This window comes from Oncorhynchus mykiss, chromosome 25 (genome assembly GCF_057628025.1).
Source record: "Oncorhynchus mykiss isolate SJ-2025 chromosome 25, ASM5762802v1, whole genome shotgun sequence".
Classification (NCBI taxonomy): Eukaryota; Metazoa; Chordata; class Actinopteri; order Salmoniformes; family Salmonidae; genus Oncorhynchus; species Oncorhynchus mykiss.
The window spans coordinates 92,771,595-92,915,773 of NC_143046.1; the positions used below are offsets into that span (position 1 = coordinate 92,771,595).

The following is a 144,179-nucleotide window of genomic DNA, read 5'->3' on the forward strand; positions in this document are numbered from 1 at the left end:
TTGTATCCCCTTCCCCTCATACTAGATCTCAGCCTCTCTCTTTCTCTACAATACTGCCCACACAGTATCAATACATGATCCACGGTCTCTGTTTCCTGGCAATAATCACACTTACCTGTTGGATCCTTTCTTATCACATTAAGGACTTATTCAACCAGCTGTGTTCCACCCTTCATCTTGTAAAAATAGACTCCTCTCTTCTGTCCCTTCCTGCCGTCCTCCGCTCACCAATTTTCCTCTGTACCTGAAATAAATGCCAGGCTCTGTCGTAACCGGCCGCGACCGGGAGGTCCGCGTCTCACCTTCTAGAGTAGTATCTCTATTCCACTGCTCCTGTCATCTCTACACCATCACTGTCTATATCAGGCTATTAACCTGCTCCTGTCATCTCTACACCATCACTGTCTATATCAGGCTTTTAACCTGTCATCTCTACACCATCACTGTCTATATCAGGCTTTAACCTGTCATCTCTACACCATCACTGTCTATATCAGGCTTTAACCTGTCATCTCTACACCATCACTGTCCATATCAGGCTTTAACCTGCTCCTGTCATCTCTACACCATCACTGTCTATATCAGGCTTTAACCTGTCATCTCTACATCATCACTGTCTATATCAGGCTTTAACCTGTCATCTCTACACCATCACTGTCCATATCAGGCTTTAACCTGCTCCTGTCATCTCTACACCATCACTGTCTATATCAGGCTTTTAACCTGCTCCTGTCATCTCTACACCATCACTGTCTATATCAGGCTTTTAACCTGTCATCTCTACACCATCACTGTCTATATCAGGCTTTAACCTGCTCCTGTCATCTCTACACCATCACTGTCTATATCAGGCTTTTAACCTGTCATCTCTACACCATCACTGTCTATATCAGGCTATTAACCTGTCATCTCTACACCATCACTGTCTATATCAGGCTTTAACCTGTCATCTCTACATCATCACTGTCTATATCAGGCTTTAACCTGTCATCTCTACACCATCACTGTCTATATCAGGCTTTAACCTGCTCCTGTCATCTCTACACCATCACTGTCCATATCAGGCTTTTAACCTGCTCCTGTCATCTCTACACCATCACTGTCTATATCAGGCTATTAACCTGCTCCTGTCATCTCTACACCATCACTGTCTATATCAGGCTTTTAACCTGTCATCTCTACACCATCACTGTCTATATCAGGCTTTTAACCTGTCATCTCTACACCATCACTGTCTATATCAGGCTTTAACCTGTCATCTCTACACCATCACTGTCCATATCAGGCTTTAACCTGCTCCTGTCATCTCTACACCATCACTGTCTATATCACGCTTTTAACCTGCTCCTGTCATCTCTACACCATCACTGTCTATATCAGGCTTTTAACCTGTCATCTCTACACCATCACTGTCCATATCAGGCTTTAACCTGCTCCTGTCATCTCTACACCATCACTGTCTATATCAGGCTTTTAACCTGTCATCTCTACACCATCACTGTCCATATCAGGCTTTAACCTGTCATCTCTACACCATCACTGTCTATATCAGGCTTTTAACCTGCTCCTGTCATCTCTACACCATCACTGTCTATATCAGGCTTTTATCCTGCCATCTCTACACCATCACCATTAAAATCCTGCACGGTCGGAACTAGAAGCACAAGCATTTCGCTACACTCGCATTATTAACATCTGCTAACCATGTGACCAATAAAATTAGATTTGATTTAGTGATGAGCTTTGAGGGCACTATAGTGTTGAACGCTGAGCTGTAGTCAATGTATAGCATTCTCACATAGGTGTTCCTCTTGTCCAGGTGGGAAAGGGCAGTGTGGAGTGCAGTAGAGGTTGCGTAATCCGTGGATCTGTTGGGGCGGTATGCAAATTGGAGTGGGTCTAGTGTTTCTGGGATAATGGTGTTGATGTGAGCCATGACCAGCCTTTCAAAGCACTTTATGGCTACAGATGTGTGCTACAGGTCGGTAGTCATTTAGGCAGGTTACCTTGGTGTTCTTGGGCGCAGGGACTATGGTGGTCTGCTTGAAACATGTTGGTATTACAGACTCGGTCAGGGACAGGTTGAAAATGTCAGTGAAGACACTTGCCAGTTGGTCAGCGCATGCTCGGAGTACACGTCCTGGTAACCCGTGTGAATGGTGACCTGTTAAAAGGTCTTACTCGCATCGGCTACGGAGAGCGTGATCACACAGTCGTCCGGAACAGCTGGAGCTCCCATGCATGCTTCAGTGTTGCTTGCCTTGAAGCGCGCATAGAAGTCATTTAGTTCATCTGGTAGGCTCGTGTCACTGGGCAGCTCGCAGTTGTTTTTGTCTTTGTAGTCCATAATAGTTTGCAAACCCTGCCACATCCGACGAGCATCAGAGCAGTAGGATTCAATCACTGCCCTTTGAGGCTTTCAAAAAGCTCCCTGATCTTTGTAGTTGAATCTGTGCTGGAATTGAACACTTGACAGAGGGACCTTACAGATAGATGTATGTATGTATGTGGGACAGATAAAGGGTTAGTCATAAATCATGCTAAACACTATTATTACACACAAAGTGAGTCCATGTAACTTATGTGACTTGTTAAGCCACATCTTACTGAACTAATGTAGGCTTGCCCAAACAAAGGGGCTTATGTAAAGACTATATTTTAGTTAATTATTTGTTATTCATCTTTAAAAAAGTAAAACATTTCTTCCACTTTCACAGAGTATTTTGTTGAATAAATTACAATTAAATCCATATAATACCACTAATGAAACTTCTGAAGAAATCCAGGGGTCTGAATACTTTAAGGTAAAAGTAAATACACTCATATCTGACAATGACAAAAATAATGAGACTATTTAACCATATCAATATTTTAATGGATTACTTGGTGCAATAAATAACACAATAAGATTATAAAAGCATCAGTCACAGGAAAAAACTCAAGTTACAGTAGTTTTGTGCAAATGCGATTCAATTAATCATCCTCAAAAACATTTTGGCACTTTAAGTTCACTTCACCAAATTCCTTATTTCAGCTTATTGGATTCCACATCGGAAATCCTTTTTTGAGGCAATATATTAATCAATTGTATTAATATAGTTACGTTACAGATGTAATAACTTGGTTGTAGAGGTGAAAAGAGTCTTTAGTTTACCTCCATGTTCATGCCATAAACTACCTCCAACTTAAATCAATACTTTTCCAAACATATAAATGTAGTTGTCATAAGATCGTATGGGGGGGGAAAAACTATGGGCTATCAGCTTCTGATTAGGATTGGCAGACTAACCACTACTGATCCATCCGTAGTGTTTGACAGGGTGTAACCCAGTGTTACAGGTGTGGAAACCTGGGCCCAGATTTATAAAACATTCTTATGCAAAAACCTAAGAACCTTCTTAAGAAAAAAATAATAGGTTCATAAGATAGTTCACAAGTGCAATTCTTCAACAATATGTTAAGATTTTAAAAATGTTCTTACAAACTTAACTATCTTCTTAAAATGATTGTCACTAGGCAAACTGTTTTAGCTAGCTATAGTATCTAGCTAGCAATGACAATCATGTTAGCATATTTCATACTGAGATGACTGTTCTAAAACATGTTTTGGGGTTTCAAATAATCAATCCTGAAACTTTCAGATGAAGTTTGAGTGAATGAAATATGTTCAATTGATTTAATTAGCTTATTATCTCACTGCCCTGAGTTTAAGACAAGGGTTTAGCTATCATGGAATTAAGAACATGTCCAGGAACAAACTATATTTTCAAAAATCTAATTTCTTCTTATATTTTTATTTGAAGAGAAACATGAAATGACACAAGAACATGTTCAAGAAGCTTTTTGAGGAATACAAACTTTGCTGAACTTTCGTCTGTAGTCCATAGTTAAGGAATAGATGGCAGTTAAGAAGAAATATCTTCTTAAGAAGGTTTTGTGAATCTGGGCCCTGACCTATAACCTTCCTATAGACCTATATACCTGAGTTATTACTCCCACTGAAATGTGTGATTCCTTTTAACACCTAAAGACTGTTGAAGTCAGGGTACTGTATAGGTAGGTTACTGTAGGCATGTGAAAGGTCACTTTGACTACAGGTGAGATAATTACTCCATTACAAAACATAAAAATACAATGAATTCAAATATGAGTTTTCATCAAAGTGCATGAATTCCAAATGTTGGCTCTCTGGAACCTTGGAGCCAATCTTCACAACATTTCATTTAGTTTAGAACATACTCATCACATTTCCCTCATTAAAAAACCAATGAACACTAAACTTTGTTTTTGTCCTATAACTTCAGCTACAAGCCGCTAGCCTCCACATACAGCATGAATACAACATAGCCAGAGGGTTGAGTAAGAAGAGTTACATCAGAAGCATAGATTTAGCTCTGAGTTACAGGGGAGAACCTCTAGAGGGCTTTTTCTCTGGGGCCCACTGAGCAATACGGTGGGTCACCTAACCAATCAGCTGACCAATACTCTAAATAGGACAGGGTAGGCTGCTCTACTTTAACCACTAAGTTAACCACTAGGACAGGGTAGGCTGCTCTACTTTAACCACTAAGTTAACCACTAGGACAGGGTAGGCTGCTCTACTTTAACCACTAAGTTAACCACTAGGACAGGGTAGGCTGCTCTACTTTAACCACTAAGTTAACCATTAGGACAGGGTAGGCTGCTCTACTTTAACCACTAAGTTAATCATTAGGATAGGGAAGCTGCTCTACTTTAACCACTAGGACAGGGTAGGCTGCTCTACTTTAACAACTAAGTTAACCACTAGGACAGGGTAGGCTGCTCTACTTTAACCACTAAGTTAACCATTAGGACAGGGAAGCTGCTCTACTTTAACCATTAGGACAGGGTAGGCTGCTCTACTTTAACCACTAAGTTAACCACTAGGACAGGGTAGGCTGCTCTACTTTAACCACTAAGTTAACCACTAGGACAGGGTAGGCTGCTCTACTTTAACCACTAAGTTAACCACTAGGACAGGGTAGGCTGCTCTACTTTAACCACTAAGTTAACCATTAGGACAGGGTAGGCTGCTCTACTTTAACCACTAAGTTAACCATTAGGACAGGGAAGCTGCTCTACTTTAACCATTAGGACAGGGTAGGCTACTCTACTTTAACCACTAAGTTAACCATTAGGACAGGGTAGGCTGCTCTACTTTAACCACTAAGTTAACCACTAGGACAGGGAAGCTGCTCTACTTTAACCATTAGGACAGGGTAGGATGCTCTACTTTAACCACTAAGTTAACCACTAGGACAGGGTAGGCTGCTCTACTTTAACCACTAAGTTAACCACTAGGACAGGGTAGGCTGCTCTACTTTAACCACTAAGTTAACCACTAGGACAGGGTAGGCTGCTCTACTTTAACCACTAAGTTAACCACTAGGACAGGGTAGGCTGCTCTACTTTAACCACTAAGTTAACCACTAGGACAGGGTAGGCTGCTCTACTTTAACCACTAAGTTAACCATTAGGACAGGGTAGGCTGCTCTACTTTAACCACTAACTCATCATCCTCATTTTTGACAACAGCTTTGAAACCAGAACCACGAGGACCCGGTTTCCATTCAGAATCATTGTGGCTTTGTATCATTTATTTGCTAGTTGAAACGGTGTGAGCCCTCGAGTGACCTCCCCTTCCCCCGGGGCTTACTGCCCCCTTTGGCTGAGTAACACATTGCTTAAAGAACAATTCCATTGATTCAGTCCTTTCACCAACACTGTTTAAAATAGCTGGTCCCAGATCTGTTTGTCATCATCTCAACTCCTTGTCATGCCAAACCGGAAAGGAGTGGCATGATGGCACAAATAGACTGGTACCCAAGGCTGTTTCAGGACGGTTCCTTTCACCAAATACCGTTTCAGGATGGTTCCTCAGCCTCCAGCCCCGTCATGTACAGTAGCAGTAGAATGTAGACTAGAGGGGGCTGGAGCTCTGAACAGGATTATTTCTTAGCCGTATAGTAACGGGCCAAGGCACTGCTGGACCAGAGAAACATCACGTCTCACAACATTTCTCTGTTTTGCTTATTTATTCAATTGTGTGAGAAAAAGATTGACTCTTAGCTTTTTCTCTGTTCAATTCACAGCATTACAAAAATACTCTAGTGGTGTCTGAGGTACTTCAATTCTCACCAGTTTTGTAAAATAAATGTGATAATTTTCTCTTGGTTATACCAGTTTGGTGAAAGGCAATAGTATCAGAATATATCATAGATATATATATATATATATATATTAAAAGGACATCCTAACACATGCAGATAGTGTGGCATCTTATGTGCTACTAAGTTAATATCACAAACATGTTCAATAATAACCCTCTAGAACCCTTTAAGGACTGATAGCTACACCGTAGACCAATCAGTGTCTGCTTCCAAACACCGCCCATTAAGACCTGTAGTTATGGCATCTTCAGTCTTATGCTGTAGGATATCAATCACCCTCAGTTATGGCTCTGTGTCTCTGACTCAACTAAGACAGGTCTCTGTGGTATTGCGAATGAAAACATTTTTTGCTCTAAGCAGACAAGTGGACTTGTCAGAAGAGACTCCAGTCATACGGAGACAGACACAGAGCGTTAGTCTCCAGTGCTGTGGATTAGGTCAGCATGGTACTAAACGTTAAGCAAATCTGAACTCACTCCAATGTTGAGACTGAGAACGCGGTCCTTATTTAATCAGCTAGTCCTTAAAATAGTTCTGTGAAGGTAGTTAGAATACATATAAAAACAGAGTACAATTGCACTTGATAAAGTTAAGGAGAGGGAGGGATTGCAAGCTAAGAGAATGAATAGTAACATGGGTCAGGAGGATTGTGATGTAGTCTGTCTTCCTTTCTAGATAGAGTCTTTCTAGCTGACTGATTGACTGGGTGTGTATCTGACTGGAACAGGCCTGGACCCTGAAGAAACGAACTTACTGGCTAGGGATCATTCTCTATTCAGACAGTAACACGTCTAGCAGAGGACTGGGTCATTCTCTATTCAGACAGTAACACGTCTAGCAGAGGACTGGGTCATTCTCTATTCAGACAGTAACACGTCTAGCAGAGGACTGGGTCATTCTCTATTCAGACAGTAACACGTATAGCATGGGAGGCACTGTGAATGGACAGGCTTGGTATAGATGGACTGTATGATGACAGGCTTGGTATAGATGGACTGGTGAGTGGAGCTAAATTAGCAGACCGTAACTGTTCTCCAGGTGAGTGGAGCTAAATTAGCAGACCGTAACTGTTCTCCAGGTGAGTGGAGCTAAATTAGCAGACCGTAACTGTTCTCCTGGTGAGTGGAGCTAAATTAGCAGACCGTAACTGTTCTCCAGGTGAGTGGAGCTAAATTAGCAGACCGTAACTGTTCTCCTGGTGAGTGGAGCTAAATTAGCAGACCGTAACTGTTCTCCTGGTGAGTGGAGCTAAATTAGCAGACCGTAACTGTTCTCCTGGTGAGTGGAGCTAAATTAGCAGACCGTAACTGTTATCCAGGTGAGTGGAGCTAAATTAGCAGACTGTAACTGTTCTCCTGGTGAGTGGAGCTAAATTAGCAGACCGTAACTGTTATCCAGGTGAGTGGAGCTAAATTAGCAGACCGTAACTGTTATCCAGGTGAGTGGAGCTAAATTAGCAGACCGTAACTGTTATCCAGGTGAGTGGAGCTAAATTAGCAGACCGTAACTGTTATCCAGGTGAGTGGAGCTAAATTAGCAGACCGTAACTGTTATCCAGGTGAGTGGAGCTAAATTAGCAGACCGTAACTGTTCTCCTGGTGAGTGGAGCTAAATTAGCAGACCGTAACTGTTCTCCTGGTGAGTGGAGCTAAATTAGCTGACCGTAACTGTTCTCCTGGTGAGTGGAGCTAAATTAGCAGACCGTAACTGTTCTCCTGGTGAGTGGAGCTAAATTAGCAGACCGTAACTGTTATCCAGGTGAGTGGAGCTAAATTAGCAGACCGTAACTGTTATCCAGGTGAGTGGAGCTAAATTAGCAGACCGTAACTGTTATCCAGGTGAGTGGAGCTAAATTAGCAGACCGTAACTGTTCTCCAGGTGAGTGGAGCTAAATTAGCAGACCGTAACTGTTCTCCAGGTGAGTGGAGCTAAATTAGCAGACCGTAACTGTTCTCCTGGTGAGTGGAGCTAAATTAGCAGACCGTAACTGTTCTCCAGGTGAGTGGAGCTAAATTAGCAGACCGTAACTGTTCTCCTGGTGAGTGGAGCTAAATTAGCAGACTGTAACTGTTCTCCTGGTGAGTGGAGCTAAATTAGCAGACCGTAACTGTTCTCCTGGTGAGTGGAGCTAAATTAGCAGACCGTAACTGTTATCCAGGTGAGTGGAGCTAAATTAGCAGACTGTAACTGTTCTCCTGGTGAGTGGAGCTAAATTAGCAGACCGTAACTGTTATCCAGGTGAGTGGAGCTAAATTAGCAGACCGTAACTGTTATCCAGGTGAGTGGAGCTAAATTAGCAGACCGTAACTGTTATCCAGGTGAGTGGAGCTAAATTAGCAGACCGTAACTGTTATCCAGGTGAGTGGAGCTAAATTAGCAGACCGTAACTGTTATCCAGGTGAGTGGAGCTAAATTAGCAGACCGTAACTGTTCTCCTGGTGAGTGGAGCTAAATTAGCAGACCGTAACTGTTCTCCTGGTGAGTGGAGCTAAATTAGCTGACCGTAACTGTTCTCCTGGTGAGTGGAGCTAAATTAGCAGACCGTAACTGTTCTCCTGGTGAGTGGAGCTAAATTAGCAGACCGTAACTGTTATCCAGGTGAGTGGAGCTAAATTAGCAGACCGTAACTGTTATCCAGGTGAGTGGAGCTAAATTAGCAGACCGTAACTGTTATCCAGGTGAGTGGAGCTAAATTAGCAGACCGTAACTGTTCTCCAGGTGAGTGGAGCTAAATTAGCAGACCGTAACTGTTCTCCTGGTGAGTGGAGCTAAATTAGCAGACCGTAACTGTTATCCAGGTGAGTGGAGCTAAATTAGCAGACCGTAACTGTTATCCAGGTGAGTGGAGCTAAATTAGCAGACCGTAACTGTTATCCAGGTGAGTGGAGCTAAATTAGCAGACCGTAACTGTTATCCAGGTGAGTGGAGCTAAATTAGCAGACCGTAACTGTTATCCAGGTGAGTGGAGCTAAATTAGCAGACCGTAACTGTTATCCAGGTGAGTGGAGCTAAATTAGCAGACCGTAACTGTTATCCAGGTGAGTGGAGCTAAATTAGCAGACCGTAACTGTTCTCCTGGTGAGTGGAGCTAAATTAGCAGACCGTAACTGTTCTCCTGGTGAGTGGAGCTAAATTAGCAGACCGTAACTGTTATCCAGGTGAGTGGAGCTAAATTAGCAGACCGTAACTGTTATCCAGGTGAGTGGAGCTAAATTAGCAGACCGTAACTGTTATCCAGGTGAGTGGAGCTAAATTAGCAGACCGTAACTGTTATCCAGGTGAGTGGAGCTAAATTAGCAGACCGTAACTGTTATCCAGGTGAGTGGAGCTAAATTAGCAGACCGTAACTGTTATCCAGGTGAGTGGAGCTAAATTAGCAGACCGTAACTGTTATCCAGGTGAGTGGAGCTAAATTAGCAGACCGTAACTGTTATCCAGGTGAGTGGAGCTAAATTAGCAGACCGTAACTGTTATCCAGGTGAGTGGAGCTAAATTAGCAGACCGTAACTGTTATCCAGGTGAGTGGAGCTAAATTAGCAGACCGTAACTGTTATCCAGGTGAGTGGAGCTAAATTAGCAGACCGTAACTGTTCTCCTGGTGAGTGGAGCTAAATTAGCAGACCGTAACTGTTCTCCTGGTGAGTGGAGCTAAATTAGCTGACCGTAACTGTTCTCCTGGTGAGTGGAGCTAAATTAGCAGACCGTAACTGTTCTCCTGGTGAGTGGAGCTAAATTAGCAGACCGTAACTGTTATCCAGGTGAGTGGAGCTAAATTAGCAGACCGTAACTGTTATCCAGGTGAGTGGAGCTAAATTAGCAGACCGTAACTGTTATCCAGGTGAGTGGAGCTAAATTAGCAGACCGTAACTGTTATCCAGGTGAGTGGAGCTAAATTAGCAGACCGTAACTGTTATCCAGGTGAGTGGAGCTAAATTAGCAGACCGTAACTGTTATCCAGGTGAGTGGAGCTAAATTAGCAGACCGTAACTGTTCTCCTGGTGAGTGGAGCTAAATTAGCAGACCGTAACTGTTATCCAGGTGAGTGGAGCTAAATTAGCAGACCGTAACTGTTATCCAGGTGAGTGGAGCTAAATTAGCAGACCGTAACTGTTCTCCTGGTGAGTGGAGCTAAATTAGCAGACCGTAACTGTTCTCCTGGTGAGTGGAGCTAAATTAGCAGACCGTAACTGTTCTCCAGGTGAGTGGAGCTAAATTAGCAGACCGTAACTGTTATCCAGGTGAGTGGAGCTAAATTAGCAGACCGTAACTGTTCTCCAGGTGAGTGGAGCTAAATTAGCAGACCGTAACTGTTATCCAGGTGAGTGGAGCTAAATTAGCAGACCGTAACAGTTATCCAGGTGAGTGGAGCTAAATTAGCAGACCGTAACTGTTCTCCTGGTGAGTGGAGCTAAATTAGCAGACCGTAACTGTTCTCCTGGTGAGTGGAGCTAAATTAGCAGACCGTAACTGTTCTCCTGGTGAGTGGAGCTAAATTAGCAGACCGTAACTGTTCTCCTGGTGAGTGGAGCTAAATTAGCAGACCGTAACTGTTCTCCTGGTGAGTGGAGCTAAATTAGCAGACCGTAACTGTTCTCCTGGTGAGTGGAGCTAAATTAGCAGACCGTAACTGTTATCCAGGTGAGTGGAGCTAAATTAGCAGACCGTAACTGTTATCCAGGTGAGTGGAGCTAAATTAGCAGATCGTAACTGTTATCCAGGTGAGTGGAGCTAAATTAGCAGACCGTAACTGTTCTCCTGGTGAGTGGAGCTAAATTAGCAGACTGTAACTGTTCTCCTGGTGAGTGGAGCTAAATTAGCAGACCGTAACTGTTATCCAGGTGAGTGGAGCTAAATTAGCAGACCGTAACTGTTATCCAGGTGAGTGGAGCTAAATTAGCAGACCGTAACTGTTATCCAGGTGAGTGGAGCTAAATTAGCAGACCGTAACTGTTATCCAGGTGAGTGGAGCTAAATTAGCAGACCGTAACTGTTATCCAGGTGAGTGGAGCTAAATTAGCAGACCGTAACTGTTCTCCTGGTGAGTGGAGCTAAATTAGCAGACCGTAACTGTTATCCAGGTGAGTGGAGCTAAATTAGCAGACCGTAACTGTTATCCAGGTGAGTGGAGCTAAATTAGCAGACCGTAACTGTTCTCCTGGTGAGTGGAGCTAAATTAGCAGACCGTAACTGTTCTCCTGGTGAGTGGAGCTAAATTAGCAGACCGTAACTGTTCTCCAGGTGAGTGGAGCTAAATTAGCAGACCGTAACTGTTATCCAGGTGAGTGGAGCTAAATTAGCAGACCGTAACTGTTATCCAGGTGAGTGGAGCTAAATTAGCAGACCGTAACTGTTATCCAGGTGAGTGGAGCTAAATTAGCAGACCGTAACTGTTATCCAGGTGAGTGGAGCTAAATTAGCAGACCGTAACTGTTCTCCTGGTGAGTGGAGCTAAATTAGCAGACCGTAACTGTTCTCCTGGTGAGTGGAGCTAAATTAGCAGACCGTAACTGTTCTCCTGGTGAGTGGAGCTAAATTAGCAGACCGTAACTGTTCTCCTGGTGAGTGGAGCTAAATTAGCAGACCGTAACTGTTATTGTCAAATATTCTGTTATTTTCTAAAGTTGAGGTTCAGCCACAAACCACTGTTCCAGAATTGGTCCAATATGAAATTCAGTACAGAGATGTAGCAGCAGGTAGTCTACACAGTTATTTGTGTACAAAGACACCATTGTTGTCTACTGAACATTACCAGTCCATTCCACATGAAGACAAAGTATTGGACCATATTCCCAGATAGCTAGATTATGTTGACACTGCTGCCCCCTTTCTGATTAAGCCTCTAAGGCTGTTATTGGAGATGAGGAAACATGCATAGATCAGATCAGAAAAAGCAGCTGTAGTACCAGAACTGTAGTAAGAGTATTGCAGTACTGTAGTAGTGTAGTAATAGTATTGCAGTACTGTAGTAGTGTAGTACTAGTATTGTAGTACTCGTATTGTAGTAGTGTGGTACTAGTATTGTAGTAGTGTAGTACTCGTATTGTAGTAGTGTGGTACTAGTATTGTAGTAGTGTAGTACTCGTATTGTAGTAGTGTGGTACTAGTATTGTAGTAGTGTAGTACTAGTATTGTATCTTAAATCCCATCTATCTAACAGGTAGTGGACACATCATAAATCCCATCTACCTAACAGGTAGTGGACGCATCTTAAATCCCATCTACCTAACAGGTAGTGGACGCATCTTAAATCCCATCTACCTAACAGGTAGTGGACGCATCTTAAATCCCATCTATCTAACAGGTAGTGGACGCATCTTAAATCCCATCTATCTAACAGGTAGTGGACGCATCTTAAATCCCATCTACCTAACAGGTAGTGGACGCATCTTAAATCCCATCTATCTAACAGGTAGTGGACGCATCTTAAATCCCATCTATCTAACAGGTAGTGGACACAGCTTAAGTCCCATCTCCAGGAACATCACGACAGGTAGTCCTGAGAGAACATGTAAGCTACCTCCTACACCCATCTATCTAACAGGTAATGGACACAGCTTAAGTCCCATCTCCAGGAACATCACGACAGGTAGTCCTGAGAGAACATGTAAGCTACCTCCTACACCCATCTATCTAACAGGTAATGGACACAGCTTAAGTCCCACATCAAGGAACTGCATGTGGTCAACAACACTAACTCTGACCCCTGACCCTACCCATCCCTGTAATACACCATTACTAAGACCCTGACCTCTGACCCTACCCATCCCTGTAATACACCACTACTAACTCATTCCTCAGCCCTTATCTGGCCAACACCAGTCCTACCCTCCCCATCCCTCAAACACCCTCAAGCCAAACCCTCATAATCCAGACCAAAGTGGCCTAAATCAGCACAAACCCTCCTAATCCAGACCAAAGTGGCCTAAATCAGCCCAAACCCTCCTAATCCAGACCAAAGTGGCCTAAATCAGCCCAAACCCTCCTAACCCAGACCAAAGTGGCCTAAACCAGCCCAAACCCTCCTAACCCAAAGTGGCCTAAACCAGCCCAAACCCTCCTAACCCAAAGTGGCCTAAACCAGCACAAACCCTCCTAACCCAAAGTGGCCTAAACCAGCCCAAACCCTCCTAATCCAGACCAAAGTGGCCTAAACCAGCCCAAACCCTCCTAACCCAAAGTGGCCTAAACCAGCCCAAACGGGCCTAAACTAGACTAATTGATTTCAGACCATCCCCATTCCAACCAGTATCCCACCCACAGCATGTTAGGTGGTCGTGTGAAAGGGGAGGAGTAATGTTATTGTTGATGTTTGATCACCATGACATTATGTTACTGAGGACCACGTTGCTATGCTGACTAGAGCTGGGTGACGGTCTAGCTAGTATTTACAACAGGAGACAGTTTCTATCACCACACCAGGGATTGACAGCTACAGGCTGTCTATTCAAAGTTCACAGCTCTGCGTCCACTTCCTCTCACCAAGTCTGACACTGATACAAGCTATTAGCACAGTAGAGCCAGTGAGAACAGCTACACAGCGTGATACTGAAAGCAGCTAACTAACAGGTGGGCTGTGCATCGTATGACAGGTCAGGAAAGGAGACGAGAAAGGAGTGTTTTAATAATGCCAACAGCCAGGCTACAAATAGAACCAATTCTACTGGCCTATTAGAAACCTCCCTAGGATGATACTGACTGACAATGTAAAGTTGAACCTCTTATCTGGACAGAAAGCTTGTGCTCTCTCACCATAATAATGTCTGGATTCAGTTATGTTTATCACCCCTATATGTATGGTGACAGTATGTATGGTATAGTGGAGATGACAGGATGTATGGTATAGTGGAGGTGACAGGATGTATGGTATAGTGGAGGTGACAGGATGTATGGTATAGTGGAGATGACAGGATGTATGGTATAGTGGAGGTGACAGGATGTATGGTATAGTGGAGGTGACAGGATGTATGGTATAGTGGAGGTGACAGGATGTATGGTATAGTGGAGGTGACAGGATGTATGGTATAGTGGAGGTGACAGGATGTATGGTATAGTGGAGGTGACAGGATGTATGGTATAGTGGAGGTGACAGGATGTATGGTATAGTGAAGGTGACAAGATGTATGGGATAGTGGAGGTGACAGGATGTATGGTATAGTGGAGATGACAGGATGTATGGTATAGTGAAGGTGACAGGATGTATGGGATAGTGGAGGTGACAGGATGTATGGTATAGTGGAGGTGACAGGATGTATGGGATAGTGGAGATGACAGGATGTATGGGATAGTGGAGGTGACAGGATGTATGGTATAGTTTCCCCCTTTGTTTCCCTTTGAGATGTGCTGAGGAGGACAAACAGTAAAAGGACGAGACAGACGACCTCTAACCCCAACCTTGGGGGTCACTAAGGGTCAAACAGGTCCTGGTGCTGCTGCTGCTCCAGCTGATTGTTGAAGAGGTCGATCTCTCGGTTGGCCTCCTCAACATACTCCGCTATGAACTGGTCCATTTCTGCAGGGGCTTGATGTAAGGACAGCTACACCACCTACTACTCATCAACAACAAACCATTCAGTGGAATAGGGCTGTGTTGTCAGGTGTTGTATTAGACGCCAGGGCCTTACAATGGTTGTGTTGAGGACAGACAGTAGCGATAAAAGGATACGTGGATGGAAGTTGTTCTTCTCTCCAAAGAAACTGACGTACTGTTGTCCGTTGTAGAAGAAGCCTGGAGGCAGAGGGTCCAGATGTCTCTTCACCTGAACACAGAAACAGGCAAGTTGACAGGCGGGTCAAGAGAGAGGAACAATGATATGTTGTATTAGAGGAACACTCACATGGATGGTCCTGATTTCCTGAGGAGAGAGGCTGGTGTGGGTCTTCTTCACCTTCCTCACCTCCTTCTGAAAACAAGACCACAGATACCAAGATGAGTATATTACCTCTGATGTTTAGGTTACAATACGATCAACCTCTGCAACTTGTCTACAGCACAGTAGATGGTCAGTTAGTTGGTCAGTTAGATGGTCAGTTAGATGGTCAGTTAGATGGCCAGTTGGATGGTCAGTTGGATGGTCAGTTAGATGGCCAGTTAGATGGCCAGTTAGATGGTCAGTTAGATGGTCAGTTAGATGGTCAGTTAGATGGTCAGTTAGATGGCCAGTTAGATGGCCAGTTAGGTGGTCAGTTAGTTGGTCAGTTAGTTGGTCAGTTAGATGGTCAGTTAGATGGTCAGTTAGATGGTCAGTTAGATGAGCTGTGAGTTCCAGTAGTTGGTCAGTTAGATGGCCAGTTAGATGGTCAGTTAGATGGTCAGTTAGATGAGCTGTGAGTTCCAGTAGTTGGTCAGTTAGATGGCCAGTTAGATGGTCAGTTAGATGGTCAGTTAGATGGCCAGTTAGATGGTCAGTTAGTTGGTCAGTTAGATGGTCAGTTAGATGGCCAGTTAGATGGCCAGTTAGATGGCCAGTTAGATGGCCAGTTAGATGGTCAGTTGGATGGTCAGTTAGATGGTCAGTTAGACGGCCAGTTAGATGGTCAGTTAGATGGTCAGTTAGATGGTCAGTTAGATGGCCAGTTAGGTGGTCAGTTAGATGGTCAGTTAGATGGTCAGTTAGATGGTCAGTTAGATGGTCAGTTAGATGAGCTGTGAGTTCGTTAGATGGTCAGTTGGATGGTCAGTTAGATGAGCTGTGAGTTCCAGTAGATGGTCAGTTAGATGGTCAGTTAGATGGCCAGTTAGGTGGTCAGTTAGATGGTCAGTTAGATGAGCTGTGAGTTCCAGTAGATGGTCAGTTAGATGGTCAGTTAGATGGCCAGTTAGGTGGCCAGTTAGGTGGTCAGTTAGATGGCCAGTTAGATGAGCTGTGAGTTCGTTAGATGGTCAGTTGGATGGTCAGTTAGATGAGCTGTGAGTTCCAGTAGATGGTCAGTTAGATGGTCAGTTAGATGGCCAGTTAGGTGGTCAGTTAGATGGTCAGTTAGATGAGCTGTGAGTTCCAGTAGATGGTCAGTTAGATGGTCAGTTAGATGGCCAGTTAGGTGGTCAGTTAGATGGCCAGTTAGATGAGCTGTGAGTTCGTTAGATGGTCAGTTCGATGGCCAGTTAGATGAGCTGTGAGTTCCAGTAGATGGTCAGTTAGATGGTCAGTTAGATGGCCAGTTAGGTGGTCAGTTAGATGGTCAGTTAGATGGTCAGTTAGATGGCCAGGTAGATGGTCAGTTAGATGGCCAGGTAGATGAGCTGTGAGTTCCAGTAGTTGGTCAGTTAGATGGTCAGTTAGATGGCCAGTTAGATGGTCAGTTAGTTGGTCAGTTAGATGGCCAGTTAGATGGCCAGTTAGATGGCCAGTTAGATGGCCAGTTGGATGGTCAGCTAGATGGTCAGTTAGATGGCCAGTTGGATGGTCAGTTAGATGAGCTGTGAGTTCCAGTAGTTGGTCAGTTAGATGGCCAGTTAGATGGCCAGTTAGATGGTCAGTTGGATGGTCAGTTGGATGGTCAGTTGGATGGTCAGTTAGATGGCCAGTTAGATGGCCAGTCAGGTGGTCAGTTAGATGGTCAGTTAGATGGCCAGTTAGATGGCCAGTTAGATGGCCAGTTAGATGGCCAGTTAGATGGCCAGTCAGGTGGTCAGTTAGATGGCCAGTCAGGTGGTCAGTTAGATGGTCAGTTAGATGAGCTGTGAGTTCGTTAGATGGTCAGTTGAATGGTCAGTTAGATGAGCTGTGAGTTCCAGTAGATGGTCAGTTAGATGGTCAGTTAGATGGCCAGTTAGATGGCCAGTTAGATGGTCAGTTAGATGGCCAGTTAGATGGCCAGTTAGATGGCCAGTTAGATGGTCAGTTGGATGGTCAGTTAGATGGTCAGTTAGATGGCCAGTTAGATGGCCAGTTAGATGGTCAGTTAGATGGCCAGGTAGATGGTCAGTTAGATGGCCAGGTAGATGAGCTGTGAGTTCCAGTAGTTGGTCAGTTAGATGGTCAGTTAGATGGCCAGTTAGATGGTCAGTTAGTTGGTCAGTTAGATGGCCAGTTAGATGGTCAGTTAGATGGTCAGTTGGATGGCCAGTCAGGTGGTCAGTTAGATGGTCAGTTAGATGGCCAGTTAGATGGTCAGTTAGATGGTCAGTTAGATGGTCAGTTAGATGGTCAGTTAGATGGCCAGTCAGGTGGTCAGTTAGATGGCCAGTTAGATGAGCTGTGAGTTCGTTAGATGGTCAGTTGAATGGCCAGTTAGATGAGCTGTGAGTTCCAGTAGATGGTCAGTTAGATGGTCAGTTAGATGGTCAGTTAGATGGTCAGTTAGATGGCCAGTTAGATGGTCAGTTAGATGGTCAGTTAGATGGCCAGTTAGATGGCCAGTCAGGTGGTCAGTTAGATGGCCAGTTAGATGGCCAGTTAGATGGTCAGTTAGATGGCCAGTTAGATGGTCAGTTAGATGGCCAGTTAGATGGCCAGTTAGATGGTCAGTTAGATGGTCAGTTAGATGGTCAGTTAGATGGCCAGTTAGATGGCCAGTTAGATGGCCAGTTAGATGGCCAGTTAGATGGTCAGTTGGATGGTCAGTTAGATGGTCAGTTAGACGGCCAGTTAGATGGTCAGTTAGATGGTCAGTTAGATGGTCAGTTAGATGGCCAGTTAGATGGTCAGTTAGATGGTCAGTTAGATGGTCAGTTAGATGGCCAGTTAGATGGCCAGTTAGATGGTCAGTTAGATGGCCAGTTAGATGGCCAGTTAGATGGTCAGTTAGTTGGTCAGTTAGATGGCCAGTTAGATGGTCAGTTAGATGGTCAGTTAGATGAGCTGTGAGTTCCAGTAGTTGGTCAGTCATTCTTGTACCTGTTTTACACAGATCCTCAGCCAGTCCTTCAGGGCCTCCTGTGTCAATCCCACTCCATGGAACAGCAGGAAGCATCCAGAGGGCTCCTGGTCTCCCTGGTGGCTGTCCCCCAAGGGCTGCTGAGTGATACCGAGGTTCCCACTCACAGTGTTGTAGCTCACCTCCATCATCCTCTCAGAGTCTGGAGAAGAACATGGAGATATCTCAGCATCTCACTGACCTGTCTGATGGTCCTAATGACTGGTCTGATGGACCTACCACTGTGGCAGCTACATATACCAAACAGCATGCTGAGGATGAGGAGGGGTTCAGTGCTACAACATCCATCCATCTATCCATGATCCAACTCCAGAATGACTCAAACAACATGGAACATTCAATAGAAGACACAAATAAACAAAATCAATGCAACTAGTTTAATTCAATGGACAGTAACTTAAAATTCACAGAAACTAGTAAGGAACACGCCAAGGACCACCAGCTTCAGAATCATTCAACTTCCACAAACATCTGCTCTTTCTTCATTCTGCACTCTCTTCATTCTGCACTCTCTCCTCATTCAACAACGTCACATAAACGTCTGTATGAATAACGTGAGGAGAAACTACTCAACCAAACTAAACCAGTGGAGAGTGAAGGAGCTCAGTTTCCTACCATCAGCTGGTGCTGCCTGCCTTGAGGACAAACCTTTATCTAATAATACTCACAACTGGGAATGCAAGTACAGGTTAAATGTTGGCATTTAGTATTAGAACACAAGGCAGAAGACATCTCAAATAATACTTGTATGATTATTGATAAGTAGTACAAGTAAACATTTCTACTCAATCATCACCATCATTGTACAGAGTGATGTTGTGTATATTGTCAGTGAGGGAGAATAACAGAGAAACCCTACCAGAGAAGAGGACCTTCCCCGAGACGTTGTAGACGTTTCCTCTGAAAGGGTTTGGTCTCAGAGCTGACTTGAAGGCTAGGGGGCAGAGAGAGACTGGTAGGATATTCAACGGTAGAAAATATACATGGTTAAGCATTGTACTGTACACTATATAGATCCTCGAAAAGTTATACAGCTGCACCATTGAGAGCATCTTGACTGGCTGCATCACCGCCTGGTATGGCAACTGCTTTGACATCTGACCGTAAGGCGCTACAGAGGGTAGTGCGTACAGCCCAGTACATCACCGTGCCAATCTCCCTGCCATCCAAGACCTCTATACCAGGCGGTGTCAGAGGAAGAGCCTAAAAATTGTCAAAGACCACCCAAGTCATAGACTGTTCTCTCTACTACCGCACAGCAAGCGGTACCAGAGCGCCAAGTCTTGGACCAAAAGGCTCCTTAACAGCTTCTAGCTTCTGCCTAAATAAAGATGAAATAAATCAAATCAATAAATAAGGCCCATCTCCCCAGATACTGCTGAACAGTTAATGGCTACTCTGACTGCTAACATTGAGCCCTTTCTTAATTGAATGACATTCTTGCACTGGCTCTATGCGCCCTCACACACACACACTACATACGCTCACACACACACACTACATACGCTCACACACACACACTACATACGCTCACACACACACACACTACATACGCTCACACACACACACACTACATACGCTCACACACACACACACACACACACACTACATACGCTCACACACACACACTACATACGTTCACACACACACACTACATACGCTCACACACACACACTACATACGCTCACACACACACAATAACATATTGGTATTGACTGGTACATCTAGTCTATGGTCTCAGTATTGGTATTGACTGGTACATCTAGTCTATGGTCTCAGTATGGTTATTGACTGGTACATCTAGTCTATGGTCTCAGTATTGGTATTGACTGGTACATCTAGTCTGTGGTCTCAGTATTGTTATTGACTGGTACATCTAGTCTGTGGTCTCAGTATTGGTATTGACTGGTACATCTAGTCTGTGGTCTCAGTATTGGTATTGACTGGTACATCTAGTCTATGGTCTCAGTATTGGTATTGACTGGTACATCTAGTCTATGGTCTCAGTATTGTTATTGACTGGTACATCTAGTCTATGGTCTCAGTATTGTTATTGACTGGTACATCTAGTCTATGGTCTCAGTATTGTTATTGACTGGTACATCTAGTCTATGGTCTCAGTATTGTTATTGACTGGTACATCTAGTCTATGGTCTCAGTATTGTTATTGACTGGTACATCTAGTCTATGGTCTCAGTATTGTTATTGACTGGTACATCTAGTCTATGGTCTCAGTATTGTTATTGACTGGTACATCTAGTCTATGGTCTCAGTATTGTTATTGACTGGTACATCTAGTCTATGGTCTCAGTATGGTTATTGACTGGTACATCTAGTCTATGGTCTCAGTATTGGTATTGACTGGTACATCTAGTCTGTGGTCTCAGTATTGTTATTGACGGGTACATCTAGTCTATGGTCTCAGTATTGTTATTGACGGGTACATCTAGTCTATGGTCTCAGTATTGTTATTGACTGGTACATCTAGTCTGTGGTCTCAGTATTGGTATTGACTGGTACATCTAGTCTATGGTCTCAGTATTGTTATTGACTGGTACATCTAGTCTATGGTCTCAGTATTGGTATTGACTGGTACATCTAGTCTATGGTCTCAGTATTGGTATTGACTGGTACATCTAGTCTGTGGTCTCAGTATTGGTATTGACTGGTACATCTAGTCTATGGTCTCAGTATTGTTATTGACGGGTACATCTAGTCTATGGTCTCAGTATTGGTATTGACTTGTACATCTAGTCTATGGTCTCAGTATTGGTATTGACTTGTACATCTAGTCTATGGTCTCAGTATTGGTATTGACTGGTACATCTAGTCTGTGGTCTCAGTATTGGTATTGACTGGTACATCTAGTCTATGGTCTTAGTATTGGTATTGACTGGTACATCTAGTCTATGGTCTCAGTATTGGTATTGACGAGTACATCTAGTCTGTGGTCTCAGTATTGGTATTGACTGGTACATCTAGTCTATGGTCTCAGTATTGGTATTGACTGGTACATCTAGTCTATGGTCTCAGTATTGTTATTGACTGGTACATCTAGTCTATGGTCTCAGTATTGGTATTGACTGGTACATCTAGTCTATGGTCTCAGTATTGGTATTGACTGGTACATCTAGTCTATGGTCTCAGTATTGGTATTGACTGGTACATCTAGTCTATGGTCTCAGTATTGGTATTGACTGGTACATCTAGTCTATGGTCTCAGTATTGGTATTGACTGGTACATCTAGTCTGTGGTCTCAGTATTGGTATTGACTGGTACATCTAGTCTATGGTCTCAGTATTGGTATTGACTGGTACATCTAGTCTATGGTCTCAGTATTGGTATTGACGAGTACATCTAGTCTGTGGTCTCAGTATTGGTATTGACTGGTACATCTAGTCTATGGTCTCAGTATTGGTATTGACTGGTACATCTAGTCTATGGTCTCAGTATTGTTATTGACTGGTACATCTAGTCTATGGTCTCAGTATTGGTATTGACTGGTACATCTAGTCTATGGTCTCAGTATTGGTATTGACTGGTACATCTAGTCTATGGTCTCAGTATTGGTATTGACTGGTACATCTAGTCTATGGTCTCAGTATTGGTATTGACTGGTACATCTAGTCTATGGTCTCAGTATTGGTATTGACGGGTACATCTAGTCTATGGTCTCAGTATTGGTATTGACTGGTACATCTAGTCTATGGTCTCAGTATTGGTATTGACTGGTACATCTAGTCTATGGTCTCAGTATTGGTATTGACTTGTGCTACTATTTCCTTATTTTTCAACAAATTATTTTCTTTCTTAATAAATTATTTTTCTTTCTTAATACAGTGCCTTGCGAAAGTATTCGGCCCCCTTGAACTTTGCGACCTTTTGCCACATTTCAGGCTTCAAACATAAAGATATAAAACTGTATTTTTTGTGAAGAATCAACAACAAGTGGGACACAATCATGAAGTGGAACAACATTTATTGGATATTTCAAACTTTTTTAACAAATCAAAAACTGAAAAATTGGGCGTGCAAAATTATTCAGCCCCCTTAAGTTAATACTTTGTAGCGCCACCTTTTGCTGCGATTACAGCTGTAAGTCGCTTGGGGTATGTCTCTATCAGTTTTGCACATCGAGAGACTGACATTTTTTCCCATTCCTCCTTGCAAAACAGCTCGAGCTCAGTGAGGTTGGATGGAGAGCATTTGTGAACAGCAGTTTTCAGTTCTTTCCACAGATTCTCGATTGGATTCAGGTCTGGACTTTGACTTGGCCATTCTAACACTTGGATATGTTTGTTATTGAACCATTCCATTGTAGATTTTGCTTTATGTTTTGGATCATTGTCTTGTTGGAAGACAAATCTCCGTCCCAGTCTCAGGTCTTTTGCAGACTCCATCAGGTTTTCTTCCAGAATGGTCCTGTATTTGGCTCCATCCATCTTCCCATCAATTTTAACCATCTTCCCTGTCCCTGCTGAAGAAAAGCAGGCCCAAACCATGATGCTGCCACCACCATGTTTGACAGTGGGGATGGTGTGTTCAGGGTGATGAGCTGTGTTGCTTTTACGCCAAACATAACGTTTTGCATTGTTGCCAAAAAGTTCAATTTTGGTTTCATCTGACCAGAGCACCTTCTTCCACATGTTTGGTGTGTCTCCCAGGTGGCTTGTGGCAAACTTTTTATGGATATCTTTAAGAAATGGCTGTCTTCTTGCCACTCTTCCATAAAGGCCAGATTTGTGCAATATACGACTGATTGTTGTCCTATTGGCTGCATCTCTGATCAGTCTTCTCCTTGTATGAGCTGAAAGTTTAGAGGGACGGCCAGGTCTTGGTAGATTTGCAGTGGTCTGATACTCCTTCCATTTCAATATTATCGCTTGCACAGTGCTCCTTGGGATGTTTAAAGCTTGGGAAATATTTTTGTATCCTAATCCGGCTTTAAACTTCTTCACAACAGTATCTCGGACCTGCCTGGTGTGTTCCTTGTTCTTCATGATGCTCTCTGCGCTTTTAACGGACCTCTGAGACTATCACAGTGCAGGTGCATTTATACGGAGACTTGATTACACACAGGTGGATTGTATTTATCATCATTAGTCATTTAGGTCAACATTGGATCCTTCAGAGATCCTCACTGAACTTCTGGAGAGAGTTTGCTACACTGAAAGTAAAGGGGCTGAATAATTTTGCACGCCCAATTTTTCAGTTTTTGATTTGTAAAAAAAGTTTGAAATATCCAATAAATGTCGTTCCACTTCATGATTGTGTCCCACTTGTTGTTGATTCTTCACAAAAAAATACAGTTTTATATCTTTATGTTTGAAGCCTGAAATGTGGCAAAAGGTCGCAAAGTTCAAGGGGGCCGAATACTTTCGCAAGGCACTGTATCTGCTGTATTCGGCACGTTACAAGTAAAAACAGATTTCAAAATTGTATTTGATATAATTAAATAATTCCAATGCTATTGTACTGGAAATGTTTTAGGAACACGTGCCATGTCATGACAACTCAGACTGCAGTCTCTTCGTGCTCTCCATATTAGAAGAGAAAGGTCTTCATGTGTTCCACTTGATTGACTGATGTAATTATTAGGGGGTTCTTACCTTTACAGTGTTTCAGAAACAGAGGTCTCTCCAGGGGAAGGTTGAACATCACATACTGGTGGCCCAAAGACAGGGACCCACAGCCACTGACGAACCGGCCTTTACACCTGAAATACACACAGACATCAAACCTTGTGACGGGCATTCATGCACGCTTGATAGAGTAGATAGCCTGTGTTTTCTAAGCCACTGTTAGAAACAGTTCTAATGAGGCACAGTGACCACTGAGGTGTCATAAGGTGTCTAAATGGACCGGTCCAGAGGTAGAGCCCAGTCTGTGTACATGGCAACCGCCTGGCCAACAGCTTGGTAGTGGTCTGTTACAGTAGGAGGAACAAGGCTAGTAGTGGTCTGTTACAGTAGGAGGAACCAGGCTGGTAGTGGTCTGTTACAGTAGGAGGAACCAGGCTGGTAGTGGTCTGTTACAATAGGAGGAACAAGGCTAGTAGTGGTCTGTTACAGTAGGAGGAACAAGGCTAGTAGTGGTCTGTTACAGTAGGAGGAACCAGGCTGGTAGTGGTCTGTTACAGTAGGAGGAACCAGGCTGGTAGTGGTTTGTTACAGTAGGAGGAACCAGGCTGGTAGTGTCTGCTACAGTAGGAGGAACCAGGCTGGTAGTGGTCTGTTACAGTAGGAGGAACCAGGCTGGTAGTGGTCTGTTACAGTAGGAGGAACCATGCTGGTAGTGTCTGTTACAGTAGGAGGAACCAGGCTGGTAGTGGTCTGTTACAGTAGGAGGAACCAGGCTAGTAGTGGTCTGTTACAGTAGGAGGAACAAGGCTAGTAGTGGTCTGTTACAGTAGGAGGAACCAGGCTAGTAGTGTCTGCTACAGTAGGAGGAACCAGGCTGGTAGTGGTCTGTTACAGTAGGAGGAACCAGGCTGGTAGTGTCTGCTACAGTAGGAGGAACCAGGCTGGTAGTGGTCTGCTACAGTAGGAGGAACCAGGCTGGTAGTGGTCTGTTACAGTAGGAGGAACCAGGCTGGTAGTGGTCTGTTACAGTAGGAGGAACCAGGCTGGTAGTGGTCTGTTACAATAGGAGGAACAAGGCTAGTAGTGGTCTGTTACAGTAGGAGGAACAAGGCTAGTAGTGGTCTGTTACAGTAGGAGGAACCAGGCTGGTAGTGTCTGCTACAGTAGGAGGAACCAGGCTGGTAGTGGTCTGTTACAGTAGGAGGAACCAGGCTGGTAGTGGTCTGTTACAGTAGGAGGAACCATGCTGGTAGTGTCTGTTACAGTAGGAGGAACCAGGCTGGTAGTGGTCTGTTACAGTAGGAGGAACCAGGCTAGTAGTGGTCTGTTACAGTAGGAGGAACAAGGCTAGTAGTGGTCTGTTACAGTAGGAGGAACCAGGCTAGTAGTGTCTGCTACAGTAGGAGGAACCAGGCTGGTAGTGGTCTGTTACAGTAGGAGGAACCAGGCTGGTAGTGTCTGCTACAGTAGGAGGAACCAGGCTGGTAGTGGTCTGCTACAGTAGGAGGAACCAGGCTGGTAGTGGTCTGTTACAGTAGGAGGAACCAGGCTGGTAGTGGTCTGTTACAGTAGGAGGAACCAGGCTGGTAGTGGTCTGTTACAATAGGAGGAACAAGGCTAGTAGTGGTCTGTTACAGTAGGAGGAACAAGGCTAGTAGTGGTCTGTTACAGTAGGAGGAACCAGGCTGGTAGTGTCTGCTACAGTAGGAGGAACCAGGCTGGTAGTGGTCTGTTACAGTAGGAGGAACCAGGCTGGTAGTGGTCTGTTACAGTAGGAGGAACCAGGCTGGTAGTGGTCTGTTACAGTAGGAGGAACCATGCTGGTAGTGTCTGTTACAGTAGGAGGAACCAGGCTGGTAGTGGTCTGTTACAGTAGGAGGAACCAGGCTAGTAGTGGTCTGTTACAGTAGGAGGAACAAGGCTAGTAGTGGTCTGTTACAGTAGGAGGAACCAGGCTAGTAGTGTCTGCTACAGTAGGAGGAACCAGGCTGGTAGTAGTCTGTTACAGTAGGAGGAACCAGGCTGGTAGTGTCTGCTACAGTAGGAGGAACCAGGCTGGTAGTGGTCTGTTACAGTAGGAGGAACCAGGCTGGTAGTGTCTGCTACAGTAGGAGGAACCAGGCTGGTAGTGGTCTGTTACAGTAGGAGGAACCAGGCTGGTAGTGGTCTGTTACAGTAGGAGGAACCAGGCTAGTAGTGGTCTGTTACAGTAGGAGGAACCAGGCTAGTAGTGGTCTGTTACAGTAGGAGGAACAAGGCTGGTAGTGGTCTGTTACAGTAGGAGGAACAAGGCTAGTAGTGGTCTATTACAGTAGGAGGAACCAGGCTGGTAGTGGTCTGTTACAGTAGGAGGAACCAGGCTGGTAGTGTCTGCTACAGTAGGAGGAACCAGGATGGTAGTGGTCTGTTACAGTAGGAGGAACCAGGCTGGTAGTGGTCTGTTACAGTAGGAGGAACCAGGCTGGTAGTGGTCTGTTACAGTAGGAGGAACCAGGCTGGTAGTGGTCTGTTACAGTAGGAGGAACCAGGCTGGTAGTGGTCTGTTACAGTAGGAGGAACCAGGCTGGTAGTGGTCTGTTACAGTAGGAGGAACAAGGCTAGTAGTGGTCTGTTACAGTAGGAGGAACAAGGCTGGTAGTGGTCTGTTACAGTAGGAGGAACAAGGCTAGTAGTGGTCTGTTACAGTAGGAGGAACCAGGCTGGTAGTGGTCTGTTACAGTAGGAGGAACCAGGCTGGTAGTGTCTGCTACAGTAGGAGGAACCAGGCTGGTAGTGGTCTGTTACAGTAGGAGGAACAAGGCTAGTTACAGACCACTACCAGCCTGGTTCCTCCTACAGTGGTCTGTTACAGTAGGAGGAACCAGGCTGGTAGTGTCTGTTACAGTAGGAGGAACCAGGCTGGTAGTGTCTGCTACAGTAGGAGGAACCAGGCTGGTAGTGGTCTGTTACAGTAGGAGGAACCAGGCTGGTAGTGTCTGCTACAGTAGGAGGAACCAGGCTGGTAGTGGTCTGCTACAGTAGGAGGAACCAGGCTGGTAGTGGTCTGTTACAGTAGGAGGAACCAGGCTGGTAGTGGTCTGTTACAGTAGGAGGAACCAGGCTGGTAGTGTCTGCTACAGTAGGAGGAACCAGGCTGGTAGTGGTCTGCTACAGTAGGAGGAACCAGGCTGGTAGTGGTCTGTTACAGTAGGAGGAACCAGGCTGGTAGTGGTCTGTTACAGTAGGAGGAACCAGGCTGGTAGTGGTCTGTTACAGTAGGAGGAACAAGGCTAGTAGTGGTCTGTTACAGTAGGAGGAACAAGGCTGGTAGTGGTCTGTTACAGTAGGAGGAACAAGGCTAGTAGTGGTCTGTTACAGTAGGAGGAACCAGGCTAGTAGTGTCTGCTACAGTAGGAGGAACCAGGCTGGTAGTAGTCTGTTACAGTAGGAGGAACCAGGCTGGTAGTGTCTGCTACAGTAGGAGGAACCAGGCTGGTAGTGGTCTGTTACAGTAGGAGGAACCAGGCTGGTAGTGTCTGCTACAGTAGGAGGAACCAGGCTGGTAGTGGTCTGTTACAGTAGGAGGAACCAGGCTGGTAGTGGTCTGTTACAGTAGGAGGAACCAGGCTAGTAGTGGTCTGTTACAGTAGGAGGAACCAGGCTAGTAGTGGTCTGTTACAGTAGGAGGAACAAGGCTGGTAGTGGTCTGTTACAGTAGGAGGAACAAGGCTAGTAGTGGTCTATTACAGTAGGAGGAACCAGGCTGGTAGTGGTCTGTTACAGTAGGAGGAACCAGGCTGGTAGTGTCTGCTACAGTAGGAGGAACCAGGATGGTAGTGGTCTGTTACAGTAGGAGGAACCAGGCTGGTAGTGGTCTGTTACAGTAGGAGGAACCAGGCTGGTAGTGGTCTGTTACAGTAGGAGGAACCAGGCTGGTAGTGGTCTGTTACAGTAGGAGGAACCAGGCTGGTAGTGGTCTGTTACAGTAGGAGGAACCAGGCTGGTAGTGGTCTGTTACAGTAGGAGGAACAAGGCTAGTAGTGGTCTGTTACAGTAGGAGGAACAAGGCTGGTAGTGGTCTGTTACAGTAGGAGGAACAAGGCTAGTAGTGGTCTGTTACAGTAGGAGGAACCAGGCTGGTAGTGGTCTGTTACAGTAGGAGGAACCAGGCTGGTAGTGTCTGCTACAGTAGGAGGAACCAGGCTGGTAGTGGTCTGTTACAGTAGGAGGAACAAGGCTAGTTACAGACCACTACCAGCCTGGTTCCTCCTACAGTGGTCTGTTACAGTAGGAGGAACCAGGCTGGTAGTGTCTGTTACAGTAGGAGGAACCAGGCTGGTAGTGTCTGCTACAGTAGGAGGAACCAGGCTGGTAGTGGTCTGTTACAGTAGGAGGAACTAGGCTGGTAGTGGTCTGTTACAGTAGGAGGAACCAGGCTGGTAGTGGTCTGTTACAGTAGGAGGAACCAGGCTGGTAGTGGTCTGTTACAGTAGGAGGAACCAGGCTGGTAGTGGTCTGTTACAGTAGGAGGAACCAGGCTGGTAGTGGTCTGTTACAGTAGGAGGAACCAGGCTGGTAGTGGTCTGTTACAGTAGGAGGAACCAGGCTGGTAGTGGTCTGTTACAGTAGGAGGAACCAGGCTGGTAGTGGTCTGTTACAGTAGGAGGAACCAGGCTGGTAGTGGTCTGTTACAGTAGGAGGAACCAGGCTGGTAGTGGTCTGTTTCAGTAGGAGGAACCAGGCTGGTAGTGTCTGCTACAGTAGGAGGAACCAGGCTGGTAGTGATCTGTTACAGTAGGAGGAACTTGCTTTGTAAGTAGGAAAACATGCAAAATCGGTGTACCAAATACTTGTTCTCCCCAATGTATCTCCCTCTAACTTTAAGCATCAGCTGTCAGAGCAGCTTACCGATCACTGTACCTGTACACAGCCCATCTGTAAATAGCACACCCAACTACCTCATCCCCATATTGTTATTTATTTATATTATTTTGCTCTTTTGCACCCCATTATCTCTACTTGCACATCATCATCTGCACATCTATCATTCCAGTGTTAATGCTAAATTGTAATTATTTCACCTCTATGGTCTATTTATTGCCTTACCTCCCTAATCTTACTCCATTTGCACACACTGTACATAGACTATTATATTGTATTATTGACTGTACGTTTGTTTATTCCATGTGTAACTCTGTTGTTGTTTTTGTCGCACTGCTTTGCTTTATCTTGGCCAGGGCGCAGTTGTAAATGAGAACTTGTTCTCAACTGGCCTAAATAAAGGTGAAATAAATCAAATAAATCAATAAAGAAGGCCCATCTCCCCGATAGCTCAGTTTGGCTGTGTGGCCAGCTCTAGGAAGAGTCTTGGTGGCTCCACAGTGTTCTTGGTGGCTCCACAGTGTTCTTGGGGACCTTCACTGCTGCAGACATTTTTTGGTACCTTTCCTCAGATCTGTTCCATGAAACAATCCTGTCTCAGAGCTCTACGGAGAATTTATGACCTCATGGTTTATGCTCTGACATGCATTGTCAACTGTGGGCCTTATATAGACAGGTGTGTGCCATTCCATATCATGTCCAATCAATTGAATTTAGCACAGGTGGTCTCCATCAAGTTGTAGGCATCTCAAGGATGATCAGTACCTCCCGAGTGGCGCAGCGGTCTAAGGTTTGGCCGCCCGGGATGTCCTTGTCCCATCGTACGCTAGCGACACCTGTGGCGGGCAGGCGCATGCATGCTGACTTCGGTCGCCAGCTGTACAGTGGTTTTTCCCCGACACATTGGTGCGGCTGGCTTCCGGGTTAAGCAAGCAGTGTGTCTAGAAGAAGTGCGACTTAGCAGGGTTGTGATTTGGAGGACGCATGGCTCTCGACCTTCGCCTCTCCCGAGTCCGCAGGCGAGTTGCAGCGATGGGACAAGACTGTAACTAATAATTGGATACCATGAAATTGGGGAGAAAAAGGGGTAACCCCCCCCTAAAAAACAAGGATGATCAAATCATGTCCAATCAATTGTATTTAGTCATAGAAGCATCTCAAGGATGACCAATGGAAACAGGACGCACCTGAGCTCAATGTCTAGTCTCATAGCAACGGGTCTGAATACTTATGTAAATAAGGTGTTAGTTTGTTTAATACATTTTTTATTACATTTCGAAAAACCTGTTTTCGCTTTGTCATCATGGGGTATTGTGTGTAGATGGATGAGGAAAAAATAATTGTTTACATTTTAGAATAAGGCTGTAATGTACATTTTTAAGAAAAGGTCAAGGGGTCTGAATACTTTCCGAATGCACTGTATATATTGTATTATACAGGGCACATTTGGAAAACAGACCTAGATCGCAATATGTCTACAGTGCCTTGCAAAAGTATTCACCCCCCTATTTTGTTGCAGTACTACCCATAATTTAAATGGATTTGTATTTGTATTTAATGTAATGGACATACACAAAATAGTCAAAATTGGTGAAGTGAAATAAAAATAAATGACTTGTTTCAATAAATTCTAAAATTACAAACAATAAAAACAGAAAACTGGTGGGTACATATTGTATTCACCCTCTTTCCTATGAAGCCCCTAACTAAGATCTGGTGCAACCAATTACCTTCAGAAGACACATAATTAGTTACATAAAGTCCACCTGTGTGCAATCTAAGTGTCACATGATCTGTCACATGTTCTCAGTAAATATATCTATATCTATAAATATATTCAAACACACACCTATTCTGAAAGGCCCCAGAGTCCGCAACACCACTAAGCAAGGGGCACCACCAAGAAAGTGGCACCATGAAGACCAAGGAGCTCTCCAAACAGGTCAGGGACAAAGTTGTGGAGAAGTACAGATCAGTGTTGGGTTATAAAAAAATATCCCAAACTTTGAACATCCCACGGAGCACTCTGGGCTAGGGGGCAGTATTTTGAAGTTTGCATGACAAGCGTGCCCAAAGTTAACTGTTACTCAGGCCCAGAAGTTAGGATATGCATATGCATGTAGTATTGGATAGAAAACACTCTAAAGTTTCTAAAACTGTTAAAATAATGTCTGTCAGTATAACAGAACTGATATGGCAGGCGAAACCCAGAGGACAAACCATTAAAAAAAAATAATAATTCAGCCTACCACTGTTTCCAATGGCTGTCATGTTTCTTATCCTCCCAGATTGCAGTTCCTAGGGCTTCCACTAGATGTCCTCAGATAATCGCATGGTGTGGTTTCGCCGTAAAGCCTTTTTGAAATCTGACACTGCGGCTGGATTAACAAGAAGTTAAGCTTTATTTTGATGTATTACACTTGTATTTTCATGAATGTAAAATATTTATATTTCTGTAATTTGAATTTCGCGCTCTGCAATTTCACCGGATGTTGGCCAGGTGGGACGGCCCGTAAGAAGTTAAATCCATTATTAAAAAATGGAAAGAATATGGCACCACAACAAACTTGCCAAGAGAGGGCTGCCCACCAAAACTGACAGAACATATAGCTGGGCTTTACAGAAGAGTGGCCAGAAAAAAAGCCATTGCTTAAAGAAAGAAATAAGCAAACGTGGGAGACTCCACAAACATATGGAAGAAGGTACTCTGGTCAGATGAGACTAAAATTGAGCTTTTTGACCAGCAAGGAAAACGCTATGTCTGGAGCAAACCCAACACCTCTAATCACCCCGAGAACACCATCCCCATCCCCCCCTCAATACAATTGAGAATCTGTGGTATGACTTAAAGACCGCTGTACACCAGCGGAACCCATCCAACTTGAACTTGAAGATTGGGCAGAAATCCCAGTGGCTAGATGTGCCAAGCCTATAGAGACATACCCCAAGAGACTTGCAGCTGTAATTGTTGCAAAAGGTGGCTCTACAAAGTATTGACTTGGGGGGGTGAATAGTTATGCACGCTATTTTTGGTATTATTTCATGTTTGTTTCACATTAAAACATATTTTGCATCTTCAAAGTGGTAGGCATGTTGTGTAAATCAAATGATACAAACCCCACAAAATGTTTTATTCCAGGTTGTAGGATAACAAAATAGGAAAAATGCCAAGGGGGTGAATCCTTTCACAAGCCACTGTAGATCAAATAAATATAAAACAAATAAATGGAGGGGAGAAGGAGAGAAGGAGAGGAGAGAGAGGTGGAAGAGAGGGAGAGGAGAGAAGGAGAGGAGAGAGAGGTGGAAGAGAGGGAGAGGAGAGAAGGAGAGGAGAGAGAGGTGGAAGAGAGGGAGAGGAGAGAAGGAGAGGAGAGAGAGGTGGAAGAGAGGGAGAGGAGAGAAGGAGAGGAGAGAGAGGTGGAAGAGAGGGAGAGGAGAGAAGGAGAGGAGAGAGAGGTGGAAGAGAGGGAGAGGGGAAGGAGCGAGAGAGATAGAGGTGGAGAGAGGGAGAGGAGAGAAGGAGAGGAGAGAGAGGTGGAAGAGAGGGAGAGGAGAGAAGGAGAGGAGAGAGAGGTGGAAGAGAGGGAGAGGAGAGAAGGAGAGGAGAGAGAGGTGGAAGAGAGGGAGAGGAGAGAAGGAGAGGAGAGAAGGAGAGGAGAAATCAAGGGGAAGGAGAGAGAGGGGAAGGAGCGAGAGATAGAGGTGGAGAGAGGGAGAGGAGAAGGAGAGATCATCTTACCAGCCAGGGTAGAGCAGGTAGCGTGCTCTCATCATCTGCGCCTCAGAGAAGCTGCTCTCAGACAAAATCATCTTCACATCCTCATTCCTATAGAAGGGAATGATGCATTGTTACGCAAGGAACCAAGAGAATTACTGAAAGAGAATGAATGAGTGAGTGAGTTTAGACTTCATTAGGCTAATCTACCTGGTAACGGCTCCTCTCTCTGCCAGGATGAAGACAGCGTTGGGATTGGCTGACCGGATCAGCTGCTGTACAGTTTGGAGGAGAGGGTTCTTCTGTTCTGCTGCCAGTCCAGTGAAGACGACCGTACTCACTATACCTTGGCTGCACTGCTCCACCAGCTTCGGGAAGACAAATCTATAAGGTAGAATCAGATATACACTCAGAACGGCTACCTCACTTTAATATTATCAGTTATGGCACAGAGTGGTTTAGCTCAGAGAGTGGGGGCCCGCAGTCCCTGTTTGTGGGCCACGTCGGTGGCACTGTATTATCCTCAAAGCGGGCAACAAAGGTGTTTAGTTAGTCTGATTTTCTTTTTGTAGTCCGTAATTGCCTGTAGACACTGCCACATAAGTCTCGTGTCTGAGCTGTTGAATTACAACTCCACTTTGTCCCTATAATGACATTTCGCTTGTTTGATTGCTTGCCGATTGGTTATATTGGTTATAAGAAATGATAGCGGATTCATTTAGTTAAATAATAATTGGGTTGGAGTCTGCAAAATGGCAGCCATGCAGTACGGCGCCATCTTTTATAAATTTAAGGAATGAATCTGAGCCTCACGCTTATCAACTGTGGAAGGAGGGGCTTCCAGCGAGGAAGGTGGGGCTTCCACCTCACCTAGCCTAGGCCATAGGCCTATATGTTTTGATAAGGTTTGTATCACAACTAAAGTAGCCAAATAACTTCTTAAAATGAAGCACATTAATCTGCTTTACATAAACAGCGTGTGAGTTTCAAGTTTGGGGAAGATAATGTTCACCATAGAAGCATTACATGCATAACCGCATTTGTGGTTATTTTTGATCATGGTGTTTTTCGCTAATGGAACATTTGCGCTTATAGCCTACTACCATGTGCAAATTACTGTGGTTATAATGTGAAGAAATAGCCTAATACGTTATCCACATTTTAAGCTAAACGTTCTGATCTGTTGCGTCAGCTACATTGCGGTATTTTTTATTTATTCTAGTGGTTGTATTAATTTGGGATCTATCGCATCCCACAACTGTCCCAGACTATGTCTGGAATATTTATTTCTCGCACAGAATAGGTCAACTTTTGTACTATGGGGATAGTAGATTGACATAGGCTAGTGCTTTTGCTGTTCATTAGGCCTACTCATCTTGTTGGCTGACGAAAAGTAAATGTGGACAGTTCTTCCAATATCTTCAATATGCACCTCTGAATTGGATAAGGACATGTGCAGTTGCGTCCCTGATGTGTCGGTCTTCACTTGTAGCCTGTGAGAAAGACCCGATCACATGATGGAGAGCCGTGTGAGTGAAGGAGAAGGGCAGAATGCAGCACTCAGGGAGAAGGGCAGAATGCAGCACTCAGGGAGAAGGGCAGAATGCAGCACTCAGGCAGAAGGGCAGAATGCAGCACTCAGGGAGAAGGGCAGAATGCAGCACTCAGGGAGAAGGGCAGAATGCAGCACTCAGGGAGAAGGGCAGAATGCAGCACTCAGGCAGAAGGGCAGAATGCAGCACTCAGGGAGAAGGGCAGAATGCAGCACTCAGGGAGAAGGGCAGAATGCAGCACTCAGGGAGAAGGGCAGAATGCAGCACTCAGGCAGAAGGGCAGAATGCAGCACTCAGGGAGAAGGGCAGAATGCAGCACTCAGGGAGAAGGGCAGAATGCAGCACTCAGGCAGAAGGGCAGAATGCAGCACTCAGGGAGAAGGGCAGAATGCAGCACTCAGGCAGAAGGGCAGAATGCAGCACTCAGGGAGAAGGGCAGAATGCAGCACTCAGGGAGAAGGGCAGAATGCAGCACTCAGGGAGAAGGGCAGAATGCAGCACTCAGGGAGAAGGGCAGAACGCAGCACTCAGGGAGAAGGGCAGAATGCAGCACTCAGGGAGAAGGGCAGAATGCAGCACTCAGGGAGAAGGGCAGAATACAGCACTCAGGGAGAAGGGCAGAATGCAGCACTCAGGGAGAAGGGCAGAATGCAGCACTCAGGGAGAAGGGCAGAATGCAGCACTCAGGGAGAAGGGCACAGCAGCCACTGGCCGCAAAAGTAATGTATTTTTTTTAGGGTGCATTACGGTCACAAAGGGGATGCCACCGTGAAATTCGAGGCATAATCAAGTGCTTGTCAAACTGTGACTGATGTAGTATGTACAGCGTGGCAAAAAACAAAGCAGAGCTCATGCATTTCAAGCAACTTTTTTCAAATCATCATTAGAGTCCCATCATGCAGCCTTACAATGTATTAAACACCAAAACATACAGGCCAACGTTTGTAGAACAACTAAAGTTACATTAATGACTCTAAATTAAGCATCTAGGAGGACCTGTTTCTTTGTTGACCAAACAACACAGAATAGCCGCCTATTATCGTTTGGATAAAATATCCTTTCTATTTTATTAAGCTTTGTTCAATGGTATTATTTAAACTATAAACCATAAATAACGCCACGACATTCTAAGCAAATCTTGTCTGCTAAATGAACTAGTATAGCCCACAGCCATTTGGCATAGCCACATCAGGACCTAACATGAGGACAACTCAGAGTAAACTATTCTGTTCTTCTGAAATAAACTACATTTCCTTTATATCATGTTTATTTAGACCTGTATAAAATAAATCATGGATTTATTGTGAAGGTGTAGGATATATTAAATGGATTTATTGTGAAGGTGTAGGATATATTACATGGATTTATTGTGAAGGTGTAGGATATATTACATGGATTTATTGTGAAGGTGTAGGATATATTACATGGATTTATTGTGAAGGTGTAGGATATATTACATGGATTTTTTTTATTTAAAAAAAAGTAGATGTTTCAAAGGTCTGCATCAGTGGCTTGTAGGATAAATTATTTTATGTTAATTAACGGTCAATTACTGTGAGAACGGCAGTTATTTGCTTGACAATCACCGTCTTGATCAAATTTCCGCCACAGCCTCATGTGTGACCAGTGGAAGGTGTCCTGACCTGTGTTCCATGTATGAGCTGAGAGGGTCCACACAGGCTGTGACCGCCCCGATGGTGAAACAGGCCTGGACCACAGCATCTGGATGGGACAGGACCGCCTGGACCACGTCTAATATATCTGTACATCTAGAGATAGAGACAGAGAGATAGTCAGGGTTAAGTCATCTAGAGATAGAGACAGAGAGATAGTCAGGGTTAAGCCATCTAGAGATAGAGACAGAGAGATAGTCAGGGTTAAGTCATCTAGAGATAGAGACAGAGAGATAGTCAGGGTTAAGCCATCTAGAGATAGAGACAGAGAGATAGTCAGGGTTAAGCCATCTAGAGATAGAGACAGAGAGATAGTCAGGGTTAAGTCATCTAGAGATAGAGACAGAGAGATAGTCAGAGTTAAGCCATCTAGAGATAGAGACAGAGAGATAGTCAGGGTTAAGCCATCTAGAGATAGAGACAGAGAGATAGTCAGGGTTAAGCCATCTAGAGATAGAGACAGAGAAATAGTCAGGGTTAAGCCATCTAGAGATAGAGACAGAGAGATAGTCAGGGTTAAGTCATCTAGAGATAGAGACAGAGAGATAGTCAGGGTTAAGTCATCTAGAGATAGAGACAGAGAGATAGTCAGGGTTAAGCCATCTAGAGATAGAGACAGAGAGATAGTCAGGGTTAAGTCATCTAGAGATAGAGACAGAGAGATAGTCAGGGTTAAGCCATCTAGAGATAGAGACAGAGAGATAGTCAGGGTTAAGCCATCTAGAGATAGAGACAGAGAGATAGTCAGGGTTAAGCCATCTAGAGATAGAGAGATAGTCAGGGTTAAGCAATCTAGAGATAGAGACAGAGAGATAGTCAGGGTTAAGCCATCTAGAGATAGAGACAGAGAGATAGTCAGGGTTAAGTCATCTAGAGATAGAGACAGAGAGATAGTCAGGGTTAAGTCATCTAGAGATAGAGACAGAGAGATAGTCAGGGTTAAGTCATCTAGAGATAGAGACAGAGAGATAGTCAGGGTTAAGTCATCTAGAGATAGAGACAGAGAGATAGTCAGGGTTAAGTCATCTAGAGATAGAGACAGAGAGATAGTCAGGGTTAAGCCATCTAGAGATAGAGACAGAGAGATAGTCAGGGTTAAGTCATCTAGAGATAGAGACAGAGAGATAGTCAGGGTTAAGCCATCTAGAGATAGAGACAGAGAGATAGTCAGGGTTAAGCCATCTAGAGATAGATATAATCTACACAGACACAGGAAAGAGATTTAACCAGTGGATTATAAACAGAAAGATCATCAGTGACACCAGCCGCTAATGGAGGATATATCTGTCTGGTTGACTTCTGTAAGCTACATGCTACTATAATAGAACTAATGGAGGATATATCTGTCTGGTTGACTTCTGTAAGCTACATGCTACTATAACATAACTAATATATCTGTCTGGTTGACTTCTGTAAACTACATGCTACTATAACAGAACTAATGGAGGGTATATCTGTCTGGTTGACTTCTGTAAGCTACATGCTACTATAACAGAACTAATGGAGGGTATATCTGTTTGGTTGACTTCTGTAAGCTACATGCTACTATAACAGAACTAATGGAGGGTATGTCTGTTTGGTTGACTTCTGTAAGCTACATGCTACTATAACAGAACTAATGGAGGGTATATCTGTCTGGTTGACTTCTGTAAGCTACATGCTACTATAACAGAACTAATGGAGGGTATATCTGTTTGGTTGACTTCTGTAAGCTACATGCTACTATAACAGAACTAATGGAGGGTATATCTGTTTGGTTGACTTCTGTAAGCTACATGCTACTATAACAGAACTAATGGAGGGTATATCTGTTTGGTTGACTTCTGTAAGCTACATGCTACTATAACAGAACTAATGGAGGGTATATCTGTTTGGTTGACTTCTGTAAGCTACATGCTACTATAACAGAACTAATGGAGGGTATATCTGTCTGGTTGACTTCTGTAAGCTACATGCTACTATAACAGAACTAATGGAGGGTATATCTGTCTGGTTGACTTCTGTAAGCTACATGCTACTATAACAGAACTAATGGAGGGTATATCTGTTTGGTTGACTTCTGTAAGCTACATGCTACTATAACAGAACTAATGGAGGGTATGTCTGTCTGGTTGACTTCTGTAAGCTACATGCTACTATAACAGAACTAATGGAGGGTATATCTGTCTGGTTGACTTCTGTAAGCTACATGCTACTATAACAGAACTAATGGAGGGTATATCTGTCTGGTTGACTTCTGTAAGCTACATGCTACTATAACAGAACTAATGGAGGGTATATCTGTTTGGTTGACTTCTGTAAGCTACATGCTACTATAACAGAACTAATGGAGGGTATATCTGTCTGGTTGACTTCTGTAAGCTACATGCTACTATAACAGAACTAATGGAGGGTATATCTGTTTGGTTGACTTCTGTAAGCTACATGCTACTATAACAGAACTAATGGAGGGTATATCTGTCTGGTTGACTTCTGTAAGCTACATGCTACTATAATAGATGCTCTTAGAGACCGGTACACAGCTTAATGCGTACATACCCAGGAGTGAGCAGCAGTAGTCGGGGCTTCCCTCCATGTGCTCTCTGTGTCTCCAGGAAGCAGGACAGGTAGCGCTGCAAGTGGGAGGTGGAGAAACAATCACTGCAGTCTGGACCTGGACGGTAGACAACCCACCTACACACACAGGGGAAACACTACAGTTAGACACCACAGCGGGGAACACCACAGCGGGGAACACCACAGCGGGGAACACCACAGCGGGGAACACCACAGTTGGGAACACCACAGTTGGGAACACCATAGTTGGGAACACCACAGTTGGGAACACCACAGTTGGGAACACCACAGTTGGGAACACCACCGTTGGGAACACCACCGTTGGGAACACCACCGTTGGGAACACCATAGTTGGGAACACCACAGTTGGGAACACCATAGTTGGGAACACCACAGTTGGGAACACCACAGTTGGGAACACCACAGTTGGGAACACCACCGTTGGGAACACCATAGTTGGGAACACCACCGTTGGGAACACCACCGTTGGGAACACCATAGTTGGGAACACCACAGTTGGGAACACCATAGTTGGGAACACCACAGTTGGGAACACCACAGTTGGGAACACCACCGTTGGGAACACCATAGTTGGGAACACCACAGTTGGGAACACCATAGTTGGGAACACCACAGTTGGGAACACCACCGTTGGGAACACCACCGTTGGGAACACCACCGTTGGGAACACCATAGTTGGGAACACCATAGTTGGGAACACCATAGTTGGGAACACCACAGTTGGGAACACCATAGTTGGGAACACCACAGTTGGGAACACCACAGTTGGGAACACCACCGTTGGGAACACCACCGTTGGGAACACCACCGTTGGGAACACCATAGTTGGGAACACCACAGTTGGGAACACCATAGTTGGGAACACCACCGTTGGGAACACCACAGTTGGGAACACCATAGTTGGGAACACCATAGTTGGGAACACCACAGTTGGGAACACCACAGTTGGGAACACCACAGTTGGGAACACCACCGTTGGGAACACCACAGTTGGGAACACCACAGTTGGGAACACCACAGTTGGGAACACCATAGTTGGGAACACCACAGTTGGGAACACCACAGTTGGGAACACCACAGTTGGGAACACCACAGTTGGGAACACCACCGTTGGGAACACCACCGTTGGGAACACCACAGTTGGGAACACCACAGTTGGGAACACCATAGTTGGGAACACCACAGTGGGGAACACCACAGTGGGGAACACCACAGTCAGACACATACTGTACTGTGGGTCAGAGTTATAGTTCTTATTGTCTCACCTTCCTCCTTCTCTATTCAGCTGGACCAGGAAGTTAACCAGTCTGTTCTTGTGGCTGCCCGGTAGTCCAGAGATGATGGTTATAACCACCTGTTATCATACAAACACACAGGTACATCAGACTCCTGGACAATCAACAACATGTGGTAAGTAGTGGAAGCTGGGAAGACAGAATAGTAATCTGTATTAGTTACCTTGTCAACTGTCCTGTGAGAGGGTTGGTTACCTTGTCAACTGTCCTGTGAGAGGGTTGGTTACCTTGTCAACTGTCCTGTGAGAGGGTTGGTTACCTTGTCAGTCAGTCCTGTGAGAGGGTTGGTTACCTTGTCAACTGTCCTGTGAGAGGGTTGGTTACCTTGTCAGTCAGTCCTGTGAGAGGGTTAGTTACCTTGTCAGTCAGTCCTGTGGGAGGGTTGGTTACCTTGTCAGTCAGTCCTGTGAGAGGGTTAGTTACCTTGTCAGTCAGTCCTGTGAGAGGGTTGGTTACCTTGTCAGTCAGTCCTGTGAGAGGGTTAGTTACCTTGTCAGTCTGTCCTGTGAGAGGGTTGGTTACCTTGTCAGTCAGTCCTGTGAGAGGGTTGGTTACCTTGTCAGTCAGTCCTGTGGGAGGGTTGGTTACCTTGTCAGTCAGTCCTGTGGGAGGGTTGGTTACCTTGTCAACTGTCCTGTGGGAGGGTTGGTTACCTTGTCAACTGTCCTGTGAGAGGGTTGGTTACCTTGTCAGTCTGTCCTGTGAGAGGGTTGGTTACCTTGTCAGTCTGTCATGTGGGAGGGTTGGTTACCTTGTCAGTCAGTCCTGTGGGAGGGTTGGTTACCTTGTCAGTCAGTCCTGTGGGAGGGTTGGTTACCTTGTCAGTCAGTCCTGTGAGAGGGTTGGTTACTTTGTCAGTCTGTCCTGTGAGAGGGTTGGTTATCTTGTCAGTCCTGTGAGAGGGTTGGTTACCTTGTCAACTGTCCTGTGGGAGGGTTGGTTACCTTGTCAACTGTCCTGTGAGAGGGTTGGTTACCTTGTCAACTGTCCTGTGGGAGGGTTGGTTACCTTGTCAGTCAGTCCTGTGAGAGGGTTGGTTACCTTGTCAACTGTCCTGTGAGAGGGTTGGTTACCTTGTCAACTGTCCTGTGAGAGGGTTGGTTACCTTGTCAGTCTGTCCTGTGAGAGGGTTGGTTACCTTGTCAGTCAGTCCTGTGAGAGGGTTAGTTACCTTGTCAGTCCTGTGAGAGGGTTGGTTACCTTGTCAGTCAGTCCTGTGAGAGGGTTGGTTACCTTGTCAGTCAGTCCTGTGGGAGGGTTGGTTACCTTGTCAACTGTCCTGTGAGAGGGTTGGTTACCTTGTCAACTGTCCTGTGAGAGGGTTGGTTACCTTGTCAGTCTGTCCTGTGAGAGGGTTGGTTACCTTGTCAGTCCTGTGAGAGGGTTGGTTACCTTGTCAACTGTCCTGTGGGAGGGTTGGTTACCTTGTCAGTCAGTCCTGTGAGAGGGTTGGTTACCTTGTCAGTCAGTCCTGTGGGAGGGTTGGTTACCTTGTCAACTGTCCTGTGAGAGGGTTGGTTACCTTGTCAACTGTCCTGTGAGAGGGTTGGTTACCTTGTCAGTCTGTCCTGTGAGAGGGTTGGTTACCTTGTCAGTCCTGTGAGAGGGTTGGTTACCTTGTCAACTGTCCTGTGGGAGGGTTGGTTACCTTGTCAACTGTCCTGTGAGAGGGTTGGTTACCTTGTCAACTGTCCTGTGGGAGGGTTGGTTACCTTGTCAACTGTCCTGTGAGAGGGTTGGTTACCTTGTCAACTGTCCTGTGAGAGGGTTGGTTACCTTGTCAACTGTCCTGTGGGAGGGTTAGTTACCTTGTCAGTCTGTCCTGTGGGAGGGTCAGTTACCTTGTCAGTCAGTCCTGTGAGAGGGTTGGTTACCTTGTCAGTCAGTCCTGTGAGAGGGTTGGTTACCTTGTCAACTGTCCTGTGGGAGGGTTGGTTACCTTGTCAGTCAGTCCTGTGAGAGGGTTGGTTACCTTGTCAGTCTGTCCTGTGAGAGGGTTGGTTACCTTGTCAGTCTGTCCTGTGGAAGGGTTGGCTACCTTGTCAGTCTTGTGAGAGGGTTGGTTACCTTGTCAGTCTGTCCTGCCAGAGGGTTCCTGGTGTCTGGCGTGGAGAACAGTGCCCCCAGGTGGTCATCCTGGATGGGCTCCTGACCCACACTGCTCAGAGCAAAGTGCTGCAGGAACCTGTTGGAACACAGCAGCATTAGGAAGCATGTTGTGGTGGTTCAATGGGAGAACACTTGGGCTATTGGCAGGCAGGGTGGGACATCCACACATACATACTACTGGTCAAAAGATTGAGGTCACTTAGAAATGTCCTTGTTTTTTAAAGAAAATCTAGTTTTTTTGTCCATTGAAATAACATCAAATTGATCAGAAATACAGTGTAGACATTGTTAATGTGGTAAATTACTTTTGTAGCTGGAAACGGCAGATTTTTAATGGAATATGTACATAGCTGTACAGAGGCCCATTATCAGTGGTGGTGTTCCCCATTATCACTGCAGTACTTAATGCAGCTGGTGGCCACACCAGATACTGACTGTTACTTTTGATTTTGACCCCCACTTTGTTCAGGGACACATTATTCCTTTTCTGTTAGTCACATGTCTGTGGAACTTGTTCAGTTTATGTCTCAGTTGTTGAATCTTATTATGTTCATACAGATATTTACACATGTTAATTTTGCTGAAAATAAACACAGTTGACAGTGAGAGAACTTTACTTTTTTTGCTGAGTTTATATATATATACACTGCTCAAAAAAAATAAAGGGAACACTTAAACAACACAATGTAACTCCAAGTCAATCACACTTCTGTGAAATCAAACTGTCCACTTAGGAAGCAACACTGATTGACAATACATTTCACATGCTGTTGTGCAAATGGAATAGACAACAGGTGGAAATTATAGGCATTTAGCAAGACACCCACAATAAAGGAGTGATTCTGCAGATGGGGACCACAGATCACTTCTCAGTTCCTATGCTTCCTGGCTGATGTTTTGGTCACTTTTGAATGCTGGCGGTGCTTCCACTCTAGTGGTAGCATGAGACGGAGTCTACAACCCACACAAGTGGCTCAGGTAGTGCAGCTCATCCAGGATGGCACATCAATGCGAGATGTGGCAAGAAGGTTTGCTGTGTCTGTCAGCGTAGTGTCCAGAGCATGGAGGCGCTACCAGGAGACAGGCCAGTACATCAGGAGACGTGAAGGAGGCCGTAGGAGGGCAACAACCCAGCAGCAGGACCGCTACCTCCGCCTTTGTGCAAGGAGGAGCAGGAGGAGCACTGCCAGAGCCCTGCAAAATGACCTCCAGCAGGCCACAAATGTGCATGTGTCTGATCAAACGGTCAGAAACAGACTCCATGAGGGTGGTATGAGGGCCCGAAGTCCACAGGTGGGGGTTGTGCTTACAGCCCAACACCGTGCAGGACGTTTGGCATTTGCCAGAGAACACCGGTTTGGCGGTGGGTCAGTCATGGTGTGGGGTGGCATTTCTTTGGGGGGCCGCACAGCACTCCATGTGCTCGCCAGAGGTAGCCTGACTGCCATTAGGTGCCGAGATGAGATCCTCAGACCCCTTGTGAGACCATATGCTGGTGCTGTAGGCCCTGGGTTCCTCCTAATGCAAGACAATGCTAGACCTCATGTGGCTGGAGTGTGTCAGCAGTTCCTGCAAGAGGAAGGCATTGATGCTATGGACTGGCCCGCCCGTTCCCCAGACCTGAATCCAATTGAGCACATCTGGGACATCATGTCTCGCTCCATCCACCAACGCCACGTTGCACCACAGACTGTCCAGGAGTTGGCGGATGCTTTAGTCCAGGCCTGGGAGGAGATCCCTCAGGAGACCATCCGCCACCTCATCAGGAGCATGCCCAGGCGTTGTAGGGAGGTCATACAGGCACGTGGAGGCCACACACACTACTGAGCCTCATTTTGACTTGTTTTAAGGACATTACATCAAAGTTGGATCAGCCTGTAGTGTGGTTCAGCACTTTAATTTTGAGTGTGACTCCAAATCCAGACCTCCATGGGTTGATACATTTGATTTCCATTGATCATTTTTGTGTGATTTTTTTGTCAGCACTTTCAACTATGTAAAGAAAAAAGTATTTAATAAGAATATTTAATTCATTCAGATCTAGGATGTGTTATTTTAGTGTTCCCTTTATTTTTTTGAGCAGTGTATATCCACAGTAAAACGGGTCCTATATTGAGATAACCTGAAAGACGCTCAGCAGGGAAGAAGCTACTGCTCCAAAACTGCCATAAAAAAGCCAGACTACGGTTTGCAACTGCACATGGGGACAAAGATCAGAATTTTTGGAGAAATGTCCTCTGGTCTGATGAAACAAAAATTTAACTGTTTGGCCATAATGACCATCATTATGTTTGGAGGAAAAATGGGGAGGCTTGCAAGCTGAAGAACACCATCCCAACCGTGAAGCAGGGGGTGGCAGCATCATGTTGTGGGGGTGCTTTGTTGCAGGAGGGACTGGTGCACTTCACAAAATAGATGGCATCATGAGGACGGAAAATTATTTGGATATATTGAAGGAACATCTCAAGACATCAGTCAGGAAGTTAAAGCTTGGTCGCAAATGGGTCTTTCAAATGAACAATGACACCAAGCATACCTCCAAAGTTGTGGCAAAATGGCTTAAGGACAACAAAGTCAAGGTATTGTAGTGGCCATCTCAAAGCTCCGACCTCAATCCTATAGAACATTTGTGGGCAGAACTGAAAAAGCGTGTGTGAGCAAGGAGGCCTACATACCTGACTCAGTTACACCTGCTCTGTCAGGAGGAATGGAGGAAAAATGCCTGATAAAATGTTTTGTGGCTGGTAAAATTTGGGCACCCACCGGCCACTGCGGCTGTTAATTTCCCACCCTGCTGACAGGTGTGATACATACGGCAACAGCCTGTTGTCTTCACAAGGGGAGTAGGTACAAGTACATTTTATATAATTTTTTATTTAACCTTTATTTAACGTTAATAACAAATTCTTATTTACAATGACGGCCTACCCTGGCCAAACCCTTCTCTAACCCGAACGACACTGGGCCAATTGTGTGTCGCCCTATGTGACTCCCGTTGTGATACAGCCCAGGATCAAACCAAGGTCTGTAGTGACGCCTCTAGCATTGCGATGCAGTGCCTTAGACCGCGGCGCCACTCGGGAGCCTACATGTCCTGTTCTGGTAGCTGGGACTATGAGGCCTTCAGGCTGCCTCTATGTGGTAGGTAGTGTATACTAGGTAGTGTATACTAGGTAGTGTATACTAGGTAATGTATACTAGGTAGTGTATACTAGGTAATGTATACTAGGTAATGTATACTAGGTAGTGTATACTAGGTAATGTATACTAGGTAATGTATACTAGGTAATGTATACTAGGTAATGTATACTAGGTAGTGTATACTAGGTAATGTATACTAGGCAGTGTATACTAGGTAGTGTATACTAGGTAGTGTATACTAGGTAATGTATACTAGGTAGTGTATATTAGGTAGTGTATACTAGGTAGTGTATACTAGGTAATGTATACTAGGCAGTGTATACATACATCTCCTGTTCTGGTAGCTGGGAGTATGAGGCCTTCAGGCTGCCTCTATGTGATAGGTAGTGTATACTAGGTAGTGTATACTAGGTAATGTATACTAGGTAGTGTATACTAGGTAGTGTATACATACATCTCCTGTTCTGGTAGTTGGGAGTATGAGGCCTTCAGGCTGCCTCTGCGTTTGGCCACAGGGGGGGCGTGGCAGTCATGCAACCACTGCAGTCTGGAGTGCCTTGAGGGACAACATGGATCAACAACATTACTCCTAATATTGACATTTCTGACAGATCAAAGTCAGATCACTTTACGTAGAAGTCGTAGAGTAAGTGCCAGTTCGTTACTGTGACTCACATGTTCCTCTGATCCCAGGTCAGCTGTTCTCTGTCCACCAGCTGCAGAGAGAGTCCAGAGTCTGACCCCTGCCACACTGGTAACACCTGCAACAAAATTACAACACCTAAACAACCACAATCACAATACAACACGAACAACCACAATACAACACAACCACAATACAACACTTAAACAACCACAATACAACACCTAAACAACCACAATACAACACCTAAACAACCCCAATACAACACATAAACAACCCCAATACAACACATAAACAACCACAATACAACACATAAACAACCACAATACAACACATAAACAACCACAATACAACACATAAACAACCACAATACAACACATAAACAACCACAATACAACACATAAACAACCACAATACAACACATAAACAACCACAATACAACACCTAAACAACCACAATACAATACAACCACAATAGAACACATAAACAACCACAATACAACACATAAACAACCACAATACAACACATAAACAACCCCAATACAACACATAAACAACCACAATACAACACCTAAACAACCACAATACAACACATAAACAACCACAATACAACACAACCACAATACAACACATAAACAACCACAATACAACACATAAACAACCACAATACAACACATAAACAACCACAATACAACACATAAACAACCACAATACAACACAACCACAATACAACACATAAACAACCACAATACAACACATAAACAACCACAATACAACACCTAAACAACCACAATACAACACATAAACAACCACAATACAATACAACCACAATAGAACACATAAACAACCACAATACAACACATAAACAACCACAATACAATACAACCACAATAGAACACATAAACAACCACAATACAACACATAAACAACCACAATACAACACATAAACAACCACAATACAACACATAAACAACCACAATACAACACATAAACAACCACAATACAACACAACCACAATACAACACATAAACAACCACAATACAACACATAAACAACCACAATACAATACATAAACAACCACAATACAACACATAAACAACCACAATACAACACCTAAACAACCACAATACAACACAACCACAATAGAACACCTAAACAACCACAATACAATACAACCACAATACAACACATAAACAACCACAATACAACACAACCACAATACAACACATAAACAACCACAATACAACACCTAAACAACCACAATACAACACATAAACAACCACAATACAACACAACCACAATACAACACCTAAACAACCACAATACAATACAACCACAATACATAAACAACCACAATACAACACATAAACAACCACAATACAACACATAAACAACCACAATACAACACCTAAACAACCACAATACAACACAACCTCAATACAATACATAAACAACCACAATACAACACATAAACAACCACAATACAACACAACCACAATACAACACAACCACAATACAACACATAAACAACCACCATACAACACATAAACAACCACAATACAACACATAAACAACCACAATACAACACCTAAACAACCACAATACAACACAACCTCAATACAATACATAAACAACCACAATACAACACAACCACAATACAACACAACCACAATACAACACAACCACAATACAACACAACCACAATACAACACATAAACAACCACCATACAACACCTAAACAACCACCATACAACAGATAAACAGCTACAGCTCCCTGTTAGTAGAAGGCTCTGTGACTGACTGGCCTGTTAGTAGAAGGCTCTGTGACTGACTGGCCTGTTAGTAGAAGGCTCTGTGACTGACTGGCCTGTTAGTAGAAGGCTCTGTGACTGACTGGCCTGTTAGTAGAAGGCTCTGAGACTGACTGACATGTGAGTAGAAGGTTCTGTGACTGACTGACCTGTTAGTAGAAGGTTCTGTGACTGACTGACCTGTTAGTAGAAGGTTCTGTGACTGACTGGCCTGTCAGTAGAAGGTTCTTTGACTGACTGACCTGTGAGTAGAAGGCTCTGTGACTGACTGGCCTGTTAGTAGAAGGTTCTTTGACTGACTGACCTGTGAGTAGAAGGCTCTGTGACTGACTGGCCTGTTAGTAGAAGGCTCTGTGACTGACTGGCCTGTTAGTAGAAGGCTCTGTGACTGACTGGCCTGTGGGTAGAAGGCTCTGTGACTGACTGGCCTGTTAGTAGAAGGCTCTGTGACTGACTGGCCTGTTAGTAGAAGGCTCTGTGACTGACTGACCTGTGAGTAGAAGGTTCTGTGACTGACATGTTAGTAGAAGGTTCTGTGACTGACTGACCTGTTAGTAGAAGGTTCTGTGACTGACTGGCCTGTTAGTAGAAGGTTCTTTGACTGACTGACCTGTGAGTAGAAGGTTCTGTGACTGACCTGTGAGTAGAAGGTTCTGTGACTGACTGACCTGTTAGTAGAAGGTTCTGTGACTGACTGGCCTGTTAGTAGAAGGTTATTTGACTGACTGACCTGTGAGTAGAAGGCTCTGTGACTGACTGGCCTGTTAGTAGAAGGTTCTTTGACTGACTGACCTGTGAGTAGAAGGTTCTGTGACTGACCTGTGAGTAGAAGGTTCTGTGACTGACTGACCTGTTAGTAGAAGGTTCTGTGACTGACTGGCCTGTTAGTAGAAGGTTCTTTGACTGACTGACCTGTGAGTAGAAGGTTCTGTGACTGACCTGTGAGTAGAAGGTTCTGTGACTGACTGACCTGTTAGTAGAAGGTTCTGTGACTGACTGGCCTGTTAGTAGAAGGTTCTTTGACTGACTGACCTGTGAGTAGAAGGTTCTGTGACTGACCTGTGAGTAGAAGGTTCTGTGACTGACTGACCTGTTAGTAGAAGGTTCTGTGACTGACTGGCCTGTTAGTAGAAGGTTCTTTGACTGACTGACCTGTGAGTAGAAGGCTCGGTGACTCTGTGAGCGTGGCTGGAGGCTGAAGACCAAACAGTGGTCGTCACTGTGGAGAGGGAAGGGCAGGTGGGACAGCAGAGCAGCTTCATACTGTACAAACAGAGCTGCCACCACGCTCGACGAGTCCTGGCGGACACAGATAGCAGACACAGAGATTTGGGGGACAGTGGTGGAATGTATAACAACCCCACAGACAGAAAAGGCACAGTAACAATAACAGAACCATGGTTGGTCCGACACAGCAACCTATTCTCACACAGCACCCACACACATACGCACACACACACACACACACACACACACACACACACACACACACACACACACACACACACACACACACACACACACACACACACACACACACACACACACACACACACACACACACACACACACACTATGCTGCTGCTGCTACTCTGTTCTTTATTTTAATCTTATTATTATCTATCCTGATGTCTAGTCACTTTACCCTGCCTTCATGTACATATCTACCTCAAAATATCTACATATCTACCTTATTATTATCTATCCTGACGCCTAGTCTCTTTACCCTGCCGTCATGTACATATCTACCTCAACATATCTACATATCTACCTTATTATTATTATCTATCCTGACGCCTAGTCACTTTACCCTGCCTTCATGTACATATCTACCTCAACATATCTACATATCTACCTTATTATTATCTATCCTGACGCCTAGTCTCTTTACCCTGCCGTCATGTAGATATCTACCTCAAATACCTTATTATTATCTATCCTGATGTCTAGTCACTTTACCCTGCCTTCATGTACATATCTACCTCAAATACCTTATTATTATCTATCCTGATGTCTAGTCTCTTTACCCTGCCTTCATGTACATATCTACCTCAAATACCTCATTATTATCTATCATGATGTCTAGTCTCTTTACCCTGCCTTCATGTACTTATCTACCTCTAATACCTTATTATTATCTATCCTGATTTCTAGTCACTTTATCCTGCCTTCATGTACATATCTACCTCTAATACCTTATTATTATCTATCCTGATGTCTACTTTTATGACGATGTTGCCGCTTGTTATAGACCACCTTCAGCCCCCAGCGGAGTCCTGGACACCTTATGTGAATTGATTGCCCCCCATCTATCATCAGAGTTCGTACTGTTAGGTGACCTAAACTGGGATATGCTTAACACCCCGGCCGTCCTACAATCTAAGATAGATCAATCTCACACAAATTATCAAGGAACCTACCAGGTACCACCCTAAATCCGTAACCATGGGCACCCTAATAGATATCACCCTGACCAACTTGCCCTCTAAATACACCTCTGCTGTCTTCAACCAGGATCCCAGCGATCACTGACTCATTGCCTCCGCCCGTTATGGGTCCGCAGTCAAACGACCACCCCTCATCACTGTCAAACGCTCCCTAAAACACTTCTGCGAGCAGGCCTTTCTAATCGACCTGGCCGGGTATCCTGGAAGGATATTGACCTCATCCCGTCAGTAGAGGATGCCTGGTTGCTCTTTAAAAGGGCTTTCCTCACCATCTTAAATAAGCATGCTCCTTTCAAAAAATGTAGAACTAAAAACAGATATAGACCTTGGTTCACTCCAGACCTGACTGCCCTTGACCAGCACAAAAACATCCTATGCGTACTGCACTAGCATCAATTAGACCCCACGATATGAAACTTTTCAGGTAAGTCAGGAACCAATATACACAGTCAGTTAGGAAAGCTAAGGCTAGCTTTTTAAACAGAAATTTGCATCCTGCAACACTAATTCCAAAAAGTTTTCGGGCAGTGTAAAGTCCATGGAGAACAAGAGCACCTCCTCCCAGCTGCCCACTGCACTGAGGCTAGGAAACACTGTCACCACTAATCGAGAATTTCAAGGAGGATTTCTATACGGCTGGCCATGCTTTCCACCTGGCTACCCCAACCCCCCCTCCCCGCTTCTCCTTCACCCAAATCCAGACAGCTGATGTCCTGATAGAGCTGCCAAATCTGGATCCCTACAAATCAGCTGGGCTAGACAATCTGGACTTTCTTTTCCTAAAACTATCCGTCGCCAATTGTTGCAACCCCTATTACTAGCCTGTTCAACCTCGCTATCGAATCGTCGGAGATTCCTAAAGACTGGAAAGCTGCCGCGGTCGTCCCCCTCTTCAAAGAGGGAGACACTCTAGACCCAGCTTTGCTTTATCTTGGCCAGGTCGCAGTTGTAAATGAGAACTTGTTCTCAACTGGCCTACCTGGTTAAATAAAGGTAAAATATATATATTTCTATATATTTTTTTATTGTATTTATTATGAATCCCCATTACTTCCTGCCAAGGCAGCAGCTACTCTTCCTGGGGTTTATTATGGATCCCCATTAGTTCCTGTCAAGGCAGCAGCTACTCATCCTGGGGTTTATTATGGATCCCCATTAGTTCCTGCCAAGGCAGCAGCTACTCTTCCTGGGGTTTATTATGGATCCCCATTAGTTCCTGCCAAGGCAGCAGCTACTCTTCCTGGGGTTTATTATGGATCCCCATTAGTTCCTGTCAAGGCAGCAGCTACTCTTCCTGGGGTTTATTATGGATCCCCATTAGTTCCTGTCAAGGCAGCAGCTACTCTCCCTGGGGTTTATTATAGATCCCCATTAGTTCCTGTCAAGGCAGCAGCTACTCTTCCTGGGGTTTATTATGGATCCCCATTACTTCCTGCCAAGGCAGCAGCTACTGTTCATGGGGTTCAGCAATATTAAGGCAGTTTATACATTTCTTAAAACACTACAATTCAGTCACAAATTTCATAACAGACTGTGTGCCCTCAGGCCCCTACTCCACCACTACCACATATCTACAGTACTAAATCCATGTGTACGTGTGTCTATAGTGCATATGTTATCGTGTGTGTGTGTGTGTGTGCATGTGTCTGTGCCTATTTTTGCCATTCTAGGCAGTGATGCTCTCGATGGCGCAGCTGTAAAACCTTTTGAGGATCTGAGGACCCATGCCAAATCTTTTCAGTCTCCTGAGGGGGAATCAGTTTTGTCGTGCCCTCTTCACGACTGTCTTGGTGTGCTTGGACCATGTTAGTTTGTTGGTGATGTGGACACCAAGGAACTTGAAGCTCTCAACCTGCTCCACTACAGCACCATCAATGAGAATGGGGGATGCAAATGCAAATTAATTACTTAAAAATCATACAATATTATTTTCAGGATTTTTGTTTTAGTTGAAGTTGAAGTGTACATATGATAAAAATTACAGACCTCTACATGCTTTGTAAGTAGGAAAACCTGCAAAATAGGCAGTGTATCAAATACTTGTTCTCCCCACTGTACGTGCTCGTAGTTTGTCTATTTCATTATCCATTGATTGTACGTTGGCTAATAGGACCGATGGTAAAGGTAGATTACCCTCTCGGCGACGGATCCTTACAAGGCACCCGTACCGTCATCCACAATTTCTCCGTATTTTGCTCCTGTGAATAACGGGGATGAGGGCATTGTCGGTTGTCTGTAGTAAATCCTTCCCATCCAACTCGTTGAAGAAGAAGAATTCCTCCAGTATGAGGTGAGTAATCGCTGTCCTGATATCAAGAAGCTCTTTTCAGTCATAAGACACGGTGGCAGAAACATTATGTACACAATAAGTTACAAATAACGCAAAAAAACATGCACAAATGGTTACGGGATCGTAAAACGGCGGCCATCTCCTTCGGCGCCATTATCTATGTGAGCGGCTCTCCTCTAGTAAAAACTGCTGGATGGAAACCTGGTTGGCTAAAGTGAGCGGCTCTCCTGTAGTCAATGTAGCCTACCAATCAGTGAGAGACATTCATTTGGCTACTGGTGATCCTAGGCTTTTTGGCTATTATCTGCAGATAAATTACGAAAGCATTCGATGAATGTGGCCTCCTGATGTGCTTTAAGCATGGTTGTGGATGTAGAACTTTCGATGTTGGTGTTTTTCTGTTGAAAAAGAGTGATTTTGAGAGTATGCGAGCGGAGTCGAGCAGTCAGAAAACCCGCTCATATCGCGCTGGCGCTCAACGTCCTTTCCAACCTCTCCCCTAAAAACCTCTCCTTGCTCACAGGATAAAAAACTGCAGCTCCAAATTCGCTCCATTCATTAAAAATAATTGAACCAACACCAATCTATTATTGGGACGACCTGGACCTACCATGTGGTCTTGAAGTATTGAAACCAAACCCATTTTAAAAGGTGACTATAAAAAGGTGACTGTAAAGAAGCGCTTATTTGAAACAGGCTACATGTCATATTAAACAGCATATTAACACTAAATAGGTCAGGAGCCAGACAGGAAGCCTAATGTATTATTCAGGCTGTTATTCCACAAATGAATACATTGTGAAGCATTTGTGAGAGCGACGCAACAGACTGGTAGGGACATAAAGCGCTCAGCATTTAAACAACATTTTGTTGTATTAAATCATTATAGTCTAGAAATTGCACATATAGGTTGTGATTTACTTAGAATAAAATACAAATGAAACAAAATTGCCTTGTTTGGCTCAGTCTACAGTGCCCTTGAATTCATTTTTAGAAACACGAGTTTGGCCAGAGACTGGATTCAGGTTCATGCGATGGTACCTGGAGAGCAGGGCAGAAAGAGGAAAATACCCTCTTGGCGCTTGCAGAGCCACTGGGGATGCTAAACACCTTTCAGGCCACTCTTGCCAGGCTGGGCAGGGATGCAGAGGTGTTTTTCTATGGGTAGGCCGAAAGGTTTTTAGGCAAAATAATCGTATCAAAACAGAAAGCTCCTTGAAAGAGGTAATATGTCAGGCCTACTGGGCCAAAATCTATTGTATAGATAATAGAACTTTTAAGATATCTGGTTTTTAGTTTATAAATACTTTGCAACAATGACACACTTAGTTATCTGTTAGCACATGTACATAGTGAGTACTCCATCATGAGTCTTTAGTTGTAGACATTACATCACCACACTCCCTGTCTTGCTCTTGGTCCTCTCCCCTTCATTTAGAACCTCTGTGTTTAATCCGTTTCTTGATGAACATATCTATCCAACTCCATGACAGTAGCTAAAACAAGGGGCTATAGCAGCACCCAAGAAGGCTACAAATGCATGCTGGGCTAAGCATGCCCTGAGCTCACTGTGCATTTTGGATGGAATCAAGGCATCGGAATGTACCAGAGGCATCGGAATGTACCAGAGACATCAGAATGTACCAGAGGCATCAGAATGTACCAGAGACATCAGAATGTACCAGAGGCATCAGAATGTACCAGAGACATCAGAATGTACCAGAGGCATCAGAATGTACCAGAGGCATGGGAATGTACCAGAGACATCAGAATGTACCAGAGGCATCAGAATGTACCAGAGGCATCACAATGTACCAGAGGCATCGGAATGTACCAGAGGCATTAGAATGTACCAGAGACATCAAAATGTACCAGAGGCATCGGAATGTACCAGAGGCATGGAAATGTACCAGACGCATCGGAATGTACCAGAGGCATCGGAATGTACCAGAGGCATCGGAATGTACCAGAGGCATGGAAATGTACCAAAAGGCATCAGAATGTACCAGAGGCATCGGAATGTACCAGAGGCATCGGAATGTACCAGAGGCATTAGAATGTACCAGAGGCATGGAAATGTACCAGAGGCATCGGAATGTACCAGAGGCATCGGAATGTACCAGAGGCATCGGAATGTACCAGAGGCATGGAAATGTACCAAAAGGCATCAGAATGTACCAGAGGCATCGGAATGTACCAGAGGCATCGGAATGTACCAGAGGCATCGGAATGTACCAGAGGCATGGAAATGTACCAAAAGGCATCAGAATGTACCAGAGGCATCGGAATGTACCAGAGGCATCGGCATGTACCAGAGGCATTAGAATGTACCAGAGGCATTAGAATGTACCAGAGGCATCGGAATGTACCAGAGGCATTAGAATGTACCAGAGGCATCGGAATGTACCAGAGGCATGGAAATGTACCAAAAGGCATCGGAATGTAACAGAGGCATCAGAATGTACCAGAGGCATCGGAATGTACCAGAGGCATCAGAATGTACCAGAGGCATTAGAATGTACCAGAGGCTTTAGAATGTATCAGAGGCATTAGAATGTACCAGAGGCATTAGAATGTACCAGAAGCATTGGAATGTACCAGAGGCATTAGAATGTACCAGAAGCATTGGAATGTACCAGAGGCATTAGAATGTACCAGAAGCATTGGAATGTACCAGAGGCTTTAGGATGTACCAGAAGCATTGGAATGTACCAGAGGCTTTAGAATGTACCAGAAACATTGGAATGTACCAGCGGAATTAGAATGTACCAGAGGCTTTAGAATGTACCAGAAACATTGGAATGTACCAGAGGCATTAGAATGTACCAGAAGCATTGGAATGTACCAGAGGCATTACAATGTACCAGAAGCATTGGAATGTACCAGCGGCATTATAATGTACCAGAAACATTGGAATGTACCAGAGGCATCAGAATGTACCAGAAACATTGGAATGTACCAGAGGCTTTAGAATGTACCAGAGGCATCATAATGTATCAGAGGCATTAGAATGTACCAGAGGCTTTAGGATGTACCAGAGGCAACTAAAATAGGCCCCAACCCAGGGACACGTGGCTGGCTACTCCGTGTACTTGTGGAAAACACTTTCGGCATGTGACAAATAACATTTGATTTGTTCCCAGGGCCCTGGTCAACAGTAGTGCACTATAGGGAACAGGGTGCCCTCTGGGAGACAGCCCATGTAACTGCCTGTGTTCTGGTAGAGAAACGTACCAGGTCATACAACTTGATCCTGCTGATGAGGCTCCTGGGTAGAGTGATGGTTCCGTACTGAGGATGGAGGAACAGGATGCCCTCTGTGAAGAAGCTCATCTTACCTGAAACACACAGACACAGGAGGTTAAAGGGACATCATTCACATTAACTACAGACTAACTCATTAACTAATTAAATAACTGACACACTGACTGGCTGACTGGCTGACTGACTGGCTGGCTGGGTGGCTGACTGGCTGGGTGGCTGACTGACTGGCTGGCTGGCTGGGTGGCTGACTGGCTGAGTGGGTGGCTGACTGGCTGGGTGGCTGACCGACTGACTGGCTGGCTGGGTGCGTTCGAGTGGATCACTATTTAATAGCCGTTGTTCCTGTTCCCAAGAAAGCTAAGGTACCTGAACTAAATGACTACTTCTGTCATCATGAAGTGCTTTGAGAGACGAGTCAAGGATCACATCACCTCCACCTTACCGCTTACCGCCCCAATAGAGCCACAGATGACGCAATCGCCATCACACTGCCCTAACCCATCTGGACAAGAGGAATACCTATGTAAGAATGCTGTTCATCGACTACAGCTCAGCATTTAACACCATAGTACCCTCAAAACTCGTCATCAAGCTCGAGACCCTGGGTCTCGACCCCGCCCTGTGCAACTGGGTACTGGACTTCCTGACGGGCCGTCCCCCACTGATCCTCAACACTGGGGCCCCACAAGGGTGCGTTCTCACCCCTCTCCTGTACTCCCTGTTCACCCACGACTGCGTGGCCATGCACGCCTCCAACTCAATCATCAAGTTTGCAGATGACACAACAGTGGTAGGCTTAATTACCAACAACGACGAGACAGCATACAGGGAGGAGGTGAGGGCCTTCGGAGTGTGGTGTCAGGAAAATAACCTCTCACCCAACGTCAACAAAACTAAGGAGATGATCGTGGACTTCAGGAAACAGCAGAGGGAGCACCCCCCTATCCACATCGACGGGACAGTAGTGGAAAAGGTGGAAAGTTTTAAGTTCCTCGGCGTACACATCATGGACAAACTGAAATGGTCCACCAACACAGACAGTGTGGTGAAGAAAGTGCAACAGCGCCTCTTCAACCTCAGGAGGCTGAAGAAATTTGGCTTGTCACCAAAAACACTCACAAACTTTTACAGATGCACAATCGAGAGCATCCTGTCGAGCTGTATCACCGCCTGGTACGGCAACTGCTCCGCCCACAACCGTAAGGCTCTCCAGAGGGTAGTGAGGTCTGGACAACGCATCACCGGGGGCAAACTACCTGCCCTCCAGGACACCTACACCACCCGATGTCACAGGAAGGCCATAAAGATCATCAAGGACAACAACCACCCGAGCCACTGCTTGTGCATCAAAGCTGGGACTGAGAGACTGAAAAACAGCTTCTATCTCAAGGCCATCAGACTGTTAAACAGCCACCACTAACATTGAGGCTGCTGCCTACATACATACTTGAAATCATTGGCCACTTTAATAAATTGACATAATAATGGTATCACTAGTCACTTTAAATATCACCACATGAATAATGTTTACATACACTACATTACTCATCTCATATGTAAATACTGTACTCTATACCATCCACTGCATCTTGCCTATGCCACACGGCCATCGCTCATCCATATATTTATATGTACATATTCTTATTAATTCCTTTACACTTGTGTGTATAAGGTAGTTGTTGTGAAATTGTTAGGTTAGATTACTCGTTGGTTATTACTGCATTGTCGGAACTAGAAGCACAAGCATTTCACTACACTCGCATTAACATCTGTAAACCATGTGTATGTGACCAATAAAATTTGATTTGGTCAAGTAGGTGACAATCGCTGGTTTCTGCCTTTCAAAGTGCGTTGCATTATGGGGATAAAAATGGTCCGACTTGCACCGACATGTCGACTGCATAAACGTTACAAAAATCATGTGATCAAAGGTGATGACTGCAAGTTTCTGCAGTTGCTCTTCACCAACGTCATCCTGTAGCCCTCACCTGCATTGTGGGAGGCTCTATTGTCAACCAATCATTAGGGTGTTTTTCTTTGACCCGTGTGAACGTGACCAAAGACGTGATTGAGACAGGAACCAACTTTGCCACAGTTCACGTAAACACTGGATATGTACAAATGAATGTGATATTTAAGGCCCTCTCTCTGTCCAATTGACTGTACATTGTACACACAGGACCAGTCAACAGTTAGGACACACCTACTCATTCCAGGGTTTTTCTTTATTTGTACTATTTTCTACATTGTAGAATAATAGTGAAGACATCATAACTATGAAATAACACATATGGAATCATGTAGTAACCAAAAAAAGTGTTAAACAAATGAAAATATATTTTATATTCTTCAAAGTAGCCACCCTTTGCCTTGATAACAGCCTTGCACACTCTTGGCAAAGCTGTCCACCACCATGTTGCACTGAGCCTTGCTGTTGGAAACCAGTAGCACCGACTTCCCGCTGTCGCAGATGCACCTCCCACAACATAACTTGTCTATAGCGGTTGCTTTCGCCTTACTAATCTAACAAGACCACCAACTGACTGACTGACTGGTCGTGTTCCAGAGCATCAAAACAACTGCAGGCGACTGACTGATCTACAAATCACCTGGGATCATAAATAACTACTCATTTTAGATCCTCTCGAACACGGCCACTGGCTGGACTGACAGACTGGCTGAACTGGACAAACTAGCTGGCTGGCTGACTGACTAACTGACTGGACTAGAGGTCGACCGATTAATCGGAATGGCCGATTAATTAGGGCTGATTTGAAGTTTTCATAACAATCGGAAATCGGTATTTTTGGGCGCCGTTTTTTAAATATTTTTTTTATACCTTTATTTAACTAGGCAAGTCAGTTAATAAGAGCACATTCTTATTTTCAATGACGGCCTAAGAACGATGGGTTAACTGCCTCGTTCAGGGGCAGAACAACAGATTTTTACCTTGTCAGCTCGGGGGACCCAATCTTGCAACCTTACAGTTAACTAGTCCAACGCTCTAACCACCTGCCTCTCATTGCACTCCACAAGGAGACTGCCTGTTACGCAAATGCAGTAAGCCAAGGTAAGTTGCTAGCTAGCATATAAGGCCCTGCCCCGCCCCCCTTTCGGAAAAGCTGACCACGACTCCATTTTGTTGATCCCTGCCTACAGACAGAAACTAAAACAAGAGGCTCCCACGCTGAGGTCTGTCCAACGCTGGTCCGACCAAGCTGACTCCACACTCCAAGACTGCTTCCATCACGTGGACTGGGAGATGTTTCGTATTGCGTCAGATAACAACATTGACGAATACGCTGATTCGGTGTGCGAGTTCATTAGAACGTGCGTTGAAGATGTCGTTCCCATAGCAACGATTAAAACATTCCCTAACCAGAAACCGTGGATTGATGGCAGCATTCGTGTGAAACTGAAAGCGCGAACCACTGCTTTTAATCAGGGCAAGGTGTCTGGTAACATGACCGAATACAAACAGTGCAGCTATTCCCTCCGCAAGGCTATCAAACAAGCTAAGCGCCAGTACAGAGACAAAGTAGAATCTCAATTCAACGGCTCAGACACAAGAGGCATGTGGCAGGGTCTACAGTCAATCACGGACTACAGGAAGAAATCCAGCCCAGTCACGGACCAGGATGTCTTGCTCCCAGGCAGACTAAATAACTTTTTTGCCCGCTTTGAGGACAATACAGTGCCACTGACACGGCCTGCAACGAAAACATGCGGTCTCTCCTTCACTGCAGCCGAGGTGAGTAAGACATTTAAACGTGTTAACCCTCGCAAGGCTGCAGGCCCAGATGGCATCCCCAGCCGCGCCCTCAGAGCATGCGCAGACCAGCTGGCCGGTGTGTTTACGGACATATTCAATCAATCCCTATACCAGTCTGCTGTTCCCACATGCTTCAAGAGGGCCACCATTGTTCCTGTTCCCAAGAAAGCTAAGGTAACTGAGCTAAATGACTACCGCCCCGTAGCACTCACATCCGTCATCATGAAGTGCTTTGAGAGACTAGTCAAGGACCATATCACCTCCACCCTACCTGACACCCTAGACCCACTCCAATTTGCTTACCGCCCAAATAGGTCCACAGACGATGCAATCTCAACCACACTGCACACTGCCCTAACCCATCTGGACAAGAGGAATACCTATGTGAGAATGCTGTTCATCGACTACAGCTCGGCATTCAACACCATAGTACCCTCCAAGCTCGTCATCAAGCTCGAGACCCTGGGTCTCGACCCCGCCCTGTGCAACTGGGTACTGGACTTCCTGACGGGCCGCCCCCAGGTGGTGAGGGTAGGCAACAACATCTCCTCCCCGCTGATCCTCAACACTGGGGCCCCACAAGGGTGCGTTCTGAGCCCTCTCCTGTACTCCCTGTTCACCCACGACTGCGTGGCCACGCACGCCTCCAACTCAATCATCAAGTTTGCGGACGACACAACAGTGGTAGGCTTGATTACCAACAACGATGAGACGGCCTACAGGGAGGAGGTGAGGGCCCTCGGAGTGTGGTGTCAGGAAAATAACCTCACACTCAACGTCAACAAAACTAAGGAGATGATTGTGGACTTCAGGAAACAGCAGAGGGAACACCCCCCTATCCACATCGATGGAACAGTAGTGGAGAGGGTAGCAAGTTTTAAGTTCCTCGGCATACACATCACAGACAAACTGAATTGGTCCACTCACACAGACAGCATCGTGAAGAAGGCGCAGCAGCGCCTCTTCAACCTCAGGAGGCTGAAGAAATTCGGCTTGTCACCAAAAGCACTCACAAACTTCTACAGATGCACAATCGAGAGCATCCTGGCGGGCTGTATCACCGCCTGGTATGGCAACTGCACCGCCCTCAACCGTAAGGCTCTCCAGAGGGTAGTGAGGTCTGCACAACGCATCACCGGGGGCAAACTACCTGCCCTCCAGGACACCTACACCACCCGATGTCACAGGAAGGCCATAAAGATCATCAAGGACATCAACCACCCGAGCCACTGCCTGTTCACCCCGCTATCATCCAGAAGGCGAGGTCAGTACAGGTGCATCAAAGCTGGGACCGAGAGACTGAAAAACAGCTTCTATCTCAAGGCCATCAGACTGTTAAACAGCCACCACTAACATTGAGTGGCTGCTGCCAACACACTGACACTGACTCAACTCCAGCCACTTTAATAATGGGAATTGATGGGAAATGATGTAAATATATCACTAGCCACTTTAAACAATGCTACCTTATATAAATGTTACTTACCCTACATTATTCATCTCATACGCATACGTATATACTGTACTCTATATCATCGACGGTATCCTTATGTAATACATGTATCACTAGCCACTTTATACTATACTATGCCACTTTGTTTACATACTCATCTCATTTGTACATACTGTACCCGATACCATCTACTGTATCTTGCCTATGCTGCTCTGTACCATCACTCATTCATATATCCTTATGTACATATTCTTTATCCCCTTACACTGTGTACAAGACAGTAGTTTTGGAATTGTTAGTTAGATTACTTGTTATTACTGCATTGTCGGAACTAGAAGCACAAGCATTTCGCTACACTCGCATTAACATCTGCTAACCATGTGTATGTGACAAATAAAATTTGATTTGATTTGATTTGATTAAACTTATCTTATAAAAACAATCAATCAACGACTGTTGTTGCTCCAATGTGTACTTAACCATAAACATCAATGTCTTTCTTAAAATCAATACACAAGTATATATTTTTAAACCTGCATATTTAGCTAAAAGAAATCCAGGTTAGCAGGCAATATTAACCAGGTGATATTGTGTCACTTCTCTTGCGTTCATTGCACGTAGAGTCAGGGTATATGCAACAGTTTGGGCCACCTGGCTCTTTGCGAACTGATTTGCCAGAATTTTACGTAATTATGACATAATATTGAAGGTTGTGCAATGTAACAGGAATATTTAGACTCATGGATACCACCCGTTAGATAAAATACGGAACGGAATAAACGTTTTGTTTTCGAGGTGATAGTTTCTGGATTTGACCTAAGGCTCGTATTTCTGTGTGTTTATTATAGTTAAGTCTATGATTTGATATTTGATAGAGCAGTCTTAGGGGTGGTAGGCAGCAGCAGGCTCGTAATAGTCAAAGGTATATGGTTTAGAGAAATAGTTGACGCGTTATAATTCCTGTAATAACTTGCGGCTGAACTTGAAAGGGGTTCCTTCGTTATTTTACCGTTCATGTCTTCCATACAGAATGTCTTGATCTACTTCAGATAAGGTCTGTGTTTCGTGCAGGTTAGGGTTCAGGTTAGAGTGCAGGTTAGGGTGCAGGTTAGAGTGCAGGTTAGGGTTCAGGCTTAAACCGCCTCTGTTCATGTCTTCCATAGAGAATGTCTTGATCTACTTCCAATAAGGTCTGTGTTTCGTGCAGGTTAGGGTGCAGGTTAGAGTGCAGGTTAGGGTGCAGGTTAGAGTGCAGGTTAGGGTTCAGGCTTAAACCATCTCTGATCATGTCTTTCATAGAGAATGTCTTGATCTACTTCCAATAAGGTCTGTGTTTCGTGCAGGTTAGGGTGCAGGTTAGGGTGCAGGTTAGGGTGCAGGTTAGGGTGCAGGTTAGGGTGCAGGTTAGGGTGCAGGTTAGGGTTCAGGCTTAAACCACCTCTGTGTTTTGATACCCATGTAAATCTCACTAGGATAAGGTAACGTTTGTCAACATATTTTCATAAATCCACTCTACAAATTTTTTTTATCTTTGCTTATATTTAGCCAATATTGATCAGAGTTACCTTGTCCTATGGATATCTACACAGTTATAAAATGTGCAAGGTGGTGTAAGCCTACAAAAAACACAGACCTTATTTTAAGTGAATCTAAAAATATCCTATGGAATAAATGAATGAACCGCATTTCAGATTTTGCTAGAAGGTGTCATGGGAATTATGACTCGCACTTTGGTAGTCAATTCTTCCCATGCCCATTATTAAAATAGGATTTCCTGCATATAGAAAAGACAGTTTTTGTTTTCAACATTCATCACAGGTAACTTAAACTCTATTTTTATTCAAACAGTTGAGTACTTGTCTCCTAAGCAGTATCATTGTCACTTCAGAGCTGTGTGTTTTACAGATGGCAGAGAAAAGCAGAGCACCAGTGTGGGACTATTACATGGAATTGGCACCAGGGAAAGCAAGGTGTCTTATTTGTGATAAAGATGTAAGCATGGGGTCAGCAACGGCTAAATCAAAAAATACCACCAACCTGTGGGATCACCTTAAGAACACCCATCCAAAAGCCCATAATATATATTATATTATGTTAAAATAAAAGTGTTCATTGTTCATTCAGTATTGTTGCAATTGTCATTATTACAAAAGTGTGTGTGTGTGTGTGTATATATTTATCGCCCGATTAATCGGTATCGGCCTTTTTTGTCCTCCAATAATCAGTATCGGTGTTGAAAAATCATAATGGGTCGACCTCTAGACTAAACTGACTAGCTGACTGGCGGGCTGACTACAGAGAGAGCAAGTATGTGTCACCTTCCTCTGGAGTGGAGAGCAGGCTGTTGGAGAACACATGAGCTGTGTCTGCTGTAGTCAAAGAGGTGCCCAGGCAGGTACCCTCCTCCTCCTGGGGATTAAACACACACAATACACATCAACACACTGACCAGCATGTCTCAATGTAATAACGGCAACATGAGCGGTTGTTGTCTGACCTTCAGCAGGACCTGGGCCTTCTCAGAATGCTTCACATCAGACTCCACCTAAAGCCATTAGGACACACAGTTAACAAGGGCTGTGAACGAGAGGATCAAATCCACAATGCATTATGGATTATGGACTGATCTACAAATAATAATTAGCATTTATGATGCAAGGTGATTTGCAGGTCAGTTGGCAGTCATTTTGAAGCCCTTGAACACGGCCATTTTGTTGAAAGTGACTTGATCCCTGGATGAATGGAGAGAGAGGAGAGGAAAGGAGAGAGGATTGAGGGGAGGAGAGATGAGAAGAGAGGAGAGATGAGGAGAGAGGGTAACATACCAGCCAGCAGACGTATCGAGGCAGAGCTGTCGTCAGGATGGTGTAGCAGCTGTCTGAGGAAACACTTCCATCTACAGGACAGACTCAACATTACAGTTCAACAGGAGGAACAACATGACTCACAGACACACAGTTTATAATAATAGGGAGTAGGCATCGGTCAGGCCTAACAGTACGTGTCTCTCTTACCTTTCTGTTGGATGTTGATGCTGGACACCAGGAAGGACTCAGAGAAGACTACAGAGCCCAGGTCTCCTTTCCCCCACTGGAGGTCTGGGATGTCGTACACTGACATGGACGCCTGGGACACACAACCACCACTATAAAGTATAATCCTTAACCCCTGACCCCTAACCCCACTGGAGGTCTGGGATGTCGTACACTGACATGGACGCCTGGGACACACAACCACCACTATAAAGTATAACCCTTAACCCCTGACCCCTAACCCCACTGGAGGTCTGGGCTGTCATACACTGACATTGACGTTTGGGAGTGATGGACAGAAAACACACATTGTAATTCATTCCAATCTAATCAATCAATCAAACACAGTGACATGCCTACCGCAAATGTTTTGGAACAATTATCAGGTTGGAAGAATTGACTTACAGTTTTCACCAAGAAGCAGCTCCCTTCTTCACTCAGAGGAACAATTCTGAAAAGGAAAACAAGAAAGACGGAACATTCAGGAAAACAATGAGTCAATAAAAAGCCAGCTGACAACATTGAATCATAGTGTGAATAAACACTTTCTTTATAACAATCAGAACCCACCTGCCCTGGTTGTTCACAGCTTGGATGTGGAAAACACTTTTAGATCTGAGAGAGAAAACAACAGGTGAACACTTTATACTAGATCAGCTAACGTCGTCATTCAGGACACTAATGAAACAACAGGTAGAACACTTTATACTAGATCAGCTAACGTCGTCATTCAGAGGACACTAATGAAACAACAGGTAAAACACTTTATACTAGATCAGCTAACGTCGTCATTCAGAGGACACTAATGAAACAACAGGTAGAACACTTTATACTAGATCAGCTAGCGTCGTCATTCAGAGGACACTAATGAAACAACAGGTGAACACTTTATACTAGATCAGCTAACGTCGTCATTCAGAGGACACTAATGAAACAGGTAGAACACTTTAGACTAGATCAGCTAACGTCGTCATTCAGAGGACACTAATGAAACAACAGGTAGAACACTTTATACTAGATCAGCTAACGTCGTCATTCAGAGGACACTAATGAAACAACAGGTAGAACACTTTAGACTAGATCAGCTAACGTCGTCATTCAGAGGACACTAATGAAACAGGTAGAACACTTTAGACTAGATCAGCTAACGTCGTCATTCAGAGGACACTAATGAAACAACAGGTAGAACACTTTAGACTAGATCAGCTAACGTCATTCAGAGGACACTAATGAAACAACAGGTAGAACACTTTATACTAGATCAGCTAGCGTCGTCATTCAGAGGACACTAATGAAACAACAGGTAGAACACTTTATACTAGATCAGCTAGCGTCGTCATTCAGAGGACACTAATGAAACAACAGGTAGAACACTTTATACTAGATCAGCTAGCGTCGTCATTCAGAGGACACTAATGAAACAACAGGTAGAACACTTTATACTAGATCAGCTAACGTCGTCATTCAGAGGACACTAATGAAACAACAGGTAAAACACTTTATACTAGATCAGCTAACGTCGTCATTCAGAGGAATACAAAGGTAGAGTTGTTATCTATTGTGACAGGTGTGCTGGTACCTGAGAGCAGCTCTGTACTGAGGCAGGTGGACCGAGTCCAGTGCCAGATGGAAGGTATGCTCTGCTACGTCCTTCGCCTGGAAATATACACAAAATATACACAAGTTTCAGTCAGTAACCCAACACTCGTCCTCATTCAACGCCTACAGCACACTGCCGTGCCTAGTTAGTTACAACATACCGCCGTGCCTAGTTAGTTACAGCATACCGCCGTGCCTAGCTAGTTACAGCATACCGCCGTGCCTAGTTAGTTACAGCATACCGCCGTGCCTAGTTAGTTACAGCATACCGCCGTGCCTAGTTAGTTACAGCATACCGCCGTGCCTAGTTAGTTACAGCATACCGCCGTGCCTAGTTAGTTACAGCATACCGCCGTGCCTAGTTAGTTACAGCATACCGCCGTGCCTAGTTAGTTACAGCATACCGCCGTGCCTAGTTAGTTACAGCATACCGCCGTGCCTAGTTAGTTACAGCATACCGCCGTGCCTAGTTAGTTACAGCATACCGCCGTGCCTAGTTAGTTACAGCATACCGCCGTGCCTAGTTAGTTACAGCATACCGCCGTGCCTAGCTAGTTACAGCATACCGCCGTGCCTAGCTAGTTACAGCATACCGCCGTGCCTAGTTAGTTACAGCATACCGCCGTGCCTAGTTAGTTACAGCATACCGCCGTGCCTAGTTAGTTACAGCATACCGCCGTGCCTAGTTAGTTACAGCATACCGCCGTGCCTAGCTAGTTACAGCATACCGCCGTGCCTAGCTAGTTACAGCATACCGCCGTGCCTAGCTAGTTACAGCATACCGCCGTGCCTAGTTAGTTACAGCATACCGCCGTGCCTAGTTAGTTACAGCATACCGCCGTGCCTAGTTAGTTACAGCATACCGCCGTGCCTAGTTAGTTACAGCATACCGCCGTGCCTAGTTAGTTACAGCATACCGCCGTGCCTAGTTAGTTACAGCATACCGCCGTGCCTAGTTAGTTACAGCATACCGCCGTGCCTAGTTAGTTACAGCATACCGCCGTGCCTAGTTAGTTACAGTATACCGCCGTGCCTAGTTAGTTACAGCATACCGCCGTGCCTAGTTAGTTACAGCATACCGCCGTGCCTAGTTAGTTACAGCATACCGCCGTGCCTAGTTAGTTACAGCATACCATGCATAGCTAGTTACAGTATACCATGTATAGCTAGTTACAGTATACCATGTATAGTTAGTTACAGTATACCATGTATAGCTAGTTACATTATACCATGTATAGCTAGTTACAGTATACCATGCATAGCTAGTTACAGTATACCATGTATAGCTAGTTACAGTATACCATGTATAGCTAGTTACAGTATACCATGTATAGCTAGTTACAGTATACCATGTATAGCTAGTTACAGTATACCATGTATAGCTAGTTACAGTATACCATGTATAGCTAGTTACATTATACCATGTATAGCTAGTTACAGTATACCATGCATAGCTAGTTACAGTATACCATGTATAGCTAGTTACAGCAAATGTGTGTATTGCTAGTTAGGTAGCTCAGTGGTTAGAGCGTTGAGCCAACAATGGAAAGTTTGCTGGATGGAATCACTGAGCTGACAAGGTAAAAATGTGTCGTTCTGCCCCTGACCAAGGCAGTTAACCCAGTGTTCCCCGGGCAGCGAAGACGTGGATTATGGCAGCCCCCCCCTCTCTGATTCAGAGCGGTGCACATGTCAGTTCAATGCATTCAGTTGAACCATTGACTAGGTATCCCCCTTTCCCTTTCAGTACACCATCTATAGCTAGTTACAACAAATTTGTATAGCCAGTTATAGTACACCATTAGTTATTGTATACCATGTAAAGCTAGTTACAGCAAACGTGTAGCTAGTTATAGCAAACATACAAGGTGAGGTCGGAAGTTTACATACACTTAGGTTGGAGTCATTAAAGCTTGTTTTTCAACCACTCCACAAATGTCTTGTTAACAAACTATAGTTTTGTCAAGTCGGTTAGGACATCTACTTTGTACGTCATGTAGTCACAAGTCATTTTTCCAACAATTGTTTACAGACAGATTATTTCACTAATTCACTGTATCACAATTCCAGTGGGTCAGAAGTTTACATACACTAAGTTGACTGTGCCTTTAAACAGCTTGGAACATTCCAGAAAATTATGTCATGGTGTTATAAGCTTCTGATAGGCTAATTTACATCATTTGAGTCAACTGGAGGTGTACCTGTGGATGTATTTCAAGGCCTGCCTTCAAACTCAGTGCCTCTTGGGAAAATCAAAAGAAATCAGCCAAGACCTCAGAAAAAATATAGTAGACCTCCACAAGTCTGGTTCATCCTTGGGAGCCATTTCCAAACACCTGAAGGTACCATGTTCATCTGTACAAACAATAGTACGCAAGTATAAACACCATGGGACCACGCAGCCATCATACCACTCAGGAAGGAGACGCATTCTGTCTCCTAGAGATTAATGTACTTTGGTGCGAAAAGTGCAAATCAATCCCAGAACAACAGCAAAGGACCTTGTGAAGATGCTGGAGGAAACAGGTACAAAAGTATCTATATCCACAGTAAAACGAGTCCTATATCGACATAACCTGAAATGCCGCTCAGCAAGGAAGAAGCCACTGCTCCAAAACCGCCATAAAAAAGCCAGACTACGGTTTGCAACTGCACATGGGGACAAAGATCGTACTTTTTGGAGAAATGCCCTCTGGTCTGATGAAACAGATGTTTGGAGGAAAAAGGGGGAGGCTTGCAAGCCGAAGAACACCATCCCAACCGTGAAGCAGGGGGTGGCAGTATCATGTTGTGGGGGTGCTTTGCTGCAGGATGTGCACTTCACAAAATATATGGCATCATGAGGAAGGGAAATTATGTGGATATATTGAAGCAACATCTCAAGACATCAGTCAGGAAGTTAAAAGCTTGGTTGCAAATAGATCTTCCAAATGAACAATGACCCCAAGCATACTTCCGAAGTTGTGGCAAAATGGTTTAAGGACAACAAAGTCAAGGTATTGGAGTGGCCATCACAAAGCCCTGACCTCAATCCTATAGAAAATGTGTGGACAGAACTGAAAAAGCGTGTGCGAGCAAGGAGGCCTACAAACCTGACTCAGTCACACCAGCTCTGTCAGGAGGAATGGGCCAAAATTCACCCAACTTATTGTGGGAAGCTTGTGGAAGGCTACCCAAAACGTTTGACACAAGTTAAATAATTTAAAGGCAATGCTACCAAATACTAATTGAGTGTATGTAAACTTCTGACCCACTGGGAATGTGATGAAAGAAATAAAAGCTGAAATAAATAATTCTCTACTATTATTCTGACATTTCATATTCTTAAAGATAAAGTGGTGATCCTAACTGACCTAAGACAGGGAAATTTACTAGGATTAAATGTCAGGAATTGTGAAAAACTGAGTTTAAATGTATTTGTCTAAGGTGTATGTAAACTTCAGACTGTAGCTAGTTGGAGAAATGACTATCACCTTAGTTGCACTAGTGGTGTTGGAGTAGCATTTGATTCCAGCCAGGACCGACTGGACGGCTGCTGCATAGATCTGAGAGAGAAGACTGGAAGAGAGATAGATTTAACACCGTACATACACTACATGAACAGAAGTATGTGGACAGCTGCTCATCCAACATCTCATCTCACGTTGGGCCATGTAGTGTAATATGTACATGTTCTACATAATATTCAGGCATCATCTTCTAGAGCAGGGGTTCCCAACAGGTTTCACTGAGGCCAAACGGGGGAGGGGGGGGGGGGGGCAAGGACATACCTCACCCCCACCTGCACGTGTGCGCACGCCATGACCAATTCTACGGGCACAAGCACTGTTCAACTGTTCAAGCCCCTCTTGTTGGCGGTGAGAACATTTTGCAGGTTTAAAGCAAAACTGTCTAATGTGAATTCATATGTTATTTGAGTGAATCAAACATTACTACAAAATCTATGGACTAAAAAAACGTACCTGGACTAGTTGATCTGGACATTTCAGACAAGTTATAAATATCTCTCTAAGGTCTGTAATGACTGACATGACAAGAGGAGCTGATCATGCACTACCCAAGATAGAAATATCACCTTGTGCATTATACGATTACAACTTCCAAGAGAAAGTTCAACGCTGGTCTGAGTTCCTGAAAACTCCACAGTTTGGTAACCACTGTTCTAGAAGAGATATATTTAACACCTTATATAATATGTAGATCTAGAGGAGATATATTTAACACCTTATATAATATGTAGATCTAGAGGAGATATATTTAACACCTTATATAATATGTAGATCTAGCAGAGATATATTTAACACCTTATATAATATGTAGATCTAGAGGAGATATATTTAACACCTTATATAATATGTAGATCTAGAGGAGATATATTTAACACCTTATATAATATGTAGATCTAGCAGAGATATATTTAACACCTTATATAATATGTAGATCTAGAGGAGATATATTTAACACCTTATATAATATGTAGATCTAGAAGAGATATATTTAACACCTTATATAATATGTAGATCTAGAAGAGATATATTTAAGACGTTATATACAGTATTATCATATAGGGGAGATGGGTTAACAGGTTTGGACATGTTGTCTTGGTGAACTTACAGCAGTTCTGTTTTCTTCTGTTGCATGTTGTCATTCCCTGCAAGGGAAACATCAGATATTAGGTCTACAGACAGTAAAATAGCTATGGTAGATCTAACAAACAGTTTAGTGTATACATTATGGGCTATGTTTACCTAGGTAGGGGATGTGAGTGGTTCCAAAGAAGTAAGTCCTGGAGCAGGCTAAAGATCCTTTAGGAGCCACACACTGGAGAACCTGACAGACAAGGACAGATTACAGAGTGCTCTAGGGAGACCAAGCCCAACATGGACTGCCAAGCCATCTCATTAAACATGCACACACAACACTAATAGTCTAATCTGGATAGGGGTTAGGTAACAGTATAATCTGGATAGAGGTTAGGTAACAGTCTAATCTGGATAGGGGTTAGGTAACAGTAGAGGAACAGTCTAATCTGGATAGGGGTTAGGTAACAGTAGAGGAACAGTCTAATCTGGATAGAGGTTAGGTAACAGTCTAATCTGGATAGGGGTTAGGTTACAGTAGAGGAACAGTCTAATCTGGATAGGGGTTAGGTAACAGTCTAATCTGGATAGAGGTTAGGTAACAGTCTAATCTGGATAGGGGTTAGGTAACAGTAGAGGAACAGTCTAATCTGGATAGGGGTTAGGTAACAGTAGAGGAACAGTCTAATCTGGATAGGGGTTAGGTTACAGTAGAGGAACAGTCTAATCTGGATAGGGGTTAGGTAACAGTCTAATCTGGATAGGGGTTAGGTAACAGTCTAATCTGGATAGGGGTTAGGTAACAGTAGAGGAACAGTCTAATCTGGATAGGGGTTAGGTAACAGTCTAATCTGGATAGGGGTTAGGTAACAGTCTAATCTGGATAGGGGTTAGGTAACAGTCTAATCTGGATAGGGGTTAGGTAACAGTCTAATCTGGATAGGGGATAAGTAACAGTCTAATCTAGATAGGGTTTAGGGTGCTCTCACCATGTGTTTGGTTAGATAGGGGTTAGGGTGCTCTCACCATGTGTTTGGTTAGATAGGGGTTAGGGTGCTCTCACCATGTGTTTGGTTAGATAGGGGTTAGGGTTTAGGGTGCTCTCACCATGTGTTTGGTGAGATAGGGGTTAGGGTGCTCTCACCATGTGTTTGGTTAGATAGGGGTTAGGGTGCTCTCACCATGTGTTTGGTTAGATAGGGGTTAGGGTTTAGGGTGCTCTCACCATGTGTTTGGTGAGATAGGGGTTAGGGTTTAGGGTGCTCTCACCATGTGTTTGGTTAGATAGGGGTTAGTGTTTAGGGTGCTCTCACCATGTGTTTGGTTAGATAGGGGTTAGTGTTTAGGGTGCTCTCACCATGTGTTTGGTTAGATAGGGGTTAGGGTGCTCTCACCATGTGTTTGGTTAGATAGGGTTTAGGGTTTAGGGTGCTCTCACCATGTGTTTGGTTAGATAGGGGTTAGGGTGCTCTCACCATGTGTTTGGTTAGATAGGGGTTAGGGTTTAGGGTGCTCTCACCATGTGTTTGGTTAGATAGGGGTTAGGGTGCTCTCACCATGTGTTTGGTTAGATAGGGGTTAGGGTTTAGGGTGCTCTCACTATGTGTTTGGTTAGATAGGGGTTAGGGTTTAGGGTGTTCTCACCATGTGTTTGGTTAGATAGGGGTTAGGGTGTTCTCACTATGTGTTTGGTTAGATAGGGGTTAGGGTGCTCTCACCATGTGTTTGGTTAGATAGGGGTTAGGGTTTAGGGTGCTCTCACTATGTGTTTGGTTAGATAGGGGTTAGGGTTTAGGGTGCTCTCACCATGTGTTTGGTTAGATAGGGGTTAGGGTTTAGGGTGCTCTCACCATGTGTTTGGTTAGATAGGGGTTAGGGTGCTCTCACCATGTGTTTGGTTAGATAGGGGTTAGGGTTTAGGGTGCTCTCACTATGTGTTTGGTTAGATAGGGGTTAGGGTTTAGGGTGCTCTCACCATGTGTTTGGTTAGATAGGGGTTAGGGTTTAGGGTGCTCTCACCATGTGTTTGGTTAGATAGGGGTTAGGGTGCTCTCACCATGTGTTTGGTTAGATAGGGGTTAGGGTGCTCTCACCATGTGTTTGGTTAGATAGGGGTTAGGGTTTAGGGTGCTCTCACCATGTGTTTGGTTAGATAGGGGTTAGGGTGCTCTCACCATGTGTTTGGTTAGATAGGGGTTAGGGTGCTCTAACCATGTGTTTGGTTAGATAGGGGTTAGGGTGCTCTCACCATGTGTTTGGTTAGATAGGGGTTAGGGTGCTCTCACCATGTGTTTGGCTGGGGTCCCCTGGGGTCCGGTGTTGCGGACCTGGTGTCCATCAGAAGGGAAGTTGAAGGAGTAGCTGTGAAGGTTCTCCATGGAGGAGTGGCTCCCAAACAGAACCAAGGGCTGCCGTCTCCTGCTGCTGTCAGCGATGTTACTGGAGATCAGGCCATGAGAGAAATAACTCCGGAACGCCTGGGGATTTAACAGACATTTAGTCAATGGTTTGGTTTGCTCACTAACAAACCAACGTAGCAACCTGTACTTGGCCAACTAGAGAACATGTGTTAACTCCCCTGCCTGAGCCCAGACTGTAATAATGTAGTTATAGATAACATGTAGCTATAGACAACATGTTAAGTTACCTCCCCTGTCTGAGCCCCAGACTGTAATAATGTCGTTATAGACAACATGTAGTTATAGACAACATGTTAAGTTACCTCCCCTGTCTGAGCCCCAGACTGTAATAATGTAGTTATAGACAACATGTAGTTATAGACAACATGTTAAGTTACCTCCCCTGTCTGAGCCCCAGATTGTAATAATGTAGTTATAGACAATATGTAGCTATGTTAAGTTACCTCCCCGGCCTGAGCCCAGACTGTAATAACGTAGTTATAGATAACATGTAGCTATAGACAACATGTTAAGTTACCTCCCCTGTCTGAGCCCCAGACTGTAATAATGTAGTTATAGACAACATGTAGCTATGTTAAGTTACCTCCCCTGTCTGAGCCCAGACTGTAATAATGTAGTTGTAGACAATATGTAGCTATGTTAAGTTACCTCCCCTAGTCACACCTCCATCCCTAGTGCCTGGTCATATCTCCATCCCTAGTGACACCTCCATCCCTAGTCACACCTCCATCCCTAGTCACACCTCCATCCCTAGTCACACCTCCATCCCTAGTCACACCTCCATCCCTAGTCACACCTCCATCCCTAGTGCCTGGTCATATCTCCATCCCTAGTGACACCTCCATCCCTAGTCACACCTCCATCCCTAGTCACACCTCCATCCCTAGTCACACCTCCATCCCTAGTCACACCTCCATCCCTAGTCACACCTCCATCCCTAGTGCCTGGTCATATCTCCATCCCTAGTCACACCTCCATCCCTAGTCACACCTCCATCCCTAGTGCCTGGTCATATCTCCATCCCTAGTCACACCTCCATCCCTAGTCACACCTCCATCCCTAGTGCCTGGTCATATCTCCATCCCTAGTCACACCTCCATCCATAGTCACACCTCCATCCCTAGTACCTGGTCATATCTCCATCCCTAGTGCCTGGTCACACCTCCATCCCTAGTACCTGGTCACACCTCCATCCCTAGTGCCTGGTCATATCTCCATTTCTAGTACCTGGTCATATCTCCATCTCTAGTACCTGGTCACACCTCCATCCCTAGTACCTGGTCACATCTCCATCCCTAGTACCTGGTCATATCTCCATCCCTAGTACCTGGTCACACCTCCATCCCTAGTACCTGGTCACACCTCCATCCCTAGTACCTGGTCATTTCTCCATCCCTAGTCATATCGATGTCCCTAGTACCTGGTCATATCTCCATCTCTAGTACCTGGTCATATCTCCATCCCTAGTACCTGGTCACATCTCCATCCCTAGTACCTGGTCATATCTCCATCTCTAGTACCTGGTCATATCTCCATCCCTAGTACCTGGTCACATCTCCATCCCTAGTACCTGGTCACACCTCCATCCCTAGTACCTGGTCATATCTCCATCCCTAGTGCCTGGTCATATCTCCATCCCTAGTGCCTGGTCATATCTCCATCCCTAGTGCCTGGTCATATCTCCATCCCTAGTGCCTGGTCATATCTCCATCCCTAGTGCCTGGTCACATCTCCATCCCTAGTGCCTGGTCACATCTCCATCCCTAGTACCTGGTCATATCTCCATCCCTAGTGCCTGGTCATATCTCCATCCCTAGTGCCTGGTCATATCTCCATCCCTAGTACCTGGTCATATCTCCATCCCTAGTACCTGGTCATATATCCATCTCTAGTACCTGGTCATATCTCCATCCCTAGTACCTGGTCATATCTCCATCCCTAGTACCTGGTCATATATCCATCTCTAGTACCTGATCATATCTCCATCTCTAGTACCTGGTCACACCTCCATCCCTAGTCATATCTCCATCTCTAGTACCTAGTCATATCTCCATCCCTAGTACCTGGTCACATCTCCATCCCTAGTATCTGGTCACATCTCCATCCCTAGTATCTGGTCACATCTCCATCCCTAGTATCTGGTCACATCTCCATCTCTAGTACCTGGTCACATCTCCATCCCTAGTACCGGGTCACACCTCCATCCCTAGTCATATCTCCATCCCTAGTACCTGGTCATATCTCCATCCCTAGTCATATCTCCATCCCTAGTACCTGGTCATATCTCCATCCCTAGTCATATCTCCATCCCTAGTCATATCTCCATCCCTAGTACCGGGTCACACCTCCATCCCTAGTCATATCTCCATCCCTAGTACCTGGTCATATCTCCATCCCTAGTCATATCTCCATCTCTAGTACCTAGTCATATCTCCATCCCTAGTACCTGGTCATATCTCCATCCCTAGTCATATCTCCATCCCTAGTGCCTGCATAATTGATTGTCACATGGCCTTAAATTATACCAATTCGTTTTTCCTTGGTCGCCCATGCTATTTCAATATTTCATTAATAAATTAGATTTTTCCATTCTGTTAATTATGGTAGATTAATTGATTGCCAAGTTTTTAATATACATTTTTTTCAAGATGAGAAATGAGAATCGTCCAGTCCATTGGGTATCTCACTATACAACCATATGACATGTCTTGAAATATACAGACAGACGGATTAAAAGGAAGTTTACATTGTAATACCTCTGGCAGCCAACTTTCTAGCTCCGCCCACATATTCCAGACTATATCGCATTGCCAGAAAGCATGGATTATTGAGTCATTATTATTTTTATACTTAATCCACGTGCTGCAAAATGTGTGAATATTGTCTATTGTATAATAAATTCTACACGTGAATTCTACACACTCTCTATTCAATGTGTTGTCTCTGTCATCAAAATGGAGGTAACACATGATCTCTCTGAAGTAGTCTGGTGAAATGGTTTCTCCAAAGAAAGGTATCCCATACAGTACATGTCTCAGCAGAAGCTCTCCATATACACGCTCTCGCCACCGAAATACTTCACGGACATACAGGATTGAAATGAACGCTTCCAGCTCATCAACAGACAGATCCCAGGCATCCCTTGCTCCCTGTGCACCTCAGCCACAGTATGTGCTGTAGCATGTTCACGTCACATAAACAATGAAAGCAGGCGAGTGTGTTGCGGATGTACTTTTGTGCTTGAGATGTAGAGCCTGCTCTCTCAGCGATGACATTTTGTGCTGATAATCGGCCCGTAGCATTGTCACCGGCTGGTTCTATCCAAATGGTGAGTCCCTTCCTTTCTCCTGTCTCACCATTTCATTTAATTGCGGCCGTTCTGGCTTTTTTTTGCGCTTAGGCCTTGGATGTGCAGGTTCAGGCTGATGCTCAGAGTCATGATTCATTTCTTCCCCACCATTTTCAATCTGATCTTGTAACAGCGCTAACGCAGCACGTGCATCAAGTCGTCTTGGTCTTCTTGCCATTGTAAATTATGCCAGCTCTCAGTGTGAAGCCTACTCCCAATAGGCCGGAGTAGACTGACTAGACTGCTGTGATTCGCTGAACTGATATAGGGTACATACCATTTTAAGATGAGGTATATAATTAGAATGGATCAATTCAATAGATTAAATGGATGATGACATAATGCTGCATCGTTTGCTTCGTCTCGCTCATCCATTCTCCCCCTTCCTCCCCCATCATACCTTACTTTATTTATGTAATCTGTTGTTATATATGTGATATTAGTTTCGTTCTGTTCCGAGACAATTATCCGGGTGATTATCAAGTGGGCACGGCACCTTCCACTGTTGGGAGAAGGAGCGAAGCAGGCCCTACTGTCGGGAAAAGAGGGGCAATGGGGAAAACCCTTAAAAAATATATTTATGACATACACTCCTAAATCTGGTTATAACTCCAGTTGTGTTTGTGATATTAAGATTCTAACACTGACAGTGTGTTATATTCACTACTGATCAAAAGTTCTAGAACACCGACTCATTCCAGGGTTTTTCTTTATTTTGACCATTTTCTACATTTTAGAATAAAAGTGAAGACATTAAAAAATATGAAATAACACATATGGAATCATGTAGGATTCAAAAACGTGTTAAACAAACCAAAATATATTTTATATTTGAGATTCTTCAAAATTGCCACCCTTTGCCTTGATGACAGCCTGGAACACTCTTGGCATTCTCTCAACCAGCTTCACCTGGAATGCTTTTCCAACAGTCTTGAAGGAGATCCCTCATATGCTGAGCACTTGTTGGCTCAATTTGGTTGAGTTCGGGGGATTGTGGAGGCCAGGTCTACTGATGCAGCACTCCATCACTCTCCTTCGTGGTAAAATAACCCTTACACAGCCTGGAGGTGTGTTGCATAGACTGAAAAACAGCTTCTATCTCAAAGCCATCAGAGTGCTAAACAGCCATCACTAACTCAGAGAGGCTGCTGCCTGCACTTAGACCCAATCACAGGCCACTTCAATAAATGGATCACTAGTCGCTTTAAACAATGCCACTTTAAACAATGCCACTTTAATAATGTTTACATATCTTACATATTACATATCTTACATTACTCATATCACATGTATATACTGTATTTTATACCATCTATTGCACCTTGCCCATCGCTCATCCATATACCTACATGTACATATTCTCATTAACCCCTTTAGATGTGTGTATTAGGTAGTTCTTGTGAAATTGTTAGATTACTTGTTAGATATTACTTGTTAGATATTACTGCACTGTAGGAACTAGAACCACAAGCATTCGCTACACTCACAGAAACATCTGCTGAACATGTGTACGTGACCAATAACATCTGCTGACCATGTGTACGTGACTAATAACATCTGCTAACCATGTGTATGTGACCAATAACATCTGCTAACCATGTGTATGTGACCAATATCATCTGCTAACCATGTGACCAATAACATCTGCTGACCATGTGTACGTGACTAATAACATCTGCTAACCATGTGACCAATAACATCTGCTGACCATGTGTACGTGACTAATAACATCTGCTAACCATGTGACCAATAACATCTGCTGACCATGTGTACGTGACCAATAACATCTGCTGACCATGTGACCAATAACATCTGCTGACCATGTGTACGTGACTAATAACATCTGCTGACCATGTGTATGTGACCAATAACATCTGCTGACCATGTGTACGTGACTAATAACATCTGCTAACCATGTGTATGTGACTAATAACATCTGCTAACCATGTGTATGTGACCAATACCATCTGCTGACCATGTGTATGTGACTAAAAACATCTGCTGACCATGTGTACGTGACTAATAACATCTGCTGAACATGTGTACGTGACCAATAACATCTGCTAACCATGTGTATGTGACTAATAACATCTGCTAACCATGTGTATGTGACCAATACCATCTGCTGACCATGTGTATGTGACTAATAACATCTGCTGACCATGTGTACGTGACTAATAACATCTGCTAACCATGTGTATGTGACTAATAACATCTGCTAACCATGTGTATGTGACCAATAACATCTGCTGACCATGTGTATGTGACCAATAACATCTGCTGACCATGTGACCAATAACATCTGCTGACCATGTGTACGTGACTAATAACATCTGCTGACCATGTGTATGTGACCAATAACATCTGCTGACCATGTGTATGTGACCAATAACATCTGCTGACCATGTGACCAATAACATCTGCTGACCATGTGTATGTGACCAATAACATCTGCTGACCATGTGACCAATAACATCTGCTGACCATGTGTACGTGACTAATAACATCTGCTGACCATGTGTATGTGACCAATAACATCTGCTAACCATGTGTATGTGACTAATAACATCTGCTGACCATGTGACCAATAACATCTGCTGACCATGTGTACGTGACTAATAACATCTGCTAACCATGTGTATGTGACCAATAACATCTGCTGACCATGTGACCAATACCATCTGCTGACCATGTGTATGTGACCAATAACATCTGCTGACCATGTGACCAATAACATCTGCAGACCATGTGTATGTGACTAATAACATCTGCTAACCATGTGACCAATAACATCTGCTGACCATGTGTATGTGACCAATAACATCTGCTGACCATGTGACCAATAACATCTGCTGACCATGTGTATGTGACCAATAACATCTGCTGACCATGTGACTAATAACATCTGCTGACCATGTGTACGTGACTAATAACATCTGCTAACCATGTGTACGTGACTAATAACATCTGCTGACCATGTGTGTGTGACTAATAACATCTGATAACCATGTGTATGTGACCAATAACATCTGCTGACCATGTGACCAATAACATCTGCTGACCATGTGTATGTGACCAATAACATCTGCTGACCATGTGACCAATACCATCTGCTGACCATGTGTATGTGACCAATAACATCTGCTGACCATGTGACCAATAACATCTGCAGACCATGTGTATGTGACTAATAACATCTGCTAACCATGTGACCAATAACATCTGCTGACCATGTGTATGTGACCAATAACATCTGCTGACCATGTGACCAATAACATCTGCTGACCATGTGTATGTGACCAATAACATCTGCTGACCATGTGACTAATAACATCTGCTGACCATGTGTACGTGACTAATAACATCTGCTAACCATGTGTACGTGACTAATAACATCTGCTGACCATGTGTGTGTGACTAATAACATCTGATAACCATGTGTATGTGACCAATAACATCTGCTGACCATGTGACCAATAACATCTGCTGACCATGTGTACGTGACCAATAACATCTGCTGACCATGTGTACGTGACCAATAACATCTGCTGACCATGTGTACGTGACTAATAACATCTGCTGACCATGTGACTAATAACATCTGCTGACCATGTGACCAATAACATCTGCTGACCATGTGTACGTGACCAATAACATCTGCTGACCACGTGTATGTGACCAATAACATCTGCTGACCATGTGTACGTGACTAATAACATCTGCTAACCATGTGTACGTGACTAATAACATCTGCTAACCATGTGACCAATACCATCTGCTGACCATGTGTACGTGACTAATAACATCTGCTAACCATGTGACCAATAACATCTGCTGACCATGTGTACGTGACTAATAACATCTGCTGACCATGTGTACGTGACTAATAACATCTGCTGACCATGTGTACGTGACTAATAACATCTGCTAACCATGTGTACGTGACTAATAACATCTGCTAACCATGTGTATGTGACCAATAACATCTGCTGACCATGTGTACGTGACTAATACCATCTGCTAACCATGTGTATGTAACCAATAACATCTGCTAACCATGTGTATGTGACCAATAACATCTGCTGACCATGTGTATGTGACCAATAACATCTGCTGACCATGTGTATGTGACCAATAACATCTGCTAACCATGTGTATGTAACCAATAACATCTGCTAACCATGTGACCAATAACATCTGCTGACCATGTGTATGTGACCAATAACATCTGCTAACCATGTGACCAATAACATCTGCTAACCATGTGTATGTGACCAATAACATCTGCTAACCATGTGTATGTGACCAATAACATCTGCTGACCATGTGTGTGTGACTAATAACATCTGCTAACCATGTGTATGTGACTAATAACATCTGCTAACCATGTGACCAATAACATCTGCTGACCATGTGTATGTGACTAATAACATCTGCTAACCATGTGACCAATAACATCTGCTAACCATGTGTATGTGACTAATAACATCTGCTAACCATGTGACCAATAACATCTGCTAACCATGTGTATGTGACTAATAACATCTGCTAACCATGTGTATGTGACCAATAACATCTGCTGACCATGTGTACGTGACTAATACCATCTGCTAACCATGTGTATGTAACCAATAACATCTGCTAACCATGTGTATGTGACCAATAACATCTGCTGACCATGTGTATGTGACCAATAACATCTGCTGACCATGTGTATGTGACCAATAACATCTGCTAACCATGTGTATGTAACCAATAACATCTGCTAACCATGTGACCAATAACATCTGCTGACCATGTGTATGTGACCAATAACATCTGCTAACCATGTGTATGTGACCAATAACATCTGCTGACCATGTGTATGTGACCAATAACATCTGCTGACCATGTGACCAATAACATCTGCTGACCATGTGTATGTGACCAATAACATCTGCTGACCATGTGACCAATAACATCTGCTGACCATGTGACCAATACCATCTGCTGACCATGTGACCAATACCATCTGCTGACCATGTGACTAATAACATCTGCTAACCATGTGTACGTGACTAATAACATCTGCTGACCATGTGTACGTGACTAATAACATCTGCTAACCATGTGTACGTGACTAATAACATCTGCTAACCATGTGTATGTGACCAATAACATCTGCTGACCATGTGTACGTGACTAATAACATCTGCTAACCATGTGTATGTGACCAATAACATCTGCTGACCATGTGTATGTGACCAATAACATCTGCTGACCATGTGTATGTGACCAATACCATCTGCTAACCATGTGTATGTGACTAATAACATCTGCTAACTATGTGTATGTGACCAATAACATCTGCTGACCATGTGTATGTGACTAATAACATCTGCTAACCATGTGACCAATAACATCTGCTAACCATGTGTATGTGACCAATAACATCTGCTAACCATGTGTATGTGACCAATAACATCTGCTGACCATGTGTGTGTGACTAATAACATCTGCTAACCATGTGTATGTGACTAATAACATCTGCTAACCATGTGACCAATAACATCTGCTAACCATGTGTATGTGACTAATAACATCTGCTAACCATGTGTACGTGACCAATAACATCTGCTGACCATGTGTATGTGACCAATAACATCTGCTAACCATGTGTATGTGACCAATAACATCTGCTGACCATGTGTGTGTGACCAATAACATCTGCTAACCATGTGTATGTGACCAATAACATCTGCTGACCATGTGTATGTGACTAATAACATCTGCTAACCATGTGACCAATAACATCTGCTAACCATGTGTATGTGACCAATAACATCTGCTGACCATGTGTGTGTGACTAATAACATCTGCTGACCATGTGTATGTAACCAATAACATCTGCTAACCATGTGTATGTGACCAATAACATCTGCTAACCATGTGTATGTGACCAATAACATCTGCTGACCATGTGTATGTGATCAATAACATCTGCTAACCATGTGACCAATAACATCTGCTAACCATGTGTATGTGACTAATAACATCTGCTAACCATGTGTATGTGACCATTAACATCTGCTGACCATGTGTATGTGACTAATAACATCTGCTAACCATGTGTATGTGACCAATAACATCTGCTAACCATGTGTATGTGACTAATAACATCTGCTGACCATGTGTATGTGACTAATAACATCTGCTAACCATGTGTATGTGACCAATACCATCTGCTGACCATGTGTGTGTGACTAATAACATCTGCTGACCATGTGTATGTGACCAATAACATCTGCTAACCATGTGTATGTGACTAATAACATCTGCTGACCATGTGACCAATAACATCTGCTAACCATGTGTATGTGACCAATAACATCTGCTGACCATGTGTGTGTGACTAATAACATCTGCTGACCATGTGTATGTGACCAATAACATCTGCTAACCATGTGTATGTGACTAATAACATCTGCTGACCATGTGTATGTGACCAATAACATCTGCTGACCATGTGTATGTGACCAATAACATCTGCTGACCATGTGACCAATAACATCTGCTAACCATGTGTATGTGACCAATAACATCTGCTGACCATGTGTGTGTGACCAATACCATTTGATTTGACTGCTTTAGCGGTTCTAGTGTTAAGTTACCTCCCCTGCCTGAGCCTCAGACAGTTCCAGGATAGACAGATGGCTCTCGATGTCAAAGCTGGAGAAGAAACTGCTCCACTGCTTCTCAAACAACACCAGGTCCTGGAAGAGACACCATACCAGAGTCAGTGTGGCCGTCACAACACGCTGGTCCAACATCTACTCACAGGTGTGTGGTGCGTTCAAGCTCAGAATGGTTACCTCAGTCAGCAGGTTGTCTAGGGACACAGGGTCCAATCTGGTGTAGGTCTGCCACAGCTTCTCACTAATGTCCATCAACTGGAACACACAGCAACAGTACACACATCCAGTCAATCATTTCCGAGAAGTAACCCAAACTCCTTGCTATGGCCAAATGCAAGTTTCTTCTCTGCAATGAGTCTGGATCCGAGTACCTCTCCGACGATTATTATAATGCAAACACATTCTAACCGTTCGGATTTGTCCCAGAAAGATGTGTTCTGGCTCTGGCCCAACCTAAGTGGGTAAAGCAGTGTTTAGAAAACGTGTCATTGGCTTTGATACTCTGATTGGTTAGAGATGATCCAATTGCTGATGACTTTATTTTTGTACAATGCTCCTCGTGACCACAAATGTCTGTAATGTATGTAGCAAATGTCTGTACCACTCAAATTAAATGGAGATGTAATTATTTTACTAACTATTCTGGCATGGACCTAAGGTTAGACAATTTCCCCCTACAATTTGTATTAGTAATATGGAGTGAGGTACCTTGTATTTCATGGTGAAGAAGCTTCCTCCACCGATCCCCTCCAGAGCGAAGGCCTGAATGATGGGCCACTTCTCTATCATAAACATGTCAAACGTCTGGATGTGGCCTGAAACAGCACAGTTTCTCATTTACATATAAACACTACACATCCCAAACTGTCACACTATAAAACAAGTTGCTGGTTACAGTTCAATTATGTTACAATTGTTCAATTAGTTGTTTGCTTCATTACATAAGTGGAACAATAGAAGTCACGTCGGAGGCTGTTAAGCAATTACTGGTTACCAAGGAAGTAGTTATAGAGGAGTAAATACTGGTTACCAATGAAGTAGTTATAGTGGAGTAATTACTGGTTACCAAGGAAGTAGTTATAGAGGAGTAAATACTGGTTACCAAGGAAGTAGTTATAGAGGAGTAATTACTGGTTACCAATGAAGTAGTTATAGAGGAGTAATTACTGGTTACCAAGGAAGTAGTTATAGAGGAGTAATTACTGGTTACCAATGAAGTAGTTATAGAGGAGTAATTACTGGTTACCAAGGAAGTAGTTATAGAGGAGTAATTACTGGTTACCAAGGAAGTAGTTATAGAGGAGTAATTACTGGTTACCAAGGAAGTAGTTATAGAGGAGTAATTACTGGTTACCAATGAAGTAGTTATAGAGGAGTAATTACTGGTTACCAAGGAAGTAGTTATAGAGGAGTAATTACTGGTTACCAAGGAAGTAGTTATAGAGGAGTAATTACTGGTTACCAAGGAAGTAGTTATAGAGGAGTAATTACTGGTTACCAAGGAAGTAGTTATAGAGGAGTAATTACTGGTTACCAAGGAAGTAGTTATAGAGGAGTAATTACTGGTTACCAAGGAAGTAGTTATAGAGGAGTAATTACTGGTTACCAAGGAATACCTTTTCCGCATGTATTAAGTGTGTTTGTTATCCTGTGTTATCATTTACTTAGCTAGTAAATAAATAATTAAACCAATTTGAGTATCAAATCAAATTTGTCACATGCATAGACCTTACAGAGAAATGCTTACTTACAAGCCCTTAACACAACTTTTTAAACTGCATAAAACAGATAAGTAAAAAATAAGAAATAATTAAAGAGCAGTAACAAAATAACAGTAGTGAGGCTTTATACAGGGGGTACCAGTACAGAGTCAATGTGCGGGGAACAGGTTAGTCAAGATAATTGAGGTAATATATACATGTAGGTACAGTTAAAGTGACTATGCATAGATAATAAACAGAGAGTAGCAGCAGTGTAAAAGAGGGGGTCCAGGGGGGGACAATGCAAATAGTCTGGGTAGCCATTTGATTAGCTGTTCAGAAGCCTTATGGCTTGGGGATAAAAGCTGTTAAGAAGCTTTTTGAACCTAGAATTGGCGTTCCGGTACCGCCTGCCGTGCGGTGGCAGAGAGAACAAGTCGATGACTAAGGTGGCTGGAGTCTGACAATTTTCAGGGCGTTCCTTTGACATCGCCTGGTGTAGAGGTCCTGGACGGAAGGAAGTTTGGCCCCAGTGATGTACTGGGCCGTAAGCACTAACCTCTGTTGTGTCTTGCGGTCGGAGGCCGAGCAGTTGCCGTACCAGGATGTGATGCAACCCGTCAGGATGCTCTCGATGGTGCAGCTGTATAATATCCTTTTGAGGATCTGAGGACCCATGACAAATCTTTTCAATCTCCTGAGGGGTAATAGGCTTTGTTGTACCCTTTTCACAACTGTCTTGGTGTGCTTGGACCATGATAATTTGTTGGTGATGTGGACACCAAGGAACTTGAAGCTCTCAACCTACTCCACTACAGCCCCGTCGATGAGAATATGGGTGTGCTCTGTCCACCTTTTCCTGTAGTCCACAATAATTTGTCTTGATCACATTGAGAGAGAGGTTGTTATCCTGGCACCACACGGCCAGGTTTCTGACCTCCACCCTATAGGCTGTCTCATCGTTGTCGGTGATCAGGCCTACCACTGTTGCGTTCTTGGTAAACTTAATGACGATGTTGGAATCGTGCCTGGCCATGCAGTCATGGGTGAACAGGAAGTACAGGAGGAGAATGAGCACGCACCCCTGAGGGGCCCCTGTGTTGAGGATCAGAGTGGCAGATGCGTTGTTACCTACACTTACCACCTTGGGGTGGCCCATCAGGATGTCCAGGATCCAGTTGCAGAGGGATGTGTTTAGTCCCAGGGTCCTTAGTTTAGTGATGAGCTTTGAGGGTACTATGGTGTTGAACGCTGAGCTGTAGTAAATGAATAGCATTCTCACATAGGTGTTCCTTTTGTCCAGGTGGGAAAGGGCAGTGTGGAGTGCAATAGAGATAGCATCATCTGTGGATCTGTTGGGGCGGTATGCAAATTGGAGTGGGTCTAGGGTTTCTGGGATAATGGTTTGTGTCACTGGGCAGCTCACAGCTGTGCTACCCTTTGTCGTCTGTAATAGTTTGCAAGCCCTGCCACATCTGACGAGCGTCGGAGCCGGTGTAGTACGATTCAATCTTAAGTCTTGTATTTACGATTTGCCTGTTTGATGGTTCGCCGGATGGCATAGCAGGATTCCTTATAAGCGTACGGGTTAGAGTCCCGCTCCTTGAAAGCGGCAGCTCTACCCTTTAGCTCAGTGCGAATGTTGCCTGTAATCCATGGCTTCTGGTTGGGGTATGTACATATGGTCACTGTGGGGACAACGTCCTCGATGCACTTATTGATGAAGCCAGTGACCAATGTGGTGTACTCCTCAATGCCATCGGAAGAATCCAGGAACACATTCCAGTCTGTGCTAAAAAAAACAGTCCTGTAGCTTAGCATATACGTCATCTGACCACTTATTTTTTGAATGAGTAGTGACTTATCGATGTTATGGATGAGCGTGTTTGTTTGTTCTGTTACCCTCTCTCTCAATCTCTGTAGCTTCCGGGTACGCTGGATAAGGACCCGAGCTAAGGGAATTGGGCGGACTTTGTCGTGCCTGTCCCGAATAGCCCATTAATGTAAATGGGCATATTGAAAGACACTATGTCAGTAGTGATGTAATTTTGGAAATGTTATATTGGGATATTGTTTCATAAAAAACATGTTGCAATGTATATACTTTAGTATATTTAGTGAATGGAAAATGTAGGTTTGAATAGGTAATTGCATAATGAATTAGTGTTAATTGTTCTAATGGGAGGGGCTTCCCCAACAAAAGGAGCCTCTTGAGCTGTGAATGGGGCAGCATTGTTTTTAGCTGGCCCATAAGGTATATGTTTGATGGCAGTACTGTTGTTTTTGTTCAGGAATCAGTATGTTAATAAACACCCTGAAGCACAGAAGACCTTTTGCGGCTCCGCCATCTTTTTATTTTGATAGAGGTTAGGTTTTCCAGTATAGCCTTCTGGCCTACTCTACGTGACACCCCGCCAGCTGTCGTCGTTCTATCCATGTCGTCGTTCTGCCACGACTCGGTGAAACATTATAGTCTTTAATGTCCCATTGGTTGGATATTCATGAACGTAGCTTGTCTATTTTGCTATCCATTGACTGCACGTTGGCTAATAGGACTGATGGTAGAAGCAGATTACCCAGTCGTCGTCAGATCCTTACAAGGCACCCCGACCTATGTCCTCGATATATCTCCGTCTCTTTCTCATACGAATGACGGGGATTTGAGCCTTGTCGGGTGTCTGAAGTAAATCCTTCGGCTCCGACTCGTTAAAGAAAAAGTCTTCTTCCAGTTCTTCTTCCAGACGGTTGCGGAAACATTATGTACAAAATAAGTTACAAATAACACTAAAAAACACACACAGTAGCACAATTGGTTAGGAGCCCATAAAACAGCAGCCATCTCCTCTGGCGCCATTCTGCAACTTAGGTCTGTACTGAATCCGTACTGAATCCTAAGTAAGGCTGGGGTTTTTGCAGAAGCAGGAGGTTACGACTGTTCAGAATGATGATATGAGACGAGGTTATGAATAATACGTTGACCGTTTTATGGATGTAATAGGTAAAGACCTTCAGAATTTAATTCGGGAGATGGTAACAACCGCTCTCGTGGTGCCCCAAATCCTAATGAGTTAATTGTTACATGATTCATTTAAATCAGATAACAAATATAGTTAGTTGATTAAATAAATAACAGTCATCAGATTAATGAAAGTAAAGTCACGACACGTAACAAAATGTGGGAAAAGTCAAGGGGTCTGAATACTTGCCAAAGGCACTGTACATGTAACATGTACTATGTAATGTAATCTCTGTAACTATACTGTACCCTGGGTGCTGTAAGGAACTCCAATACGGCTGCAGTCTTGAACCATGCTCACAAAGCTGGAGATCTTAAACTCCTCCGCTGCTTCCTCGTCTTCATACTGCAGGGGGAGATGAGGGGGGAAACAAAGAAGGAGGGGGAGGGCGGAGAACAGGAGTGAACATAATTAACATCAACATTCAATTTAGACATACCTGTGTATCTGCTTGGTTAAGGAAACAAATATAAATGCATTTCTATTAATTAAGTAATCTAATCAAAACATAAAAATATTGTTATTTATTTCTTGATCAATTGAACATTTGGATGAGAACTTACAAGTGTGATGGTAGTAAGCTAACCTCTGCCTGGGTAAGACAGTCTATGTGGTTACAGTAATAAATAACCTCTGCCTGGGTAAGACAGTCTATGTGGTTACAGTAATAAATAACCTCTGCCTGGGTAAGACAGTCTATGTGGTTACAGTAATATCTAACCTCTGCCTGGGTAAGACAGTCTATGTGGTTACAGTAATAGCTAACCTCTGCCTGGGTAAGACAGTCTATGTGGTTACAGTAATAAATAACCTCTGCCTGGGTAAGACAGTCTATGTGGTTACAGTAATAAATAACCTCTGCCTGGGTAAGACAGTCTATGTGGTTACAGTAATAGCTAACCTCTGCCTGGGTAAGACAGTCTATGTGGTTACAGTAATAGCTAACCTCTGCCTGGGTAAGACAGTCTATGTGGTTACAGTAATAGCTAACCTCTGCCTGGGTAAGACAGTCTATGTGGTTACAGTAATATCTAACCTCTGCCTGGGTAAGACAGTCTATGTGGTTACAGTAATAGCTAACCTCTGCCTGGGTAAGACAGTCTATGTGGTTACAGTAATAAATAACCTCTGCCTGGGTAAGACAGTCTATGTGGTTACAGTAATAGCTAACCTCTGCCTGGGTAAGGCAGTCTATGTGGTTACAGTAATATCTAACCTCTGCCTGGGTAAGGCAGTCTATGTGGTTACAGTAATAGCTAACCTCTGTTTGGTTCATGCAGTGTATGGAGAGGTTCCTCCAGTGGGAGACGTAGGGCAGCAGGTAACTGTAGTTGATTGGGTTACAGTACAGGTGGACACTCTCTGCCTTGATCAGCACGATCACATCTGGAGATGAAGAGAGACGGGTCTCAATGTTAACGAGCCAGAACAACACACAGAGTAAGACAGCATTAACAAAACACTAGAACACATAGGTTGTCATCACAAAAGCACCCTATTCCCTATATAGTGCACTACTGTTAACCAGAGACCTATATGCACTATATAGAGAATAGGGTGCCATCCGGGATGTAGACCATTAGAAATATTAATCACTGGAGCCAGGAGCGCTTGTTGAGAACCATCCAACATGTGTGAAGTAGTATGCATTACTGATCCTAACCCCATAACACTAACCCCTACTACTGACTATATGCTGATCCTAACCCCTACTACTGACTATATGCTGATCCTAACCCCTACTACTGACTATATACTGATCATAACCCCTACTACTGACTATATGCTGATCATAACCCCTACTACTGACTATATGCTGATCATAACCCCTACTACTGACTATATGCTGATCCTAACCCCTACTACTGACTATATGCTGATCATAACCCCTACTAATGACTATATGCTGATCATAACCCCTACTACTGACTATATGCTGATCCTAACCCCTACTAATGACTATATGCTGATCATAACCCCTACTACTGACTATATACTGATCCTAACTACTACTACTAACTATACTGATCATAACCCCTACTACTGACTATATGCTGATCCTAACCCCTACTAATGACTATATACTGATCATAACCCCTACTACTGACTATATGCTGATCCTAACCCCTACTAATGACTATATACTGATCATAACCCCTACTACTGACTATATGCTGATCCTAACCCCTACTAATGACTATATACTGATCCTAACCCCTACTAATGACTATATGCTGATCCTAACCCCTACTAATGACTATATGCTGATCATAACCCCTACTACTGACTATATACTGATCCTAACTACTACTACTAACTATACTGATCATAACCCCTACTACTGACTATATGCTGATCCTAACCCCTACTAATGACTATATGCTGATCATAACCCCTACTACTGACTATATACTGATCATAACCCCTACTACTGACTATATACTGATCATAACCCCTACTAATGACTATATGCTGATCCTAACCCCTACTACTGACTATATACTGATCATAACCCCTACTAATGACTATATGCTGATCCTAACCCCTACTAATGACTATATACTGATCATAACCCCTACTACTGACTATATACTGATCATAACTGACTATATACTGATCATAACTGACTATATACTGATCATAACTGACTATATACTGATCATAACTGACTATATACTGATCATAACTGACTATATACTGATCATACCCCTACTAATGACTATATACTGATCATAACCCCTACTACTAACTATACTGATCATAACCCCTACTACTGACTATATACTGATCATAACCCCTACTACTGACTATATACTGATCATAACTGACTATATACTGATCATAACTGACTATATACTGATCATAACTGACTATATACTGATCATAACTGACTATATACTGATCATAACCCCTACTAATGACTATATACTGATCATAACCCCTACTACTGACTATATACTGATCATAACCCCTACTACTGATTATTTACTGATCATAACCCCTACTACTCACTATATACTGATCATAACCCCTACTAATGACTATATACTGATCATAACCCCTACTACTAACTATACTGATCATAAGCCCTACTACTGACTATATACTGATCATAACCCCTACTAATGACTATATACTGATCATAACCCCCTACTACTGACTATATACTGATCATAACTGACTATATACTGATCATAACTGACTATATACTGATCATAACTGACTATATACTGATCATACCCCTACTAATGACTATATACTGATCATAACCCCTACTACTAACTATACTGATCATAACCCCTACTAATGACTATATACTGATCATAACCCCTACTACTAACTATACTGATCATAACCCCTACTACTGACTATATACTGATCATAACCCCTACTACTGACTATATACTGATCATAACCCCTACTACTAACTATACTGATCATAACCCCTACTAATGACTATATACTGATCATAACCCCTACTAATGACTATATACTGATCCTAACCCCTACTACTGACTATATACTGATCATAACCCCTACTACTAACTATATACTGATCCTAACCCCTACTACTGACTATATACTGATCATAACCCCTACTACTGACTATATACTGATCCTAACCCCTACTACTGACTATATACTGATCATAACCCCTACTACTGACTATACACTGATCATAACCCCTACTACTAACTATACTGATCATAACCCCTACTACTGATTATATACTGATCATAACTGATGATATACTGATCATAACCCCCTACTACTGACTATATACTGATCATAACCCCTACTACTGACTATATACTGATCATAACTGATGATATACTGATCATAACCCCCTACTACTGACTATATACTGATCATAACCCCTACTACTGACTATATACTGATCATAACTGACTATATACTGATCATAACTGACTATATACTGATCATAACCCCCTACTACTGACTATATACTGATCATAACCCCTACAACTGACTATATACTGATCATAACTGACTATATACTGATCATAACCCCTACTAATGACTATATACTGATCATAACCCCCTACTACTGACTATATACTGATCATAACCCCTACTACTCACTATATACTGATCATAACCCCTACTACTGACTATATACTGATCATAACCCCTACTACTGACTATATACTGATCATAACCCCTACTACTGACTATATACTGATCATAACCCCTACTACTAACTATACTGATCATAACCCCTACTACTGATTATATACTGATCCTAACTCCTACTACTGACTATATACTGATCATAACCCCTACTACTGACTATATACTGATCATAACCCCTACTACTGACTATATACTGATCATAACTGACTATATACTGATCATAACCCCTACTACTGACTATATACTGATCATAAGTGACTATATACTGATCATAACCCTACTACTAACTATACTGATCCTAACCCCTAGTACTGACTATATACTGATCATAACCCCTACTACTGACTATATACTGATCCTAACCCCTACTACTGACTATATACTGATCATAACCCCTACTACTCACTATATACTGATCATAACTGACTATATACTGATCATAACCCCTACTACTGACTATATACTGATCATAACCCCTACTACTGACTATATACTGATCATAACCCCTACTACTGACTATATACTGATCATAACCCCTACTACTCACTATATACTGATCATAACTGACTATATACTGATCATAACCCCTACTACTAACTATACTGATCATAACCCCTACTACTGACTATATACTGATCATAACTGACTATATACTGATCATAACCCCTACTACTAACTATACTGATCATAACCCCTACTACTGACTATATACTGATCATAACCCCTACTACTGACTATATACTGATCATAACCCCTACTACTGACTATATACTGATCATAACCCCTACTACTGACTATATACTGATCATAACCCCTACTACTGACTATATACTGATCATAACCCCTACTACTGACTATATACTGATCATAACTGACTATATACTGATCATAACCCCTACTACTGACTATATACTGATCATAACTGACTATATACTGATCATAACCCCTACTACTAACTATACTGATCCTAACCCCTACTACTGACTATATACTGATCATAACCCCTACTACTAACTATACTGATCATAACCCCTACTACTGACTATATACTGATCATAACTGACTATATACTGATCATAACCCCTACTACTAACTATACTGATCATAACCCCTACTACTGACTATATACTGATCATAACCCCTACTACTGACTATATACTGATCATAACCCCTACTACTCACTATATACTGATCATAACCCCTACTACTGACTATATGCTGATCCTAACCCCTACTACTGACTATATACTGATCATAACCCCTACTACTGACTATATACTGATCATAACCCCTACTACTGACTATATACTGATCATAACCCCTACTACTGACTATATACTGATCATAACCCCTACTACTGACTATATACTGATCATAACCCCTACTACTGATTATATACTGATCATAACCCCTACTACTGACTATATACTGATCATAACCCCTACTACTGACTATATACTGATCATAACCCCTACTACTGACTATACTGATCATAACCCCTACTACTGATTATATACTGATCATAACCCCATAACTGACTATATACTGATCCTAACCCCTACTACTAACTATACTGATCATAACCCCTACTACTAACTATACTGATCCTAACCCCTACTACTAACTATACTGATCATAACCCCTACTACTGATTATATACTGATCATAACCCCTACTACTGACTATATACTGATCATAACCCCTACTACTGATTATATACTGATCATAACCCCTACTACTGACTATATACTGATCATAACTGACTATATACTGATCATAACCCCTACTACTGACTATATACTGATCATAACCCCTACTACTGATTATATACTGATCATAACCCCTACTACTGATTATATACTGATCATAACCCCTACTACTGACTATATACTGATCATAACTGACTATATACTGATCATAACCCCTACTACTGACTATATACTGATCATAACTGACTATATACTGATCATAACCCTACTACTAACTATACTGATCCTAACCCCTACTACTGACTATATACTGATCATAACCCCTACTACTCACTATATACTGATCATAACTGACTATATACTGATCATAACCCCTACTACTGACTATATACTGATCATAACCCCTACTACTGACTATATACTGATCATAACCCCTACTACTGACTATATACTGATCATAACCCCTACTACTCACTATATACTGATCATAACTGACTATATACTGATCATAACCCCTACTACTAACTATACTGATCATAACCCCTACTACTGACTATATACTGATCATAACTGACTATATACTGATCATAACCCCTACTACTAACTATACTGATCATAACCCCTACTACTGACTATATACTGATCATAACCCCTACTACTGACTATATACTGATCATAACCCCTACTACTCACGATATACTGATCATAACCCCTACTACTGACTATATGCTGATCCTAACCCCTACTACTGACTATATACTGATCATAACCCCTACTACTGACTATATACTGATCAAAACCCCTACTACTGACTATATACTGATCATAACCCCTACTACTGACTATATACTGATCATAACCCCTACTACTGACTATATACTGATCATAACCCCTACTACTGACTATATACTGATCATAACTGACTATATACTGATCATAACCCCTACTACTGACTATATACTGATCCTAAACCCTACTACTGACTATATACTGATCATAACCCCTACTACTGACTATATACTGATCATAACCCCTACTACTGACTATATACTGATCCTAAACCCTACTACTGACTATATACTGATCATAACCCCTACTACTGACTATATACTGATCATAACCCCTACTACTGACTATATACTGATCATAACTGACTATATACTGATCATAACCCCTACTACTGACTATATACTGATCCTAACTACTACTACTAACTATACTGATCCTAACCCCTACTACTGACTATATACTGATCATAACCCCTACTACTGACTATATACTGATCATAACCCCTACTACTGACTATATACTGATCCTAACCCCTACTACTGACTATATACTGATCATAACCCCATAACCCCTACTACTGACTATATACTGATCCTAACCCCTACTACTAACTATACTGATCCTAACCCCTACTACTAACTATACTGATCATAACCCCTACTACTCACTATATACTGATCATAACCCCTACTACTGACTATATACTGATCCTAACCCCTACTACTGACTATATACTGATCATAACCCCTACTACTGACTATATACTGATCCTAACCACTACTGCTGACTATATACTGATCATAACCCCTACTACTGACTATATACTGATCATAACTGACTATATACTGATCATAACCCATACGACTGACTATGTACTGATCCTAACCCCATAACCCCTACTACTGACTATACTGATCATAACTGACTATATACTGATCCTAACCACTACTACTGACTATATACTGATCATAACCCCATAACCCCTACTACTGACTATATACTGATCATAACCCCTACTACTGACTATATACTGATCATAACTGACTATATACTGATCATAACCCCTACTACTAACTATACTGATCATAACCCCTACTACTGACTATATACTGATCATAACCCCTACTACTGACAATATACTGATCATAACTGACTATATACTGATCATAACCCCTACTACTAACTATACTGATCATAACCCCTACTACTGACTATATACTGATCATAACCCCTACTACTGACTATATACTGATCATAACCCCTACTACTGACAATATACTGATCATAACTGACTATATACTGATCATAACCCCTACTACTAACTATACTGATCCTAACCCCTACTACTGACTATATACTGATCATAACCCCTACTACTGACTATATACTGATCATAACCCCTACTACTGATTATATACTGATCATAACCCCTACTACTCACTATATACTGATCATAACCCCTACTACTGACTATATACTGATCATAACCCCTACTACTGATTATATACTGATCATAACCCCTACTACTCACTATATACTGATCATAACCCCTACTACTGACTATATACTGATCATAACCCCTACTACTCACTATATACTGATCATAACCCCTACTACTGACTATATACTGATCATAACCCCTACTACTGACTATATACTGATCATAACCCCTACTACTGACTATATACTGATCATAACCCCTACTACTGACTATATACTGATCATAACCCCTACAACTCACTATATACTGATCATAACCCCTACTACTGACTATTTACTGATCCTAACCCCTACTAATGACTATATACTGATCATAACCCCTACTACTGACTATACTGATCATAACCCCTACTACTGACTATATACTGATCATAACCCCTACTACTGACTATATACTGATCATAACCCCTACTACTCACTATATACTGATCATAACTGACTGTATACTGATCATAACTGACTATATACTGATCATAACTGACTATATACTGATCATAACTGACTATATACTGATCATAACTGACTATATACTGATCATAACCCCTACTAATGACTATATACTGATCATAACCCCTACTACTGACTATATACTGATCATAACCCCTACTACTGATTATATACTGATCATAACCCCTACTACTCACTATATACTGATCATAACCCCTACTAATGACTATATACTGATCATAACCCCTACTACTAACTATACTGATCATAAGCCCTACTACTGACTATATACTGATCATAACCCCTACTAATGACTATATACTGATCATAACCCCCTACTACTGACTATATACTGATCATAACTGACTATATACTGATCATAACTGACTATATACTGATCATAACTGACTATATACTGATCATACCCCTACTAATGACTATATACTGATCATAACCCCTACTACTAACTATACTGATCATAACCCCTACTAATGACTATATACTGATCATAACCCCTACTACTAACTATACTGATCATAACCCCTACTACTGACTATATACTGATCATAACCCCTACTACTGACTATATACTGATCATAACCCCTACTACTAACTATACTGATCATAACCCCTACTAATGACTATATACTGATCCTAACCCCTACTACTGACTATATACTGATCATAACCCCTACTACTAACTATATACTGATCCTAACCCCTACTACTGACTATATACTGATCATAACCCCTACTACTGACTATATACTGATCATAACCCCTACTACTAACTATACTGATCATAACCCCTACTACTGATTATATACTGATCATAACTGATGATATACTGATCATAACCCCCTACTACTGACTATATACTGATCATAACCCCTACTACTGACTATATACTGATCATAACTGATGATATACTGATCATAACCCCCTACTACTGACTATATACTGATCATAACCCCTACTACTGACTATATACTGATCATAACTGACTATATACTGATCATAACTGACTATATACTGATCATAACCCCCTACTACTGACTATATACTGATCATAACCCCTACTACTGACTATATACTGATCATAACTGACTATATACTGATCATAACCCCTACTAATGACTATATACTGATCATAACCCCCTACTACTGACTATATACTGATCATAACCCCTACTACTCACTATATACTGATCATAACCCCTACTACTGACTATATACTGATCATAACCCCTACTACTGACTATATACTGATCATAACCCCTACTACTGACTATATACTGATCATAACCCCTACTACTAACTATACTGATCATAACCCCTACTACTGATTATATACTGATCCTAACTCCTACTACTGACTATATACTGATCATAACCCCTACTACTGACTATATACTGATCATAACCCCTACTACTGACTATATACTGATCATAACTGACTATATACTGATCATAACCCCTACTACTGACTATATACTGATCATAAGTGACTATATACTGATCATAACCCTACTACTAACTATACTGATCCTAACCCCTAGTACTGACTATATACTGATCATAACCCCTACTACTGACTATATACTGATCCTAACCCCTACTACTGACTATATACTGATCATAACCCCTACTACTCACTATATACTGATCATAACTGACTATATACTGATCATAACCCCTACTACTGACTATATACTGATCATAACCCCTACTACTGACTATATACTGATCATAACCCCTACTACTGACTATATACTGATCATAACCCCTACTACTCACTATATACTGATCATAACTGACTATATACTGATCATAACCCCTACTACTAACTATACTGATCATAACCCCTACTACTGACTATATACTGATCATAACTGACTATATACTGATCATAACCCCTACTACTAACTATACTGATCATAACCCCTACTACTGACTATATACTGATCATAACCCCTACTACTGACTATATACTGATCATAACCCCTACTACTGACTATATACTGATCATAACCCCTACTACTGACTATATACTGATCATAACCCCTACTACTGACTATATACTGATCATAACCCCTACTACTGACTATATACTGATCATAACTGACTATATACTGATCATAACCCCTACTACTGACTATATACTGATCATAACTGACTATATACTGATCATAACCCCTACTACTAACTATACTGATCCTAACCCCTACTACTGACTATATACTGATCATAACCCCTACTACTAACTATACTGATCATAACCCCTACTACTGACTATATACTGATCATAACTGACTATATACTGATCATAACCCCTACTACTAACTATACTGATCATAACCCCTACTACTGACTATATACTGATCATAACCCCTACTACTGACTATATACTGATCATAACCCCTACTACTCACTATATACTGATCATAACCCCTACTACTGACTATATGCTGATCCTAACCCCTACTACTGACTATATACTGATCATAACCCCTACTACTGACTATATACTGATCATAACCCCTACTACTGACTATATACTGATCATAACCCCTACTACTGACTATATACTGATCATAACCCCTACTACTGACTATATACTGATCATAACCCCTACTACTGATTATATACTGATCATAACCCCTACTACTGACTATATACTGATCATAACCCCTACTACTGACTATATACTGATCATAACCCCTACTACTGACTATACTGATCATAACCCCTACTACTGATTATATACTGATCATAACCCCATAACTGACTATATACTGATCCTAACCCCTACTACTAACTATACTGATCATAACCCCTACTACTGACTATATACTGATCATAACCCCTACTACTGACTATATACTGATCATAACCCCTACTACTCACTATATACTGATCATAACTGACTATATACTGATCATAACCCCTACTACTAACTATACTGATCATAACCCCTACTACTGACTATATACTGATCATAACTGACTATATACTGATCATAACCCCTACTACTAACTATACTGATCATAACCCCTACTACTGACTATATACTGATCATAACCCCTACTACTGACTATATACTGATCATAACCCCTACTACTGACTATATACTGATCATAACCCCTACTACTGACTATATACTGATCATAACCCCTACTACTGACTATATACTGATCATAACCCCTACTACTGACTATATACTGATCATAACTGACTATATACTGATCATAACCCCTACTACTGACTATATACTGATCATAACTGACTATATACTGATCATAACCCCTACTACTAACTATACTGATCCTAACCCCTACTACTGACTATATACTGATCATAACCCCTACTACTAACTATACTGATCATAACCCCTACTACTGACTATATACTGATCATAACTGACTATATACTGATCATAACCCCTACTACTAACTATACTGATCATAACCCCTACTACTGACTATATACTGATCATAACCCCTACTACTGACTATATACTGATCATAACCCCTACTACTCACTATATACTGATCATAACCCCTACTACTGACTATATGCTGATCCTAACCCCTACTACTGACTATATACTGATCATAACCCCTACTACTGACTATATACTGATCATAACCCCTACTACTGACTATATACTGATCATAACCCCTACTACTGACTATATACTGATCATAACCCCTACTACTGACTATATACTGATCATAACCCCTACTACTGATTATATACTGATCATAACCCCTACTACTGACTATATACTGATCATAACCCCTACTACTGACTATATACTGATCATAACCCCTACTACTGACTATACTGATCATAACCCCTACTACTGATTATATACTGATCATAACCCCATAACTGACTATATACTGATCCTAACCCCTACTACTAACTATACTGATCATAACCCCTACTACTGATTATATACTGATCATAACCCCTACTACTGACTATATACTGATCATAACCCCTACTACTGATTATATACTGATCATAACCCCTACTACTGACTATATACTGATCATAACTGACTATATACTGATCATAACCCCTACTACTGACTATATACTGATCATAACCCCTACTACTGATTATATACTGATCATAACCCCTACTACTGATTATATACTGATCATAACCCCTACTACTGACTATATACTGATCATAACTGACTATATACTGATCATAACCCCTACTACTGACTATATACTGATCATAACTGACTATATACTGATCATAACCCTACTACTAACTATACTGATCCTAACCCCTACTACTGACTATATACTGATCATAACCCCTACTACTCACTATATACTGATCATAACTGACTATATACTGATCATAACCCCTACTACTGACTATATACTGATCATAACCCCTACTACTGACTATATACTGATCATAACCCCTACTACTGACTATATACTGATCATAACCCCTACTACTCACTATATACTGATCATAACTGACTATATACTGATCATAACCCCTACTACTAACTATACTGATCATAACCCCTACTACTGACTATATACTGATCATAACTGACTATATACTGATCATAACCCCTACTACTAACTATACTGATCATAACCCCTACTACTGACTATATACTGATCATAACCCCTACTACTGACTATATACTGATCATAACCCCTACTACTCACGATATACTGATCATAACCCCTACTACTGACTATATGCTGATCCTAACCCCTACTACTGACTATATACTGATCATAACCCCTACTACTGACTATATACTGATCAAAACCCCTACTACTGACTATATACTGATCATAACCCCTACTACTGACTATATACTGATCATAACCCCTACTACTGACTATATACTGATCATAACCCCTACTACTGACTATATACTGATCATAACTGACTATATACTGATCATAACCCCTACTACTGACTATATACTGATCCTAAACCCTACTACTGACTATATACTGATCATAACCCCTACTACTGACTATATACTGATCATAACCCCTACTACTGACTATATACTGATCCTAAACCCTACTACTGACTATATACTGATCATAACCCCTACTACTGACTATATACTGATCATAACCCCTACTACTGACTATATACTGATCATAACTGACTATATACTGATCATAACCCCTACTACTGACTATATACTGATCCTAACTACTACTACTAACTATACTGATCCTAACCCCTACTACTGACTATATACTGATCATAACCCCTACTACTGACTATATACTGATCATAACCCCTACTACTGACTATATACTGATCCTAACCCCTACTACTGACTATATACTGATCATAACCCCATAACCCCTACTACTGACTATATACTGATCCTAACCCCTACTACTAACTATACTGATCCTAACCCCTACTACTAACTATACTGATCATAACCCCTACTACTCACTATATACTGATCATAACCCCTACTACTGACTATATACTGATCCTAACCCCTACTACTGACTATATACTGATCATAACCCCTACTACTGACTATATACTGATCCTAACCACTACTGCTGACTATATACTGATCATAACCCCTACTACTGACTATATACTGATCATAACTGACTATATACTGATCATAACCCATACGACTGACTATGTACTGATCCTAACCCCATAACCCCTACTACTGACTATACTGATCATAACTGACTATATACTGATCCTAACCACTACTACTGACTATATACTGATCATAACCCCATAACCCCTACTACTGACTATATACTGATCATAACCCCTACTACTGACTATATACTGATCATAACTGACTATATACTGATCATAACCCCTACTACTAACTATACTGATCATAACCCCTACTACTGACTATATACTGATCATAACCCCTACTACTGACAATATACTGATCATAACTGACTATATACTGATCATAACCCCTACTACTAACTATACTGATCATAACCCCTACTACTGACTATATACTGATCATAACCCCTACTACTGACTATATACTGATCATAACCCCTACTACTGACAATATACTGATCATAACTGACTATATACTGATCATAACCCCTACTACTAACTATACTGATCCTAACCCCTACTACTGACTATATACTGATCATAACCCCTACTACTGACTATATACTGATCATAACCCCTACTACTGATTATATACTGATCATAACCCCTACTACTCACTATATACTGATCATAACCCCTACTACTGACTATATACTGATCATAACCCCTACTACTGATTATATACTGATCATAACCCCTACTACTCACTATATACTGATCATAACCCCTACTACTGACTATATACTGATCATAACCCCTACTACTCACTATATACTGATCATAACCCCTACTACTGACTATATACTGATCATAACCCCTACTACTGACTATATACTGATCATAACCCCTACTACTGACTATATACTGATCATAACCCCTACTACTGACTATATACTGATCATAACCCCTACAACTCACTATATACTGATCATAACCCCTACTACTGACTATTTACTGATCCTAACCCCTACTAATGACTATATACTGATCATAACCCCTACTACTGACTATACTGATCATAACCCCTACTACTGACTATATACTGATCATAACCCCTACTACTGACTATATACTGATCATAACCCCTACTACTCACTATATACTGATCATAACTGACTGTATACTGATCATAACCCCTACTACTGACTATATACTGATCATAACCCCTACTACTGACTATATACTGATCATAACCCCATAACCCCTACTACTGACTATATACTGATCATAACCCCTACTACTGACTATATACTGATCATAACTGACTATATACTGATCCTAACCCCTACTACTGACTATATACTGATCATAACTGACTATATACTGATCATAACCCCTACTACTGACTATATACTGATCCGAACCCCTACTACTGACTATATACTGATCATAACCCCTACTACTGACTATTTACTGATCCTAACCTCTACTAATGACTATATACTGATCATAACCCCTACTACTGACTATACTGATCATAACCCCTACTACTGACTATATACTGATCATAACCCCTACTACTGACTATATACTGATCATAACCCCTACTACTCACTATATACTGATCATAACTGACTGTATACTGATCATAACCCCTACTACTGACTATATACTGATCATAACCCCTACTACTGACTATATACTGATCATAACCCCATAACCCCTACTACTGACTATATACTGATCATAACCCCTACTACTGACTATATACTGATCATAACTGACTATATACTGATCCTAACCCCTACTACTGACTATATACTGATCCAAACCCCTACTACTGACTATATACTGATCCTAACCCCTACTACTGACTATATACTGATCATAACCCCTACTACTAACTATATACTGATCCTAACCCCTACTACTGACTATATACTGATCATAACCCCTACTACTGACTATATACTGATCATAACCCCTACTACTGACTATACACTGATCATAACCCCTACTACTAACTATACTGATCCTAACCCCTACTACTGACTATATACTGATCATAACCCCATAACTGACTATATACTGATCCTAACCCCTACTACTAACTATACTGATCATAACCCCTACTACTGACTATATACTGATCCTAACCCCTACTACTGACTATATACTGATCATAACTGACTATATACTGATCATAACCCCTACTACTGACTATATACTGATCCTAAACCCTACTACTGACTATATACTGATCATAACCCCTACTACTGACTATATACTGATCATAACCCCTACTACTGACTATATACTGATCCTAAACCCTACTACTGACTATATACTGATCATAACCCCTACTACTGACTATATACTGATCATAACCCCTACTACTGACTATATACTGATCATAACTGACTATATACTGATCATAACCCCTACTACTGACTATATACTGATCCTAACTACTACTACTAACTATACTGATCCTAACCCCTACTACTGACTTTATACTGATCATAACCCCTACTACTGACTATATACTGATCATAACCCCTACTACTGACTATATACTGATCCTAACCCCTACTACTGACTATATACTGATCATAACCCCATAACCCCTACTACTGACTATATACTGATCCTAACCCCTACTACTAACTATACTGATCCTAACCCCTACTACTAACTATACTGATCATAACCCCTACTACTCACTATATACTGATCATAACCCCTACTACTGACTATATACTGATCCTAACCCCTACTACTGACTATATACTGATCATAACCCCTACTACTGACTATATACTGATCCTAACCACTACTGCTGACTATATACTGATCATAACCCCTACTACTGACTATATACTGATCATAACTGACTATATACTGATCATAACCCATACGACTGACTATGTACTGATCCTAACCCCATAACCCCTACTACTGACTATACTGATCATAACTGACTATATACTGATCCTAACCACTACTACTGACTATATACTGATCATAACCCCATAACCCCTACTACTGACTATATACTGATCATAACCCCTACTACTGACTATATACTGATCATAACTGACTATATACTGATCATAACCCCTACTACTAACTATACTGATCATAACCCCTACTACTGACTATATACTGATCATAACCCCTACTACTGACAATATACTGATCATAACTGACTATATACTGATCATAACCCCTACTACTAACTATACTGATCATAACCCCTACTACTGACTATATACTGATCATAACCCCTACTACTGACTATATACTGATCATAACCCCTACTACTGACAATATACTGATCATAACTGACTATATACTGATCATAACCCCTACTACTAACTATACTGATCCTAACCCCTACTACTGACTATATACTGATCATAACCCCTACTACTGACTATATACTGATCATAACCCCTACTACTGATTATATACTGATCATAACCCCTACTACTCACTATATACTGATCATAACCCCTACTACTGACTATATACTGATCATAACCCCTACTACTGATTATATACTGATCATAACCCCTACTACTCACTATATACTGATCATAACCCCTACTACTGACTATATACTGATCATAACCCCTACTACTCACTATATACTGATCATAACCCCTACTACTGACTATATACTGATCATAACCCCTACTACTGACTATATACTGATCATAACCCCTACAACTCACTATATACTGATCATAACCCCTACTACTGACTATTTACTGATCCTAACCCCTACTAATGACTATATACTGATCATAACCCCTACTACTGACTATACTGATCATAACCCCTACTACTGACTATATACTGATCATAACCCCTACTACTGACTATATACTGATCATAACCCCTACTACTCACTATATACTGATCATAACTGACTGTATACTGATCATAACCCCTACTACTGACTATATACTGATCATAACCCCTACTACTGACTATATATTGATCATAACTGACTATATACTGATCCTAACCCCATGTTGCTGCGTGGCTGGTGAAATAGATATTCTAACACAGGAATACCTAAATCTACCCGCATTTTCCGGGTGTTAATTTTATGCCCTGGACATAGATAAACTGCAGTCGGTCCACAACAGGGCAGCACGTTGCACTTAGATGTACACGGAGGTGGATGTCAGTCACATGCATGTCAGTCTCCCCTGGCTCAGAGTTGAGGAGAGATTGCCTGCATCACTATGGGTATTTGCGCAAGGTATTGATGTGTTTAAGGTACTGAACTGTATGTTCAAACCGTTGGCACAAAGTTTGGACACTCATCGGTACAAAACAAAACATGCAACCAGAGGTCTCTTCATAGTCCCCAGGTGCAGAACAGAGGCTTTGAAACAAACAGTATTAAATAGAGCTACGACTACATGGAACTCTCTGCCACCTCAGGTAACAGATTAAAGAACACCTTACGGCATGACGGGGACTGTGGAGACACAGACATGTTTATATATTTGCGTATTGTATGATGTATATTATTGATTCTATTTGTTGTGTTTTGCTTCCTATTTGGACCACAGGAAGAGTAGCCGCTGCCTTGGGGGATCTTATTGAAATACTAAACCCCATAACCCCTTCTCCTCACCATCCAGCACCTCCTCAGGGAAGTCCTCCAGAATGTGCTCCAGGTTCAGCTGGTTCTTCCGGTACAGTCCGTAGAACAGGTAGTTGGCCAGCTCACTGCAGCCCTCATTATACCTGCTGTCAATCCCTGCAATATGAACTAACATGTCAAATCATGCTGAAATCAAATAAAACAGGGAAGTTAATATGACTACAACATAGCTAAAGCATCATCTATATAAAACAGGGAAGTTAATATGACTACAACATAGCTAAAGCATCATCTATATAAAACAGGAAAGTTAATATGACTACAACATAGCTAAAGCATCATCTATATAAAACAGGGAAGTTAATATGACTACAACATAGCTAAAGCATCATCTATATAAAACAGGGAAGTTAATATGACTACAACATAGCTAAAGCATCATCTATATAAAACAGGGAAGTTAATATGACTACAACATAGCTAAAGCATCATCTATATAAAACAGGGAAGTTAATATGACTACAACATAGCTAAAGCATCATCTATATAAAACAGGGAATAGTGTACAAAACATTAAGAACATCTGCTCTTTCCATCAGAGACTGACCAGGAGAAAGCTACTGTATGATCCCTTCTTGATGTCACTTGTTAAAGCCACTTCAATTAGTGTAGATGAAGGGAAGGAGTCGGGTTAAATCATGTTTTTTTAAGCCTTGACACAGGATTGTGTATGTGTGCCATTCATAGATTTTAGTGCCTATGAACGGGGTATGGTAGTAGATGCCAGGCACACCGGTTTGTGTCAAGAACTGCAACGCTGCTGGGTATTTCACGCTCAATAGTTCCCCATGTGTATCAAGATTGGTCCAGCACCCAAATGGAAACATTGGAGTCAACATGGGCCAGCAACCCCGTGGAACGCTTGACACCTTGAGGAGTCCATGTCCCGATTAATTGAGGGCAAAGGGGGGAGGTGAAACTCAATATTAGGAAGGTGTTCCTAATGTTTGATATACTAAGTGTATAAATAATAATATCTCAAGACAGTTTACTGCATTCAAGCCATGTTTAATATATTGTCATGTTGTCAAATCCAACTTCCTCAGAATGAATGTGACTCCAGTATTGAGACAGTGCTGGACTCACCCAGAGAGCAAAGAATCCCATCAGGGCTGGCTTCTCCCTCCCACAGCAGTGACTGGACATGGCGCAGACGGGAGCAGCTGAAAAAGACAAACACAATATAACGTAGATACAGTAGGTGCCATTGATGCCAATTTGTCAAAATACAAATAAACATCCACCATATGAACCATACAATTGGATAGAAGCCAGTGCCCTTGGAGCAGCAATTGGACAAAAGGCTATCAGTCCGGCGGCGAGAAAGAGGAAATGTCATGACTCGAAAGCGGGGGAAAAATGGTTCTAAGTACAAACCTTCATCGCCTGAATAAAAGCCAGGGAATAGTACTTCTAAATTTAGTTTATCACTTGAGCATTTTGAGGATGTTGGATCCCATGGGTCTGCTGGCTCTCTTGAGAATCATGAGATGGAGTCAGTGATGATTCCTCTGAAACTGAGCCTGACCAGGATGAAGGCCTTCCTGTGGCAGCAGGTGTGGTGGTACAGATTTACAGCGTTTGCCCTGAAAATCCTACCAGAGATGATTTTGGACCGGTAGGAGTGCGGTTTTTGGAAAAAGTGGATCTATGCTTTTTGGCCGACCAATATGCTGTTTCAAGTTGGGTAAAGGACAAACTGAGAACTGTTACATCCGTCAAAGTTTAGAGAAGTGGAATTGTTTAGCTTTTTTGTCTATCCTCCACCCAGAGGCAGGAAGCGATCTGCGTCAGGCGTCTCGGGACTCGACTGGTGTCATGTTCGGGGTGAAAGTAAGGCGGTATGGTCCGGTAAAACATGAGCCAATCACAGTAATGAAAAATAAATGTCAAGAAAACTGTCGGCCATTACACCATAATTTATCATTAGGCTGACGCATGGCATGAAAAATTTGCGAATGGACTTGAAAACGGGTGGCATGGCCTAGACCAGGGATTATCAACTAGATTCAGCCACGGACCATTTTTCTTAAGCAGATGGTCGGGGGGCCGGAACAGGCAGGGTCGGCAGGTAGCCTAGTGGTTAAGAGTGTCGGGCCAGTAATTGAAAGGTCACTGGTTTGAATCCCTGAGACGACTAGGTGAACAGTCTGTCGATGTGCCCTTGAGCAAGGCACTTAACCCTAATTGCTCCTGTAAGTCGCTCTGGATAAGAACGTCAACTAAAATATAAAGATAATTATAAATATTTGTAGAATGCAAATTGACCACAAAAAGCCCAAACAGATGCTTGACTAAAACATAATAATTTTGGGCCTCCCGAGTGGCACAGCGGTCTAAGGCAGTGCTAGCTGCGTTACTACAGATCCTGGTTCGATCCCAGGCTGTGTCGCGACCGGGAGACCCCCAGCGTCGACCGGCTTGGGGAGGGCTTGGCCCCCTGGGATGTCCTTGTCCCATCGCACTCTAGCGACTCCTGTGGCGGGCTGGGCGCTGACACGTCGCCAGGTGTTTCCTCCGACCCATTGGTGCGGCTGGCTTCCGGGTTAAGCGTGTATAAAAACATTTGATGTTTTATTGTTGGACATAATAGACTGTGAAAACACTAGGAAATCAGCTCCAAGTGATTCTAATTCAAGAAATCTGTTCCCAAGTGAATACTATATAGACACACAGGACCAGTCAAAAGTTTGGACAAACCTACTCATTCCATGGTTTTTCTTCATTTTTACTATTTTCTACATTGTAGAACAATAGTGAAGACATCAAAACTATGAAATAACTATGATTACAGAGATCCTATTGAATGAATAAGGATTCTATTTATAATTATATGATTAGGCCCACAGAGATCCTATTGAATGAATAAGAATGATATATATATATAATTCTATGATTAGGCCCACAGAGATCCTATTGAATGAATATGGATTCTATATGTAATTCTATGATTAGGTGCGTGCACATATAGGTGGTCCCGTACTGGGAAGACATGAAATCAATTTTCACCCCTGGTCGTGCTTTGTTCTCCGGAGTAGGGCGCCGATCAAAGAAGTGATCACTGGGGGGGCATTGAGTGTGGAGGTGGATAAGATGAGAAATAACATTTCTGGTGTTTGTGTCAGCTGCCGTTTGGGGAGACTCAAATCCGGTGGAAATGGTAAGATGGAGGCTACACAGTCTTTCTTGCTGAGCTTCAATATGGAGTTTCTAACGAATAAGGTCTGGCAGGGGTATATTTGCTATTCGGCGAGGGCGTTTATTCCAAACCTGCTACGGTTGATTAGGTGCCAAGGATTTGGATATGTGGCAGCAGTATGTAGAAGGGAGATCCCAGAATGTAGAAAGTGTACAGGAGGGCATAGTCAGAGGGAGTGTGAAGTTGGGGGTTGAGAACACTGTGGGGCGCCCATGCAGCTGGGGGTCTGAAGTGCCCTGTACAAGTTGAGATTGCCAGAGTTCGAGTGGGGAAGACTTTCATATGCTGAGACGTTAAGGAGAGTAGAGGATAGCCCAAGGATGAAGGATTTGACTGAGAGCCCCCCCAGTGAGTAGGCCTGAAGAGAGAGATTCAGAGAGGTTGAGTTTTAATAAGGTTGGATTTCTTGCATTTATAACCATGGTGATCAACTGCAGGGATAGAGCAGAAATCACAGAAGAAAGATGTGATAGTTGAAGCAGCAGATAAATATTTGGGTGTGAGAGTTTTGTGCAGCAGATCAACAGGAAGTTGAGAGAAGGGTTTCCATCCTCCAAGGACAACGGCCTGGTGTAGAATCGTTTAGGGCTAAAGTAGTGGGATGGGTTTTGAGGATAGTGTATAGGTAAGATGCAGGGTTAGATGGTGGTGTAATTTAAATTTTCCACCTTCTACCTTTTTTCGTATGATCAAAATGTGCAATCCGCACTCAGACCTGCGAAAGGCAGAAATAGCAACACAGCATCTACAGTAAATAAGAAAAAAGACAGTAAAAAGGTGCAACGTAGATGAATCCATCCGCAATGCACATTCTCAAAGTGCGACTTTGATTGAATTCCTAGGCAATTGACGCTAGCAGCTAACTAGTCTAGCTACAATCAATCGATTAGTTAGCTTCATATCTAGCCGATCCAATGTCATAGTCAAACATGGCGAGATAGCTTAACAGTAGCTTTCAAGCAAACGTTAGCTAGCTCAACTGCCGAGCAACGTAAAGAAACAACACATCTGCAGCTAAATATTTATAGCTAAGCTAGCTAGCTTCATCACATCCCTTTTCGGTAAACAAGATAGCGTCAGAAATAGACGTTACCTGACAGCGGGGCTCATACACGGGAATTGTCCGTTCACCCTGCGGATACAAGACATGTTTATTAGCAACCGTCGTTATGGCGTTTTGAAAATAACGTTTTTTTTTGGAATCCGCCGATATTTGATCAAGGCGCGAGCACCAGTGCCGTCATTGTGTTCGTTAGCGTTGCTGCTATAGACCTGTCGACGGCATAGCAACCGCCTGGACCATTACACATTTAGGGGAGTAGCTTTTTAAAACAGTCATATTTAGGCTTAACAACATGCAATTACATTAGTTATGGCTGGTATTAGACATATATCACTAAAGAGCATACCTAGTTTTTTTAGGGGGGGTGGTATTAGTTGTTTCAATATAGAAAAGGATGTAACCTACATATTGGAATCCCCCTTCCTACACCACAGCAGCAGTCGATGCAACCCTGTTAGCCCTTGATCAGGACTCTCACAGTTCCATTAGACGCAGGACTCTTCTGTAGGTGGGGTTGATCTGAACATTAACACGCATCGCTTGTGGTACGGTTTTCATATCGGAGAGAGAAATTATTTATTTTTTAAATAGGCTAAATTGATACACAGGGTTAGTGTTCCCACAGGGCCATATGTCCATGTTACAGAGCTTGTTTACGGAAGACAGAGTGGACTAACCTATCTGCGTCTCTCTGAACACCTGTGTGTATGTAACAGATGTGATCCTTACTCTCTCTCGCACTGGGTAATAAAGAACAGAAGCCCAGCCAATGGTTCCAGATGATCCGTAGTTTGTTTTGATACAAATATATTACACATGTCGTTTATGACTCGATAGTGCTTGAATGTCAATATCAGACTGGGATTTACAATCAATAATTGAACAATTACAAAAATATTAAAAATGCAATATGTATAAATACTTAATAAAAAGATTGCACATTAGATATGCAGTTCTAGATGCTCTGGATGGCTGTAGAAAAACACCTGTAATTAGCAGGGAGCTAATATGCCCATTACATTTAGAGCATGTTAACAAACTCTTCTTACAGCAATCATACATACAAAAGCACATTACAGGAAGATCATAATATCTAACAGGTATTGTACACACACACTACGTGTACAAAACATTAAGGACACCTGCTCTTTCCATGTCAGACTGATCAGGTGAAAGCTATGATCCCTTATTGATGTTGCTTGTTAAATCCTCTTCAACCAGTGCAGATGAAGGGGAGGAGACAGGTTAAAAGAAGAATTTTGAACAGCCCACTTACCCCATTTCATGGACCCAAGATCCGTAGGTATCAGCTTACTCAGTGACACCCACAGAACACAACTGTGAAGAGTTTACACAAATATAAAGGTTGTGACTCTTATTGCAGGACTTTGACCCAACTGTGAAATTAGCCACATTAGCTCACTAGTCAATAGGCTCAATAGTTTTTTTGTGTTTTATTTCACCTTTGTTTATACAGGTAGGCCAGTTGAGAACAAGTTCTCATTTACAACTGCGACCTGGCCAAGATAAAGCAAAGCAGTTTAACACATACAACAACACAGAGTTACACACGGAATAAACAAACATACCGGTCCTGGCATTCATCATTACGCGCACCTGCCATTTATCATTACGCGCACCTAACTCCTACGTTGTATCGTTCCATGTTATTTGTTATATTACATTTACCACCTGCTTCTCAACTCCCAGCATCTACGTTAAACTAACGTTATACCCTAATTGGACTTGGGTGCAGGTCATATTGTTCTTCACATTACCGTCTCTGGTAAACACACACTATATCAAATAAAATGCAAGTTTATTTGTGATATGCCCAGGATACAGAAGGTGAAATGGTTACTTGCATAGTGGAGTCTTCTCTTTAGACATGTAGGTAGTTAAACAATGAACCATAATCCAAGCTCTGCCCTCCTGCATGAATCTACAGATAGCGAAAGCTAAAAAAAAACTAGCTCGGTTCAATGTAGCTAGCTAAAATAAGGCTATAACTAGCAATGTAAATGGCTCCAGAAGGCATATCTGCCATATAATGCATTTTGATGGAAAAATATATGTTACGTTCACATGCCTCTCCTGTGAAGTAGTTACGTGCGACATATGCCAAGTTTCCTGAAACGAGTCACATATATTTATGTCACCAAATAATTGATTAAAACACACTGTTTTGCAATAAAGGTCTACAGTAGCCTCAACAGCACTCTGTAGGGTAGCACCATACTGTAGCTGGAGGACAGATAGTTTACGTCCTTCTCTGGGTACATTGATTCAATACAAAACTTAAGTTCTCACCCCCCTTCCATAGACTTACACAGTAATTATGACAACTTCCGGAGGACGTCCTCCAACCTATCAGAGCTCTTGCAACATGAACTGACATGTTGTCAACCCAATTATAAGATCGGAGAATTAATCTAGTACTGAAAACATAAGCTACAGCTAGCTAGTACTGCCGTGCATAAAATGTGGTGGGTAGTTGACTCAAAGAGAGAGAAAGACAATAGTTGAACAGTTTTGAAGAAATTGATTTGTTAAACAATAATGGTGAAGCTAGAGAGAGAGAGAGAGAGAGATATTGAGCTAGCTATAGTTCGTTGTATTTTTTTCATTGTTAATTTCACTGAGCTAGCGAATGCTAGCTAGTTTAACCTACTCAAACACCCGGCTCAAACAGAGAGGAATGCTAAGTTAGTTAGCTGGCTATATCTATCCTACACTGGAACTTTTCCAAGTCAAGGTAAGCTTTTGGTTTTATTAATTTATTGCCACCGTGGCCCTCCGGTGTAACTGCTAAACTGTACTGCATGATTGTAGCAGGTTTACTAATGCATTAGTTCTAGCAGCTATGTTGACTATGACGTTAGCTAATATGGTGACAACGATGTAGGCTGTGTGTAGTGGTTAGCAGTTATGATATGAAGGTTTGGCTTGGAAAGGTTTTTTTGCCTGCTCACAGACAGCTGATGTGTTGTGCACTGAAGTCCAGAAGCGAAGAGAAAAGGTTAGAGGAGGAGAGCGCTTAGATACGAGAAGGAATTATACAACAAAATGATCATGCTGCAAACTGTGTTTGTGTGTGATCAGGTGTGTATTCATTCCACTGATTCTGTTGAAAAACATTTCTTAAACAGAAGCAAATGGAACGAAACGGGGATAAACGTACCTGAATTTGTCCAATAGAAAGTCTTGTTTGCAACTGTTGGACTAATGAGTACACTCCTAGATCAGCAAGATGCAGTTAAGAGTGTTGGATGTGTCACTGTCTGGGTAGTAACTTTATGAGTTGGGATTTTGGTTCATTGTTTAGCTAGCTAGCTACATGTCTAAACAAAAGACTCCACTATGCAAGTAACCATTTCAATAGAATGTTTATGACATCACTGCGACAACTGTCGATAGACGTAGCTCGTAAATTCTCTCAGGCTATATACTCAGATTTCAGAGCACTCTCATCTGAATGTGCCAGAGAGCAGAATAACTGACAAATGTACGAACGCTAAACACCCGTTGAAAATGGCCAGTGTCAGTAAACGTTGGCAAAAAAACGTCATTCAATTGTTGCCAGCAGTACAGTTACAGTCACCAACACTCTAGACAACATAAAAACAGCCTAACCAGCTCTGCTAGGGAGAGTAAAATGGTCAGTGAGCTGTTCTCTCATTTGTGTCTGGAAGTAGCTAGCAAGCTAGTCAAAGTTTGCTAGTTAGCTTGGGTGCTTGACTGCCGTTGTAAGATCAACCCGACTCCTCTGCCAGAGCGTCCAGTGTGCGCTCTGAACGCTCCAAGACCGAAATGCTCTGAATTTTCGAACAGACAATCTGACAACTATCTGCGTTTACGAACACCCAGAGCACACTGGCACTACAGATTCAATTTACAAACACACCCGTAGCACAAACCAGCCTTTTGTTTAGTACATGTCCTCACATATGAATCCTTAAAGAGGATGCTGAATGGGTGTAGACAAAGATGGGCTCTCCAGTAGGTACCAATACACTCAAAGGCCTTTTTCTTAAAAGTGAAGTCACAAGTTTATCAACTTTCAAAGCAGAATTACTTTCCCATTGTTCCTCAACTGTAGTGAGAGAAAAAAAACTCAAGGGGCAGAATACTTCCCGAAGGGCACTGTATATATTATATAAACTCAGATATATATATATATATATATATAAATTCAGATCTATGTATTATATAAACTCAGATCTATATATTATCTTATATAAACTCAGATCTATATATTATCTTATATAAACTCAGATCTATATATTATCTTATATAAACTCATATCTATATATTATCTTATATAAACTCAGATCTATGTATTATATAAACTCAGATCTATGTATTATATAAACTCAGATCTATGTATTATCTTATATAAACTCAGATCTATGTATTATCTTATATAAACTCAGATCTATGTATTATATGAACTCAGATCTATATATTATATAAACTCAGATCTATGTATTATATAAACTCAGATCTATATATTATATTATATAAACTCAGATCTATGTATTATCTTATATAAACTCAGATCTATGTATTATATGAACTCAGATCTATATATTATATAAACTCAGATCTATGTATTATATAAACTCAGATCTATGTATTCTATAAACTCAGATCTATATATTATCTTATATAAACTCAGATCTATGTATTATATAAACTCAGATCTATGTATTATATAAACTCAGATCTATATATTATATAAACTCAGATCTATGTATTATATAAACTCAGATCTATGTATTATATAAACTCAGATCTATATATTATATAAACTCAGATCTATATATTATATAAACTCAGATCTATATATTATATAAACTCAGATCTATGTATTATAAAAACTCAGATCTATATATTATATAAACTCAGATCTATGTATTATATAAACTCAGATCTATGTATTATATAAACTCAGATCTATGTATTATATAAACTCAGATCTATGTATTATATAAACTCAGATCTATGTATTATCTTATATAAACTCAGATCTATATATTATATAAACTCAGATCTATATATTATATCAACTCAGATCTATGTCTTATATAAACTCAGATCTATGTATTATATGAACTCAGATCTATATATTATATAAACTCAGATCTATGTATTATATAAACTCAGATCTATGTATTCTATAAACTCAGATCTATATATTATCTTATATAAACTCAGATCTATGTATTATATAAACTCAGATCTATGTATTATATAAACTCAGATCTATGTATTATATAAACTCAGATCTATATATTATAGAAACTCAGATCTATGTATTATATAAACTCAGATCTATGTATTATATAAACTCAGATCTATCCAGGCTGTTTCACATCCGGCCGTGATTGAGAGTCCCATAGGGCGGCGCACAGTTGGCCCAGCGTCGTAAGGATCATTGTAAATAAGAATTTGTTTTTAACTGACTTTCCTAGTTGTCTTTCCTCGACTTTGTCATTGTCATTTACAAAATAGCCTCCAACACTCTACCCAACAAATTGGATGCAGTCTACCACAGCTCCATCCGGTTTGTCACTAAAGCCCCATATACTACCTATAGATGTTTCTACTGTGTTATTGACTGTATGTTTTGTTTACTCCATGTGTAACTCTGTGTTGTTGTATGTGTCGAATTGCTTTACTTTATCTTGGCCAGGTCACAGTTGTAAATGAGAACTTGTTCTCAACTGGCCTAACTGGTTAAATAAATGTGAAATAAAAATATAAACATAAAGGTTAAAAAAATATATATTATATTAGATAGTACAAACTCAGATCTATGTATCATTTCATATAAACTCAGATCAATCTATTCCTCAATGTCGGAGGAGGGCCCATAAAATTGTCAAAGACTCCAGTCAACCTAGTCATAGACTGTTCTCTCTGCTACGGAACAGCAAGCGGTACCGAGGCATCAAGTCTAGGTCCAAAAGGCTCCTTAATTAACAGCTTCTACCCCCAAACCATAAGACTGCTGAGCAATTAATCAAATGGCCACCCGGACCATTTGCATTGACCACCCACTCCTATGTTTTTAACTGCTGCTACTCGCTGTTTATCATCTATGCATAGCCACTTTACCCCCACCACTTTTAAAAATGTTATTTAGTAAAAATGTTCTTAAGTGTATTCCTTGAACTGCGTTGTTAGTTAAGGGCTTGTAAGTAAGCATCTCATGTTGTATTCGGAGCATGTGACAATGAACAAATATGTATTTTTTGTGTTATATTACATCTATGTATTTTATGTATTATATTACATCTATGTATTTTATGTGTTATATTACATCTATGTAGTATTCTAGTGCTTTCGGAAAGTATTCAGACCCATTGACGTTTCTCACATTTTGTTACATTACAGCCTTATTCTAAAACTGATGAAATTATTTTTCCGCTCATCAAACTACACATAATACCCCATAGTGACAAACTAATAAAAGGATTTATAAATGTTGCTAATGTATTATAATAATACATTTAGACACGTTTTCAGACCCTTTACTCAGTACTTGGTTGAAGCGTCTTTGGCAGCGATTACAGCCTTGAGTCTTCTTGGGTATGATGCTACAAGCTTGGCACACCTGTATTTGGGGAGTTTCTCCCATTCTTCTCTGCAGATCCTCTCAAGCTCTGTCAGGTTAGATGGGGAGCGTCGCTGCACAGCTATTTTCAGGTCTCTCCAGAGATGTTCGATCGGGTTCAAGTCTGGGCTCTGGTTGGGCCACTCAAGGACATTCTGAGACTTGTCCTGAAGCCACTCCTGCGTTGTCTTGGCTGTGTGCTTAGGGACATTGTCCTGTTGAAAAGTGAACCATCGCCCCAGTCTGAGGTACTGAGTGCTCTGGAGCAGGTTTTCATCAAGGATCTCTGTACTTTGCTTAGTTCATCTTTCCCTCGATCCTGACTAGTCTCCCAGTCCCTGACGCTGAAAAACATCCCCACACCATGATGCTGGCACCACCATGCTTCACCGTAGGGATGGAGCAAGGTTTCCTCCAGATGTGACGCTTGGCATTCAGGCCAAAGAGTTCAATCTTGGTTTCTCATGGTCTGAGAGTCCTTTAGGTGTCTTTTGGCGAAATCCAAGCGGGCTGTCATGTGCTTTTTACTGACGAGTGGCTTCCGTCTGGCCACTGCATAAAGGCCTGATTGGTGGAGTGCTGCAGAGATGGTTGGTGGATATCAGGACAGAGATCACTCACCTCGGATTAGACAAAGAGCTTCTGGATATCAGGACAGTGATCACCTCGGATTAGACAAAGAGCTTCTGGATATCAGGACAGCGATCCCTCACCTCGGATTAGACAAAGAGCTTCTGGATATCAGGACAGCGATCACTCACCTCAGATTAGACAAAGAGCTTCTGGATATCAGGACAACCATCACTCACCTCGGATCAGACAAAGAGCTTCTGGATATCAGGACAGCGATCACTCACCTCGGATTAGACAAAGAGCTTCTGGATATCAGGATAGTGATCACCTCGGATTAGACAAAGAGTTTCTGGATGTCAGGACAGCGATCACTCACCTCGGATTAGACAAAGAGCTTCTGGATATCAGGACAGCAATCACTCACCTCAGATTAGACAAAGAGCTCCTGGATATCAGGATAGCGATCACTCAACTCGGATTAGACAAAGAGCTTCTGGATATCAGGACAGCGATCACTCAACTCGGATTAGACAAAGAGCTTCTGGATATCAGGACAGCGATCACTCACCTCGGATTAGACAAAGAGCTTCTGGATATCAGGACAGCGATCACTCATCTCGGATTAGACAAAGAGCTTCTGGATATCAGGACAGCGATCACTCACCTCGGATCAGACAAAGAGCTTCTGGATATCAGGACAGCGATCACTCACCTCGGATTAGACAAAGAGCTTCTGGATATCAGGATAGTGATCACCTCGGATTAGACAAAGAGCTTCTGGATATCAGGACAGCGATCACTCAACTCGGATTAGACAAAGAGCTTCTGGATATCATGACAGCGATCACTCACCTCGGATTAGACAAAGAGCTTCTGGATATCAGGACAGTGATCACCTCGGATTAGACAAAGAGCTTCTGGATATCAGGACAGCGATCACTCACCTCGGATTAGACAAAGAGCTTCTGGATATCATGACAGCGATCACTCACCTCGGAATAGACAAATAGCTCCTGGATATCAGGACAGCGATCACTCACCTCGGATTAGACAAAGAGCTTCTGGATATCAGGACAGCGATCACTCACCTCGGATCAGACAAAGAGCTTCTGGATATCAGGACAGCGATCACTCACCTCGGATTAGACAAAGAGCTTCTGGATATCAGGATAGTGATCACCTCGGATTAGACAAAGAGCTTCTGGATATCAGGACAGCGATCACTCAACTCGGATTAGACAAAGAGCTTCTGGATATCATGACAGCGATCACTCACCTCGGATTAGACAAAGAGCTTCTGGATATCAGGACAGTGATCACCTCGGATTAGACAAAGAGCTTCTGGATATCAGGACAGCGATCACTCACCTCGGATTAGACAAAGAGCTTCTGGATATCATGACAGCGATCACTCACCTCGGAATAGACAAATAGCTCCTGGATATCAGGACAGCGATCACTCACCTCGGATTAGACAAAGAGCTTCTGGATATCAGGACAGCGATCACTCACCTCGGATTAGACAAAGAGCTTCTGGATATCAGGACAGCGATCACTCACCTCGGATTAGATGAAGATTTTTTCTACAAAAAGGAGGATGCACAAGACATTCTCCCAACACCCCACAGAGCCGACATCCCCGTTATTTGCAAGAGGAAGCGATGCAGGTACAGCGGACAAAGAGCCGGATACCTTGTCAGGACCCGGAAAAGGCAAGTGGGAAAGATGCCGTTACCGTCAATACTACTTGCCAACGTGCGTCAACGTCATTGGACAATAAACTAGACGAGGTACGATCACGAATATCCTACCAACGGGACATCAAAAACTGTAATATCCTATGTTTCACGGAATCGTGGCTGAATTGTGGCTGAACCATAAATTGCAGGCCACACTACTTGCCAAGAGAGTTTTCAGCTATACTTTTCATGGCTGTTTATTTACCACCAAAGACAGATGCTGGAAATAAGACCGCACTCAGTATAAGGAAATAAGAAAACAGGAGGCGGTGCTCCTAGTGGCCGGAGACTTTAATGCAGGGAAACTGAAACTGGCACAGAGAGACAGGGAACACAGGGATAAATACACAAAGTGAGTTTGTATTTATACAGGACCTGCTGCCCCCACCTACCGTCAACCAATCATGTCAATGTGGAGCTACACAAAATATTGTTACAAAATTTGAGAGGCTCATGGCGATGCAGTACTGAGATTGATTTGGCCTCTGTGATGCAGTATGGAGCTTGATTTGGCCTCTGTGATGCGGTTTGGAGATTGATTTGGACTCTGTGAAGCGGTATGGAGATTGATTTGGCCTCTGCTATGCGGTATGGAGATTGATTTGGCCTCTGTGATGCGGTATGGAGATTGATTTGGCCTCTGTGATGTGGTATGGAGATTGATTTGGCCTCTGCTATGCAGTATTGAGATTGATTTGGCCTCTGTGATGCGGAACGGAGCTTGATTTGGCCTCTGTGATGTGGTATGGAGATTGATTTGGCCTCTGTGATGTGGTATGGAGATTGATTTGGCCTCTGTGATGCGGTTTGGAGCTTGATTTGGCCTCTGCGATGCGGTATGGAGCTTGATTTGGCACCTGTGATGTGGAACGGAGCTTGATTTTGCCTCAGCAATGCGGTATGGAGCTTGATTTGGCGGCTGCGATGCGGTTTGGAGCTTGATTTTGCCTCAGCAATGCGGTATGGAGCTTGATCTGGCCCCTGTGATGCGGTACGGAGATTGATGTGGCCCCTGCAATGTGGAACGGAGCTTGATTTGGGCCCTGCGATGTGATACAGAGCTTGATCTGGCCCCTGTGTGTCTCTGAAGGCGCTACACCCTCCATATGAAGCCTCCTATTACATTTTGGGATCAAACATAAATGGGCCTTTAGACTCACCGCGTTACCTGGTTCCCATGATGACAAGGTGTGGCTGTCCAACTCTGACAGCACATGTATCCTGAAACACTGAGGGAAACACCCTTGCTGGAGCTCACCTAGCCCACCCAGGAACAACCACAGGGCTGTGTGTGTGTGTGTGTGTGTGTGTGTGTGTGTGTGTGTGTGTGTGTGTGTGTGTGTGTGTGTGTGTGTGTGTGTGTGTGTGTGTGTGTGTGTGTGTGTGTATCCCTGTGTGTGGTCTGACACTGAAACAGTTATCAGGGGGATCTCTAAAGAATGCTTTTTTATGTCTATATGTTTAATTATTTTCTCTCCCCATCTGTCCTTCCCTTTCACTGTCCTCCTCCCTCTCCCCCTCTGTCCTTCCCTTTCACTGTCCTCCTCCCTCTCCCCCTCTGTCCTTCCCTTTCACTGTCCTCCTCCCTCTCCCCCTCTGTCCTTCCCTTTCACTGTCCTCCTCCCTCTCCCCCTCTGTCCTTCCCTTTCACTGTCCTCCTCCCTCTCCCCCTCTGTCCTTCCCTTTCACTGTCCTCCCTCTCCCCCTCTGTCCTTCCCTTTCACTGTCCTCCCTCTCCCCCTCTGTCCTTCCCTTTCACTGTCCTCCCTCTCCCCCTCTATCCTTCCCTTTCACTGTCCTCCTCCCTCTCCCCCTCTGTCCTTCCCTTTCACTGTCCTCCGTCTCCCCCTCTGTCCTTCCCTTGCACTGTCCTCCCTCTCCCCCTCTGTCCTTCCCTTTCACTGTCCTCCTCCCTCTCCCCCTCTGTCCTTCCCTTTCACTGTCCTCCCTCTCCCCCTCTGTCCTTCCCTTTCACTGTCCTCCCTCTCCCCCTCTGTCCTTCCCTTTCACTGTCCTCCCTCTCCCCCTCTGTCCTTCCCTTTCACTGTCCTCCTCCCTCTCCCCCTCTGTCCTTCCCTTTCACTGTCCTCCTCCGTCTCCCCCTCTGTCCTTCCCTTTCACTGTCCTCCTCCCTCTCCCCCTCTGTCCTTCCCTTTCACTGTCCTCCTCCCTCTCCCCCTCTGTCCTTCCCTTTCACTGTCCTCCTCCCTCTCCCCATCTGACCTTCCCTTTCACTGTCCTCCTCCCTCTCCCCATCTGTCCTTCCCTTTCACTGTCCTCCTCCCTCTCCCCATCTGCCCTTCCCTTTCACTGTCCTCCTCCCTCTCCCCCTCTGACCTTCCCTTTCACTGTCCTCCTCCCTCTCCCCCTCTGTCCTTCCCTTTCACTGTCCTCCTCCCTCTCCCCCTCTGTCCTTCCCTTTCACTGTCCTCCTCCCTCTCCCCCTCTGTCCTTCCCTTTCACTGTCCTCCTCCCTCTCCCCATCTGTCCTTCCCTTTCACTGTCCTCCTCCCTCTCCCCCTCTGTCCTTCCTTTCACTGTCCTCCTCCCTCTCCCCATCTGTCCTTCCCTTTCACTGTCCTCCTCCCTCTCCCCCATCTGTCCTTCCCTTTCACTGTCCTCCTCCCTCTCCCCCTCTGTCCTTCCCTTTCACTGTCCTCCTCCCTCTCCCCCCCTGTCCTTCCCTTTCACTGTCCTCCTCCCTCTCCCCCTCTGTCCTTCCCTTTCACTGTCCTCCTCCCTCTCCCCCTCTGTCCTTCCCTTTCACTGTCCTCCTCCCTCTCCCCCTCTGTCCTTCCCTTTCACTGTCCTCCTCCCTCTCCCCCTCAGTCCTTCCCTTTCACTGTCCTCCTCCCTCTCCCCATCTGTCCTTCCCTTTCACTGTCCTCCTCCCTCTCCCCCTCTGTCCTTCCCTTTCACTGTCCTCCTCCCTCTCCCCATCTGTCCTTCCCTTTCACTGTCCTCCTCCCTCTCCCCCTCTGTCCTTCCCTTTCACTGTCCTCCTCCCTCTCCCCATCTGTCCTTCCCTTTCACTGTCCTCCTCCCTCTCCCCCTCTGTCCTTCCCTTTCACTGTCCTCCTCCCTCTCCCCCTCTGTCCTTCCCTTTCACTGTCCTCCTCCCTCTCCCCCATCTGTCCTTCCCTTTCACTGTCCTCCTCCCTCTCCCCCTCTGTCCTTCCCTTTCACTGGCCTCCTCCCTCTCCCCATCTGTCCTTCCCTTTCACTGTCCTCCTCCCTCTCCCCATCTGTCCTTCCCTTTCACTGTCCTCCTCCCTCTCCCCCTCTGTCCTTCCCTTTCACTGTCCTCCTCCCTCTCCCCATCTGTCCTTCCCTTTCACTGTCCTCCTCCCTCTCCCCCTCTGTCCTTCCCTTTCACTGTCCTCCTCCCTCTCCCCCTCTGTCCTTCCCTTTCACTGTCCTCCTCCCTCTCCCCCATCTGTCCTTCCCTTTCACTGTCCTCCTCCCTCTCCCCCTCTGTCCTTCCCTTTCACTGTCCTCCTCCCTCTCCCCCTCTGTCCTTCCCTTTCACTGTCCTCCTCCCTCTCCCCATCTGTCCTTCCCTTTCACTGTCCTCCTCCCTCTCCCCCTCTGTCCTTCCCTTTCACTGTCCTCCTCCCTCTCCCCCTCTGTCCTTCCCTTTCACTGTCCTCCTCCCTCTCCCCCTCTGTCCTTCCCTTTCACTGTCCTCCTCCCTCTCCCCCTCTGTCCTTCCCTTTCACTGTCCTCCTCCCTCTCCCCCTCTGTCCTTCCCTTTCACTGTCCTCCTCCCTCTCCCCCTCTGTCCTTCCCTTGCACTGTCCTCCCTCTCCCCCTCTGTCCTTCCCTTTCACTGTCCTCCTCCCTCTCCCCCTCTGTCCTTCCCTTTCACTGTCCTCCTCCCTCTCCCCCTCTGTCCTTCCCTTTCACTGTCTTCCTCCCTCTCCCCCTCTGTCCTTCCCTTTCACTGTCCTCCCTCTCCCCCTCTGTCCTTCCCTTTCACTGTACTCCTCCCTCTCCCCCTCTGTCCTTCCCTTTCACTGTCCTCCTCCGTCTCCCCCTCTGTCCTTCCCTTTCACTGTCCTCCTCCCTCTCCCCCTCTGTCCTTCCCTTTCACTGTCCTCCTCCCTCTCCCCCTCTGTCCTTCCCTTTCACTGTCCTCCTCCCTCTCCCCCTCTGTCCTTCCCTTTCACTGTCCTCCTCCCTCTCCCCCTCTGTCCTTCCCTTTCACTGTCCTCCTCCCTCTCCCCCTCTGTCCTTCCCTTTCACTGTCCTCCTCCCTCTCCCCCTCTGTCCCTCCCTTTCACTGTCCTCCTCCCTCTCCCCCTCTGTCCTTCCCTTTCACTGTCCTCCCCCCTCTCCCCGTCTGTCCTTCCCTTTCACTGTCCTCCTCCCTCTCCCCCTCTGTCCTTCCCTTTCACTGTCCTCCTCCCTCTCCCCCTCTGTCCTTCCCTTTCACTGTCCTCCTCCCTCTCCCCCTCTGTCCTTCCCTTTCACTGTCCTCCTCCCTCTCCCCCTCTGTCCTTCCCTTTCACTGTCCTCCTCCCTCTCCCCCTCTGTCCTTCCCTTTCACTGTCCTCCTCCCTCTCCCCCTCTGTCCTTCCCTTTCACTGTCCTCCTCCCTCTCCCCATCTGTCCTTCCCTTTCACTGTCCTCCTCCCTCTCCCCCTCTGTCCTTCCCTTTCACTGTCCTCCTCCCTCTCCCCATCTGTCCTTCCCTTTCACTGTCCTCCTCCCTCTCCCCCTCTGTCCTTCCCTTTCACTGTCCTCCTCCCTCTCCCCATCTGTCCTTCCCTTTTACTCTCCTCCTCCCTCTCCCCCTCTGTCATTCCCTTTCACTGTCCTCCTCCCTCTCCCCCTCTGTCCTTCCCTTTCACTGTCCTCCTCCCTCTCCCCCTCTGTCCTTCCCTTTCACTGTCCTCCTCCCTCTCCCCCTCTGTCCTTCCCTTTCACTGTCCTCCTCCCTCTCCCCCTCTGTCCTTCCCTTTCACTGTCCTCCTCCCTCTCCCCCTCTGTCCTTCCCTTTCACTGTCCTCCTCCCTCTCCCCCTCTGTCCTTCCCTTTCACTGTCCTCCTCCCTCTCCCCCTCTGTCCTTCCCTTTCACTGTCCTCCTCCCTCTCCCCCTCTGTCCTTCCCTTTCACTGTCCTCCTCCCTCTCCCCCTCTGTCCTTCCCTTTCACTGTCCTCCTCCCTCTCCCCCATCTGTCCTTCCCTTTCACTGTCCTCCTCCCTCTCCCCCTCTGTCCTTCCCTTTCACTGTCCTCCTCCCTCTCCCCCTCTGTCCTTCCCTTTCACTGTCCTCCTCCCTCTCCCCCTCTGTCCTTCCCTTTCACTGTCTTCCTCCCTCTCCCCCTCTGTCCTTCCCTTTCACTGTCCTCCTCCCTCTCCCCCTCTGTCCTTCCCTTTCACTGTCCTACTCCCTCTCCCCCTCTGTCCTTCCCTTTCACTGTCCTCCTCCCTCTCCCCCTCTGTCCTTCCCTTTCACTGTCCTCCTCCCTCTCCCCCTCTGTCCTTCCCTTTCACTGTCCTCCTCCCTCTCCCCCTCTTTCCTTCCCTTTCACTGTCCTCCTCCCTCTCCCCCTCTGTCCTTCCCTTTCACTGTCCTCCTCCCTCTCCCCCTCTGTCCTTCCCTTTCACTGTCCTCCTCCCTCTCCCCCATCTGTCCTTCCCTTTCACTGTCCTCCTCCCTCTCCCCCTCTGTCCTTCCCTTTCACTGTCCTCCTCCCTCTCCCCCTCTGTCCTTCCCTTTCACTGTCCTCCTCCCTCTCCCCCTCTGTCCTTCCCTTTCACTGTCCTCCTCCCTCTCCCCCTCTGTCCTTCCCTTTCACTGTCCTCCTCCCTCTCCCCCTCTGTCCTTCCCTTTCACTGTCCTCCTCCCTCTCCCCCTCTGTTCTTCCCTTTCACTGTCCTCCTCCCTCTCCCCATCTGTCCTTTCCTTTCACTGTCCTCCTCCCTCTCCCCCTCTGTCCTTCCCTTTCACTGTCCTCCTCCCTCTCCCCCTCTGTCCTTCCTTTCACTGTCCTCCTCCCTCTCCCCCTCTGTCCTTCCCTTACACTGTCCTCCCTCTCCCCCTCTGTCCTTCCCTTTCACTGTCCTCCTCCCTCTCCCCCATCTGTCCTTCCCTTTCACTGTCCTCCTCCCTCTCCCCCTCTGTCCTTCCCTTTCACTGTCCTCCTCCCTCTCCCCATCTGTCCTTCCCTTTCACTGTCCTCCAACTTTTCCCCCTCTGTCCTTCCATTTCACTGTCCTCCACCCTCTCCCCATCTGTCCTTCCCTTTCACTGTCCTCCTCCCTCTCCCCCTCTGTCCTTCCCTTTCACTGTCCTCCCTCTCCCCCTCTGTCCTTCCCTTTCACTGTCCCCCTCCCTCTCCCCCTCTGTCCTTCCCTTTCGCTGTCCTCCTCCCTCTCCCCCTCAGTCCTTCCCTTTCACTGTCCTCCCTCTCCCCCTCTGTCCTTCCCTTTCACTGTCCTCCTCCCTCTCCCCCTCTGTCCTTCCCTTTCACTGTCCTCCTCCCTCTCCCCCTCTGTCCTTCCCTTTCACTGTCCTCCCTCTCCCCCTCTGTCCTTCCCTTTCACTGTCCTCCTCCCTCTCCCCCATCTGTCCTTCCCTTTCACTGTCCTCCTCCCTCTCCCCCTCTGTCCTTCCCTTTCACTGTCCTCCTCCCTCTCCCCCTCTGTCCTTCCCTTTCACTGTCCTCCTCCTTTTCCCCCTCTGTCCTTCCCTTTCACTGTCCTCCTCCCTCTCCCCATCTGTCCTTCCCTTTCACTGTCCTCCTCCCTCTCCCCCTCTGTCCTTCCCTTTCACTGTCCTCCCTCTCCCCCTCTGTCCTTCCCTTTCACTGTCCCCCTCCCTCTCCCCCTCTGTCCTTCCCTTTCGCTGTCCTTCTCCCTCTCCCCCTCAGTCATTCCCTTTCACTGTCCTCCCTCTCCCCCTCTGTCCTTCCCTTTCACTGTCCTCCTCCCTCTCCCACTCTGTCCTTCCCTTTTACTGTCCTCCTCCCTCTCCCCCTCTGTCCTTCCCTTTCACTGTCCTCCTCCCTCTCCCCCTCTGTCCTTCCCTTTCACTGTCCTCCTCCCTCTCCCCCTCTGTCCTTCCCTTTCACTGTCCTCCTCCCTCTCCCCCTCTGTCCTTCCCTTTCACTGACCTCCTCCCTCTCCCCCATCTGTCCTTCCCTTTCACTGTCCTCCTCCCTCTCCCCCTCTGTCCTTCCCTTTCACTGTCCTCCTCCCTCTCCCCCTCTGTCCTTCCCTTTCACTGTCCTCCTCCCTCTCCCCATCTGTCCTTCCCTTTCACTGTCCTCCTCCCTCTCCCCCTCTGTCCTTCCCTTTCACTGTCCTCCTCCCTCTCCCCCTCTGTCCTTCCCTTTCACTGTCCTCCTCCCTCTCCCCCTCTGTCCTTCCCTTTCACTGTCCTCCTCCCTCTCCCCCTCTGTCCTTCCCTTTCACTGTCCTCCTCCCTCTCCCCCTCTGTCCTTCCCTTTCACTGTCCTCCCCCCTCTCCCCGTCTGTCCTTCCCTTTCACTGTCCTCCTCCCTCTCCCCCTCTGTCCTTCCCTTTCACTGTCCTCCTCCCTCTCCCCCTCTGTCCTTCCCTTTCACTGTCCTCCTCCCTCTCCCCCATCTGTCCTTCCCTTTCACTGTCCTCCTCCCTCTCCCCCTCTGTCCTTCCCTTTCACTGTCCTCCTCCCTCTCCCCCTCTGTCCTTCCCTTTCACTGTCCTCCTCCCTCTCCCCCTCTGTCCTTCCCTTTCACTGTCCTCCTCCCTCTCCCCCTCTGTCCTTCCCTTTCACTGTCCTCCTCCCTCTCCCCCTCTGTCCTTCCCTTTCACTGTCCTACTCCCTCTCCCCCTCTGTCCTTCCCTTTCACTGTCCTCCTCCCTCTCCCCCTCTGTCCTTCCCTTTCACTGTCCTCCTCCCTCTCCCCCTCTGTCCTTCCCTTTCACTGTCCTCCTCCCTCTCCCCCTCTTTCCTTCCCTTTCACTGTCCTCCTCCCTCTCCCCCTCTGTCCTTCCCTTTCACTGTCCTCCTCCCTCTCCCCCTCTGTCCTTCCCTTTCACTGTCCTCCTCTCCCCCTCTGTCCTTCCCTTTCGCTGTCCTCCTCCCTCTCCCCCTCAGTCCTTCCCTTTCACTGTCCTCCCTCTCCCCCTCTGTCCTTCCCTTTCACTGTCCTCCTCCCTCTCCCCCTCTGTCCTTCCCTTTCACTGTCCTCCTCCCTCTCCCCCTCTGTCCTTCCCTTTCACTGTCCTCCTCCCTCTCCCCATCTGTCCTTCCCTTTCACTGTCCTTCTCCCTCTCCCCCTCAGTCCTTCCCTTTCACTGTCCTCCCTCTCCCCCTCTGTCCTTCCCTTTCACTGTCCTCCTCCCTCTCCCACTCTGTCCTTCCCTTTCACTGTCCTCCTCCCTCTCCCCCTCTGTCCTTCCCTTTCACTGTCCTCCTCCCTCTCCCCCTCTGTCCTTCCCTTTCACTGTCCTCCTCCCTCTCCCCCTCTGTCCTTCCCTTTCACTGTCCTCCTCCCTCTCCCCCTCTGTCCTTCCCTTTCACTGACCTCCTCCCTCTCCCCCATCTGTCCTTCCCTTTCACTGTCCTCCTCCCTCTCCCCCTCTGTACTTCCCTTTCACTGTCCTCCTCCCTCTCCCCCTCTGTCCTTCCCTTTCACTGTCCTCCTCCCTCTCCCCATCTGTCCTTCCCATTCACTGTCCTCCTCCCTCTCCCCCTCTGTCCTTCCCTTTCACTGTCCTCCTCCGTCTCCCCCTCTGTCCTTCCCTTTCACTGTCCTCCTCCCTCTCCCCCATCTGTCCTTCCCTTTCACTGTCCTCCTCCCTCTCCCCCTCTGTCCTTCCCTTTCACTGTCCTCCTCCCTCTCCCCCTCTGTCCTTCCCTTTCACTGTCCTCCTCCCTCTCCCCCTCTGTCCTTCCCTTTCACTGTCCTCCTCCCTCTCCCCCTCTGTCCTTCCCTTTCACTGTCCTCCTCCCTCTCCCCATCTGTCCTTCCCTTTCACTGTCCTCCTCCCTCTCCCCCTCTGTCCTTCCCTTTCACTGTCCTCCTCCCTCTCCCCCTCTGACCTTCCCTTTCACTGTCCTCCTCCCTCTCCCCCTCTGTCCTTCCCTTTCACTGTCCTCCTCCCTCTCCCCCTCTGTCCTTCCCTTTCACTGTCATCCTCCCTCTCCCCCTCTGTCCTTCCCTTTCACTGTCCTCCTCCCTCTCCCCCTCTGTCCTTCCCTTTCACTGTCCTCCTCCCTCTCCCCCTCTGTCCTTCCCTTTCACTGTCCTCCTCCCTCTCCCCCTCTGTCCTTCCCTTTCACTGTCCTCCCCCCTCTCCCCGTCTGTCCTTCCCTTTCACTGTCCTCCACCCTCTCCCCATCTGTCCTTCCCTTTCACTGTCCTCCTCCCTCTCCCCCTCTGTCCTTCCCTTTCACTGTCCTCCCTCTCCCCCTCTGTCCTTCCCTTTCGCTGTCCTCCTCCCTCTCCCCCTCAGTCCTTCCCTTTCACTGTCCTCCCTCTCCCCCTCTGTCCTTCCCTTTCACTGTCCTCCTCCCTCTCCCCCTCTGTCCTTCCCTTTCACTGTCCTCCTCCCTCTCCCCCTCTGTCCTTCCCTTTCACTGTCCTCCCTCTCCCCCTCTGTCCTTCCCTTTCACTGTCCTCCTCCCTCTCCCCCATCTGTCCTTCCCTTTCACTGTCCTCCTCCCTCTCCCCCTCTGTCCTTCCCTTTCACTGTCCTCCTCCCTCTCCCCCTCTGTCCTTCCCTTTCACTGTCCTCCTCCTTTTCCCCCTCTGTCCTTCCCTTTCACTGTCCTCCACCCTCTCCCCATCTGTCCTTCCCTTTCACTGTCCTCCTCCCTCTCCCCCTCTGTCCTTCCCTTTCACTGTCCTCCCTCTCCCCCTCTGTCCTTCCCTTTCACTGTCCCCCTCCCTCTCCCCCTCTGTCCTTCCCTTTCGCTGTCCTCCTCCCTCTCCCCCTCAGTCCTTCCCTTTCACTGTCCTCCCTCTCCCCCTCTGTCCTTCCCTTTCACTGTCCTCCTCCCTCTCCCCCTCTGTCCTTCCCTTTCACTGTCCTCCTCCCTCTCCCCCTCTGTCCTTCCCTTTCACTGTCCTCCCTCTCCCCCTCTGTCCTTCCCTTTCACTGTCCTCCTCCCTCTCCCCCATCTGTCCTTCCCTTTCACTGTCCTCCTCCCTCTCCCCCTCTGTCCTTCCCTTTCACTGTCCTCCTCCCTCTCCCCCTCTGTCCTTCCCTTTCACTGTCCTCCTCCTTTTCCCCCTCTGTCCTTCCCTTTCACTGTCCTCCTCCCTCTCCCCATCTGTCCTTCCCTTTCACTGTCCTCCTCCCTCTCCCCCTCTGTCCTTCCCTTTCACTGTCCTCCCTCTCCCCCTCTGTCCTTCCCTTTCACTGTCCCCCTCCCTCTCCCCCTCTGTCCTTCCCTTTCGCTGTCCTTCTCCCTCTCCCCCTCAGTCCTTCCCTTTCACTGTCCTCCCTCTCCCCCTCTGTCCTTCCCTTTCACTGTCCTCCTCCCTCTCCCACTCTGTCCTTCCCTTTCACTGTCCTCCTCCCTCTCCCCCTCTGTCCTTCCCTTTCACTGTCCTCCTCCCTCTCCCCCTCTGTCCTTCCCTTTCACTGTCCTCCTCCCTCTCCCCCTCTGTCCTTCCCTTTCACTGTCCTCCTCCCTCTCCCCCTCTGTCCTTCCCTTTCACTGACCTCCTCCCTCTCCCCCATCTGTCCTTCCCTTTCACTGTCCTCCTCCCTCTCCCCCTCTGTCCTTCCCTTTCACTGTCCTCCTCCCTCTCCCCCTCTGTCCTTCCCTTTCACTGTCCTCCTCCCTCTCCCCATCTGTCCTTCCCTTTCACTGTCCTCCTCCCTCTCCCCCTCTGTCCTTCCCTTTCACTGTCCTCCTCCGTCTCCCCCTCTGTCCTTCCCTTTCACTGTCCTCCTCCCTCTCCCCCATCTGTCCTTCCCTTTCACTGTCCTCCTCCCTCTCCCCCTCTGTCCTTCCCTTTCACTGTCCTCCTCCCTCTCCCCCTCTGTCCTTCCCTTTCACTGTCCTCCTCCCTCTCCCCATCTGTCCTTCCCTTTCACTGTCCTCCTCCCTCTCCCCCTCTGTCCTTCCCTTTCACTGTCCTCCTCCCTCTCCCCATCTGTCCTTCCCTTTCACTGTCCTCCTCCCTCTCCCCCTCTGTCCTTCCCTTTCACTGTCCTCCTCCCTCTCCCCCTCTGTCCTTCCCTTTCACTGTCCTCCTCCCTCTCCCCCTCTGTCCTTCCCTTTCACTGTCCTCCTCCCTCTCCCCCTCTGTCCTTCCCTTTCACTGTCATCCTCCCTCTCCCCCTCTGTCCTTCCCTTTCACTGTCCTCCTCCCTCTCCCCCTCTGTCCTTCCCTTTCACTGTCCTCCTCCCTCTCCCCCTCTGTCCTTCCCTTTCACTGTCCTCCTCCCTCTCCCCCTCTGTCCTTCCCTTTCACTGTCCTCCCCCCTCTCCCCGTCTGTCCTTCCCTTTCACTGTCCTCCACCCTCTCCCCATCTGTCCTTCCCTTTCACTGTCCTCCTCCCTCTCCCCCTCTGTCCTTCCCTTTCACTGTCCTCCCTCTCCCCCTCTGTCCTTCCCTTTCACTGTCCCCCTCCCTCTCCCCCTCTGTCCTTCCCTTTCGCTGTCCTCCTCCCTCTCCCCCTCAGTCCTTCCCTTTCACTGTCCTCCCTCTCCCCCTCTGTCCTTCCCTTTCACTGTCCTCCTCCCTCTCCCCCTCTGTCCTTCCCTTTCACTGTCCTCCTCCCTCTCCCCCTCTGTCCTTCCCTTTCACTGTCCTCCTCCCTCTCCCCATCTGTCCTTCCCTTTCACTGTCCTTCTCCCTCTCCCCCTCAGTCCTTCCCTTTCACTGTCCTCCCTCTCCCCCTCTGTCCTTCCCTTTCACTGTCCTCCTCCCTCTCCCACTCTGTCCTTCCCTTTCACTGTCCTCCTCCCTCTCCCCCTCTGTCCTTCCCTTTCACTGTCCTCCTCCCTCTCCCCCTCTGTCCTTCCCTTTCACTGTCCTCCTCCCTCTCCCCCTCTGTCCTTCCCTTTCACTGTCCTCCTCCCTCTCCCCCTCTGTCCTTCCCTTTCACTGACCTCCTCCCTCTCCCCCATCTGTCCTTCCCTTTCACTGTCCTCCTCCCTCTCCCCCTCTGTACTTCCCTTTCACTGTCCTCCTCCCTCTCCCCCTCTGTCCTTCCCTTTCACTGTCCTCCTCCCTCTCCCCATCTGTCCTTCCCATTCACTGTCCTCCTCCCTCTCCCCCTCTGTCCTTCCCTTTCACTGTCCTCCTCCGTCTCCCCCTCTGTCCTTCCCTTTCACTGTCCTCCTCCCTCTCCCCCATCTGTCCTTCCCTTTCACTGTCCTCCTCCCTCTCCCCCTCTGTCCTTCCCTTTCACTGTCCTCCTCCCTCTCCCCCTCTGTCCTTCCCTTTCACTGTCCTCCTCCCTCTCCCCCTCTGTCCTTCCCTTTCACTGTCCTCCTCCCTCTCCCCCTCTGTCCTTCCCTTTCACTGTCCTCCTCCCTCTCCCCATCTGTCCTTCCCTTTCACTGTCCTCCTCCCTCTCCCCCTCTGTCCTTCCCTTTCACTGTCCTCCTCCCTCTCCCCCTCTGACCTTCCCTTTCACTGTCCTCCTCCCTCTCCCCCTCTGTCCTTCCCTTTCACTGTCCTCCTCCCTCTCCCCCTCTGTCCTTCCCTTTCACTGTCATCCTCCCTCTCCCCCTCTGTCCTTCCCTTTCACTGTCCTCCTCCCTCTCCCCCTCTGTCCTTCCCTTTCACTGTCCTCCTCCCTCTCCCCCTCTGTCCTTCCCTTTCACTGTCCTCCTCCCTCTCCCCCTCTGTCCTTCCCTTTCACTGTCCTCCCCCCTCTCCCCGTCTGTCCTTCCCTTTCACTGTCCTCCACCCTCTCCCCATCTGTCCTTCCCTTTCACTGTCCTCCTCCCTCTCCCCCTCTGTCCTTCCCTTTCACTGTCCTCCCTCTCCCCCTCTGTCCTTCCCTTTCGCTGTCCTCCTCCCTCTCCCCCTCAGTCCTTCCCTTTCACTGTCCTCCCTCTCCCCCTCTGTCCTTCCCTTTCACTGTCCTCCTCCCTCTCCCCCTCTGTCCTTCCCTTTCACTGTCCTCCTCCCTCTCCCCCTCTGTCCTTCCCTTTCACTGTCCTCCCTCTCCCCCTCTGTCCTTCCCTTTCACTGTCCTCCTCCCTCTCCCCCATCTGTCCTTCCCTTTCACTGTCCTCCTCCCTCTCCCCCTCTGTCCTTCCCTTTCACTGTCCTCCTCCCTCTCCCCCTCTGTCCTTCCCTTTCACTGTCCTCCTCCTTTTCCCCCTCTGTCCTTCCCTTTAACTGTCCTCCTCCCTCTCCCCATCTGTCCTTCCCTTTCACTGTCCTCCTCCCTCTCCCCCTCTGTCCTTCCCTTTCACTGTCCTCCCTCTCCCCCTCTGTCCTTCCCTTTCACTGTCCCCCTCCCTCTCCCCCTCTGTCCTTCCCTTTCGCTGTCCTTCTCCCTCTCCCCCTCAGTCCTTCCCTTTCACTGTCCTCCCTCTCCCCCTCTGTCCTTCCCTTTCACTGTCCTCCTCCCTCTCCCACTCTGTCCTTCCCTTTCACTGTCCTCCTCCCTCTCCCCCTCTGTCCTTCCCTTTCACTGTCCTCCTCCCTCTCCCCCTCTGTCCTTCCCTTTCACTGTCCTCCTCCCTCTCCCCCTCTGTCCTTCCATTTCACTGTCCTCCTCCCTCTCCCCCTCTGTCCTTCCCTTTCACTGACCTCCTCCCTCTCCCCCATCTGTCCTTCCCTTTCACTGTCCTCCTGCCTCTCCCCCTCTGTCCTTCCCTTTCACTGTCCTCCTCCCTCTCCCCCTCTGTCCTTCCCTTTCACTGTCCTCCTCCCTCTCCCCATCTGTCCTTCCCTTTCACTGTCCTCCTCCCTCTCCCCCTCTGTCCTTCCCTTTCACTGTCCTCCTCCGTCTCCCCCTCTGTCCTTCCCTTTCACTGTCCTCCTCCCTCTCCCCCATCTGTCCTTCCCTTTCACTGTCCTCCTCCCTCTCCCCCTCTGTCCTTCCCTTTCACTGTCCTCCTCCCTCTCCCCCTCTGTCCTTCCCTTTCACTGTCCTCCTCCCTCTCCCCATCTGTCCTTCCCTTTCACTGTCCTCCTCCCTCTCCCCCTCTGTCCTTCCCTTTCACTGTCCTCCTCCCTCTCCCCATCTGTCCTTCCCTTTCACTGTCCTCCTCCCTCTCCCCCTCTGTCCTTCCCTTTCACTGTCCTCCTCCCTCTCCCCCTCTGTCCTTCCCTTTCACTGTCCTCCTCCCTCTCCCCCTCTGTCCTTCCCTTTCACTGTCCTCCTCCCTCTCCCCCTCTGTCCTTCCCTTTCACTGTCATCCTCCCTCTCCCCCTCTGTCCTTCCCTTTCACTGTCCTCCTCCCTCTCCCCCTCTGTCCTTCCCTTTCACTGTCCTCCTCCCTCTCCCCCTCTGTCCTTCCCTTTCACTGTCCTCCTCCCTCTCCCCCTCTGTCCTTCCCTTTCACTGTCCTCCCCCCTCTCCCCGTCTGTCCTTCCCTTTCACTGTCCTCCTCCCTCTCCCCCTCTGTCCTTCCCTTTCACTGTCCTCCTCCCTCTCCCCCTCTGTCCTTCCCTTTCACTGTCCTCCTCCCTCTCCCCCATCTGTCCTTCCCTTTCACTGTCCTCCTCCCTCTCCCCCTCTGTCCTTCCCTTTCACTGTCCTCCTCCCTCTCCCTGTCTGTCCTTCCCTTTCACTGTCCTCCTCCCTCTCCCCCTCTGTCCTTCCCTTTCACTGTCCTCCTCCCTCTCCCCCTCTGTCCTTCCCTTTCACTGTCCTCCTCCCTCTCCCCCTCTGTCCTTCCCTTTCACTGTCCTCCTCCCTCTCCCCATCTGTCCTTCCCTTTCACTGTCCTCCTCCCTCTCCCCCTCTGTCCTTCCCTTTCACTGTCCTCCTCCCTCTCCCCATCTGTCCTTCATTTTCACTGTCCTCCTCCCTCTCCCCCTCTGTCCTTCCCTTTCACTGTCCTCCTCCCTCTCCCCATCTGTCCTTCCCTTTCACTGTCCTCCTCCCTCTCCCCCTCTGTCATTCCCTTTCACTGTCCTCCTCCCTCTCCCCCTCTGTCCTTCCCTTTCACTGTCCTCCCTCTCCCCCTCTGTCCTTCCCTTTCACTGTCCCCCTCCCTCTCCCCCTCTGTCCTTCCCTTTCGCTGTCCTTCTCCCTCTCCCCCTCAGTCCTTCCCTTTCACTGTCCTCCCTCTCCCCCTCTGTCCTTCCCTTTCACTGTCCTCCTCCCTCTCCCCCTCTGTCCTTCCCTTTCACTGTCCTCCTCCCTCTCCCCCTCTGTCCTTCCCTTTCACTGTCCTCCTCCCTCTCCCCATCTGTCCTTCCCTTTCACTGTCCTCCTCCCTCTCCCCCTCTGTCCTTCCCTTTCACTGTCCTCCTCCGTCTCCCCCTCTGTCCTTCCCTTTCACTGTCCTCCTCCCTCTCCCCCATCTGTCCTTCCCTTTCACTGTCCTCCTCCCTCTCCCCCTCTGTCCTTCCCTTTCACTGTCCTCCTCCCTCTCCCCCTCTGTCCTTCCCTTTCACTGTCCTCCTCCCTCTCCCCATCTGTCCTTCCCTTTCACTGTCCTCCTCCCTCTCCCCCTCTGTCCTTCCCTTTCACTGTCCTCCTCCCTCTCCCCATCTGTCCTTCCCTTTCACTGTCCTCCTCCCTCTCCCCCTCTGTCCTTCCCTTTCACTGTCCTCCTCCCTCTCCCCCTCTGTCCTTCCCTTTCACTGTCCTCCTCCCTCTCCCCATCTGTCCTTCCCTTTCACTGTCCTCCTCCCTCTCCCCCTCTGTCCTTCCCTTTCACTGTCCTCCTCCGTCTCCCCCTCTGTCCTTCCCTTTCACTGTCCTCCTCCCTCTCCCCCATCTGTCCTTCCCTTTCACTGTCCTCCTCCCTCTCCCCCTCTGTCCTTCCCTTTCACTGTCCTCCTCCCTCTCCCCCTCTGTCCTTCCCTTTCACTGTCCTCCTCCCTCTCCCCATCTGTCCTTCCCTTTCACTGTCCTCCTCCCTCTCCCCCTCTGTCCTTCCCTTTCACTGTCCTCCTCCCTCTCCCCATCTGTCCTTCCCTTTCACTGTCCTCCTCCCTCTCCCCCTCTGTCCTTCCCTTTCACTGTCCTCCTCCCTCTCCCCCTCTGTCCTTCCCTTTCACTGTCCTCCTCCCTCTCCCCCTCTGTCCTTCCCTTTCACTGTCCTCCTCCCTCTCCCCCTCTGTCCTTCCCTTTCACTGTCATCCTCCCTCTCCCCCTCTGTCCTTCCCTTTCACTGTCCTCCTCCCTCTCCCCCTCTGTCCTTCCCTTTCACTGTCCTCCTCCCTCTCCCCCTCTGTCCTTCCCTTTCACTGTCCTCCTCCCTCTCCCCCTCTGTCCTTCCCTTTCACTGTCCTCCCCCCTCTCCCCGTCTGTCCTTCCCTTTCACTGTCCTCCTCCCTCTCCCCCTCTGTCCTTCCCTTTCACTGTCCTCCTCCCTCTCCCCCTCTGTCCTTCCCTTTCACTGTCCTCCTCCCTCTCCCCCATCTGTCCTTCCCTTTCACTGTCCTCCTCCCTCTCCCCCTCTGTCCTTCCCTTTCACTGTCCTCCTCCCTCTCCCTCTCTGTCCTTCCCTTTCACTGTCCTCCTCCCTCTCCCCCTCTGTCCTTCCCTTTCACTGTCCTCCTCCCTCTCCCCCTCTGTCCTTCCCTTTCACTGTCCTCCTCCCTCTCCCCCTCTGTCCTTCCCTTTCACTGTCCTCCTCCCTCTCCCCATCTGTCCTTCCCTTTCACTGTCCTCCTCCCTCTCCCCCTCTGTCCTTCCCTTTCACTGTCCTCCTCCCTCTCCCCATCTGTCCTTCATTTTCACTGTCCTCCTCCCTCTCCCCCTCTGTCCTTCCCTTTCACTGTCCTCCTCCCTCTCCCCATCTGTCCTTCCCTTTCACTGTCCTCCTCCCTCTCCCCCTCTGTCATTCCCTTTCACTGTCCTCCTCCCTCTCCCCCTCTGTCCTTCCCTTTCACTGTCCTCCTCCCTCTCCCCCTCTGTCCTTCCCTTTCACTGTCCTCCTCCCTCTCCCCCTCTGTCCTTCCCTTTCACTGTCCTCCTCCCTCTCCCCCTCTGTCCTTCCCTTTCACTGTCCTCCTCCCTCTCCCCCTCTGTCCTTCCCTTTCACTGTCCTCCTCCCTCTCCCCCTCTGTCCTTCCCTTTCACTGTCCTCCTCCCTCTCCCCCTCTGTCCTTCCCTTTCACTGTCCTCCCCCCTCTCCCCGTCTGTCCTTCCCTTTCACTGTCCTCCTCCCTCTCCCCCTCTGTCCTTCCCTTTCACTGTCCTCCTCCCTCTCCCCCTCTGTCCTTCCCTTTCACTGTCCTCCTCCCTCTCCCCCATCTGTCCTTCCCTTTCACTGTCCTCCTCCCTCTCCCCCTCTGTCCTTCCCTTTCACTGTCCTCCTCCCTCTCCCCCTCTGTCCTTCCCTTTCACTGTCCTCCTCCCTCTCCCCCTCTGTCCTTCCCTTTCACTGTCCTCCTCCCTCTCCCCCTCTGTCCTTCCCTTTCACTGTCCTCCTCCCTCTCCCCCTCTGTCCTTCCCTTTCACTGTCCTACTCCCTCTCCCCCTCTGTCCTTCCCTTTCACTGTCCTACTCCCTCTCCCCCTCTGTCCTTCGCTTTCACTGTCCTCCTCCCTCTCCCCCTCTGTCCTTCCCTTTCACTGTCCTCCTCCCTCTCCCCCTCTGTCCTTCCCTTTCACTGTCCTCCTCCCTCTCCCCCTCTGTCCTTCCCTTTCACTGTCCTCCTCCCTCTCCCCCTCTGTCCTTCCCTTTCACTGTCCTCCTCCCTCTCCCCCATCTGTCCTTCCCTTTCACTGTCCTCCTCCCTCTCCCCCTCTGTCCTTCCCTTTCACTGTCCTCCTCCCTCTCCCCCTCTGTCCTTCCCTTTCACTGTCCTCCTCCCTCTCCCCCTCTGTCCTTCCCTTTCACTGTCCTCCTCCCTCTCCCCCTCTGTCCTTCCCTTTCACTGTCCTCCTCCCTCTCCCCCTCTGTCCTTCCCTTTCACTGTCCTCCTCCCTCTCCCCCTCTGTTCTTCCCTTTCACTGTCCTCCTCCCTCTCCCCATCTGTCCTTTCCTTTCACTGTCCTCCTCCCTCTCCCCCTCTGTCCTTCCCTTTCACTGTCCTCCTCCCTCTCCCCCTCTGTCCTTCCCTTTCACTGTCCTCCTCCCTCTCCCCCTCTGTCCTTCCCTTTCACTGTCCTCCTCCCTCTCCCTCTCTGTCCTTCCCTTTCACTGTCCTCCTCCCTCTCCCCCTCTGTCCTTCCCTTTCACTGTCCTCCTCCCTCCCCCCCTCTGTCCTTCCCTTTCACTGTCCTCCTCCCTCTCCCCCTCTGTCCTTCCCTTTCACTGTCCTCCTCCCTCTCCCCTCTGTCCTTCCCTTTCACTGTCCTCCTCCCTCTCCCCCTCTGTCCTTCCCTTTCACTGTCCTCATCCCTCTCCCCATCTGTCCTTCCCTTTCACTGTCCTCCTCCCTTTCCCCCTCTGTCCTTCCCTTTCACTGTCCTCCTCCCTCTCCCCATCTGTCCTTCCCTTTCACTGTCCTCCTCCCTTTCCCCCTCTGTCCTTCCCTTTCACTGTCCTCCTCCGTCTCCCCCTCTGTCCTTCCCTTTCACTGTCCTCCTCCCTCTCCCCATCTGTCCTTCCCTTTCACTGTCCTCCTCCGTCTCCCCCTCTGTCCTTCCCTTTCACTGTCCTCCTCCCTCTCCCCATCTGTCCTTTCCTTTCACTGTCCTCCTCCCTCTCCCCCTATGTCCTTCCCTTTCACTGTCCTCCTCCCTCTCCCCCTCTGTCCTTCCCTTTCACTGTCCTCCTCCCTCTCCACCTCTGTCCTTCCCTTTCACTGTCCTCCCTCTCCCCCTCTGTCCTTCCCTTTCACTGTCCTCCTCCCTCTCCCCCATCTGTCCTTCCCTTTCACTGTCCTCCTCCCTCTCCCCCTCTGTCCTTCCCTTTCACTGTCCTCCTCCCTCTCCCCCTCTGTCCTTCCCTTTCACTGTCCTCCTCCTTTTCCCCCTCTGTCCTTCCCTTTCACTGTCCTCCTCCCTCTCCCCATCTGTCCTTCCCTTTCACTGTCCTCCTCCCTCTCCCCCTCTGTCCTTCCCTTTCACTGTCCTCCCTCTCCCCCTCTGTCCTACACCTTTCACTGTCCTCCTCCCTCTCCCCCTCTATCCTTCCCTTTCGCTGTCCTCCTCCCTCTCCCCCTCAGTCCTTCCCTTTCACTGTCCTCCCTCTCCCCCTCTGTCCTTCCCTTTCACTGTCCTCCTCCCTCTCCCCATCTGTCCTTCCCTTTCACTGTCCTCCTCCCTCTCCCCCTCTGTCCTTCCCTTTCACTGTCCTCCTCCCTCTCCCCCTCTGTCCTTCCCTTTCACTGTCCTCCTCCCTCTCCCCCTCTGTCCTTCCCTTTCACTGTCCTCCTCCCTCTCCCCCTCTGTCCTTCCCTTTCACTGTCCTCCTCCCTCTCCCCCTCTGTCCTTCCCTTTCACTGTCCTCCTCCCTCTCCCCCTCTGTTCTTCCCTTTCACTGTCCTCCTCCCTCTCCCCATCTGTCCTTTCCTTTCACTGTCCTCCTCCCTCTCCCCCTCTGTCCTTCCCTTTCACTGTCCTCCTCCCTCTCCCCCTCTGTCCTTCCCTTTCACTGTCCTCCTCCCTCTCCCCCTCTGTCCTTCCCTTTCACTGTCCTCCTCCCTCTCCCTCTCTGTCCTTCCCTTTCACTGTCCTCCTCCCTCTCCCCCTCTGTCCTTCCCTTTCACTGTCCTCCTCCCTCCCCCCCTCTGTCCTTCCCTTTCACTGTCCTCCTCCCTCTCCCCCTCTGTCCTTCCCTTTCACTGTCCTCCTCCCTCTCCCCTCTGTCCTTCCCTTTCACTGTCCTCCTCCCTCTCCCCCTCTGTCCTTCCCTTTCACTGTCCTCATCCCTCTCCCCATCTGTCCTTCCCTTTCACTGTCCTCCTCCCTTTCCCCCTCTGTCCTTCCCTTTCACTGTCCTCCTCCCTCTCCCCATCTGTCCTTCCCTTTCACTGTCCTCCTCCCTTTCCCCCTCTGTCCTTCCCTTTCACTGTCCTCCTCCGTCTCCCCCTCTGTCCTTCCCTTTCACTGTCCTCCTCCCTCTCCCCATCTGTCCTTCCCTTTCACTGTCCTCCTCCGTCTCCCCCTCTGTCCTTCCCTTTCACTGTCCTCCTCCCTCTCCCCATCTGTCCTTTCCTTTCACTGTCCTCCTCCCTCTCCCCCTATGTCCTTCCCTTTCACTGTCCTCCTCCCTCTCCCCCTCTGTCCTTCCCTTTCACTGTCCTCCTCCCTCTCCACCTCTGTCCTTCCCTTTCACTGTCCTCCCTCTCCCCCTCTGTCCTTCCCTTTCACTGTCCTCCTCCCTCTCCCCCATCTGTCCTTCCCTTTCACTGTCCTCCTCCCTCTCCCCCTCTGTCCTTCCCTTTCACTGTCCTCCTCCCTCTCCCCCTCTGTCCTTCCCTTTCACTGTCCTCCTCCTTTTCCCCCTCTGTCCTTCCCTTTCACTGTCCTCCTCCCTCTCCCCATCTGTCCTTCCCTTTCACTGTCCTCCTCCCTCTCCCCCTCTGTCCTTCCCTTTCACTGTCCTCCCTCTCCCCCTCTGTCCTACACCTTTCACTGTCCTCCTCCCTCTCCCCCTCTATCCTTCCCTTTCGCTGTCCTCCTCCCTCTCCCCCTCAGTCCTTCCCTTTCACTGTCCTCCCTCTCCCCCTCTGTCCTTCCCTTTCACTGTCCTCCTCCCTCTCCCCATCTGTCCTTCCCTTTCACTGTCCTCCTCCCTCTCCCCCTCTGTCCTTCCCTTTCACTGTCCTCCTCCCTCTCCCCCATCTGTCCTTCCCTTTCACTGTCCTCCTCCCTCTCCCCATCTGTCCTTCCCTTTCACTGTCCTCCTCCCTCTCCCCCTCTGTCCTTCCCTTTCACTGTCCTACTCCCTCTCCCCCTCTGTCCTTCCCTTTCACTGTCCTCCTCCCTCTCCCCCTCAGTCCTTCCCTTTCACTGTCCTCCCTCTCCCCCTCTGTCCTTCCCTTTCACTGTCCTCCTCCTTCTCCCCCTCTGTCCTTCCCTTTCACTGTCCTCCCTCTCCCCCTATGTCCTCCCTTTCACTGTCCTCCTCCCTCTCCCCCTCTGTCCTTCCCTTTCACTGTCCTCCTCCCTCTCCCCCTCTGTCCTTCCCTTTCACTGTCCTCCCTCTCCCCCTCTGTCCTTCCCTTTCACTGTCCTCCTCCCTCTCCCCCTCTGTCCTTCCCTTTCACTGTCCTCCTCCCTCTCCCCCTCTGTCCTTCCCTTTCACTGTCCTCCCTCTCCCCCTCTGTCCTTCCCTTTCACTGTCCTCCTCCCTCTCCCCCTCTGTCCTTCCCTTTCACTGTCCTCCTACCTCTCCCCCTCTGTCCTTCCCTTTCACTGTCCTCCTCCCTCTCCCCATCTGTCCTTCCCTTTCACTGTCCTCCTCCGTCTCCCCCTCTGTCCTTCCCTTTCACTGTCCTCCTCCCTCTCCCCATCTGTCCTTCCCTTTCACTGTCCTCCTCCATCTCCCCCTCTGTCCTTCCCTTTCACTGTCCTCCTCCCTCTCCCCCTCTGTCCTTCCCTTTCACTGTCCTCCTCCCTCTCCCCCTCTGTCCTTCCCTTTCACTGTCCTCCTCCCTCTCCCCCTCTGTCCTTCCCTTTCACTGTCCTCCTCCCTCTCCCTCTCTGTCCTTCCCTTTCACTGTCCTCCTCCCTCTCCCCCTCTGTCCTTCCCTTTCACTGTCCTCCTCCCTCCCCCCCTCTGTCCTTCCCTTTCACTGTCCTCCTCCCTCTCCCCCTCTGTCCTTCCCTTTCACTGTCCTCCTCCCTCTCCCCTCTGTCCTTCCCTTTCACTGTCCTCCTCCCTCTCCCCCTCTGTCCTTCCCTTTCACTGTCCTCATCCCTCTCCCCATCTGTCCTTCCCTTTCACTGTCCTCCTCCCTTTCCCCCTCTGTCCTTCCCTTTCACTGTCCTCCTCCCTCTCCCCATCTGTCCTTCCCTTTCACTGTCCTCCTCCCTTTCCCCCTCTGTCCTTCCCTTTCACTGTCCTCCTCCGTCTCCCCCTCTGTCCTTCCCTTTCACTGTCCTCCTCCCTCTCCCCATCTGTCCTTCCCTTTCACTGTCCTCCTCCGTCTCCCCCTCTGTCCTTCCCTTTCACTGTCCTCCTCCCTCTCCCCCTCTGTCCTTCCCTTTCACTGTCCTCCTCCCTCTCCCCCTCTGTCCTTCCCTTTCACTGTCCTCCTCCCTCTCCCCCTCTGTCCTTCCCTTTCACTGTCCTCCTCCCTCTCCCTCTCTGTCCTTCCCTTTCACTGTCCTCCTCCCTCTCCCCCTCTGTCCTTCCCTTTCACTGTCCTCCTCCCTCCCCCCCTCTGTCCTTCCCTTTCACTGTCCTCCTCCCTCTCCCCCTCTGTCCTTCCCTTTCACTGTCCTCCTCCCTCTCCCCTCTGTCCTTCCCTTTCACTGTCCTCCTCCCTCTCCCCCTCTGTCCTTCCCTTTCACTGTCCTCATCCCTCTCCCCATCTGTCCTTCCCTTTCACTGTCCTCCTCCCTCTCCCCATCTGTCCTTCCCTTTCACTGTACTTCTCCCTCTCCCCCTTTGTCCTTCCCTTTCACCGTCCTCCTCCCTCTCCCCATCTGAACTTCCCTTTCACTGTCTTCCTCCCTCTCCCCATCTGTCCTTCCCTTTCACTGTTCTCCTCCCTCTCCCCCTCTGTCCTTCCCTTTCACTGTCCTCCTCCCTCTCCCCCTCTGTCCTTCCCTTTCACTGTCCTCCTCCCTCTCCCCCTCTGTCCTTCCCTTTCACTGTCCTCCTCCCTCTCCCCCTAGGTTCTTCCCTTTCACTGTCCTCCTCCCTCTCCCCATCTGTCCTTTCCTTTCACTGTCCTCCTCCCTCTCCCCCTCTGTCCTTCCCTTTCACTGTCCTCCTCCCTCTCCCCCTAGGTTCTTCCCTTTCACTGTCCTCCTCCCTCTCCCCATCTGTCCTTTCCTTTCACTGTCCTCCTCCCTCTCCCCCTCTGTCCTTCCCTTTCACTGTCCTCCTCCCTCTCCCCCTCTGTCCTTCCCTTTCACTGTCCTCCTCCCTCTCCCCCTCTGTCCTTCCCTTTCACTGTCCTCCCTCTCCCCCTCTGTCCTTCCCTTTCACTGTCCTCCTCCCTCTCCCCCATCTGTCCTTCCCTTTCACTGTCCTCCTCCCTCTCCCCCTCTGTCCTTCCCTTTCACTGTCCTCCTCCCTCTCCCCCTCTGTCCTTCCCTTTCACTGTCCTCCTCCTTTTCCCCCTCTGTCCTTCCCTTTCACTGTCCTCCTCCCTCTCCCCATCTGTCCTTCCCTTTCACTGTCCTCCTCCCTCTCCCCCTCTGTCCTTCCCTTTCACTGTCCTCCCTCTCCCCCTCTGTCCTTCCCTTTCACTGTCCTCCCTCTCCCCCTCTGTCCTTCCCTTTCACTGTCCTCCTCCTTCTCCCCCTCTGTCCTTCCCTTTCACTGTCCTCCCTCTCCCCCTATGTCCTTCCCTTTCACTGTCCTCCTCCCTCTCCCCCTCTGTCCTTCCCTTTCACTGTCCTCCTCCCTCTCCCCCTCTGTCCTTCCCTTTCACTGTCCTCCCTCTCCCCCTCTGTCCTTCCCTTTCACTGTCCTCCTCCCTCTCCCCCTCTGTCCTTCCCTTTCACTGTCCTCCTCCCTCTCCCCCTCTGTCCTTCCCTTTCACTGTCCTCCCTCTCCCCCTCTGTCCTTCCCTTTCACTGTCCTCCCTCTCCCCCTCTGTCCTTCCCTTTCACTGTCCTCCTCCCTCTCCCCCTCTGTCCTTCCCTTTCACTGTCCTCCTCCCTCTCCCCCTCTGTCCTTCCCTTTCACTGTCCTCCTACCTCTCCCCCTCTGTCCTTCCCTTTCACTGTCCTCCTCCCTCTCCCCATCTGTCCTTCCCTTTCACTGTCCTCCTCCCTCTCCCCCTCTGTCCTTCCCTTTCACTGTCCTCCTCCCTCTCCCCCTCTGTCCTTCCCTTTCACTGTCCTCCTCCCTCTCCCCCTCTGTCCTTCCCTTTCACTGTCCTCCCTCTCCCCCTCTGTCCTTCCCTTTCACTGTCCTCCCTCTCCCCCTCTGTCCTTCCCTTTCACTGTCCTCCTCCCTCTCCCCCTCTGTCCTTCCCTTTCACTGTCCTCCTCCCTCTCCCCCTCTGTCCTTCCCTTTCACTGTCCTCCTACCTCTCCCCCTCTGTCCTTCCCTTTCACTGTCCTCCTCCCTCTCCCCATCTGTCCTTCCCTTTCACTGTCCTCCTCCGTCTCCCCCTCTGTCCTTCCCTTTCACTGTCCTCCTCCCTCTCCCCATCTGTCCTTCCCTTTCACTGTCCTCCTCCGTCTCCCCCTCTGTCCTTCCCTTTCACTGTCCTCCTCCCTCTCCCCCTCTGTCCTTCCCTTTCACTGTCCTCCTCCCTCTCCCCCTCTGTCCTTCCCTTTCACTGTCCTCCTCCCTCTCCCACTCTGTCCTTCCCTTTCACTGTCCTCCTCCCTCTCCCCCTCTGTCCTTCCCTTTCACTGTCCTCCTCCCTCTCCCCTCTGTCCTTCCCTTTCACTGTCCTCCTCCCTCTCCCCCTCTGTCCTTCCCTTTCACTGTCCTCCTCCCTCTCCCCATCTGTCCTTCCCTTTCACTGTCCTCCTCCCTTTCCCCCTCTGTCCTTCCCTTTCACTGTCCTCCTCCCTCTCCCCATCTGTCCTTCCCTTTCACTGTCCTCCTCCCTTTCCCCCTCTGTCCTTCCCTTTCACTGTCCTCCTCCCTCCCCCCAACTGTCCTTCCCTTTCACTGTCCTCCTCCCTCTCCCCATCTGTCCTTCCCTTTCACTGTCCTCCTCCCTCTCCCCATCTGTCCTTCCCTTTCACTGTACTTCTCCCTCTCCCCCTTTGTCCTTCCCTTTCACCGTCCTCCTCCCTCTCCCCATCTGAACTTCCCTTTCACTGTCTTCCTCCCTCTCCCCATCTGTCCTTCCCTTTCACTGTTCTCCTCCCTCTCCCCCTCTGTCCTTCCCTTTCACTGTCCTCCTCCCTCTCCCCCTCTGTCCTTCCCTTTCACTGTCCTCCTCCCTCTCCCCCTCTGTCCTTCCCTTTCACTGTCCTCCTCCCTCTCCCCCTAGGTTCTTCCCTTTCACTGTCCTCCTCCCTCTCCCCATCTGTCCTTTCCTTTCACTGTCCTCCTCCCTCTCCCCCTCTGTCCTTCCCTTTCACTGTCCTCCTCCCTCTCCCCCTCTGTCCTTCCCTTTCACTGTCCTCCTCCCTCTCCCCCTCTGTCCTTCCCTTTCACTGTCCTCCCTCTCCCCCTCTGTCCTTCCCTTTCACTGTCCTCCTCCCTCTCCCCCATCTGTCCTTCCCTTTCACTGTCCTCCTCCCTCTCCCCCTCTGTCCTTCCCTTTCACTGTCCTCCTCCCTCTCCCCCTCTGTCCTTCCCTTTCACTGTCCTCCTCCTTTTCCCCCTCTGTCCTTCCCTTTCACTGTCCTCCTCCCTCTCCCCATCTGTCCTTCC

The 144,179-nt window shown here is 45.5% G+C and overlaps 1 protein-coding gene across 1 annotated transcript; it reads right to left on the reverse strand.

Moving 5' to 3' along the window:
* Positions 1-13,792: 13,792 nt before the first annotated feature.
* dnaaf9 (dynein axonemal assembly factor 9) lies at positions 13,793-109,992 on the reverse strand. The gene is made up of 35 exons (XM_090221490.1): positions 109,766-109,992; positions 106,560-106,636; positions 105,444-105,569; positions 87,886-88,010; positions 86,873-86,969; positions 82,616-82,722; positions 82,085-82,162; positions 81,884-81,985; positions 71,750-71,941; positions 69,633-69,714; positions 69,499-69,535; positions 68,358-68,442; positions 64,865-64,941; positions 63,856-63,900; positions 63,691-63,736; positions 63,268-63,379; positions 63,079-63,149; positions 62,751-62,798; positions 62,572-62,662; positions 54,999-55,102; positions 48,180-48,326; positions 45,250-45,335; positions 45,029-45,130; positions 41,392-41,509; positions 39,295-39,383; positions 37,991-38,125; positions 35,423-35,548; positions 32,437-32,610; positions 32,251-32,337; positions 23,679-23,785; positions 18,928-19,002; positions 18,029-18,210; positions 15,026-15,091; positions 14,854-14,947; positions 13,793-14,700 (listed from the first exon to the last, which is right to left on the reverse strand). Exons 1-35 carry the CDS (start codon positions 109,819-109,821, stop codon positions 14,594-14,596), a joined length of 3,453 nt encoding a protein of 1,150 aa, XP_090077616.1. The 5' UTR covers positions 109,822-109,992; the 3' UTR covers positions 13,793-14,593.
* Positions 109,993-144,179: the final 34,187 nt, after the last annotated feature.

What these genes read in the sequence shown, in the direction of transcription:
- dnaaf9 (XM_090221490.1), bottom strand. Translation starts at nt 109,821, where the DNA reads ATGTCTTGTATCCGCAGGGTGAACGGACAATTCCCGTGTATGAGCCCC. An exon ending in ACCGAGCCTTCTACTCACAG is followed by an intron (nt 45,336 to 48,179) that starts GTCAGTCAGTCA and finishes ATTTTGTTGCAG; the next exon opens with GTGTTACCAGTGTGGCAGGG. An exon ending in CTACTGCTGCTCACTCCTGG is followed by an intron (nt 35,549 to 37,990) that starts GTATGTACGCAT and finishes CTCTATCTCTAG; the next exon opens with ATGTACAGATATATTAGACG.